Source organism: Osmerus eperlanus, chromosome 22 (assembly GCF_963692335.1).
Source record: "Osmerus eperlanus chromosome 22, fOsmEpe2.1, whole genome shotgun sequence".
Classification (NCBI taxonomy): Eukaryota; Metazoa; Chordata; class Actinopteri; order Osmeriformes; family Osmeridae; genus Osmerus; species Osmerus eperlanus.
This window is the reverse complement of record NC_085039.1, coordinates 1,285,799-1,407,694: the sequence shown is the minus strand read 5'-3', so window position 1 is coordinate 1,407,694 and position 121,896 is coordinate 1,285,799. Positions and strand designations below refer to the sequence as shown.

Sequence of the window (121,896 nt, the reverse complement as noted above, 5' to 3'; positions counted from 1 at the left end):
GTGTCACATTGCTTGAAAAGCCACATACCGCTTTTTTTTTGGATTGATGCCAGTTTATGCTGGGGTGGAGGGAATTAAAACATTTCCACAAATTCCTTGTTTAATGTGTGTGTCTATTATACTGAAATAGTTTCAGACCCTTCCCCTGCAAGCAGCACATTTGAATTTACAATAAACGTCATAAACTTGATTCAAAGATTTAATTCCATCCAGGGTTTCCCACATCACTTTGCATTTAAGGCCTAAGCAACACACGTCTGCCCCCTTAACCCTTGTGTTATCTTCGGGTCATTCTGACCCATCAGTCATTGTGACCCACCATCGTATTGCGACAACTTTACCGCATACAAAAACAAAGTGAAGCATTTTCTTTTAAGAGTTGGGCTGTCTCAGACCCCCCACATTGCGAAGGTTAAAAGAAAATTTTTTGTATTTGTTTTTGCATTGGGTAAACACAACGATGGTTCGTTATGAAACGTTGGGTCATGTGACCCGAAGGCAGCACAAGGGTTAAAGGTCCCATGACATGAAATGTTCACTTTAGGAGGTTATTTAACATTAATGAGTTGCCCGAGCCTGCCTTTGGTCCCCCAGTGGCTAGAAATTTTGATAGGTGTAAACCAAGACCTGGGTATTCTTCTCCGCCTTTGAGAAAATGAAAGCTCAAACGCTCAGTTTAGAAAATCCTTCCCTATTGAGCGTAAGGTTACCTCCCCTTTCTCCGCTTTGCCCGCAGAGAATTTGGCACACCAATGAGAATTAGCTCATGAGCAATTAGCTACGACGGAGCGAGCGCGATATTGGTTTTCCTCAAGACATCATGGCTTGCAAACGACCGAAGCATGGCAGTTAGCCACGCCTCTTTCTTCCTCACAGACACAGAAACGGCATGTCCTGAGGAAAGCTCATTGTGGGACTGCTCGTAGTGGCTGTGATTCTGCACCACGGCTGAATTTCGGGAAAGAAACTTCAGATACAGTATTAGGGGACCACTAAGGCCTATATAAAAGCATCCAAAAACAGCATGTCATGGGATCTTTAATTACGGTGTCAATTTTTTTAATATAGCGATATCTGCCGTGTTACTCTGTCCCGTGTTCTCCCTTTCACTCCAAACCGTGCCCAACACCAGTCTCCCTTCTCTGCAGAACGCTTTAGTTTATCACACAAACTAACCCCCCCCCTCGACTATATCCTTTAGAAGATTAAAACCATTTAATGTCCTTATAACACTACTCTATACCCTCAATTCTCCAACAAAAACAAAACACATTATCTGAAATAATTTTTTTATGTATTTAACCACATACAACCTTTCTACCGGGACCAAACAGACTAAAGTAAACTTTCTTTCAGAATACATGTTCCACACGTTTTAACTAATAAAAAAGAAAAGAAATGGATGATTACTGACAAGTTATACCTTTAAGTACATAAACTAGGAAGGATCATTTTAAAAATCAATTAATCGCCAGACAATATCCAGCTTGAAAACAACTAATGAACCATTTTGGGCTCAACAGAATAGAGTGACAGAATTAAGCACGATTGGTGTCGTGTCAAACAAGCGTTGTTGCTTTAAGAAAGCACCCAATAAAAACCAGTTTCAAACTGTTGCAGTTCCCTTGAATTGCATACCTGTCTTCTGATAGGCTGGACAGTGTACATTCAAAATGCTCATTATGAAGTCCACCTTCCCACCCCTTTCATTTGGATCAACACACATTTAAAATCACGCAGATCAGCGATTTGGAACTCGCCCGATCACTTTTTCTTTCCCTTACTGGGCTTGGCCAGCAGAGCAGGATCGATTTGCTCAGGATTTAGCCCCTTGGTGGAGAGGAGGCGAGCGGCGCGCTCCGCCAGAGTTCCCCCACACTTCAGTCCTCGTCTCATCAGCTCTGCCTTCAGTCTCTCCAAGCCCAGCGCCTCCAGCTCCCCCACAGAGCCCACAGCCTCAAGGTCTACAGGCTGCTGTTCCTGCTACCGTCAGGGAGAAACAACCATGTTTATTATGTTGGAAAAATCACTAGGGTGATATGTTACATATTTAGCATATTTAAATGTTACATGTTTAAATTTGACTGAATTTGATCATTTTGGTGGATAATCTTTTACTTCGCTGAAACTAATGTGACAAATTGTCACATATCATTAAAACATTTTATTTTTTATGTACATCCTGAAAGTGTGTGGACAAATGAATGTCTGAATCACTGGTACTCACAAAAGACTGGATTATGTCACAATGACTTTCCTTGAGACTTTCTGTCTTTGTGTTAGTCTCCACAACAACAACATTGGTCCTTGCCTCCTCTCCTCTGCAACCTGGCTCTGCTTCCTGCTCCGCCACTCCACATGCCTGGACGCGAGCTGGGCTCCTCTCTGGGGAGCTGGGTCTGGAACCGGAGTTGGTTTCCTTAGCTTCAGACTTTCCCTGAGCAGCTGAGGAACGGACTGCCGTTTCAGCCCTGTCATCTTTCTTTGCTGGGCTGCCTGGAGCCCCTGGGCTGGAGGTGGAGGCAGAGGCCTCGCTGTCGGTCGACTCGTCCTCCTCCGAGCTGTCGTTGAGGTCATCTAGCCCGGAAGCCCCCGTCCTAGGACGATAGAAGTTATTGACAAATATTGTCACTTGAGTTGTTTATCATATCAGGAATGGTCTAATAATTGTTATATTGTTGGAACAATATAGTCATCACGCAACTCACCATAAGCATTTTTTCTTGGTGGCCTTTCGACCTTTATTTGGAGTAGGCCTTTTCCTACTGGGTGCCTCTTCAACCTTGACTAGCCCACTAGATGAGGCTTGCATTCCTGAAAGAGCGGGCAGTCAGACTGTGCACGAGTAGGTTTCTATACTTGTGTAAACTAGAGAATGGAAACATAGCATGGAATGCAGCTTTTCACTCTATGTATTAACTAGGTTGAGTTTACACATTATACAATTGACATAAATACACGTTTTACTGTTAGTATCGTCTTCTACTGAAAAGGCGCTGTAAATTAGGTGATTTGTCAATTGTTGGCAATATCTTGGTAGTCAGTCTTGTGATAAGAATGTTTCCCTTGCCTTTTAGGACAGAGTCCTCCAGGCGCTCTGAAAGGTCGTGGCACTGCTGCTCGTATTTTGGATCTGTGAACTGGTGCTTGGGCTCAGCTAGCTTCCTCTGCAGTCTCTCCAAACGCCGCTGCTCTTTCTCCGCATCCCGGTCCGCCTGCTTCTTCAGCCACTCAGCCATCCTGGGGACAGTCACACGGAACACTTAGACATGTGCACGTTTGTGTCGACATCGATAGGGTCCCTGGTAGCAAATTTCTGACCATTTGATTTGATGAGAAGCAGTCATTATAAATATACATTAAAAAAAATATATTCATCGCAACCTACGTATGTACCACAGATCAATACATCTTTTACTAAATGCCAGCAACTACAATCTTTAATAACCATAATCGTGGCAAATTACAATTGGAAGTCTCAGGGATTGAAATTGAAGAGTGTTCCAGTTTAGGAAATCAGCTTTTTCCACTCTCTTTGTGTAAAAAACATTTGATCCAATGATTTGTCCTTCTTCCTCCAGGGAGCATAATTTGTTAATTGAGTAGGTAGGTCTAGTTTGCATTTGGAACAAGTGACGTTGGGAAACTATTTTAAAAATGCTCACGGACAGAAAGAAATGTAAAGATTAAATACAGCAGAGTATCAGGCACTATATAAAATCCTACTCTTTCTCGTGGTTGACGTCTCTCAAACGTCTTCCGCTGAGGTCTCTGCAAGCTTCTCTGTTGGTGGTCTTCTCAATTTGTGCCCCAAGAGCTCGGAGCATAGAGCCAAAGCCTGTCAAATACAAAATGAAACAAACATTCATACTCAGAAAGTCGCAAACAATAGAATTTGTTAGACAACATAATTAGCATCAGCTCCACCAAGATACTCTCCTGTCTGAGAAACCGAGGAAACATCTGCAGAAGTGTTGTAAAAGGAGTGAACTAAACAGAGACACTATGATTAATTGCTTTTGGTGCCATAACAAGTCAATTACTTTCTGACAATATTTTGTGAGAGAAACTGTCAGTGTGTAATAAAACACATCAGTTAGTGTATTCCCTATCTATCCATTCCTACACAAAAAGTCCCATTAATTTCATAACTAACATCCAAATCCTAACCTGAGGAAATGTAGCATCAATATGTGCACACAATTGACTAAACAACTCTGGTCCATTCCTATAGTGAGTTTGTCTTGGCTACTTTCGGCTTTATCAGTCATACACAGCCTAAATTATTCTAGTTTGCATATTGTTCTGATGAAAGCCGACCTCCTTTTCCCCCACAAAGACGAGGCTCCAATCGATACACTGCTCCATCTTGTAATTTATCATCGAGTCCTGATAGACGCCCGTTTTTCTTGATATAGAAGTCCTCTAACAGATAACCCTGAAAACACACAGGTACGAGTTTACATCGCAATTGTACATAGCATTACATATTATTTACAGCTGTCCTAACATTTAATTTTACCCGCCAGACTGTCCAACCAGGAATTACTGAGCACACCAATGTTAGGGTAAGGGTTTGTTAGCCCAGTGGTTCCCAGACGTTCTGTGCTGGGCCCCCCTTTGGTACATAAGAACATTTCCGAAGATGTTCCACAATAGTTTGACGCCGAATATGGTCGATTGAATGTTGACAGACTTTGCAAAAAAGTATTGATCCATCCTCATAAAGATCGGCTGAAAAAATCCCTGGCCCTGTCTATTGTTGTAATTTTGTCTGATAATTGTTTCCGTGTCAGTTCTTCAGGGCTGAATCTCGGCATTTTTGGCTAACGTTTTAATATTGGCTACAGTACAGTAGCTAGTCAAACGTGAACGTATCAGTTTCAGGGTTGACAGACTTCCTTCGATTTCTATCACAGACCAACCTACACTGGTGGCAATGCGCTCTGTTTACAGGTTAAATATTTCGAAAGAATAGAGACGTAATATGAGTTGACAAGTTGATTTCAATGTTGCCTCAGACCAATGCATTGTATTTAAAATTCCACTGGTTTTCGTCGGAATTCTGCGCTCGCGAATTACGTTTGGACCTGCTCATTACCCACCGTTGTAGGCTAACGTTACAGGTGAAGCCAAAGCCAAGAACTTATATTGTGCTTCTATACCCTTTGGCCTAAGACAAGATATGTGTCGTCATATTTTTTAGTCTTTGCCTTGGAAGGAAATTGCTTTGGAAGCACATTTGGCGATGCTTCATCCTATGCTTTGCGTTTACGTGGGAGCCCCGTCAAAAACGTGTCCATGTTAGCTATGTTAGTGGTGTCATTTATTGATTGATTCATTCCATCCGTGCCCCGCTGTGTTAGCCCAATACCCGATCCATTAGAAAAAGCCATTTTTTATGGCTCTGCCCAATACTAGCTTTCCACTATACGGTAGGGAAATCTGTCCGAACTCCCTTTATGGAACAGGCCCCCGGTAGGACAAATAGACCCGAACTCTGGCTTATATAATCAAACAACAAGCTATCATTCCTAAAAAGAAAAGGTTTAAGTCTGCCCCGACAAGCTACCTCGCCACCTGGCTGTATCTCGATAGCTAGGCTACAAACATTCGTTAGCAGAAAGAAAAGTTTAATAAACATTAGAAAGATTTGGGAAATCCCATACTCACCCTTTTTTTAATATAGTGCTCAACAAGGTCTTGAACATGAGATTCAAGAGGAAAAAGCGCACTGAAAAACTGGGAAAATGGGTTATACACAAACACCTCCATGTTGATAATCTGCGTGTTGCTCGTTCCGGAAATGGTTCTAGTCCACGAATATAAGATACGGAAGCCCCGTGGAGACATGATTAGTTAGTCGAACTTGTTATTTTTTCGTTGGATAATTCTAAATTTTAACTCGGCGTATGGTTGTAAAAACGTTATTTACAGGCACGTTATCTGTGCCAATAGTGCAGTTGTAAAAAATATATATATTTAGATTAGATACCAAACAATCACCACTACCCAGCATCCTTCGCGTCATCCACACCGCTTCGGCTAACCAACATGGCAGCCTTGTGTAAGGTTGTGACAGGATTGAGGACCCGCACATGGCTGTTCCCTATAAGACAAATATATGGCCGTATGTCTTTTTACTGTACAGCTAGCATCGGTGGATCAGACGGAGATGCTGTCGTGGAAACGGTCAAACCAGCCTCGGAGAAACCTAAAAGTGGATTTGCTGCAGCCTTCGATCAGCACACAGATCTCCAGCAGAGACAAGACCAGGCGACAGTTGCTGTCAGAGCAATTTCCTTGAGGGATGAGAAATCATTTGCGTCGATGCTACGACACTCTCCTCTCATGCAGATGGGCCCAGCTAAGGGTAAAATTGTCGTTGGCAAGATATTCCACATTGTTAAAGACGATCTGTACATTGACTTTGGTGGAAAGTTTCATTGTGTATGCAAACGACCGTCGGTGGATGGGGAGAAATACCAGAGAGACAGCCGAGTTCGTTTGCGTTTGGATGACCTTGAGCTGACGTCCCGTTTTTTGGGAGCAAACTCGGACACCACTTTACTAGAGGCGGATGCCCTCCTTCTTGGAGTGATTGAGAGCAAGGACTCAAAAACCAAACTGTAATAGTTGCGTAGCCAGACAAACGCTGCGTTAAAGTTTGCATGTTTATTATTTTGTCCCTAGACATCAATAAACACGATATTATAAATTTGGTGTTTGGGGCTCATGTACCTTTACTTCTTAGCAGCTTGCACACTGCCCCAACAAACTCCAACAAATCCCAACATTCTAAAGTTGGCAGTTGTTGGTGATTGTCTTTAGAATGTCCAGAAAACCAATGCCTCCACACTGCAGACAGTAACTTTTTTCAGCGAGCTAATTACTTTTTCTGTGTGTTGTAGTATCATTTTAAGATCAACGTCATTCTGCGTTATTTATTGTGTGATAATAATATTTAACTCACAAAATAAAATTATAACTATTGAAATTATAATTATTGAAATTAACAGATTTAATTTTTTGTTTTAGACACAGAGCAATCATTCTGTCAACGCGTAAACGTTAACGGACGGTTGAAGGAGAAAGCGAGCTAGTGCATGATAGCAGAGCCTGTTTATATTTGTTCTATATTAAACATTCTCTGATGATAGTTTCAAGTTAACATCAACAAAGCATCGTTTTTTGCTACCTAAATGTCCGCGTTTGGAAGAACGATTAAGAAACGAGAGTGACGTAGAAGAAGAAGAAATGGCAGGGGTATCTGGTGTGGATTTTTAAGGGGAGGAACGTTGAGGTCAACGAGGTCAACCCTCCACCACTACTGAGGGTGCATAGCAGCATCAGTGACATTACGCTCAGGATGGTCCGAGAAGACCAAAACTCCAGAAATAGCCACCTCGCATGTTTGGAGTTTCCAACAGGAGTTTTTGTAAAAGCTAGTTGGAACAGTTTGCGTGGTAACAGTTAGCTGTGTAACATTAATGAATGCTGTCTGATTTAAGTGCATTGATTTCAGTGTCGCTGAAGACTAGTTTCGGTTGATTAGCAACGAAGAGGCCCTTTTTTTGCCGAAGATTTGAACTTTTTGCCTTTTTATTTTTTTGGAGCCGCCTTAAAAAAAATCAGAGACTCTTTAGCCTAGGACAAGCAGTCTGTCTGTGTGCTAGGTATAGCCTACATACCCAGCTAACAAAATGACGTCACCAGGACGTCCCCTGTTAGCTGGGTAAGGTTCAATGTGATTATTGATGATTGTGAACTGAAATAATATATACCTTTTTAACGCATTTCTGACTGTTTTAGTTAATTCTATCTGCTATTCCAAGATTCATTTCACTCTGTCTGACATGGTAGACTAGTGGTCACCTGCGGACTCTAACATGCTGTATGCATCTTGTCAGTGACCGTCGCAGACTGTGCGCGTCCGTCGGAAGTAGCCTAGATAATGATAATAATAATACAATCGGTTTGTTTAGCGCTTTTCATGGACCCCCAAGACGCTTCAGAGAGAAAACATGTAAACAGATGATAGACATAATGTTGGGGAGGTGTAGTAGAGAACCATGTGACACATAGGCTATCGCCCTCATTTCATAGCACACGCTAAAACGCCGAGCTCCCCAGAAAAAAAATGTCTGGCGCTGCCACTGCAATACACTGATACTTGTAGCCTACTAGATCAGGGAGCAGTGACCATAGTCTACTAATGAAACAACCGTGTTAGCAACTAGTTAGATAGGTTATCTCTCCCTTGTACGTCGTTTTGGATAAAAGCGTCTGCTAAATGACTAAATGTAAATAGGTTATCTTGTTAACAGATTAACATGGTAGAACTAGTTAGCTAGCTAGTCGTGATGTTTCTCATTGCGGCACTTTTGATGTCTCGGTTGGAGTATGCTCTCTCTTCCCATCACTCCAGGAGTACATCCTCGCGTTCTTGGGTCCAGAAACCAGCCATTGTTGAGCCTAGTTGTCAAGGTAACGAGCTGTCAGAATGTTGGCGTTCGTTGGAAATCCCTCTACATTGGTCAGACATTCAGCAACTTCACCCGATCCGACTGAACATGTTGAACTCTTCCGACAATAGGCCTACCCGACAATGACCAACAAACACAAACTGCTGGCCCACACTGACCCGACTGTTGGTGTTTGTTGTAGAATGTTGGCGTTTGTCGGGGCAGTGTGCAAGCTGTTTACACGATGTCAGTCAGATTACTAATTGTGTGGTTAGAATTGGTGAATCCAACTTGAGAAGCACTGAAACAGCTTTCATAAATAAAAAGCCATTTCAATTTGCAATCACTTTTGTTTAATTACATTAGTCAAACATTCACCTGCATGTCAATGTGCAACTTTCATTGGCAGGTCTACTTTTCCATTGACAACCTCACCCTCTTTTTAATGTAGGTGTATGTTGTTGAAAACCAGGTGATCTCTTAGTTTGCGGCTTCGTCAGGACCATCTACAACACATCTCACACTTTTTTATGTTCTAAATGTGCATTGAGATTAAATATAATTGCACTATAACACGTATTAGCTTATCAATAAATGACAAATTGCTGCTACACACCTCTAAAAGTGTTGATCTTCCAGTATTGTGTTGATATGCAGGAATTGGCCCCTGTTATATAGATATTGGTATAGCCTAATGAGCTCATATTACAGGTCATCATGTCAGGAGAGGCACATACTGAGGCATTAGTCATCTGAAGTTAAATATACATTCTAGTACTACCACAGAACTTAACCATGCAGGGATTTACATGTGAACTATCTGTGGACATTTTTTTAAGTATTAATGCTGGAACAGCTGAAACAACATGGCTTTTTTATAGGCATTTAAAGCTGAAAATAGTAGGATGTAGCCTGTGTATAAGAAGCACAGTACTGTAGATCCTCCCTGGGGTAGTGGGACGTGCAGCTAGTCTAGTTGATGGTGCACACTTTCAGGGTGCACGCTGGCCATGTCGTCCTCCATTGTTGGAGTTCTCTATTGTAAACTGGAATATCAATTGTGGAGTACTTCAACCACACATGGTCATGTACAGCCACTGAGAGAGAAAAAAGTTCTGTCATTTTAAGCATATATCATTTACATGTATACAATTTTATTTAGGAGATGCTTACATACAAATATGTATTTTCCATAATGTAATTTATTTAACATAAGTAACTGTTTTAGTCAGCGCAAAACATTATTTTATTAAAATAATTGTAAGTATAACAGTGACGTGTATACAACAGATTGTGTGGACTTGTCTTTGTAATTCAGTGAACAGTGTTTAAATACCTCTGTTATATTCAGTTCAACAGTTCCAGTGTTTTCTCTGTCCAACTCCTGGAAGGCCTCTGTTGACAAAAAAAACCCTCTGTTAATACAAGAAAAATACACAAATAAGATATTTCATATTTTTTTGTGGGGATTCGTGAGACATACTGAACATGGCCTCTAGCTTGACCAGGCAGCAGACAAAGTTGTCAAAGTCGATTACTTCGTTCTCTGCGTATCTGGCAACAAGCACTTGGTTCAGTCGGTTATTAAGTTTGAACCCTGTGGAGAAAAAATATTTTTACACCTAAATTACAATGAAAGGTAGAATATATGGCAGCTATTCTCATCTTTGTGTGGCTTTTTACCATATGATTGAGTTAAATGAGGATATTAGTAGATATTAGTGCTATTAGTATCTTATCAGGTCTAATGAGCAAAGGACAGAAATTATATGAATCCTGAGAAGAAAATGAACAGGAGCATCACTGGCAATAGCCAATTTACTGTGCTTAGTTTGTGGTTAACATAGATGGAATTTTTTTAGGATAGAATAATCACCAGCAGACTCCAAAGCCAGGCGCATCTCATAAGAGCTCATACATCCTGACTTGTCCATATCAAACTGCCGGAAGATCCCCTGTGCAATGAAAATAAATCCAACTCTAAAATGTAAGGTTTATGTCAATAACCTTTCAGCAACGCTTGAGATAAGTCAGAGATGTATCACAGCTTAGTAGTCACTTTACTTTAATATCACTTAACAGGACAACTATCATCATGGAAATTCTGTGTTGACTCACCAACCACTTTCTGATCTTGTTCCACAGACTCTGAAACTCAACTATGCCAAGGCGAGCGCTGCCGTCTTTCTGTGTATCGTGTGAGTAAAGGTGTATAAGATACAAGAGAAACCCTTGGAATCTCAAAGGTTTAACAACAAGTACTGTCTATATGCTATACAGTACACAAAGACATGGGACATTTTATGTACAGTGCATATCTCGGTCAGAAAGAATAGCAAATGGTATGGAGGCCCCTAGGAGGAAAACCTTTCTACAAAGTGGGCTTTGATAATGAAACAAACTGCATACTGTAGCACTGTTGAGGCCTCATATATAACTTAACATATGCATTTCCAGATGCACAATCCACGTCCATTACTTAAAAAGACACAAGGGGAACTACAACAGACACCTTCACATTAGTGTAGTTGTTGTCATAACAACACCTCACCGAAGGCTTGTCCTCAGTAGCTTCAAAGTGCTACAGCATGTAATGAATGGGTCACGCCATAATGGCGATTACTGTTAAGGACTGTACAGTTGAAATATATAACAAATGTTATGGTTAGGAAGGATACATCCATGAGGCTAACCATGCCTCTGCAGGATTCCATGCTGAACCCATCAGTCTTCAGGTCCCTGTCTACATAGGTACAAAAACACAGAGATGATTGTGAACTTTAGTAAAACGAGTTGCTAGAGCAGTAGTTCTCTGACTTGTGAATGGCTTGACTTGCTTTAGAGCAAGTAACAGCAACTTTGACTGGAAGAAAGTTACCCACTATCCCTTCATTTTGCATATACCTGAATGGGGGAAATACATCAAGACAGGAGCACAGGACATACAGTAAGCAGTTCTGCTTCTGAAAAGTGTGACCTGAACATTCAGGCACTTACGTTTGGACACCACCCTGTTGAGGATGGTCCTGAGTTCACAAACGGATATTTCCATGTCCTAAAATATAATGCAATATTTGTTTGTGTTATCAAACAGCCTGTCTACATTCATAAGATAAGAAGATTTACAAATGTTCAATTTCAACTAACAAGCAATGTTGTTGCAATCTGTTTTGTGTTCCAACTTAATGCCTCAAATCTGAATGCAATCATTTAATAACCAAATTATGCACTGAGATCTTTAGTCTCAGACCCAATTTGCCTTCAGCAACAATTTCATTTCATTTCAATACTCCATACATGTAAATCAGACTAAATCCATTGAAACAAAAACACTTGATTGTGGAAAAGCACAATTAGTGTGTTTACCAAAATGTCAGATTGAACATATTGTTACTTTGTAATTTGTTTTACAACACCAAAAACAGAACTCACCTCCCCAGATAGCTGAGCAAACATATCTCTGAATGAATCATCAATGTCACACTCTGAGATTTCCCCCTATCAAAAACAGGCTGTTAGTTGTGCCTGGCCTTACCGAAGAACACAAAAAGGCATAAAAAGGAATCATTTACAAATGAGCTGCCTTACTTCATCTTCAAAGGTTGCCACCACATCATCATCCATTTCCCTAAAAGGATCAATAACAGTGGTCAACTTATTAATATTTTACAAGCATAATAATGCAACATTGCATATCATGTATGGGTATGAGCTTTTTTTTTCTAAAGCATGCAGGCCTTAGACCAAAACAGGACTATTAACTGTAGCTACAATTTAAAAAAAATCTAGGGGATCCCCCTTTTTATTATTCTGATATTTACATTTGAAGCTGAGCTGCCAATCCTACACCGGATTACATTCCAGAGACACTTACTCTGTGTCTGACTGTTTTTCGGTGAAGATCCTGAGGACGAAGTCAGCCTCTTTCCCAGGTTCGAAGGTGGAGGGGACCACCAGGTACTCCCCAGGCGGCAGGCGCAGGCGGGTGCTCACCTCCCTCAGGTTAATGAATGTTTCGGAGCGGGCACACGACGAATGACGCAGGAAGAAGTCCTTCTTCAGGTGGACATTCTGGCTACCCTTGAACTGGTAGTAGATTTGTTTGGTTAGATACATACTCAGGGCTGTACTGTATATTGAAATATAGTGAGTGTGTGTCTGGGTATGATTGTATGCACACATACAGGACAGAATTTGTGTCTACACATGGGTGTGTGTGTGACAAAATTTGGGCATTTCATTCTATCCATTTTCAAGTGTGGAATACCTCCTCAGGAATCTGTGAACATGACAAATAGAAAGAACAAGTCAATACTTACATATAAATCAATATTATAAATATGTTGTAATTGTGGGGACATTTTTGATGGGGCATAAATACTAATAAATTGTAATAATTATACAAATAACATAATAAATAATTCAATATTTAAATCAATTAATTATGTATTCATCTGTGACAGCCCATCAATCCAACACTTAAACACCTAACCATGATTCTACAAGGAGCTGTCAGATGGTTCACATGTTGTTGTCACATGGCGACCTTTGACCCCCCACCTCGTAGATGGCGAAGCCAATGGTATGCATGTCCTGGCCTTGACGGCGGTAGCGGCGCCTGTCCTTCTGCATGAGAGCCACTAGGAAGCTGCAGGCCACCTCGTCATCTTCTGGGTCGTCATCTTCCTCCAGCAGTGTGATCTTGTACTGGGGATTGATCCAATAGGTGTCTACCCAGAAGGAAAAACAGAGAAGAGGAGGGCTTGTTGATAATACAGGACATGCATTACGTCATGCAGGAAGGTCATTAACCTTAAAAGTTCCTAAGCTACAGCTGAACTGTACCACTGGGCTCCCTCCCAGAGGCACATAACCACTAGACCATGGCTGGTGCCAGTGCATGGTTGCCTTACCAGCATAATCTACATGCTATTCATATGCTAAATAATATAATTTCTGTCTAGGATCCTTTAATGTATTGTCATCCTCATTCAACAATCATCTATATGGCTCTCTCACTCGGGTGATTTCTGCATCCCCCCGCGGTGCTGCCTCGTCTCCAGCCTCCGTCGAACTTGACGGTGTTCCAGAAACTCTGGTTGTCCTCACTGAGGGCGTCAGCCGTCAGGTTACAAATCTCTAGCCTGGAAAACTGACGCAGGAACTCCTGGAAGGACATCCTGGTCAGGGACAGGCGAGAGGGAGAAAGGGAGAGGGTGAGGAAGGAGCATCAGAAATTGAGTGTAAAAAGAGTCTAGCGAGGTCCATGTGACTAGATTAACTTTTGTCAGGCTGAATCCCCAGACATTTTACCAGAATTCCCCATCCTCCATGCGGCAGTGCATGTCTTCTCTCTCAGATGGGTCAATAGCGTCCCACTCCGGTGAACTACGGGAAACAACACAGTAGAATAAGGAATGAGGGAAACACACACACAAAGAAGGAAAGTTATATAAACAAACAGGTGGTGTGGGAAAGATGATGAAATAAACTCATATCAAATTCAAATTCATCCTTTCATTTTTATTCAACCATATACACAAGTCACACAGTGGGTGAAAGCCTTGGGTGCAGTTCCTAAATTATAATTTACAAACTCACTTATCACTCCAGGCTCCGGTCCACTCGACCTGACCCCAGGGGTTTCTGATTCGTATCAGCCTCTCCGTTTGACCGCGGTAGTTCACCTAGCAACAATGACGCTCATACAACTTAACATTGATATTTTTCATATTATTTGTCCTAATACCTTCACTGATGTCTCATTGTCAGTTCTACCTTAGTCAGTAAAATGCTTCCACTGTGTTCCTTCCTCACCTGCTTCAGCCCCGTGACGGAGTAGGCGTGGCCTTTCACTAGCTTCTTGAAGGTCACAGCCTCCATATCAAAGGCACTGGTAATCTGATAGGAATAAAGACAGATCATTAAGATACAAAATGACCAAAATCACATTTTCCATTGTCCTACTGCCTTTATTTGTTTAGCTACCCACACAGAGCTAAATTCAAATTCCAATGGCATTTATATATGGCACTGTGCAGAAGTCATATGCAACAAAGATTTTTAACATAAATATTGTCTTATATGTATTTACAGTCTTCTGTCTTTGTGCGGCAGTATAACACTTTTTGCAAAAATATTAGTTTAGTGTTTTCATTTCTTTATTTCTTAACCCTCGTGCTGCCTTCGGGTCACATGACCCAAAGGTTCATAACGAACCATCGTTGTGTTTACCCAATTTTACCCAATACAAAAACAAATAAAAATAATTTTCTTTTAACCTTCGCAATGTGGGGGGTCTGAGACAGCCCGACGGTTAAAAGAAAATGACACGAAGATAACACAAGGGTTAACCCTTGTGTTCTCCTCGGGTCGTTCTGACCCATCAGTCATTGTGACCCACCGTCGTATTGCGACAACTTTACCGCATAAAAAAACAAAGTGAAGCATTTTCTTTTAACCGTCGGGCTGTCTCAGACCCCCCACATTGCGAAGGTTAAAAGAAAAGTATTTTTATTTGGTTTTGTATTGGGTAAAATTGGGTAAACACAATGATGGTTCGTTATGAACCTTTGGGTCATGTGACCCGAAGGCAGCACGAGGGTTAAAGCATTTTGGCTTCTTTTTTATTGTGCCTAAGACTCTTGCACAGTACTGTACATCAAATTTGTATTCATTTAGCAGATCCTTTCATCCAAAGTGACATATAAATAGTGCACATACAGTAGATAATCAAGAACCACAAGTGCACAGTTTTAACTGTATTTCAATGGTTAGAGCCAAGGATTGGTCTGTATCTGCCTCCTCTCAACTACAATATTACATACTGTATATCTCATATTAGTGAGATGGACAGTGCAACAAAAACATAATACATCAAGTATACCAACATCGTAAACTATTTCGTGGCTGCAGTCTGTTTACAGAGAAAGTGTTACATCAGGGACAGTTTGTCAGACACCACAAGAAGTGATGTACAGCTAAGTGCAGCTTACAGTGCCCTCAGGGTAAGTGATTTAGACTTATCAGTCCAGGTGGAGTTTGAATAAAGATGCGTCTTCAGAACTTGTTGGAAGGAAGGTAGTGACTATGAGTTGCGTAGATAGATGGAGAGATCATTCCACCACTGGGGAGCTCGGAAAGAGAAGCAGGAGGAAAAGGTGCCAGTCCTGTTGACCATGGTAAAGGTAAGGGTCAGGGTTTATGTTACCGACCCTGGCAGCGACCGGCAGGCACTGGAGCCTGCTTCTCCTTCAACACTTCTCAGTGGTGGAATGATCTGTCCTCCCCAGCAGGGGAGGTGTGTGTGAGTACTGACTCTGTTTGTTCCAGGCTGTGACCTAGCGAAGCCACTTACGTCGATGGAGCAGCCCAGCAGAGATCCTCTTTCCAGGGCTTTTCCTATGATGCGGTGGAGGTCTTTGGGGGCTTTGCGGAGTTCATACATTTCCGCCACGCCGCCAGTGAAGTCCTCAAATCCCTCAGTGGTGCTGCCTCCTGATAGGGCCTCGTACGAGCCGGTCAGCCTATGACAAACACAACACAGCAGCAGGTATGAAAAGGTTAAAAGTAGGATGTAGTGTTAGTAGTATTAAAGTAGGATGTTGCCCCTTACTTAATGTGTTATGCAAAAAAGCCACAGAAAACTTCATTTGTACTACAATCTAGTAATTTGAGTACAAAAGAGTATTTAAGGGTTGAGGGTCATTTTACTGTTGGAGATAACGTGTATGAAAACTATTTCATTCAGCCCAGTTTTTTCTTTTAGGTTAAACATTTGATTGAAGTCAACATTGTGGTTCAAAACTAAAGTAAACTTAAAATCTATTTCACAAACAATAGCTGAGATTTTTCACTAATGATATTACTTAGCGTAGGCTTTCTCAATCAGCGCACTCCAGAATTCATTCCCTTCGGCGGAGTGAACAAACATGAGCTCTCCATCTTTGACAGGCAATCGGTCATCAATGACGACATCCACCCATTCTCCAAATTGCCAGAACTACAAACAAACAAGCAGTTGTTTCAATGAAATCACACCATCTCCCAGAAATGATGAGTTGAAAAACTCAGAATTACAGATAGACACATTGGAAAGACTGTTAGTACCTGGAAATGAAAAATACCAGCGTAGTTATCTTGGAATGTTTGGCCATGAGGGACCACTCTGTTTAGTAGCTTCTCGTTAAGGGTGAGGGAGGCAATGGCTGCTAGGAGCCAGCAGTCGCCTAGAAAGAAAGAGAGCAGAAGGGAGAGAACTATGAAACTATTGACATTAAGTGCAGGACTGGCTTGATTTGAGTCTAAGATCATGGCCAAAGTGAAGTCTCTTTACATCTAAATACCTCCTATTTCCTCAACTCCTAGAAGCTTCCTCAAAAAGCATTAAGGGAGAATACTGTACCCAAGTGAGGGAACGTATGATCAATTCTTGGCTTGCTGAGGTTGCCTTGATACAAATGAATCCTGAACTTCATGGTAATTCTGAGACATTCCATTGGATGGGTATTCTGTATACTGTGATTATACACACTATATTCTTATAAATTGGGTTTTAAGACCCAAAAGCTGATCCTGTCCCTGGCAGTGTAACTGGACATACCACACACATTCTGCACAACCACACACATTCTGCACAACCACACACATTCTGCACAACCACACACATTCTGCACAACCACACACATTCTGCACAACCACACACATTCTGCACAACCACACACATTCTGCACAACCACACACATTCTGCACAACCACACACATTCTGCACAACCACACACATTCTGCACAACCACACACATTCTGCACAACCACACACATTCTGCACAACCACACACATTCTGCACAACCACACACATTCTGCACAACCACACACATTCTGCACAACCACACACATTCTGCACAACCACACACATTCTGCACAACCACACACATTCTGCACAACCACACACATTCTGCACAACCACACACATTCTGCACAACCACACACATTCTGCACAACCACACACATTCTGCACAACCACACACATTCTGCACAACCACACACATTCTGCACAACCACACACATTCTGCACAACCACACACATTCTGCACAACCACACACATTCTGCACAACCACACACATTCTGCACAACCACACACATTCTGCACAACCACACACATTCTGCACAACCACACACATTCTGCACAACCACACACATTCTGCACAACCACACACATTCTGCACAACCACACACATTCTGCACAACCACACACATTCTGCACAACCACACACATTCTGCACAACCACACACATTCTGCACAACCACACACATTCTGCACAACCACACACATTCTGCACAACCACACACATTCTGCACAACCACACACATTCTGCACAACCACACACATTCTGCACAACCACACACATTCTGCACAACCACACACATTCTGCACAACCACACACATTCTGCACAACCACACACATTCTGCACAACCACACACATTCTGCACAACCACACACATTCTGCACAACCACACACATTCTGCACAACCACACACATTCTGCACAACCACACACATTCTGCACAACCACACACATTCTGCACAACCACACACATTCTGCACAACCACACACATTCTGCACAACCACACACATTCTGCACAACCACACACATTCTGCACAACCACACACATTCTGCACAACCACACACATTCTGCACAACCACACACATTCTGCACAACCACACACATTCTGCACAACCACACACATTCTGCACAACCACACACATTCTGCACAACCACACACATTCTGCACAACCACACACATTCTGCACAACCACACACATTCTGCACAACCACACACATTCTGCACAACCACACACATTCTGCACAACCACACACATTCTGCACAACCACACACATTCTGCACAACCACACACATTCTGCACAACCACACACATTCTGCACAACCACACACATTCTGCACAACCACACACATTCTGCACAACCACACACATTCTGCACAACCACACACATTCTGCACAACCACACACATTCTGCACAACCACACACATTCTGCACAACCACACACATTCTGCACAACCACACACATTCTGCACAACCACACACATTCTGCACAACCACACACATTCTGCACAACCACACACATTCTGCACAACCACACACATTCTGCACAACCACACACATTCTGCACAACCACACACATTCTGCACAACCACACACATTCTGCACAACCACACACATTCTGCACAACCACACACATTCTGCACAACCACACACATTCTGATGATCAGCAACTGTTTGATGTTCAGTCATAATTCTCCTACTAAGAAAAGCCTTCTCAACGAACACATTAGAAACACTTGAAAGTTATCTTTGTCAACTGTAGACACCCTAAACCTCAACTACATTAGCAGTGGGCTGCCATGAAGCACATGTCATCAGTGCACAGCTGAGACCAGGGATGGGAGGCCCAATTCCCATCTTTGCACATCCATTAGCAACATGCCTGGAAATGGTCAATGGTTAGAAGCCATCCATCAAGCTGTTGACAGTAAATGCTTTAAACTATCCATCAGTCACAATGAAATATTAACTGTGTAACCAAGTTAATGTGCATAAGCCACTCACTGAAAAGGGCTGCAAGGAAATGCTAATGATACAGTACCGAGTTGTAATAGGTTTAGTGCTGTGCTTCAGGAAAATGCTGCTGTAGACGGTGCTATGCAAAAGAACAATGGCAACTCACTGAAGAACGACTTCAAGGTCTTAAACATCCTTGGTGGAGTCGTAGTTTTGACTGTTACTGAGGGTTCAAATCTAATTTAAACAACTCTCATAACTATACTATACCCTTTACATTTATATAGCCCTGTCTGAAAATTTATAAATTACAGAGGAGCCAAAAAGCACAAAAAGCTTGTTTTCTTTCATAACATCACCAACTCAAAACAATACTTTGCATGCTTGTAATTTCCCAAAACCAACATTAGGTGGAACCAACACACTATTACATTACCAGGAAAAGGTCAACTCATGCCCGGGGCAGCAGAGAGGAGTTTGTGTGTGAAGGCTGGGGCTTACGACCAATGTTAAACATTATACATCCCAGACAGCATTTTCCCCTCCAGCTATGGAGACAAGAAAAATACTGAGAATACCGGTCAGGTAACCTGACACTGACCAGAGAGCACAGATAGCACAGAAAAGCTTGTCTAATTGTCCCTTGGTCTTGTATATTTTTCCTGGAACTACTGAAAACACAGTTATTCCGAGTTCCTCTAAGTACTTAGCTAATTTAACAAAATCTTGAACTCAAACTTGCTAGGCTACTTCCACCATGTTTTGAACCCACACCAGACTGCAATTAAAAACTACATCTCTGTTTATACACCCTCTTTTACATTATGCACAGACTACACTACACCTACTGTGTTTCTCCACAGCACTCCCCTCTTTCGTTCAACAATTTTCTGACTCACCAGAGAATCCAAACCACACCCACACATATCAATCCAGTGAGTCAGCCAGGGTCATTCCAGTATTACTCACTACTAGTCATTCCACAAGACAGTCTGTCCTCACTTTAGGCTACTCTGAGGTATTTTGAATTTTAGAATTTTAAAGGAGTTAGGGTTACATGTATGTTGTATGGGATATGTAGTTCTACAATCATGTCATTGGATCAGCATTCATCAATATGTAACTTAACTCTCAAATCAAACAGTGATAGGTTGGGCATTTTCTTCTATGGTTAAACCACTCCCAACTAATTAACATTTCAAACAGAAGCTGTAAAACCATATCAGGGATATTTCGAAATGCTAAATCTATCTCTGTCCAGCATATTAGTTGTGGCCATTTTAAATATTGTTACATTCTCTGTAGTAATTAACCAGCGCTATTATTTAGGAAAAGTGGCTACAGAGCCTACTGTCAACTTAGTTCATTCATTCATATTCATTCATTCAACAATCAGTTTCCAGGCACAGCCGTTTTGAAAACCCTGCTACAAATGAGTGCGGAGACACTGCTGAGACGCAACAAGGATTTGAGTACCCAAAACCATCAACAAAGTCTCCTTTCACTACCATTTCCTCTTCAAGAGTCGTCAGAGGGAGTATGAAGACAACTCCCAGTCAGAAAGAACAACTAAATAAACAAACGATAAGAGACTGTCATTGCCTTAACAAGATGCAAGTTTTGACTCTTTTTTCTCTTTTTTCTTTTTATACATTTCCAGCACAGTCTTCCACCAGAGTATATCGGGTGCATGAAACAAACAAATGTTCTGTCAGGCTTCCATTTGATTGTGTTGCATGACAAATACAGGAAAATAAGATAATTAAGGGAAAATTAGTACAACAAAAAGTTTGTTTTGGAGACTAAACTTGACATTAGATACAACTATTTAAAAGCACCCATTTTAAAGTCCCATTTTTGCTTTGCACAGACCCACCTAGTGCTCCTTGACAAATATCAGTTCTGGTTGCCCCACCGACAATAAACTTGGGGCTGTCTGAGAGCTCCTGTTGACAGAGAACAGACAGTTAGACAGGGACAAGCTGTTTACACACATACATTAAAGACACAAATAAAGGCTATCATGGGCCGTAAACATGTAGTAACCAATGCTCATAATTAAGACACAACTGTGCATCCAGCCACCCCAATGTCTGCTTATCTTAAATCCACCCTCAGTTCTTGACTTGAGAAGTTGAAGGTAAACTAGTATAAGAGATGGAGAGGGAGTTTGGCCATCAGCGAGCTGTTGACACCATTTAAGAACTTGTGCTGTTTGCTCATATATACACAAGTGGCAGCTGTTATGGGAGCTATGTCTGGGATGTAGGTGTCCACTGTTCACTACCCAGCTAGAATCACTGACAGAAATCCCCCCCCACACACACACACACACACAAAGTTCCGGTCTATTACTTCTGCAAATAATCAGCAGTGTCATCACATGCTGGAGGGATGAGGCATTTTTTCTGTCGACTGGACTTACCCAGCACAAAATTTCCTTCCACTGCCAATACAACGTCAGAACTACTGGTCTGTGATCAAGCAACAGTGATTAGCCTATTTGCTATTAGCTATCAACAAATATCTGCTAAACATTCAATCCTAAATCATGAAAGAGTTACCTCTGTGCAGAGACAGTTCCTATAGATTCCCACAGTTCACAAAACGAACCACAGTCTAACCAGTAGTAACATTGTTTTCTTAAGTGGGTGAGAGTAAAAAACTTTCTGCAGGCCACATCAGCTTGAGGAGCACAACAGCTGACATGATTGTGAGACCGATTCGAACTGGAATTCTACTGAACTGAAATTTTCACACAATGCCTTTGTTGTTCGTTTCTTTTTTTTATTTTAATTTTAACAAAACAAGGAGAGTAGGCATCACACTCCTCCTCACAAGACAGAAGGACTAACGCATAGTGGGTAACAGGGCTGGTAACTCCCATCTCCAGGGCATTTGGGAGAGAAGATCTAGGAGATAAGTATACCAGTAGTACATTTCTCCTTTCAGTCAAACATTTAAATGTTTCACAGAACCCATCAATAATCTGTGTATGACTTTGTATGTTGGACACAAGAACTTCAAAATGTGCTACTACACACAAAGCATAAATTAGTCAAATGAAGGTTGAGGTTCTTGTCTTACTGTAGGCCTCATCCATTTGACACCACGGGTTTTGGATGAGTTGGGGGCCAGTTCTTTGAAGCCCAGGGAGGGGGGCTCGGCTGGGAAGCTGGGGTCCTCAAACAGACGGCCACTTTCCAGGCACTCCTGCCTCAGGGCCTCATAGTCCTGGTTCAGGAACTTCTGCGCCCGCTCGTTGGTCCCCATCCCCTCCGCCTGCAGTCTGTCCTCCTGTATGCGTGCTGAGATCCCTCTGAAGGGGTACATTCTGACATGCACACAAATAAGGCATGTGAGAACGTGAAAGTATGCATGTGAAGGGTGTGTGTGTTCACAATAAAAGAGGGTACAAGTTTACATGCATGCGTGTCTGCGTTGGTGCCAAAGGGTGCTTATTTGGGTGGATTGGTATGTGTGTTTGACTTGGTCCTGGTGTGAGAATGTGTTTGTTATGGAGCAAGGAAACCAGAAGCGAGCATATAAATAGCGTCTGCTGGACAAAGTAGCAGGCCGCACAACATCACTGAGGGGTGTGGGACAAAGCATGGTCAGGCTCATTATCAGCAAAACCTTTCAGCAAAACCTTTCAACAAGACAAAGTAGATGCTGAGGACATGGCCAAAAACAAATCCACACCCTATAAGCACTTCAAACGTTTACAGATTTTATGGCTTCTTTCTAGAATCTTGCTATAAATATGTAGGAAAGCTCGTTGTTTATGTCTTTCTGATGTGCCGTCTAAAGCACATAATGACCATGTTTTAGGAGTTAGAATCATGTTGTCGTTCGTTTCTGAACCAAGACAATTAATAATGTAAGGGAACCACTCCTCCAATCAGTGGTTTTCACCATCATGTTACCTTAATAATTGATGAAACAGCAGCAATCAAGTATAACATGATATCCTTTTGTTTGACTTAAAGTTTAAAAAGGTACTTTTTCTGATTACAGGAGAGTACATTCAAATGTCCAAGTATGATTCTTTTCACATTGTTCTCCAACTGTGGACCGGTATTGAATGCTTTTGCTTTGCTTTGAATGCAGACTGTGACAAACTTCATACATTGCAATGCATGCTTTAACAGGTGAGTGAGTTAGGAAAGAGTCAAGGATGAGGTATTGTCCAGGAAACGGCAGGGGACACTACTAGTATCGGACTTATTCAATCATATATCACTACAGAATCCTACCTGAGCTCCGTGGTTTGGGGGTGGAAGGCTTGCGGGAACAGTAAGGACTGGTCAGTTTATGATTCAATCAACATGGATGCAGAATTGTACATTATCATATTACTACACAGTCATGCAAAGCAGAAAAAATGTAAATTTTCAATGAATTGTACTTTTTTTGTTTTTAGTGGGCTAAAGGGGAGTCTGGAAATGTTAACTAAATCTGTTTAGTTTAAAGAGCCTACAAGAAAGGTTTGTAAGCGTAAGATGATAAGAGTGTTAACCTGTGACAATCAAGATAATGCTCTCTAACCCAAGATCCCTAAACCATTACCCTGCCCTAAAACATATTGATCAAGCTGATTTCCTGTTCAAAATCCTAACTGCAATGTTTACGTCTGCTCTTTGTTATGGATTTTATCCTCAACATGCTTTTTCATTGCTGTGGCAAACCTGGCCTAAAACCCTGATGAAAGGAATTTGTAAAGAAGTAGGCCTACTACATCCCATCCCATCATCTTCCGCTTATCCGGGGGTCGGGTCGCGGGGGCAGCAACCTAAGCAGGGAGGCCCAGACTTCCCTCTCCCCGGCCACTTCCACCAGCTCTTCCTGGGGGACCCCAGGCCAGCCGAGAGACATAGTCCCTCCAGCGTGTCCTGGGTCTTCCCCGGGGCCTCTTCCCAGTGGGACGTGCCCAGAACACCTCACCAGGGAGGCGTCCAGGAGGCATCCTTATCAGATGCCCGAGCCACCTCAACTGGCCCCTCTCGACGCGGAGGAGCAGCGGTTCTACTCTGAGCTCCTCCCGGATGACCGAGCTCTCGGGGCTCTGGGAGTACCCCGTACTCCCAGAGCACCCCCCACATGAGCCCCCGAGGGACACGGTCCAACGCCTTTTCCAAATCCACAAAACATGTGTAGACTGGTTGGGCGAACTCCCATGCACCCTCCAGAACCCTGCCGAGGGTATAGAGCTGGTCCACAGTTCCACGGCCAGGACGAAAACCACATTGCTCCTCCTGAATCCGAGGTTCAACAATCCGACGGACCCTCCTCTCCAGCACCCCTGAATAGACTTTCCCAGGGAGGCTGAGGAGTGTGATCCCCCTAAAGTTGGAGCACACCCTCCGGTCCCCCTTTTTAAAGTGGACCAGGCCTACTACATGTTTATATAAACACTTATGTATTTATTTCATTATTGATCAATACTTTTAGTGAACTACCATTGCTACAGTAGGAGCTATAGGCCTACCGCTCAAATCGTTCATATTCCAAACCCTTTTGGACTTTTTCAGGACAAACGTTTATGCTAAATGCTAAAAATTTAGCGGGAATTGATGAATGAGAAGATGTATTGAAAGACGATTTAATCAAATGCTGATTGAGCTTCATTAAGATTTTAGTTGTAATCAAGAGTTCAAAAACATCGAATCTTCTATCATCTAATCTAATGCTAAATACAAAATGTTGACGCCATTAACGTTTAGCAGACCGATTTGAATGATTTCGATTTCATGTGTTTGTCTTGTGAAACACTTGTACATCACTGCTCCTGTACAGTACACCGCGTGTACTGTGCAAGAGGTTAATAGGCTACTAGGTAGGCTACTGCTGTGAGCATCATCATGCCGCAACAAAATCCTGTCGTTGAAACAGTAAGTTAGCATTATAAAGTTAATGGAATCCGTTTAACGTGCAAGTTAGAAGTAGGCTATCCGTTTAACGTATGATAACTGAGTTTGTAAACCTTTAGACACCAATTGGTTAGTTAACTGAATCTACACACACAAATTCATTTGACATTCAAATTCCGAATTTGTATGGAACTCACCACAAGCTCGATTTTCGACGTTTACTTGTCATACACCTCTTAGTTATGTTGAATATGATAAACTGATATAAACTGTAGACAACAACAAAGCTGAAGAAATCAGTGTCTCAGTGCTGCAGTGTTGTGCCCTGCCCATCTATGGGGAGGAGTCAGCATCAATGACACCACAAAGCGTGCAGTTAAAGAGATACACCCGTTGAGGGACCATACCATAACCTCTGAAAACGAGATCAGCATTAGTCCACAATAGTCATTGAACATAACTTAGAATATAAATGATGTAAATGCAAAATGCATTTTCGGGAAAATAATAATAACACGTACTGAATTGTGAATAGTTTAACAAATTGTTTATTTGAAGAAGGATGAATAAATGCCATAGTTTTACACAAGATTGTCCTTAGTTATTGTATTCAGATGCTGACTCATGGTCCCATGGAGCACTAATGCTTGAACAAATACTGTATGTTTCTGGTAAACTTATCATAATAGATCTCTGCAATATAGTAAATTAAGCACATAAACATTTGAAAACCAAATCTTAAGAATTGAGTAAGACGTGAGAGTGAGACGTAAATCATATTACATATCTGACAAAACACAAAGTTTGGCCTTTAAAAAAGGTACAGAACAAATTGATTGTTCTAGATTGGTACTTGTGTCGTAGACTACATGAACTATATCAGGAATAAGTAATGTTTTCAAACTTAACAAACCATGCAACATTTTTATAAAATCCCCAAAAATGTGAAATAACAGCTGTCATGTGTTACCTATTTAGGTGTTTAACACTTGTTCTTTACACTTTTTCTTTAGCTTCCCGTCTTTCCGGGTGGTTTAAGGGTCTTCTAGATCATTGAAAAGTTAAGCCACTGTAAACAAAAAACAAACACACAGCCACACACTTCTGTAACAATCTGTCTATCACCCTCCATTGCGCACAATAATACTTAAAGGAAATGCAAAAAACATTTTCACTGAGAAATTAATTCACTGACCTGTTGGAAGTCAAGCTCTATGAAGCCAGTCTCATGTGCATCAATCTTCTTAAAGACTCCTGTGTTATAAAGTCATTTATTAAATACAATATTTTTATTCAACACGACGCCATGCTGAATTTGACGCAGAAATGTGCTACATTTCCATTCTAACTGAATGGCCACATTGAGCGATGTTGTTTGCCCTGTTGGCAGCAGTATTTTCCACATAATTCTGATGCCAGTGAAGAGACCAGAGTTGAAATGTAAACATTCAGTGATTAAGAGGTTCTCCATGTTATGTGAGACAGATCACAGTTTGAATCTGTACACACCACCAGAACAAATGTTATGGATTTTATGGATAAATCCATATTTAGCCATATGCATATTTTATTAATTGATGAAATCTAAAATCAATTATTCAAAAAGAACACACACCCTTACAAAAGTCCTACACTGTAAAATAAATACAATTTACTTACTGAACATCATTTCCAGGCGCATGAGGCATGCCACAAAGTTGTCAAAGTCAATGGTCATGTCTGGTTCAGCATAGCGAGCTATCAGAAGCTGGTAGATGGGGTTATTCAGTTTAAAACCTGGAAAGGACCAAAACAAATCTTAGATTTTTGGAAAATTGTCACAAGTGAGAAAGTGGTGTATAAATACTCATTCTGTCAGCATAGCCCTTGACTAGTGCTCAAAGCATCCACAAATCAACACACAACAGATTGTCAGTTTTACAGAATAATTACTATACCTATCAACAAATGCCAACAATCCACTAAATCTTGACATTGACCAGTTGCAGTACATTTTGAAAGTATGTTGAAAGTTGTCTAACCATCTACTGACCCCTCAAAATTAAATGTATTTATAGTACAGTGCCGGAAAACACACCTGCTTCCTTCAAGGCGATACGCATCTCAGGTGAACTCATGGTGCCTGAGTTGTCCATGTCATTCTTCTTATAGATACCCTGCATGGAGCATAAAGAGTAATACATGAATCAGTCAATCAATCATCATCAATCATCGTATTATGACTCTCTTGGCCTCTCATTACAGTATTTAATCAATCATTAAAACTGAATGATGTAACCTAGTTCGGAAAAATATGAAAATGCACCATAGAAAATGCATAATCGTTTTCGTTTTTTAAGGTCACAACTGCACTCTCTCCTGGTTAGTCCTTACTGGGGCTTGGGAACCAAATGTCACAGGCTTCATTTATATATCATGTGTATCTCTGGTGTCTGTCCCTTCAGGCTATACCCACTGGTGTTTGATTGTTAAAGAATGGGCCTGAAATGCAATGTACCAACTGATGGCCAGCTATCTTACCAGGTATGTCTGCACCTTCTTCCAAAGAGTTGCAAACTCCCCCAGACCCAGCTTTCCATTTCCACTGTCCTTCTGTCATATTAAGTCTGATTCTGAACCGATTAGAGACGGTAATAATTGTATCGTTTAAATGTTGTCATAAAGGCAACCAGACCCATTATTTAAGGGCTGACATGATACTGGACAAAAAAAGATAGGCCATTTCATAAATATGTTTTGCATGACTTTTCATTCTGAGTATAGTAAACACAGAAAGGATACGTCCATGAGATTCACCATGACTCGGCAGGTTTCGAGACTAAAGCCGTCTGTTTTAATGTCAGTTCCTGCAAGAAACAAAGCCAGATGTTGAGCTTAGAAAGTTGTTATTTCCATTTAGCCTGAAAACGTATATATGTCTGCAGAGCACCTTCACTTACGTTTGGCAACAATCTTATTCAAAATAGTTAGCAGCTCCGTTGCAGAGATCTCCATGTCCTATATAATATATCATCAATTAAACAAAGGAATAAGGTCAAACCAGCAAGCTCAAGATTTAGCCTACGAAGTAGGCATTGCCTGCATGAGCACTTTACAGTGATTTTAGTACATTTGCAGGTTCGTGTTATTACACAAACAATAGGGGTATGTATGTGGTGCGTCCATATGGATATGAGCACAGTCTAATTTAATAGGATTTGGTTTGGAAGAGATGACAGTAAAATACATATGATATTGTTTGTAAAATTATATTATTCTGCTGGGAGAGATATGGAACTGGCCCCTTCTCTTCCCCTTTCTATTAGTATTGCCAAATGTTAATACTTTACTCTTCATGAAATGAAACTTACTTTTCCAGCCAGCTTTGTAAACAACCCTCTAAACCCAGAATCCACCTCAGCATCAGACACAACATCCTGAAACACACACAAATGAAATTAGTTCACAATCGTCTTCAGTTCTTACACATTTGACACATGCAGTACGAGGTCCCAAGCTAGTTAGGAATTTTCCTGCACCAATGATCCCCAATTTAAATCACACCTATATCTTGACTATGGTAGTGGACTTACGTCATCCAATACTGCTTCCACAGGATCATCACAGGGTCTAGGGAAGAATTTGAGAGATACAAGTTTATTTCTCACCTTGAATTTAAAAAAAAGCGAATAATTCCAATGTAATCTCATGAACCAGGTCATGGACCGTGTAGGTAAACAATACACATACAATGCAACAACCCATTCGGTATAGAGCAACACATTTCCCCATGTCTTTTTCAAGCACATACACACAGCACCTTTTAACATTTTGCCTTAAACGCAAATGATCAAATCACATGCAAGAGTGAAACTACAAGCATTACACTGTCTCCGTCTGCTTCTCGGAAAAGACGCGGATGCAGAAGTCACCGTTCAGGTGCGGATCGTAGGTGGAGGGGACGATGAGGTACTCCCCAGGCGGCAGCTTGAATCGTGTGCTGACCTCTCGCAGGTTGATGAACGTTTCTGACCGAGCCTTCTGAGCGTGTGTCAGGAAGTAGTTTTTATCCAAGTGAACCTCCCTCTGGCCATGAAACTGACAGGAGACGAAACCAATCAGTAACGATGCATGTTGAACACAATGGAATGAACGTTGAATCCTTTGTAACAAAGGATTTTAATGTATCTGTTAAAACCGTCTGTAAAACAGATACTTGACTTCTGCACTTGTTCAGACAGCATTCAAGGAAGTAAACAGTTTAACCAATAACAGGGTTAGGCAAAGTACCACATTTGAGTGACAGGTCATTGAGCGCCTCCTCTGACCAAGTGAGAAGAATGTGTCATGTAGTGCTGACAAGATCAGCATACTGTATCTATGCCTTCTCTGGTCTATTCCTCACCTGTGCTGGAACCTAAGGAAATCAAAAACAATGAACATTTGAATTATTTATCAGATACATAGTTATCAATACTTAGTTATCAGTCATAACTTACAGTACCAGTCAAAAGTTTGGACACATCTTCAAGGGAAAATGTGTCCAAACTTTTGACTGGTACTGTACATGATTAGAGAGTAGCTTTAATAGTCTGCTGAACAATGATCTCACCTCGTAGATGGCGAAACCAATGGTGTGCATGTCCTCGCCTACTTTCCTCAATTTGCGACGATTTTTCTGGATGAGGCCCACTACAAAGCTGCAGCCTACTTCGTTGTCATCTGGGTCATCATCTTCCTCATCCAGCCTGATCACAAACTGAGGGTTCATCCAGAAGGTGTCTGTGGTAGAAATGTTTTCAATTGTTTATATTTATTACTTAGTTGACTTAATTAATCCTCGGAGGGAAATGTAATCGTCATAGTACATCAGATACATTACATTACAAGAGAACAGGTACATAAACACAAACATATTCATACACAAACATTATCAACACCACAGTGTGCAAACAGCAAAGCGATCAGAACAAAAGACACTGCCCCAGTTCAATAGCAGTCCATGTATAAATACTTATGATACAAGTGTAAATTGTTTATGATATATATTGACAAAACAACTTTGGAAAGACTACCTCATGCAAACCAACTATTTGGCACAATTAATTTATAAATAATTTCCAATTCTTCTGACTTAATCCTTTAACAGACGTAAGTTTTAAACACAACAATCCTGTCGGTTCCTGTGTGATTCCTTTCACTGTCTCCCTGAGTACTCACAAGGATGGTTCCTGCAGCCCCCCGCCGTGGAGCCCTTCCTCCAGCTGCCGTTGTAGTTACACACACTCCAGTGCTTCACCGAGTCATCGGTGATGGTGTCCGGTGTCAGCGTGCAGATTTCTATACGAGAGTAGTTCCTCAGGAACTCATTGAAAGACATCCTACATGGAAAAAAAGTGGAAGTGTGAGTCAAAGTCATTGTGCTAAAGAAATGATAAAGTGACAGACAACTGAAAATTATGTCATCAAGATCAGTGTGTTCTGTTTTAGAGGTTGATACATCAATTGGTATGTATAATTGGTGAAATACAGTAGTAATCCACTCTTCATTATCTAGAATAAAAAAGGAACATACCAGAATTCTCCATCTTCTGCTTTGATCACTGGACGCTCAGAGCTATCAACATAGTTCCACTCTGAAGAACTTCAGAGATATGACAGCATTTATTAAAATTCCAAGTTGAATATAGCAATGTGACACATAAATCATATTCATGTATACTATCTATTCTATCTATTTACTTGCTGTGGATGCTTTTCTTTCTGTATATGTTGAAAAAAGTCTTTAAATCAGTCAATGAACACACAATAGCATCTTAAATAGTAACGGTTGACTAGTTTTGTTGTTTATAGTGAGACCCACCCGTCACTCCATGCCCCAGTCCACTCCACCTGACCCCAGGGGTTACGCATCCTGATCAGCTTCTCCTTTCCTCCACGGTAGTTCACCTTCACATCAACACACACACCTCAGCTATGCCCCGAGTTGCGACCCATAAACACCTCACTACCAGAGTGACTACTACTCAGGGTTTCCCGCAGCACTTTTCAGTTAAGGCAGCCGACCTAAGCAACACACGCCTGCCGCCTTAACTACGTCATTTAAACTTAAAATTTATAGCAATATCCGCCATGTTACTCTGTCCTGTTTTACTCCTTTACGCCTACTCAAGTATACTGTAGTTACATTGACTTCAGAATTCTAACCATCCAGAATTAGTATCATTTGAGGTTTGTAATTTCTATTCAAGTTGAAAACATTTTATACTGTACATGGAGTACAGTTACCATCCTTGAGGGTTTAGGTTGGTTGAGGGGCAGTTCTATGGGCATATGTGAAGCCCTCTGTGACATCAGGGGTTTCCCGCAGCACTTTGCAGCGAAGGCGGCCGCCTAAGCAACACACGCCTGCCGTCTTAACTACGTCATTTAAACTTAAAATTTATAGCAATATCCGCTGTGTTACTCTGTCCTGTTTTACTCCCTTTCATTCCAAACCGTGACCAACACCAGTCTCCCTTCTCTGCAGAATGCATTAGTCTATCGCACATACGACCCCCCCCCCCCCCCCCCCCCACCCACCACCGGTCTGACGGCAAACCCCACCCTACCACCTTATCTAACACATTTTCTGCGGGAAACCTTGAACATTGCTTGTAAAAAGGGCTATACAAATACAATTTCACTTGATTTGGCCCAGGCAGTTTGGATGCAGTGACTCACCTCAACAGCTCCTGTTAAGGAATAGGCGTGGCCCTTCACCAGCTTCTGGCGAGTGACAGCTTCCGAATCAGAGGCACTGGTAATCTGCACCACAAAATAACAATAAATAACAAGATTCCACAACACCTGACACTAAGATACTTAATTTAATATATGTATTGGTTATGCAAAACTATTAGGCACCTTTTTTACATCCATGTTTACAGTTTGCACTGCTGTGTCAAACACTGCGTGCCTCCATTTTAGATATCACATTATATAATACACACACAGTTGTTGGGGTTATCAATCAAGGACGTACGTCAATGGAACATCCAAGCAGAGCTCCAGCATCCAGAGCTTTCCTGATAATCTGGAACATGTTTGTGGGAGCTGACTTCAGATCGTAATTCTCAGCAATGCCCCCGGTAAAATCCTCAAAGCCCTCCGTGGTGGAGCCCCCAGACAAGGCCTCGTAGCAGCCATTCACCCTGTAGGCAACACAGTTGTTCATCAGGAGATGTTTCAATCAATAGCATTAACTTGAAGAGGTGAATGCAATCAAGTGAAAGTATAGACATTCTGAACAATACTTTGTTGAGTTTTGGATTCATGTCAGTATACTGTATGGTGGAGAAACTCCTTAGGGCATCAGTTTCAGAAAACCTGTCTGTATTAAATGTTTTTGGATTACAGTCCGCTCACTTGGCATAGGCCTTCTCCAGCAGGGCGCTCCAGAACTCCGTCCCCTCAGCAGAGTGGACAAAGAGCAGCTCTCCATCTTTCACTGGCAGCCTGTCATCAATGACAACATCCACCCACTCGCCAAACTGCCAAAACTGCACGATATGGAGGTGTCAATTAGCCACATTGAAAACCTTTCAGCACTCTAATATCCCGCATTTTAAACATTCAGTTCAGAAACGTAAATATATCTTCAATAATAGAGTGGCCACAGACTGAAATGTATTGTTTAGGCCTACTTAAGGCCTACATTTACAACTAAATGATCAATAAAAGTGAAATTGACTGTTTAGATCAGAAGCATAATCAGATAACAGCAAGGGGCACAGACCTGAAAGTGAAAAATTCCAGCGTAAGTGTCTCCAAAGCCCTGCCCGCTGGGAACCACTCTGGCCAAGACATCCTCATTAAGGGTCAAAGAGGCAATGGCAGCCAAAAGCCAACAGTCACCTGATCAAGGAAAATATAAGATAAATAAACAAAAGGATTTCTGTGTATATTTGTGTACTAATTTGAATAAAGGAAAAGATCAAGAGCCCACAGATTTCCATTCGCACTTTGACATCTTGACAATGCTTCTAAATTGTGGGCCTTGTGACCAAAATAGCAATAGCACAAGGTTTTGTGATCGCAAGACTAATGCCAGATATCCAGACCCAAATCTCTGGTGTTACTAGAGATTAAGTGAAAGATTATTCAGGGCTGCGTTTCCCGAAAGCGTCGTTAACCTAAATTGATCGTAGAATCCATCGTACAACGAATCTTAGTTTTACGGGCCGTTCCCAAAGACATCGTAGCTAAAGTGTCTCTTGAAAATTCGTAGCTCTTGAAAGCGCATGGATTAGCCTACTCCTTGCGAGCATGTTTGGGAAACGCACGTAAGAAATATCGATGGTTTCGTTTTTTGCTCGATCGTTGCTACGATCCATCGTTATCGGAAAACGCAGCCCAGATTAGTACATCATCACTAGACTATACCTCTCAATTTTAACAAAGCAAGTATTTGCCACTGTAAAATCCTAACCCTAGCGGTGACCACATCAATATACAAAGCTTTGAATGAGGGGGGTCAGCCCTATGTTCCCACAGCCCTATGTTCCCACATTTCTAAGGATTTTTTTTTCACTGACAATTTAGAAAATTAGGCTCTGTGTTCCCACAGCCCTATGTTCACAGATTTATTTCCTGCTAGGGGTACCGGTGGAGCTAGCCACTGACTGTAGCCATAGCTGAATCCGAGGGGGAGGCAGACGTCTCCACACAAATACCATGTAGCCTCTTCAGCTAAATTAGCCGTGCTCCCTGTGTACTTTATAGCAGCACGACATATCTTGCCAATTGCATGGGTCTTGTCAAATTTCCCATCTTTCTTGTCAAATCCGGTGTTTCCAAACCTTGGATTTATTGCAATTCGTAGGGACACTCGCCCGAACACGCCTCCAACTCGCTGAAACTTGGCCGAGAGACTTGACGAGAATCGGCCACTGACAGCAGTGGAGATAAGAGCGCGCTTAAAGATCCTGTAAAGTAAATTCCATGTTTTGCTTCTAAGTACATTATATACGTGTGAAATGAGTTCCTGAAAGCATGTGCAAAGCGCTAAAACTTTGTCGCACTGAAACTGTGGAGTTAGACCGAAGAACAGTTTCTCTTCCGTTTTCAGATCAGGTTTTAATGGGCGGAGCCAAAAAAACGACTTATCTACATCATTTCGACCTCTCTACGTCAGATCACTGAATGGCTCCTCCTGCTGTGCTGTTATTTTAGCTTACATCACCTAGCTAGCTAGCTTCAGGATGTCTCCCACCACCCGCAACTGCATCTTCCCTGATGCAAGAACTCCAGCTGCGCTGCAACGCCATTTAAGTTCCCTATTGATAATGAAAGGAAAAATAGGTGGATAGATTTTGTGAAGAGCCACGCTCATGGAAAGCTTCGGATAAACTCCAACAGCCGCCTCTGCACTGACCATTTCATGGCGGACAGTTTTAACATAGACCAGAGACAGACGGGGTTCACCAACACACGGCTTCTCTTGCAGCGCGGAGCCGTACCGAGCATCGCCCCCCCGGTTCATCCTAGGTCGCACCTGGACCATCCACCGCCGCCAGCAGTTCAACACTCAGTTCTGTGTGCTTGTTATAATTATAATAGATCAGGGGAACATTTCATTTATATGCATCTGTATGTTTCACTCATTGAACATTGAAATCATTGAAATTCTATACTGTTTTGTTCGGCTTGATGTAGCGTCCATTATCTGGGTGGTAGGTAGGCAGCGAGGGGCGGAGCTTCAGTTCCTTCAGGCGACACGCCCCCCCAGCCTTTAACTGAGAAGGCTGCTGATTTTCTCACGATTTCAAAGCCTAATACATACTTGTCGTGGGGTTTTTTCCATTCGAATTTGGATGGGTAGTTAATAACACATTATTCTGTGGTGAACTTGAAACTCGTTTTTAATTCCACTTTACAGGATCTTTAAGAAACAGTTAGAGAGGAGAAATCTATCTAAATATAAAATTATTGGTCACAAATCATTGGTCACATTTCTAAATACTAAATGGTGTTCGCCTACACACGATTCTATATAAATACATCGGATTATACCAATGCAAAAATGTTAGAAACGATGCATCGCGATTCATCCCACATTGTATCCGGTGCACACTTTTTTGATCCGGGCCATCGCATTGTGAGCTTTTATGCCGATGCATCGATGCGAATCGGTGAATCTTCCCATCCCTACACTCTAACAATCACTGATAGACGGCCTACAATTTTATACAGCCCTATTTCTGATTCAGTGCCGCCACTGAATTTTTACGAAGACAGGCCTATTCTTAATTATTCTAAAGAGCAAGTTGCTGAATATTTTAATGTAATGAAGAACTCTACTGTTTGTTGTTTTATGAAGAGACAACTTGCGTTTTCACAAGTTAAATTTCCAGGTCAAAACCGTTAAAACAATATACACATGTTCTTTGCTTGTTTGCCCCTGTCCATCATTCGGGAGCGTGCCTATGTTCCCACAGCCCCTATGTTCCCACAGCCCTCTATTCCAACAGCCCTATGTTCCCACATTTGTAAGAGTTTTTTCAAAATTAAGGGTTCACCATTCCGTAGCTGGCGATTTGAAGGAGCTAGCTTTCAAACTCTCTTGACCCTAACCCTAATAGGAAGCTATTCTCCGAGAAACAAATCCCTGTTGTGTACGACAAAGTAAGACGAGAGATTTCTGCCGCCACTGTATCAGAAATAGGGCTGTACAAAATTGTAGGCCGTCTATCAGCAATGATTGAGTGCATGTCGGAGAATAGCACGGACACGCGCTTCACACCGCAGTTGAGATTGCGTGTGTGCGTCCTTGAGAACTGTAAGTAGTATAACTTACGTTGTCAGTTCATTTAAGCCTTTTATTGTATTAGTCTATAGTTCTTGCTAATTTAAATTAAGTTAACTGGTGATTTTCGTTGTTTGTATTCTTCCCCGGGCTAGCTAAATTGCACATGTCTGTTGATTCTATAGAAATTGCTGCCTTTGCTCACGTTTGTATTTTAAGTGCATTATTATGCTGAAGTAGTTTTAATTAATAAATAGTGGGTTTATTGTTATTAGCAGACAGTGTACATGCTTTCGAGTACCTTAATCGACCATTTACAATACGTTGTTACGTCAATTATTAATTGACAGCATTTGCCATTTAGGTAACCTATAGCCTACTTTATGAGTGGAAGGTCTCTTTAAGTAGCCTAACCTTATTGCTTTAGGGGAAATAGGACGAAAGTATGTGCAATATGACATTAGCTATTAGACTATTACATTAACCTGCTCCGAAATATAGGGTTAGAACTTTGTGTGTGTGTGTGTGTGTGGGGGGGGGGGGGTGGGGGGGGGGGGGGTCGGACAGTCCTGCCCCCACTGCTAAAAAAAATCCTAGAGGAAACACTGTCTTTCTACTGTATGCTTGAAACCACCGAACAAAAAATATTGTGTGGTTTAACTGAGGCACGCATATGGTGAGTCATCAGCCACTTCCTTGAATTCTGTAGGGGATGAATTGTGTCTGTCTCTGTGTGTGTGTGTGTGTGTGTGTGTGTGTGTGTGTGTGTGTGTGTGTGTGTGTGTGTGTGTGTGTGTGTGCGTGTGCGGGTGTGTCACCTTGCTCAGAGCTCATCAGATAATAACATTACATTTTTCCAAAATAACTTTTTCACTTCACAACTCCCACTTGAGCAAGTCTTCGAAAACATGTGGCACCTTTTAGACTCAGATAAACAATGGGCAAGCCCCTTCTTGTAATTTGAGGTTAGGATCAAATTTCAGTTGCATATTTGCACAACCAGACAAAACCTAACCCAAGTACCCAACCTAACCCTTCCGTACTGAACACATACCATGGGAATTTTTTTGAGGGTGAAGATGGTTTGTATCATATCTTTGGCATAAGAATTTATCCTAAAATAAACCGTGTTGGGGTCACAGAGAAGGGCTTATAAAATGCAAGAGAGCTGATACCCAAAGGGGTTTTTATGCAAGCTTTTCAAGTTAAGAATGTACAGTAAAAATGCCCTTGTTGTGAAGCAAGAGCAAGCTAATGTTACCTAGAGCTCCTTGACAGATATCCGTTCTGGTGGCACCTCCAACAATGAACTCTGGATGTGAGCACAACTCCTGGAAAAGGTTTTTACAGTCACAAGAAAGTAAAAGACAATTCCCCCTCTCTCTGTCCTTTTCTCTATTGGATTTACATATTAACAATCATGTACTGTATTAGATAGAAACTTTGTTTGTATAAAACTGTACATAAAACACCATATCAATCATAGATCAAATAGGCCTACTGTTTCGCTTGTCTCATACATTTGGTCAAGCGTCCCCAAAATATTATGCAATTTTCAGTCAATACCTTGGTTGTATAGCGCCTCCTTGTGGAAAGGACTTATACCTCCAGATACAGTAGCCTACTTGGCTATACTAGCTGGGACGTCAATATAAACTTTTACTAAAAAGAATCCACAGGCTACAGTACTTATATTTACATGATGTCACCAAAAATATATAAATACATAAATAATAATTATATATATATATATTATAATTATAACAGGGCATCCATCATAAACTATTTAACAACATTTAGTGTTTGATTACCGCACACTTAAATAAAGTAGGCTAGAGTAAGTTACAATAGGGACTCTCAAAGAAGTCTTAACTAAAACGGATCCTACCATTTCACAATTCATCAAGGCTTCGTTTTCTCAATAGTTACTCTATCCTTTATGGATCTTAGCTACGTGACATGGAGATGCGTAATGCGCGATAACATCATAATCCAACAACCATCCCAACAGCAACCAAATCATATGCATTCATAAATAAAGACGCACAATTGTAAGCATAACTTCACAGGTACTTACTCTAGGCCTTTTCCATACCACTCCTCTAGTTTTAGACGAGCTAGGGCCGAGTTCTTTAAAACCCAACGATTCGGGTGCGGCTGGAAAAGTTGGATCCGAAAATAGTCCACCTTGACTCAAACATTGGGCTCTGAGCGTGTCAAAGTCCTGATTGAGGTATTTCACAGCATTAGCGTTGGTGCCAAATCCTGCGGCCAGTGCCCTTTTTTTGGCGAGGGTAGACGCTACACCAGACATTTTTGGTGAAATGCTGTTTAACACTATCACCAAGAATGCACAGATGTTAAAGTTGCATGGAAACTTTTAAGCTGTGATTGTCCGTCTCCGCCCCACATCCAGGCGTGGCCTGTTTGATACAAGTTGCTGCGTGTTTTGACCAAAGCGACAAGGAAGACGAAACTATCACTAAAGCACATCACTTATGTTCTTTAAACCTGTTCATAATTCCCTTAAACCACAATTTGTATTGCATTTAATGCGAAGTTTCCAATGCGAAGTAAGGAATGTTGCAAAATATCGGCGTTTACGTATAACAATCCAACAGATAATTCTTTTTTACAAAATCAAAGATACTTAATCATTTGGATGTTCCCTGTCAGCCTCGTATCTTACTGGTGTAGTAGTAGCTAGCTGTATTCATAAATCTATGGTGTGACCGTGACCCACACACATGCACCCACCTGCAATTCAAGTTTATTGAACCTTTTAATCGGTCACCGGTAGATTTATTTTCCAACTGATGTAGGCTACCTACACTTGTAAGGCTCATAACATTTTTGCATAGAAAAATGTCCCGTCTGGTACACCCTACACCGATGAACAGCCTAAATGTGAAATCTCAAAGTGGCAGCATGGGTACTCTCCATTCACACTCTTCATAAATGCAGTATTTATTGTAAATGTAATAATCTCCATTAGCTCTACCCCTCTGGATTCCATGTAAGGTCATTCATAATTCAGAAATGGAGGTTCTATGGAACAGCATACACCACACCTCCACCTGTCTCAGGTGGAGGTGTGGTGTATGCTGTTCCATAGAACCTCCATGGTGTATGCACAGGTCAAGCGACTCCACCCCTTCACACCTGCTTTCCTGCAGGATTTAAACTGAAGCACCCACAGGGTCTGCTGTACACTTCACACCACCACAGAACACATCCAATCCAGCAAGTCTAAGAGGGACAACATGTCGAATATAGCGAATAGCCTGGCCAGAAGGAAAACCAGGGAGGACGAAGGGATAGGCAGCAATGACAAGGCCATACCCTTCAACAAGCAGGATTATGAAAGTCTGAGAAGAGACTGTTTGAAGAGTGGGACCCTGTTCAATGACCCAACCTTCCCAGCTGACTGGAACTCTCTCGGTTACAATGAGTTGGGACGCTACTCCTCCAAAACAAAGGGTGTGGTGTGGAAAAGACCCACGGTAAGGTCCATCTCATCTGGCATTTAACAGGGTACACACGACATAAATTAGATGCAAGCACAGTCTATTGTTGTGACATTTGAACTTAAACTATTTGTAGTGCATTTAGTATCAGACACTTAGCAGTAAGAGTCTAGGATTATCATACTGCTCTTTTATTAACAGTTAAAGGGTCTCTACATGACTTGGCAGTAACTAAGGCAGGATTGACTAATGCCATAAAAGGAAATCCAAGTTGACAGGGCTAGTATGTGTGTTTGTTTTGCCACTTGGTCTTTTGTGTGAGCTTCTGTACTGTAGCCTCCTCTGGGTCAAGTTTCCTAGACGACGTGGGGGGTGGGGGGCTGTCTAATGGGTTTGGGGAGTGTCTTATTCCCTGGGCTTGGAGGATGGAGAGATGCTGTGAGTCTCAGGGATCAGATCAACTGCTAAATCAGCTCTTGGCCTACTTTAAGCCAACGTAACTTAACTTTTTGCTCATACTCTCAATTTAGTACCTGTTTTGAATTTAAAAAAAGTTGGTAATTGGGTAACATGTATGTAATTAAAAAGTCAAGTTTAAAGTGATGTATGTGTATCCATTACAAAGCATATGTGTAATGAAATGTCCTCGTAAATTGTTACACGTGTAAGACAATTTCAGTGAAACAAAGGTTGGCTGTTATGATGAATATTGTTTATGATAATGATGAGGGTAATGATAATAATAAATAACAATATTTGTTTTTTAACACAGGAATTGTTGTCAAGCCCTCAGTTCATTGTTGATGGAGCCCAGAGAACTGATATCTGTCAAGGAGCTCTAGGTGAGTTTAATAAACCCTCTTATGCAGATGAAAAGTGTAATAATACACAGGAAACACACATAGAAAATGAATGTATTTTAGTTTTTCAGAATTTTTATTGGGTAATTAGATTTCCAAATGAACACAAAAAACTTGGTTGTTGATCCAGTTGAGGGCCACTCCTTTGCTCTGAAATAAGAACTCCACGTAATCACCCACATCCATAATATATTATGTTTAAACAATGAGTGGGAGTGGCAACCCCAGTTGGGAAATATCTAAGTGCCTAGAATTGTCTGCAATTGGACTCTAACTCTGCAGCCTATCTCTGTGTCTAAGCATCTGCACTGAATACATATTGCTTCATATAAATCCATTTGATCACCATATTCAGTAGCAGTCCTGCTGACAAGGTTGGGAAGAAGCCTATTCAGTTTTGCAACCGATATACCAAAAACTGAAAAGCCATTCCTTGTTAGCTCAATCCACTATTCAAATAAGTATCTGGCAGTTGTTTGAATATGACCCACACCTCCTTCAAATGTACAGTGCAAGCAGACTGAAGGCACATGAATGCAATATATCTTTATAACAAAACAGAGTGAATAAAATGAGTGGCAATGAAGGTAACTAACTAGGTGTCCATTTGGATTGTCCTGATGGAATACACCCACAAGTACTACCTCCGCGAATGACAGAGAATTACTCATGTAGTGAATATTTGTATAAGTGGTGAACACCCTGTCATTTAAACATGCTCATGTTGTTTGCACACATGATGCTCTCCCTCTATCAAAGTTTATGACTGCAATTGTAACAAAGTAACCGCAAAGTGATTGAAACAAATTTCTAAACTGATACATATGCAGGTGACTGTTGGTTACTGGCTGCCATTGCTTCTTTGACCCTGGATAAGGAAATCCTCGCTCGAGTTGTTCCTCCCGGGCAGAGCTTTACTGAGAACTATGCAGGGATCTTTCACTTCCAGGTGAGTGTGAGACTTTTCCCTGGGGCTTGTCCATGGCCAAGCATCCATGTCTGCCAGGGACACAAACAGACAGGACAGCACTGAACAGGAAGCTATATAATTTTCCTAGTTGTTCTACAGAGAGTAAGAAGCTCTTGTTTCGACTTTAGTTTTTACACTTGCCAAAATAAACCATCTTGAAAATATTTGTTGTAGTGAACAAGGGAAAGAAGTGAAAAGAACTAAACTAAAACAGGATTGGGAAGTGAGTCACATTCCGTTTTCCATGCCCGCAGTTTTGGCAGTTTGGAGAATGGGTGGATGTTGTCATTGATGACAGGCTGCCCACTAGAGAGGACAAGCTCCTTTTCGTCCACTCTGCCGAGGGGACGGAGTTCTGGAGTGCCCTGCTGGAGAAGGCCTACGCCAAGTAAGTAGACAGAGAAGTTGGTGGTAGGTGATGGTGAGACTGTAGGAACAGGTTCTTCCTCTGGCAGAAAATAGACACTGTATATGGTCTATATTACTGGTATCTGCAGTTCTTTAGATAATAAAATGTAAATGTAACTTTTTGGTTTGGTCATGGAAGGTTGGTCTTATCTGTTGAACAAATACAGGAGTTACCTACAGCCACAACCCACAGCCTGAAATGTAAATATTTTCTCAGAGAAAGTAGCTTTCTGAACCTGCCATATCTGGTCCGGTCACAGGATCTATTGCATCTTTGTTTTGAATGGCCTTTACATGTATGAAAACGTCCTTGTTTATGTATATATTTAACCATAAAATGTTTTATGCATAAATGTAAAACATTTTTAATCAGTGGAACAAAGCAGGAGACATGTTTCTTCATTCCTACAGTTGTGCAGAGATTAAATATCTCTGGTGATTTTTTTTACTGTGCAGAGTAAACAGCTCATATGAGGCCTTGTCTGGTGGTTCCACTAACGAAGGCTTTGAAGACTTCACCGGAGGCATTGCTGAGACCTACAACCTGGGCAAAGCCCCACCCTACCTATTTAAAATAATCCAGAAAGCTCTTGGGCTGGGTTCCCTCTTGGGCTGCTCAATTGATGCAAGTCTACTTCACTACTAAAACTACCTGTGTGCCCACTCAAGATCAGGGTTGTAATATCAGCAGTAGACATTTTGGTTCTGTTCTTGCCTACTGTTGCCTACTGTTCTGTGTTAAACTTTTGACGAAGAGTAAACAATCATTGTTTTTGTCAATGTTTTGAGTATAGGGTGTGGTGAATAGGAAAGTGAGACAAACAAAACATAATGTAACAAAATGTTTTGTTTTAGATAACAAGTGCATCCGAGACTGAGGCTGTTACTCGTCAGAAGTTGGTGAAAGGCCATGCATACTCCATCACTGCAGCGGAAGAGGTTAGAGTGAACACTGTCAATCTGAATACAACTTCAGCAGCTTTTATGGGAATGATACTCCCAATTGTAACAAACGTAACTTAAGGCATCAATGAGAATATCACAATGACCTATATTAGTGATACTAAGCATTAGAAATCAGAATTAGGTTCGGCTCTTGAAGTGAATTGGCTACGACCACTGTTTGAATAGCAAATGCAATATCAAAACATTTATTTTAGCATTCCACAAGGATTGTGAAATCACACATAGAAAACAACAATAACAAATTCCCCCAAAATAGTCAGTCAGTTACAACCAAAAAAGATCAGTCCAGTCAATTAGTTCAATGTTCAACTCAGTTGAGTTTCAATTCAGTTCCTGCGTGGTTTGTTGAATGGAAGGCCTTGTTTCAAATCACTACCCGGGCAGTGTGTGATGATGTTGGAGATCTCATAAATCTTATCTGTATGATGTATCCAAAACGTGCAGTCCGCCATTTTGGCGAGTTGATGGCCACTGGTTACAGTCACACTCCAGAATCGCTGAGTCACTAGGTCACTGGCTCGCTGTAGAATCTCTCTCTATCTCTCTCTCTCTCTCAACAGTGGCAGAATATGTACAACAACAAAAAAACAATCTGCATACACAAATGCAAAATGTCTAATTAGTAGCTATACATAGCTTTATCACTAACACATTCGAAATCAATGTAACTGAAATTCAATTCTGTCACGATTGGACGGCAAAAGGCGTTACAAACATCCTTTATGCTGGCTCTAGGCTTCAAAACATTAGCTATTAAGGTAACCTCGTAGCTGAATAAACATATGAATTCACGTTACGCCATCTCATCATTAACAACGCACATGCCACAAAATTCACCCAGGCGGCCCGGGTTCGACTCCCGGTATGGGAACCAATTTGAAGGATTTAAATATTGTGTGTCTATTCCAATATGTAATGATAGTATCAATGACACAAACCTGTGTTCTAGAAAGAGTGGTCTGGAGTCGCAGAGGTCCGATAATATCAGATTTAATGCAGCAGTTGGAAATCAACAATGTAGCGGGGTTTGCTCGTTTAAAGATAGAAATACTTAATTTATCATAAAGTCTGGGGCACCACCCTAATATTGGTTTAGGACATTAGGGAATCCTATGTTTAATATGTAATAATCAGTCTCATCTTTAGGAATGAATTTGTTCTAAGAGTAGAGCCAATCGTAACATCAGTGAACACGCACGTCAAAATATCTTTACAATGAATTTATTCAAGTAAGGTAAACAGATCTTATGAAAAGTTAGATTATGGGTTTGATATGAGAGATTGGTTTCAATGAACAGAATGAAATGGTCTAACTTAAAGAAAGGCAGAAATTGTACAGTCAGTGATTACATCCTTACAAATCATAAACAGAGCTCACGCCAATGCCATGTCGAGGAGGAAAGAGCGTTAGCCATAGTTACGTTTGATCAGGGGTTGATCAATGATGTTGAGGGCGGTTTGCGCCAAAGGTCCATTTGAAGAATCTGAAGTCACAGCGCGGCTGCGCTGGGTCATGTGACTGAGTCTGCGGGATCTCAGTGAAGTCGCATTTGGAATTGCGTTTTTGGTTCTTCTGTTGAAACGTCCCGATAGTGACGCGTTCACTATGAAGTTGAATCTGAGGAGAAGCTTGGCGACGTCCTTTGGAACGCCAATAATGGCGTTCATGCCATGGTCGGTTTCGCTGGAGTTCGAGATTGATGGTCATCTTAGGGCTTTATACAGTTCGAGGGAGGACCCGTCTGGGGTCAGATGTGGATTGGGGAAAGCTGGGTTCTCAACTCCCCCCTCCTTCCTTCACACCTACCAAAGGTGTGATCTGATCTCTGGCTGATCATTCGATGGTTCAAATATTGTTCTGGACATCTTGGTACAGTTACAAAATATAGTTGAATGATTGTTTTATTATGATATCTTCGTGTAGATACCAAGAATGACGTGGTTATCTTTCAGGAAGAAGGAGTTGTTACTAGAATCAAGATTTCAGTGAACACAACATTAAAACAAAGTAACAAACATAACACAAATATCCCTCTCATAATTCTCCACCTTGTACTCTTGTGGTAAAGGTGAAGTCTCAAGAACTTTCCTCAAAAGTTCTGATCAAGGTATGTTCTTTGTTCAAATCGCCGCCGAAACGGATAGCAAATGGTCGCTGGAGACGTGTTGTCTAAATCAGGCCCTTTGAAGCTTGCAAGCTAGCAGGAGAGCTGATTAGGTAGATTGGGGAGGTCCCCCCCCCCCCATTCTATGGTTCCTTTGCATCGGCGTTTGGTGGGTAATCAGCATACTGAGGGTGTCACAAGGGCTGATTAGGTTTGTCTGATGTGATTGAATCACTCTTCAGGTGTGGCAAGATGTTGGCTCCGTGTGGTCTTGTGGACCTCACTACAACAAGTACAGAGCTCTGGTGTCTACGTTTCCCTACCCGCAACAGAGTTTGGGCTGGTTCACGAAGTCCAACTGGCTATCTTTCCCTGCCCCAGCATATGGAAGCAAATTGTTACCAAATTGTTACCAAAATTCAAATTAAGAATGTGGCTGCATTATTTGACTCATAAATGAAATTAGTAATCAATCATCCTATTTGCATTTTAATTTTCTTCTTCAAGAGTGCTCAATCTTTCACTTAATTAAAATGAAAAATAAATAGACATTTGAGATTTAATTTTCAAAACATGCCCCAGCAAATAGATACCAAAATTCAATTTGAAATGTAAAATTTGAAAATTAAAATGCATTTCCAGAAATGCATTTTCATTTTAAGAACGTGGCTGCAAAATCGTGACCACAATTCAAATTCAAATGCATTTCCAGAAATGCATTTTCATTTTCAAGAACGTGGCTGCAAAATCGTGACCACAATTCAAATTCAAATGCATTTCCAGAAATGCATTTTCATTTTAAGAACGTGGCTGCAAAATCGTGACCACAATTCAAATTCAAATGCATTTGCAGAAATGCATTTTCATTTTCAAGAACGTGGCTGCAAAATCGTGACCACAATTCAAATTCAAATGCATTTCCAGAAATGCATTTTCATTTTAAGAACGTGGCTGCAAAATCGTGACCACAATTCAAATTGTGGTTAATTTTCAAATTTTACATTTCAAATTGAATTTTGGTATCTATTTGCTGGGGCATGTTTTGAAAATTAAATCTCAAATGTCTATTTCTTTTTCATTTTAATTAAGTGAAAGATTGAGCACTCTTGAAGAAGAAAATTAAAATGCAAATAGGATGATTGATTACTAATTTCATTTATGAGTCAAATAATGCAGCCACATTCTTAAAATGCAAATGCATTTTCATTTGAATTTTGGTAACAATTTGCTTCCATACCAGCATATTATATACAATGCAATTGAAACACAAGTATAAAAAAGGGTTCAGCTTGTTCTCTCGTGCGTCAGGGAGTTGTTCTTGCGTCCCACCTGCTCGGGTGCCATCTCCACCAGTTTCAAGGTTGTTTCTGAAAATGAAGAGATAGAGACACAAAGAACAGCCTGCTTCCCACACTCAGTGTGAGCCCCAATGTTTAAGCCTGAGCACACTTCTAAGTTCATAAGACATAACTTTAATAAGCACAATACATAACTTTACTAAGCACAATATATTCTTTAAGAGCAACGGTAAATGAGCAAAGAAACACATCGATCATCTCCGATTGGTTTTTAAATTGTCAAGGGACATAACAGAAATAGCAAAGTAACATAAAGAATACACAGTATATTATAATTTCGTTTTAATCAACTTAAAGTGGCACGATGGCAAATTTCCCTTCTGTAGTACAGTACTCACCGGAGATTCTTAAACTCATCCAAAGAAAAACAAAAATGTAAACGTCAGTTTACAATAACTACAATAACTTTTACCAACTAATACAAATGTTGAGAGTTATTTCTCCCGTATGTTAAGTGGTCTGTTTCACTATATTTATATCTCACTATCTTCATCTCACGATGCACTTGACGAAGGAGAAAAGAAAAAAAGAATAAATTGCTAATCTTCTTTAGCCGCGCTAAAAAAGAGTGGCTTAGCCAATAAACATGAAGCAGCGCCATCTAGGGGAATGGAGAATCACAGAAATCACAGTATTTTGGCCCTGTGCAATTTAGGTGGGCTACACAATGAAAGGGTTTTTAAACGTTATCTCATTCGTGTTGTTGTTATGACTAGCTTGCACGTTAACTGTAATCTCAAGAGGGTGTACAGTGGAAATTTACATCCCTTCAGTTTTTCAGTTTTTGCTGTGTTATTGTCTTTATTTACAACATATTATCAATCTGCTAACAATACCTTGTAATAATTTAGCTCTGTCGGTGAGATGTGGAGCATTGGGGAACTGCAAACTTAAGGTCTTTCCACAGATGATCTGGGTCATTCAAGGACACTATTTTTCCAAAGCCACTGTGTGCTTCAGGTTGTTATTGTCATGTAGAAAGATAAAGGGCCCAGTCTTAGGGTGTGTGGCTCTGTAGCAGGTGTCTCTGCTTGTCTGCTTGTTTCGCTTAAAGGGGAAGGGCTCGTGAGCCCATTTGTTTTACACAAGGTGACATTGTCAGCTGATGACATGACCTGCTGCCTAAACCAGCTTGGTGACATCTTCTCAACTAGCAGTATGTGTTCCTCCAAAGAACCAAACTAAACTAGTCTCCCAGTCCAAATGCAAATCTTATGTGTCCCATCCCCCTCTTCCTTAGGCGAAGAGGTTTGAAGATGTCAATCAAATGCAAATTTGTAACTGTCACTGTGGGGTTTTGTGTGAGCATTGATAGAAAAACACGATTAATTTGAGTCTATAACACAACGAAACGAGGAAGTGAAGGGTTGTACTTTCTGAAGGCACTGTGCATTAGCTAACAATGGCAATGACACAGTGAGGGACAGTTAAACAGCACCAACTGTTCTGTTGCCATGTCGAATGAAGGTCCACCTGCATGGTACACCGGTGCAGCTGGTTCGAATCCGTAACCCCTGGGGTCAGGTTGAGTGGACCGGTCCCTGGAGTGATAAGTAAGCAACTAAATAGTTATTTTGTAGACTCAAGGCAGTTATACCAACTGGAGTTAAATTGGGGGTAAAAGGAGTGTTCTTTCAGTACAAACATCTGGGGCCAGTTGCATAAACTAAGACTAGTCTTAGCCTTAGACCGTCTTAAATTGTCAGGTTAGACTAGTCTAACTAAGCCTGTCTGTTGCATAAATAGTAAGACTGACTTAATTTGAGGTAAAAAAAAGTTAGCCACCTCTCCCCCTGGTTAAACCTTGTGGTAAGGGCTGAGTTGCTATGCCAACGATCTGTTAGTAGACTACCTCATTATCTTAGCATAATTTATTACGAAAGTTTGTTAATTGTAACTGCAGAAAATGTTGACTGGGTTCTGCTTTTCCGCTAAATGTCATTTTATTAAACGAGTGAGTAGATGACAACATAACTCATAACTTTATTGATTCATCAGGTTTAAATGTATCAATCTTTCGCCGTAAAGTGTCGATGTTTTGTCCGCCAAGTTTTATTTTTTCACAAAGTCTATTATTTTACCCATAATGCAAAGCGCAATAGGCTATCTAGGTCAGTCTTACGTTAGTCACTGATAGTGAAGTTTATGCAACAGGTAAATTTAAGTGTCTATGGCAAGTCAGACTTAAAGTTACGAAGACTAGGTCTATTTTTATGCAACTGGCCCAGGTACAAAATAAACATTTCACTTGACTCTTTTTTGTTTTATCTCAGCTCTAGAGAATGGGATGGGGTACGGCCAGAGGAAAAGGCAAGATTAGATTACTCTGCTGAGGATGGAGAGTTTTGGTATGAGACTTCCGTCTGTACATTACAGGATTTGACACTCTCATGGCAACATCACCATAAAACAACCCAGTTATCATAACAGGTCACGAGTGAAAAAGTCTCACCACAGATCCTACCTTTAAAATACCTTCTTCTTCTTGTCTACATCCAGGATGTCATTATCTGACTTACAGCTGCAGTACTCAAAGCTGGAGATCTGCAACCTAACACCTGACACACTAACGAGTGATGAGGTGGCTCGCTGGAACCACTGCCAGTTTGACGGCGTGTGGAGAGTGGGCTCCACAGCTGGGGGGTGCAGGAACAATGCAGGTGCTAATCGGATGCTTATTTTCAGTTTTCAAATCCTCAACCCAGGTCTCCACTGACAATATTTCTTAAATCTTTTGGAAACTGTTTTTAACTGTGGTTTAACTGTGTTAAAAACAACAATCATTTTTCCATTTTCCAGAATTATATTTGTGTATGTTGCTTTCACATTTTAAAGGCCTGGAATATTTTATTTACTCCTTCACCAGAGACAGGTTTTGCCATTCATTCCTGGAGTAAATTTAATTATGTTACATCATGCTCTTTAAAAATGTGGGTGTGGAAATCCTTAGCTAAGATTTCTAGGGGAAATTGCTATGTAGCACTATTTCCTAAACGCAATCGTCTTTTTAAATCCATGTATGGTAGCTTAATGTCCGGATAACCATGTTTATGTCCCATTTTGACCATATTACTCCGCAGCCACATTCTGCTCCAACCTTCAGTTTGTCATCAAGTTGGAGGATGTGGACGAGGACCCTAATGATGGCGAGGATGGTTGCACCTTCCTGGTGGGTCTGATGCAGAAAGATGGACGCACAGAGCGTAGATTTGGCCGAGACCTCAACACCATTGGCTTTGCTATTTACCAGGTATTGCTAGAAAAAGCACAGCATAGGGAAAAACAGTGCCACATAAAATATGTGTGTTAATATTCTAATAGTTTGTTTTGTAATTTGTTTTGTTTGTATTCAAGGTCCCAGATGAGGTAATGTACATGAAAATGAAGGTTTCATAACAGGCCATAAGAATCACAGCTAGAAGCTATCAAACAGTCTTTGTCTGGAAAGGTTTTAACTTGATATTGCAGTAAATGCATTCATCTTCCTAAATAACCCACCACAATGGTGTACAGCGCTTATGAAAGCTTAACATTTAGAAATGTTTGAAAGCTTAGTAGATTGTTTTCCACACGTTTGGCCACTCCCCTCCCCATGTCCGTTGGTAGTATAAGGGCCGTTCCAACATTCACCTGGGCCCGGACGTGCTTCTGAGACAGCGGCCTGTGGCCATGAGTAGCACCTTCATCAACCTTAGGGAGATCTGCGGACGATTCAAGCTGCCCCCGGGGGAGTACGTTATCATTCCATCCACCTTTGAGCCACACCGCAAGGGCAGTTTCATCCTCCGTGTGTTTTCTGAGAAGCAGGCTGCCACCAGGTAGGGCTAGGGTTTTCCTTTGCACCAAAATGTTACATGCAATATAATAATCACGTCTAATTTTATTGAGTTGAAACACATAGATTTATTTCATTACAAAAGTTAAATTCTGCTGACTAAGACGAGGATGGAAAGTATTCACATACATAATGTTGTACGGCTAAATTAATCATTTTATTTATTTATGTTTCAGTCCAATGGAAGAGGATATCAGTGTTGAGGTTGAGGAGGTAAATTACAATTCCTATGGATACCTAAATTGTTGGATTCATTTCTCATACCGTACATATTCAAATAATTGAAAAATGTTTTACTGTACATCCATATGTGTACAAACACAAGGTTGCTAAAACGATTTCACTAATATTTGCTGTATTTCCTCTTAGCATAAAATCACAGAGAGTGATGTGGATCCTCACTTCAAACATCTTTTCATGCAAATTGCTGGAAACGTATGTTTTATTTCAGTGCATGAATTGTTAAATCAATTTAATACACATAAAAAAGGTCAATCTTCATGCCTTGTGTTTTTCCTTCACAATGACAGGATGCCGAGATTTCTGTCTTTGAGCTTCAACAGATTTTGAACAAAGTAATCACCCACAGTAAGTAAATTATCCTTACCTTTAAATTAATCAGTGTAAGACATTTAAAATGACCATCCTCACTGTGCTAAGAGTGTAACGCGTGTCATTTTGTTTTACAGGATCTGATGTGAAAACTGATGGGTTCAGCCTTGAGACCTGCCGGCACATTATCAGCCTCTTTGATGTATCCTTTTCTCAACCCAAATATGCATCTTAAAAATACTATTGTACATTAATATACTTGTACGTTGTGAAGAAGATATTTCCAATCGCTTCCATTCATTCCTTGCAAGTGTAAAAGGTATGTAACAGACGTGGCCATGCTCTGTCACAAGGACTACGGGCCGATGTTCGCCACTCGCTGGGCTCAAACACGCCACCTCTAACTTGCCAAGCGTGACCACTACCAGCTACGCTAACGAAAAGCTAGCTCTTTGTTGACGCGGGTGGCCTGTTATATACTTGAGGAGTGTTTTACGGATTCATACCCGTTACATTCACCCCTCTAAACTCACTCCGGCAGGTCAGCTATAGCTAACCTAGTGATCCGGGTCACGGCACCAATGTGACAGGTATTTAACAGACGTGGCCACGCTCCGTCACAAGATCTACGGGGCGATGTTCGCCACTCGCTGGGCTCGAACATGCCACCTCTGACTTGCCAAGCGCGACCACTACCAGCTACACCAACGAAAAGCTATCTCTTCGTTGACGCGGGTGGCCTGTTATATACTTGAGGAGTGAGTTTCACGGATTCACACCCGTTACACAAGCACAGTGCATAGATTCATATTCAGACTGTAGATACATGTACTGTACGCTTAGTCGATCCGTCCTTAAATATTAACATTTTAGAAATATTGATTCAGTGTCTTTACACGCACACACACACATTATATATATATATGATATATGACATGTGTATACATGTATTTTAGATATGTATAAACATATGATCCGTATTTATGAGTGTTTGCAGAGTTAAAGTGTTTTCGCTTCCTGAATTACATCAATTAGATGGATGGTTCTCATAAATTGGGCTTGGTTGAGTTTCATGCTCTGTGGACAAAGATTCAGAAGTACCTGGTAAGAGTAATGGCAGGGATTGTCCAGCATAACTAATATTTCAATACAACTACTACTGTAAAGAATGCTAATACTGAAATTCACACTAATGATGAAATGGTAATTAACACAAATCAAAAATTGTAACTAATCTTAACAAATAGTATACCTGTGCATGATAACTGTACATTTCTGTTATAATTTTCTAGGAAATCTTCAAAAGTGTTGACACAGACAATTCTGGCACCATGAGCACCCATGAGATGAGGGGGGCATTGACTGTGGCGGGTGAGGGTTATTTTCATATCCTAGTAAAGTGTTCTTACAAATGTGTGTTCAAGTAGGCCACCACAAGGGGTGGCCTACTTTCTACACATTTGCATTACTGTATTTTTTATATATTTTGACCCAGTTGAAACCAAGGTGCTTGGGCCTCTTGATTACAACCAAAAACACACACTATAATAAAGCATTTACTGTACCAAACAACACAACAATTTACAGTAAAATGCAATACACAACAGTAAATGAGACAACAAGTTAAAACTTCATGAAAACTGTCATATTAGCAGGCCTCTCTCCGATCAATAGTTTTTTCTCTCTCTCTCAATACAAACCACTATGTGCTGGAAAAGAGAATGGTCAAGTATTTTTCCATCCACCCTCCTTTCCATCAGACTTTAAATTCATTCAAAATCAAATTTGTGGGACTAAACAAAAGCTTACTCCAAATGTGACCTTGATTGTTGCAACAAATTGAGTTACATATGAAGAAATGTCTTGCTCTCTATGACATGTACATGAAATGTGTTTGTTTTTCTATATTTTAAACATCACTGTTCTTTTCTGTATTCAAAGCGATGATATTTAGCCTATGTCTTAATGTTATTCAGTGATCACTGACACAGTCACAATTTCATGTCAATATTTAGTTTGTCATATTTTATTGCAGGATTTCAGGTCAATAGTGATGTGATCCAGGTTATAGTGTCCCGCTATGCTAATGCTGAGTATGCCATTGACTTTGACTGCTTTGTGGGCTGCCTGATACGACTGGAAATGCTGTACAGTGAGTAGTTTCATAATACCTGCACAAACAGGTGGACTGGTGAATGTGCATGTACCAGTTTGCAGGATGTGAATGGTTTATTTTTAGCCTACAAACGTTGTATCATGATGGCAGGCTGTGACATGTAAATGAGATTTTGTCAAATCTGCAGGGTTTGCACTTGACAAACAGCAAAAATGACACACCTAGGTACTGGTACAGCATATAAAACAATAGATTGTTGGCAAAACATACCAAAGTTTGCCAACAGTGTCTTCTTAATCTTTAAAGTAGCCTGTGATGAAAACATTTTACTTTCATTTTCAGAATTTGATAATCAAGATAAGTTATGACCTCATGTGCTTGGTAATTTTCTGTGCAGGAAGTTTAGTTGCAACTATTTCATCTCATACTCACTTAGTGAAACATGTAGGTAGGTGTAGAAGTTACCATTGACCATTAAGTTGATTTCTCCCTTTCTTTTTAAAAGAAATGTTCAAAACACTTGACACAAATGGTAGTGGGAAGATTGAGCTGAATATACTTCATGTAAGTAATTCATATTTGAGGTTTATTCATTATTTGGTGTAAAGTTCAATATCGATGTCGGTTTGTGGCTAAAACTGTGTGTGTTTGTGTGGATTTCAGTGGCTTTGTCTGGCTCTCAACTGAAGTTCTAGAGAACATCATCAATGGGCGGAGACAGGCACTAAAGAAGGAGGACATTCAAATCAATGGAATGGAATTCCATATTATCCTGCTTTTGCGACATTTAATTTTTATAACAATACAGATGCTTGACTGAATCATATAGGTACATAGAGTCGTAGTAGATGTTAGATGTTTGTCCTTAAAAGTATTGTACTGTACTATCCATAGATTGTTGTTCATGTCTACATTTCTTGAGAGTACTATATATCATTGTCGAACGCCCCTGAAGGAGCATTCGTTTTGATGGACTTTGGAGAAACAATAAAAAAAAAAAAAAAAATGAATAATGCTTAATAATGAAAAGTGTGCGTTTTGGCAAATGTGTTTGACTTTGTGCATACGTATATCCAAGTTGTGCATTAAAAAGTTGTAGATGCTTGCATACATATATAAAGGTTTTGCAATTTTAAGTTTGGTGTTTTTAAGAGGAGTTTTGACCTCTAACATACGCATGTGTTTTATTAGAAAGAATGTGCATTGGCAAATGTTTTTTAAGAAAGTGCTTGCATAATATTTTAAAGAGTGTTAAGAAATAGCTGGAAAATGTTTTAGAACCTTTTTTACCTTTTTTGAATTTAAAAAAAAACTTTGTAGATGTGCATCTTAAAATAGATATGTAGTATTGCTAATGTGTAAAAGTTTAAGACAGAGTGTTTCAGTATGATAAATGCAGAGGATGTGGTTAGGAAATGCTTGAATAGATGGAACCACATTTAACTTTTTGGAGAATACAGGAAACGTGTAGACCGATACCTGCGTCAAAGTCTAGACAGGGCCATCACGTGTTAAAAGAAATAAGAATGAAAGTTGGGGGTAGAGAGAAAGCTTTTTGAGAGTTGTACTTCGTGAGTCGAGTAGTCGAGGTTGTTAGTTCCTGAGCCTGTTTTTCTGTAGAGTGTCCGCCTGTGCCTATTTTAGCAAAGAGTTTTCTTTTCTGTCAGTTGTGCTGCTGTTTTACTAGTGACCCAGGGTCCGCGTTTTCCTATTTCTTTTGTCGTGCCTTAATCAAGGAGGCTTTAGCTTACCTTTTTCTTTTCCTTTTTTACACTTTTGTATCTGTTCCAATAATCTGCCAATAAAAATTTGAAAAGACAGTCGTTGCTCTACCGCCCATTTGTGCGCCCCCCGCTCGAGACCAAGGGATCCACTCAGCGCCCCACACCGATACTCAGGTGAGTTCCCCGGGAATCGCGACCAGTCATTTAGGCACGAAAACTGCCCAGCTGGTGTTTACGCGAAACAGGGTCTTGAAGTGTTCATCTGCTCAGACACATATACTCTCTCGATAGGTGCGGTGTTGCGTCTCACAGATAAACTAACGGGGGGAATAAGGGCGGAGGAAGGCCCTTGAACGTTTTTGTTATCGGGTGGGAAGGGCGCGGTAACCGGGAGCGAAACGTAGCCATAGGAATAAGTGATCGATAAATTATGATGTTTTGCCCCAAAAAAAGGGCCTATAAACGTTTGCTGCTATAAAAGATCCCTCCAGGTTTGCGTCAGGAGGCCCCGGTGAGCGTCTGTGACACCGTGGTTTGGTTGGGTGCGGAGATTCCTTTCCAGGGAGGGAGGGAGCCTCGGACTAACTCGTAGCCAAGCGTGTGTTCTCCGCACACGTAGCCTATACAAATTCGTGAGACCCCGTGCGAGAGTTGGGTGGCGTAGCGAGGCGTAACAGTACATTTGTTGCCGGGGGACCAGCACCCCGGTCAGCGACCTCGAGTCCCCACACGATCGTTCGACACATTAAATGTGTGAATTTGACCTGTTTGTCAGAAACATTTTTCATTATATTGCCTTCCAATCTAGAAAGAAAACACACACACTCGAGACTTTAACTGTTGAACACACCAACTCATCAGACAGAAACCCCACCTCACTTCTCTATTAAAGGGCACTCGTGTTGTCCAAGCAGTTGAGCAGAAAAGGTTGCTGAATTGAAAGTGAAGACCATGTCTGGAATTGCTGCAACCCTCCAGCACGACCGTGCAAGGGCCCAAGGAATTGGCACAAACGCTCAGGCCATAAAATATCTCGGACAGGACTACAATGAACTGAAAAGGAATTGCCTGGAGTGCAGACAGCTTTTTCGAGATGAAACCTTCGAAGCCATCCCATCCGCTTTGGGTACAAACTAGGACCAAGTTCCTACAAAATCCGAGGTGTTTCCTGGATGAGACCTACAGTAAGTATGTTTGAGTCATCTATCCAGTTTTATATTTTCCATCTCAACAGTATGTTACATTTCTTAGCCTATGCATCAAACTCTATTTTTTCTAAGGCACATTGCTAAAGGGCAGTCTAGAAGTTTGATCATTTAAGATGTACAACATTTACAAATATTAATGTCAGAGAAATGGGAAATTATAAGGATTTCAGGACAAGAATCAAAAAGAAAAATTCTAGTGAACTCGGCTACAGAAGGAATGCATAGTTTGCGCGTTTGTCACAATGATGTGCAATACGGAATGTGAAAGATTACAACACAGGTTCACTTAAGTGACACTCAAGTATCCTCCGAATTACGGGTTGGCCTAGGCTGTAGTGGCACTCTCAGCAGTCCGATAATTTGTTCCATAGTTCTGTGTTGACTGAATACCAAGCGTACACCGGCTTTAAATCATGTCGCAAGCGAGAGCGAATGTCATGTTAATTCAAGTGAGGAGCTAATTAGACTACGTCATAGATCTTAATAGCTCATAGCTATTAAGATAGCTCATCAAACTGCAGTGCAACTTCAGCGGTTTTGTATGTGTTTTAAGATTTAATTATTGACCTGTAGATAATTGTCCCTTCCATTATCTACTTCTGAAGGTTAGGAAGTACATTCGAGGTCCACTCAGGTTTTGCTGAGGGTATTGTTAACCATGCCATTAGCAGGATGCTTCACAACCAAAACAACAGAAGCACACCAATGTATTCGGCCTTACAGTACATTAACTTTCCTTTGATGTAAAACAGTATTCACTTCCATAAATATCCTGGTAAGCTTAATGTTTCACCAAAGTATAAGAAAACCAAAGGTTCATAATGGGCCGGTTTCGGAGACAAGGCTTAAGCCTAGTCCCAGACTAAAATGCTGTTTGAGCTGGCTTAACTGAAATTCACTTGCACAGACGTAGCTTAAAATAGTCGTGGATTAAGCCTGTTCTGGATTCAACAAAGCCGATTGCAAAATTGAGCATTAGAGCTACTCCAGGACTAAATTGGACTGAATTGAAGCTTAAACTAATCTGCCAAGGAGGCAGGTTTAACTCCCGCTTAGTAGGCTAGGCTACTGTTTGTGAAACTGAGCTTGGATTGTTTGGGAGCATGGACTATTTGGAATATCTAAATGAGGACCAACATGCACGACAAAGGCCAGCCAGACGAATACTGCTGGATAGGAGTGATCCATTGAATCAGTTTGATGAAATAAATTTTCGAGACCGTTTTCGTATGCACAAGGAAAATGCATAATAATTACTGTTGGATAATTAATAATTATCTCCAATTATTAATTACTAATAATTGGAGATAATTACTTTGCTTGAGCCTAGACTTTCCTCTCTGTCTCAAAGAGGAAGGCCTGTGTCCAATCAACTGCAAGTTCTGATCACTTTGAGGTTCTTGTGGAAGGCATGTGGAATCTTTCATCGTGAAACTGGTGATTTGTGTGGTGTCAGTGAACGAACTGTATGTAGAATAGTTCACAAAGTCTGCAGTGCCATTTGTGAACTGAGGAGTCTTTACATCAAGTTCCCTGATGCTGCTGGGCAAGCCAACTATAAAGTGCAATTCTATCAATATGGGCACTTCCCAGGAGTGATTGGCTGTATAGACGGATGTCATGTTCCCATCAAGTGTCCATCAACTCCTGATGCAGAGGAATACAGGAATCGTAAGAACTGTTTTTCAATCAATGTTCAGGGTGTATGCACTCCTAATTTGGAGTTTTCAAACATTGTTGCCCGTTGGAAAGGTGCAACCCATGATTCAAGGATTTTTCTCAACTCATCATTGTGTGCACAATTTGAGAGAGGACAACATAGTGGACTACTACTTGGTGATAGTGGATATGGTCAGAGTAACTATTTATTCACACCACATCTAAATCCCACAACAGCTGAGCAGCAAAGGTACAACAGAGCTCATATCCGTACTAGAGGGATGATCGATTCCAGTGCTTACGAAATACGCTTCGTTTCAAGCCAAGAAGATGCTGCAAAGTGATCATTGCTACAGCTGTGCTGCACAACTACCTGAAGCAGCATGGCTGTCCTGATCTGCCAATGGAAGATCAGGATGATGCCGATGTGCCCATGGTGGCAGAGGCAGCCAATGACCAGCGAGGACTTGCACACAGAGCTGCTTTCACAGTGCAGCACTTCAGCATTTAAATATGGAATGTATTCATTATGGTATAGTTTTGCTTGCATACTGTTTCTGTACAAAATTACAATAATGTAGCAAAATTAAACGAGTGAACCAAGGCTGGTTAAAATGTAGTTTGTGATGATTAATACTCACTCACACTCACATGCCAAATGACAATACATTTATTTTTATTTTTCACAATTCCTCATATTCACCATGGCTACTGGTATGCAGAATTCTTTTTTGGAGCATAGCCCTCTCCCAATTTCATATCCAGTTCAACCTCTAGAATTCTCATTTTCATTTCATGTTCTTCTTTTAAATATTCAATTTTACGCTCATGAAATTCTCTGGCTAACTTTTCATGCATAGTTATCTTTTTTGGTCTCTGTTGGATGGTAGCAGCTTCATCTCCCAGGGGTGCCATAGCAGATGTGGAGGGTTCAGGCTCGTTGTGAACTGTCTCTTGATTGGTGGTTTCCTCTGGAAAAAAGACCTCTGTTCCAAACTCAAATCAACTAATATGGTCCTGTAACCAATTTACTTCCTAAGGTATATTTACCATTTGTGCTCAGTTCTCCATGTTCACTGTCCAAATGGTCATTGTCTGGTATACCATCCAGAGGTTGCTGGTGCTCTATTATACCAGACAGCAAGTCACCCAATTCATCACGTGTCCTTTATTGGTGGTCCACCACCTGTAATAAATCGCTCTCTTCTGCTTGCTGCATTCTCTTTTTTTAATCCCAGTTTAATGTTCTTCCATAGAACCTATGAAGGCAGATATCATTCATTAGTTTTCTTTTTTTATGTCACAAAAATAGTAATATGGGAAATCTGAAATACTGGTACTGATAAGGCATAATAAAAATAAAGTTTGTCTCCTGATAATTTAGGTCATGGTGGAGAAATGATTTTATTTTATATTTCTTTCCCCCTCACATATAGGTATGGATTTTCCTTTGTGCAACATATCTTACTCTACCACCATGTTTAACATGCATATGCCCCTTTAAAATAGGTTACTATCCTTTTAAACAGGATATTCATTCAATGTGAATGCTACAAGCAGCAGGAGTATTGTATTTGGGTAGGCCATAAATAAGCAGGGTATAGGCAACAGGAAACAAACACATATTTTTGTGCCTAATAATGAAGATTAACTCACCTGCAGTTGTTGTACTGTTCTTGTGGTGACAGCTTCATTTGCATTGAATTCATTGCCAATTGCAGTCCAAGCACTTCTTTTCTTCTGTTCAATAGCAGCAGTATGGATTTTGCTTTCAATGACTGGATGGTTCGATACAATTAGTTTTAGTAGTGTTTTTTCATGCTCACTATAATTTTTGGAGCGAATTCTCTTTGCCTCTGCCATTGTGTTGTCTCAAAATTCACTGCAACAATGGTGTTTCATACTCCATTTCAGGTTTTCACGAGCACAATTGGACCAACAGCCTGTGCTTCCACTTAGTCTAATGAGGCTTGAACGAGGTGTTCTCATTAAACTTACTCCAGGACTCCATAGTCTCAGACTAACTAAGCCAAATGTATGCCATGTTCATGCAAGCCACTTAAATAGCCAGGATTAACTAGTCTGATTTAGGCCTACTCCAGTCTTGATTTAAGCCCTGTCTCCGAAACCGGCCCAATATGTATCAAACACACACAGTAAACATGAACTAGATCAAATCGTTGCTACTGTCATTGTCATCAAAGTCGTTTTAGAATAATGAATGTAGTTGAGCTGTGATCTTTCCATTATTCCTTTGTGCCAACATTTTTGTCATATTATAAACATAAATTGATTCACAAGTCTGTGGATTATGTGGACCAGACACTCCCAACAAACTTGTTTCACACTAGCATGTTGCTGATGTAATTTATGATAAAGAGAGAGAGATAGCTATATAGGTATAGCTAGTACATCTATATAGCTAGAAATATATTAGATAGTTTCTGGTTTTATGGGTATGAGCACATGATACAATAATTACAAAAGAATCAGTCTTGTGAGAAGCCAGTTGGGAATGTTCCATGTCTGGTACACATAATCCTACGTCTTAATGATGATCCCTACAGAACTCTTTAGCGTAATGTACTTTAGCGTAATGGAGACATATTTATTATTAAACTGCATTTTCTCTGTCATGCAGGAATTGTCCTCCAATCCACAGTTCATTGTTGCAGGTGCCACCAGAACTGATATCTGCCAAGGGGCTCTTGGTAAGGACTGAACTAATTTTCTGTACTGTGCAAAGTGTGCATATGGAGATTTGCATATGAAATACAGCGTCTGTGTTAATGCTTAAGCACTATAAGTATTTAACAGTATAAACTCAGCCTCACTGTTATTTATGTAGCTCAATTAGTCATTAGTTTAGCTTTGGTGTATCTTTTTAGATTTTGCGGATTGTTATATGCGTAACCTCTGTAGAATCTGTGTGTACTATGGGTTTAGTGCATATGATACCTGTAGGTGTGACTATATCCATTCTTTGAAAAAAATGGTTTTGCTCCCCCCTTTCTCTCTCGCTCTCTCTCGTTCTTTAGTGCTCTCTTTCACTCCCTTTCTCACACACAGAAACATAAAGAGAGAATTACCTTGCCAACAGCAAATGAAAACCTCCCTCTAGAAAACTGGTTTGGAACTATTATATCCACAATTACACATTTACATTTACATTTAGTCATTTAGCAGACGCTCTTATCCAGAGCGACTTACAGTAAGTACAGGGACATTCCCCCGAGGCAAGTAGGGTGAAGTGCCTTGCACAAGGACACAACGTCAGTTGGCATGACCGGGAATCGAACTGGCAACCTTCGGATTACTAGCCCGATTCCCTCACCGCTCAGCCACCTGACTCCCGTGTCCCCAATTACACAAGAAAACACATAGACCTACAGGACATGCACGCATGTATACACATACAAATAAATACACATTCTTACATAGATTCATACATTCTTACACAAGACAGTTGCTCACAGCAAAACAAAAATATATTGACTATTGAACTCTCAAAGTAGCAAACTTTTCAGTATCCTTAAACCTTAAAAGTAATGGTGGAATTCACTTGATTCATTTGAGAATAATGTGTTGAGACTCATGGATGTTGTGATTTTTTTAATATTAACTGACATGTTATGTGAAAGAGATTGGATTAACCAATCTGACACTTCTGCTTCATGAAGCCAAATATATAATTTTAGTATTGTTGTACTGTGGAAACCCTGTGATTTATCTAGGGTGTCCAGTAGCTTGACATACATAAAGGTTCTGAAAAACTTTGACATGTACAGTGCTTTAAAGACAAACATGACAAATGACTCATTCCAACTTGCCATACCATATGACTCACAGGCACTTGACTCACACCAAGACAAGTGAAGTTACACCCATATCAGCAATTGGTTTTCTATATTATTTTATACATTAAGTTTTGGTTAGGTAGTGTATAATTTATTAACACTACCTTACTATGACACTTCTGATCATTGACCTTTTGCTGTACTTTATAGATAGGCGTATTTGTAAGTTGCTTTGGATAAAAGCGTCTGCTAAATGAATAAAATGTCAACTGTAAATGTGATTTGTAATGTCACTATATTAGTAATCTTCTTGCACTCACTAATTACTTTAACCTTCTTACCCTTACTTTATTTTGTCTGCCTCGCAGAAGTACAAAATCAATGGCAGTATGTGGGAACGTCTCCCATTTTTGCAAGGCATGTCATGTTTCCCGAGAACCCTGTGACAGACAATAGAATTTATTTAAGGACCCATTGAAGACCCCTTGAATGCCCAAATGTGTTGAAAGATATTTTGAACGTGAATGCCATGTTTTCCTAGTTTTGAAAAACTAGGATGTAGCATATGGCCAAGTCAAAACCCATACCTGCCTGTTATTCTGTCTGGCTATTCTGACATGGAAGTTAGAATGTACAGTAAGGTCAGTTGACAGTGGGAAAATTCCATTAGCTATGGTGGGCGTGTTCTTAACATTACACAGTCTCAAACATGGGAATAATATGCTTGCTAAATCCATGCCCAAACGCATAGAGAACGTCAAATTATGAAACAATGCAGTGCACACAAACTTCACACCCACGTAGAAACAGCAAACAGATAGAGGCAGTCTCACAAGATTGTTTCTCAAACCCTATAGCCAATTTTCTGAGTATGCAAAATGGGAATGGCCCAGTAGAGTGTACGTACAGTGTTTTACATTGACTTTGCAGTTAAGCAAAATCAACGCAAGCAAACATTTAGGTCATACATTCATATGTTTGTAAATAGTTTACAGATGAGATCACTGTTTTGTTTGTTGGAATCACATTCAGTGCTCTACTGGGTCTCTCCCTATGCTAAAGACTCCCTATATTCTAGAGGCGTGTTTTCAACCGGTCAGTCAGGTTTAACAGTCAGTGCTTTGGCGCTCCTGTGGCTCATTTTGTCGGGCTTATTTGTCAGTTGATGGAATGTTCTGACACATTCATGGCTACCAAGTAGCCATGCATAAAATGAAACCCTGCATAAAATCAACATTCATGAACGCCAAGTAATACCCTACCTTTAATCAATACCCTGCATAAAATCCAAATCAACCCTCCCTCCATGTTTAGCTGACTTCCTCTCAGCTAAACTTCGGAATTTCAGCACTTATTCCTGAAATATTCATTGTTGTCTTTTTGCAGGTGACTGTTGGCTTTTGGCAGCCATCGCTTCCTTGACTCTGAACGAGGAGGTTCTGGCACAAGTTGTTCCCCATGGGCAGCGTTTTGAGAATGACTACGCAGGCATATTCCACTTCCAGGTAAGGTACCATATTTATGCACAGAACCTTTAAAAGAAAGTGATTCAATGTCAATACTTAAGCAATCTGTCAGTTTGGGTTGGACTTGTGTTTATCTGACAGTTAATATTAAGTTAAATTGATCAGACTGGAGTATAAATACCATAACAATCCCACTAAGAAGAACAAGTAAAACACTTAAGTTTTTATAGTTTAAGTACCATATATATGCATCTTTCCAAGAAAACGTTCCATGAAATAAAATGCTGTAGAAAGCCAGTGTTAATAATATAGTTATTGACATTGGCTATGACACAATCGACACGATCATGTAAACTAATTTCCTTTTTGATCTTGTCGTCTCCCTTACCAGTTTTGGCAGTTTGGCGAGTGGGTGGATGTTGTCATTGATGACAGGCTGCCAGTGAAAGATGGAGAGCTGCTCTTTGTGCACTCAGCTGAGGGGACGGAGTTCTGGAGCGCCCTGCTGGAGAAGGCTTATGCCAAGTAAGTACTTTTCCTACTTTACCTGCAACATACCACACTGTTGAAATGGTGTTGAAATAGCAGCACTAAACACTACTTGAATGCAATATTAAGGAGATGTATCGTGCAGTGAACTGTTGTGCTCTCTTGGCCAAAAATATTGGGAGTGACATACATTTTGTGTTTGCTGCTGCTTCAGTTGTTGTGGTGTTGATTCACATTGTTATTCAATTATTGTGCAGAGTGATCAGATGGATTTTAAATAAAAGCTTCATTGGCCCCCAAAAAATCGTATTTATCACAAAAAAACACATTTCACAGTTTTTGGACCTCGGCATAAAATGACTGCTACCATAATTTCACTAAGTCATATCATCAGCACAAGGGAAAGTGTGAACTAGTTCTAGCCGGGTGAAATGGATCTCAAGAGCAGATTGATTGCTGTAAAAAAGGGGACTATTTGCATATGGTATTGAACATTTTCAACCCAAAAACTTTAAAAACCTATGAAATGTGCATTATTGTTTTCCAATATTTCATAAAAACATGTGAAAACATTTTCCTCAAATACTGAACCAGCAAACTTTTCAAACACAACATTTGTCATGGCCAAAACTTATGGCCACGTCTGTATATGTGTGGTATGATGTGTTTTCATTTCCTTTTAGAATCTTTTTATCTTTCTATATTTTAAGAGCTACTTTTAGAGGCTCTTATCTACGTATCGATGTAGCGATTGATTGATTTATCTATCGATCTATCTGATGTTGCACAAAATTTCGTTGTACATGTAGGCCTAAAATGACAATAAAGATTGTATTCTATTCTACAACACTTCAGTTCTGGAAAAGTAACAGGGTTGACAAGTACATGGTAGATGATAACAGGGTTGGCAGTAGCAGGGTTGACTTTTATGACTAGGACTAAAGAACGTGCCCCCTTTCAAAGGCACGTTCAATAAAGTAGATTATAGTTTAGACACACTTCTCAATTTATTACATTATTACCAAGTCTTGTTAGATCACGTTATATCCATTAATAGGCGTTTGGGTTAGGGTTAACGAACATATAAAACACAAGCCACATTTCTACACTGATGTTAAATTGAAGGCAGTGTGATTTTTGTGGCATTTCGTTTGAATATAAAGTTGACAGTAAGCTATGGTAAGTCTGCATTTTGGAAGATTTTTGTTACAAAAATAACTATTAAGCTTTCTTTGCCTGGCGAGAACAACGACGGAGCTAAGTGTTCATGTTAACAGTTTATTTAATCCGATACAATGCGTCGGAAATCATACTCAAATCATGAAGAAAAAAAACAACATATGTGATGAGTTCCATCTAGAATAGCCCTATATTTAGCCCTATAGCCTATTTCTAAAAAACAAGTGAAAGGAATAGTTTACAGTGACAGTATACATTTCCGTAAAGTTTGCATCATATCTCTGATTCTTATCGGACTTGTACCCCATTCACCACTGCATTCTGCCACTGCAATGCCTTAGCTCACACGCTCGCAACCATATAAATCTATGCTCGCGACTGGTTGTTGCAAAGTATGACGTGTACAGCTAGTTGCAAGCGTGCACGAGGTCTCGGAGCTAGGGAAAAAAAGAGCCACTGTTTAAAGCTAGACCGGAAGAGTCGGAAGTGGAAAGATGGCGTGGTCCAGTTTCGTACTCTCGCTTGCCTCACTGCGCCACTGAGCACTTTTCATAGAAATGAATGGGGACGCCATCTTGGAAGAAAAAAGTTGCTTCCTCTAGTTATATTAACTCTATGCTTTGTGCACACAAGAAACTTTTTGCCACAAAAACGTTGTAACCTCCTAAACCGTGCAACGGAACGTAAATAAAAATACAAGCAACGCAATCGCTAACAAGACGGACCTTTTGACAACAACGTTGTCTATGTAGCCCACATATTGAGGGATCCTTAGGGGTGGGAAAAGAAAGAAGAAAAATAACTAGAAAGTGCATTTCCTGCAGAAAATGCGTTGGAATGCTGAAAGATTAATTATTTATTTTTTTAATTGCTGAAAATAGGCCTACAGAAATTAGAAAATACCGCAAGCTGAAAGCTGAAATGAATTTCAAAAATGTGTGAGTCACACAAAAGAGGCAGTGTGGAAGCTGAACTGCATCATCTAACAAAGCTAAGAGCTTAAATGGAGGAGAAGCTGAAAGCTGAACTGTTAAACAGAAGAAGAAGTAGGCTAGCTAGTCGTAACAAGAATATTATAATTTTAACAGCTGAAATTATTGGGATAGTAATAGCAGTAGCAGATGAAGCCTAACATTGAGTGCGTTTACTCGGCTTTCTTAGTAGGATTCAATGTGTTGATGGAATGAAACATACAGCAGTAGGGCCGATACAGGAAGACACGGCGACACAACGATACAACGATTAATACAAAGAATCATGTAGATGCGTTTATTGAGTAATTGCATAATTAATTACACATGTAAACGGAGTAATCGTATTATTGGCATGAACCGACAATTGCTAGTAATCGGGTTTCTCATGGTCAAGTAAACGCACTCAGTGGCGTAGTAGAATAAAACAGTTCCATTAGCAATAGTAGTAACAGAGATATTAGCAGCACCTGCAGAGTCACCTCTTGTAAATTGTATCAGGTTGAAATACTATCAAACTCTGTCTTGTGACTCCACTAATCAGCTAATACCAATCATAGATATATATAAAGGGTAGATGTCTCGTCTGCGTTGCCGGACAACAGAGTCGAACGTCCGCACATGGTGGCCATCTTGCTACAGTCAACTCGCTCACCCATAACATTGTGTTGATGCTACATGTACTTTTTAAATGACCATAACTTGCTCAATTTTAAACCGATTTTTAAACGGTTTGGTTTGTTATCAACGTCAGAGATGTCGTTATGCCACTGCATACTTCTATTCTATATTTAAAAAAAAAACATAATTATTCATAAGTATGCAGTGTGCTATACAATCTCACGGAAATCGGGGATTTTGTATTTCGAGCGAGCGAGAGACTAATGGTAATTTATGTTAGAGATAGGTGCATATCGCGCGTCCTGATTGCGTCGGGGGGGGGGGGGGGGGGGGGTTACGTGCAGGTTGACATATGTTTTGTATTTTTTATGACACCTTCAGTTTCGCTAATGCTCAAATTCTGACCAAATCTGAATCTGAATTTGTTTATATTGCCATTTAAGTTTACAAAAACACGAAATTTACTGTGGCAGGAAGGTACATACAATAACGGGAGTCAGATGGCTGAGTGGTGAGGGAATCAGGCTAGTAATCAGAAGGTTGCTAGTGCTTGTATTATCAATCTGCAGATTGGAGAGTCTAACATAGCCCATAACCTTAAATGACCAATTTCAGTGCATTGGTTTGTGCAAGTTCTAACGATTGTTCTAAGGATGAAGAAATACAGAAATAAATGTACACATAAATAAATAAATACAGAAATAAATACAGACAGAAATAAATTACGTAGAAAATAAAAGACTATAGTAAATTAATTGTAAAATTATTTCTATGTATGCAATATATTTATTGATAGATTTATTTCTGTCTGTATTTATTTCTGTATTTATTTATTTCTGTGTACATTTATTTCTGTATTTCTTCATCCTTAAGCTAATTAGGGGGCGGGATTGGGGCGGGATCAGGGCGGGATCGGGGCAGGACGTTCAGACAAGCATTATGCCATAGCAATCCAGCCCAGATACATTAGAGAAGTAAAGTCACAGTAAACATGTCTAGACGGGTAAAAGGAGCTACTAAAGGCAGTTGATCAGACTATTGATATCTGGTCAGATGATGTTTTGAAGTGTAGCCTATATTTTGAAGTGAAGCCTACTTATCGCGTAGGCCTACGACAACCACAAATTCTGATCAATTTAGCAAACTCCAGCTAGCAGTGTGTCGACGAGTGTGTCAGACGGGTCAAACTGTGCTTGCTTGCGTCGGTTGGACAGGGGTCCGTTTTTTAATGACATTTTTACAACTGATATTTCTGTATTTTATATAAAAATGCATACTTATTATTTATAAAGATTACATAGATTTAAAAGCATTTTTTTTTGCTGCTCATTTACAACTGAAAATACGAGTGAAGTGTAGAATGAAATAGATGTCTTCTCATTTCCCCTGCAAGAGGCAGCCTCATCGTTGAATCAAAACGAATAAATTTGGCAGACCGGTGTACAAATTGACCTAATCTCTAAGACTTAAACGTCCTTTTAAGTTTTCCCTTCTCGTGATATTTTCAGGCATTTAGCCTACTCATATTGCATTCATTCATGAATAAAGAACCCCCTTTGAAGATTATTCTACGACGTTACCGGCAGTAGAAGATGGAATTGCGATTCAAACAGTACCATCTGCTAACTGAAAATATGCCCCCAAAAACGTAAATAAGCTTGACATTTATTTAGTGGAAAATCGCTCATTCATAAAAAGCTCACTGGTAGCGATCATTGTCAGTAACAACGCAAAATGCGATATAGCCCTGTGTGGAGAAGCTGCCCCGGAAAATTGTATTACTACGGTACAGTACTAGACTACTGCTGTGTTCGTCTCGGTAGCGATTGCGTTGGTTGAATTGGATTTAACGTTCCGTTGTACGGTTTAGGCTGAAATTAATTATTTTCATGAACAGATTGACAAAGTTTAGGCTGTGGCAATGAAGTTCAGGTTAGTAGTTAGATAGACTTTTGATTTAAGTAAGGGGAGTGCCGAACATGTTCTGTCGCCGTTTGACTTCCTACAGCTGTGTAGATGTTTTTGTAGTGTCTCGCGTAGGCTACAGCGTTGCAGTGATACACTGGATTGAAACCACAGGTAATGATAATTTCACTCACAAATCGTTTACTTGTAATCTAATGTCATAATAAATCCTACAACGAAAATGTATATGTGAGGAATGTTTATTTTAACGATTGAAAACAGATAACGCTACATCATAGACCACTGTAGTATGTGTTGCCCGGGCAACACAGGCTAATGTCATGATGCTAATACTTCAGTGAAATAGTAGACTACTGTTTCCGAAAGTAGATGTACTTCCTTAATAATATCAGCTTATACTGTACATTACACATCACAATTGTGTGTCATATCACAAAGTAAAATGAGTAAATAGTTATCACCCTGGCCTCTTTGCTTGTGGCGTTTCTGCAGCTGCCTTGCAGTAAAGCTATAGTTAGCCTAGCTATCCCCCAAGTTAACAGATGCGAAACGAATGTTCTGCCAAAGGTAGTCACGCGTGTTTTCGTGACGTTAGTGACGTAGTGACGTTAGTAACGTCAGTGACTGTGGCTAGCAAATTAGCCACCGTTAGCTTCACTTTTCGCCACAAAAACGTAACTTCAGCCTAAACCATGCAACGGAACGTAAATTCCAATAGAAGCAACTCAATCGCTACCAAGACGAAACTTTTGACACCTACTTTGTCTATGTAGGCCAAATATTGACTGAGTTTTAGGGGGGCAAAAAGAATAATAATAATATATATGTGAGAGAACAAAGGTTGTGCTCTCGCCGAAGGCTTGAGCACACCCAATAAAAGTCCCAGAGTCTGGAGGAAAAGTGGAGAGGCACAGAATCCAAGTTGCTTGAAGTCCAGTTTGAAGTTTCCAAGTGATGATTTGCAGAGCCATGTAATCTGCTGGTAGGTCCACAGTTTTATCAAGTCCAAAGTCAATGCAGCCGTCTACCAGGACATTTTAGAGCACTTCATGCTTCCTTCCATTGACAAGCTTTATGGAGATGCTGATTTCATTTTCCAGCACGACTTGGCACCTGCCCACACTGCCAGAAGTAACAGAACCTGGTTTAATGACCATGGTATCACTTGATTGGTCAGCAAACTTGCCTGACCTGAACCCATAGACTCTATGAGTATTGTCAAGAGGAAGATGAGAGACACCAGACCCAACAGTGCAGACGAGCTGAAGGCCGCTATCAAAGCAACCTGGGCTTCCATAACACATCAGCAGTGCCACAGGCTGATCGCCTCCATGCCATATTGATGCAATTATTCATGCAAAAAGAACCCAGACCAAGTATTGAATGCCTATATGAACATACTTTCCAGTCGGCTGACATTTCTGTATTAAAAATCCTTAGGTTTATTGGTCTTGTGTAATATTCTAATTTTCTGAGATACTGAATTTGGGGATTTCATTAGATGAAAGTCAGAATCATCAAAATTAAAATGAACGCTTGAAGTATTTCACTGTGTGTGTAATGCATCTGTATAATATATGAGTTTCAACTTTTGAATTTACTAATCAAAATAAACAAACTTTTCCACAATATTCTAATTTACTGAGGTACACCGATACTCATAGTTCAAGCAGTGCATTTGTAAGGGAGCGTGCTGCACATGTCATTATCAACAGGATTTGGAAAATCAACCGATGCAATAGGAGCTGTATTCCAATTTAAGAATGTCTTCAAGAATCTCTTTAAGAATCTCTTCATACCCTTCATGTGTTGTCATTAAATGTAACTTGGAAACAAGTAGTTTGTTCTGCATCTTTATTTAATCTTTCCCTACTATATAGTATCATGTTATGCATGTGTAGTGCACAATGATTAAACCTCAAGGACTTGGTTGTGAAAGGCTACAGTACAACTACATGATAGTCAACATGACTATTCAAATATGTACACATGTTATTTTAGTCTCTGCTATGAAAAGAGTGTAAAGGGTGACACAATAAAGGTAACGCTTTTGTCTACACCGCGCTGTCTTGGTCTTGCACCTAGCATCTTGGATTTCATAATGGTTGGGTGTGATGCATGGGGATGTATTGCATGCTCCAAATAGGGAGTCGTGATGTAGGCTACGGCTTCCCAGCTGATAGTGAGAGGAGAAAGAGGTGGTTTGCTAAAGTCAACAGGAGCAAACTTAATATAACTCAATAACGACCACAATTAAAAGCATAGTAATGACAAAAATACTGTGGTTTAAATATAAGACATCCCACTCCATCACATTTTCCCTCATCCAGAAATCTCTCATTGATATGGAAAAATTCTAGTGGCACTGTGTAGATTTGAATAGTCAAGAGATGGCGGTTACAATAAATTTATTTTGCTTGTACAAATCAAGATTTAACAAAGTACTTTGTGATCAGTCTAACGAAGGAGGTGCTAGCCACAGGTCGTTCACCAGAGTGATACAGAACAACCCTAAAACCCTGCCTTATATAAACTTTAGATCAAATGATTCCTCTGAACTCTGTTGATAGGTCAGCACTGCTCAGTGACAGTTTGAAACAATACATCTCTGGTGACAGTTTGACTTCATATCAAGTTCCCACGGTTCTTTAATGTGGCCTCTCTCCCCAAACCAGTAGATAGTAAAACCACAGGAGTTCACCAGTCAAATGGTCAACTGTCCTTTGTGTGGGCACTTCAAACAAGTATTTGATTAACCCCACCCAATGCAACAGGAAGGGTCAGAGCAGCAGATCACAATAACAATACAGTTGAATCCACATTGTCTCCAGACCAGCTGTCTCTTCCTCCCCAGGTGACAAGAACCCTCTCAGGTCACCCAGACTTCCCGTCTCTTAGACTTCACGTCTCCTAGTTATAAACTGCAAATGGCATCTCTACCAAATGGGTTGAATCGACTGTCACTGTATTAAGCTTCTTAGACTCCCCTTAAAACACCTTCCTCATATAAAACACACATATTATAACTGTATTCCAAAATTTCCACGACAATGCCACAATTTTTTTTTTTTTTACAATAGCATAAACCCAAACAATTAATCAAGAAAAATTAAATTCAAACATTAACATAAGAAATGCTAGTCCCAAGACAAAACCCATTGTACCCCGTACACCACAAAGTCCAGGTTGTCGGAACGGATGCCATCTTCAGTTGGCTTGTAGACAAACTTCTTTCAGTCAGTGTAGTCGACTTTCAACCAATTTCAAACGACGATCAAATTGCTCAGGGCAACTTTCAACGACACTGCACTTCGCGTACAGCTCGGAAATTTCCTTGGTACTACGCAGAACGCGTATCCTCTGCTTCCGTCTCCAGACAAGGTGCACGCTTGCAATGGTTAGCGTGTATCCACGTTGCTCTCCCCTCCGATCTTAACCACCGGATTAGTCGTCAGGAGAATCTGGTATGGCCCCGTCCACCTTGGGTTCCTCCAGGACTTCAGGTCCTTCACCACGATCCAGTCATCTGGTATCAAATCATGCAGCGGTCCAGTCAAAGGAATAGCCTCCTTCACCTGCCTGTGAATCTCACACAAAATAGACTCCAAAAAGGTTGCACAGTGATAAACAAGCACATTCTCACAGAGGTCAGTTAAAGGTAACTGACTTCTTTTCGTCTGACTTAGTCTTCAAAGTTCTGTTCTCTCATTCAACTGAAGTGATTAACACAATGTTGAATCCTATCAACACCAAAATAACTTCCTTAAACAAGTGTGACCCATTATCATTACATAACCTCAAAGAAAAATCCCATCGAAAATAATCTAAATTAACAAAACTTGACCACTGAGCCCCTGAGAAGTCTAAAACTTCTTCCCATCCAACAACCATCAAAACAGTATCACTTCTCCAAAAATTGAACTCTACAAAATCCATCTATCAATACCCAAATAGTTTCTCTAACCTTAACTGTGAAGCTTATCGTGTTTAAATTCCTTTTCTCATAATACTTGTCCCACATATGAAATACTGACAAAATGACTATGGATCCATTACAAATCCTCGTGTATGCTAAAATAATGCATTCTTGATATCACACAAACTGTAGAGGCATGATCTTTCCATGTGTTAACTTAGCAAAATCTCAAGATAAATGTTTTATGCAGACCATACAACCTACATTTTTATTCTCATATCCTTCCTTTTTCCAAAACGCATTTTCTTGTGGATTAGTCCAAGTTCGAATCTCCATTCCACCATTCCTTTCTCCATCTGTCCGCTGTATTCTGTAATTCTTATCAAATATACTCAAACAAAACAAAATTCTCACTCTGGGTTAAATACAGTCCAATATTTTCAACTCAGCAATATCATATCAAACCCTCACAATCCTATCACAAATCCAAACTACTGAAACTAAATTCATAAAACCATAAAACCCCCATAGTCACTCTCTGTTTGGATCAGTCAGTCATCAGTCAGTCATAAATTCCTAAACGTCATCTCTTCCTCTCTAAGAAGCCTGCGCTTCCCTTAAAGAATCTGTAACAAATGTTGTATCAAGGTCACACAACAATTTTCCTCAAAAGACTCCTGTAAGCCCAAATTTGTCAAGTTAGGCTCATCCGGACATAGCAACATCATCTCATCACTTCCTGTAAACATATCAACATCAAAAACATATTCTAGTTAGTTCATCAATGCATTCAGGCAATCTTGAAACTGCTCCAGCTAGTATCAGCACTAGCATTTTCCCTGTGGAATAATCATAATTGTTAGAGTGAATTCCACATTTGCATACAGCAAGTTGTGTCCCAGATCAAACTAAGAAACTTCCTGTTTCCATACCTTTCCCAAAATCATATGTAACACCAATGATGTCATTAACTATCAGTAAATATTTTAACTCTTTTCCCTTTTATGAATTAACAAGCTTACACTGAAGCAACCAACATTTGAACCAATTTGTATAAAATAAAACTATTTTAGAAAACAACCAAATTACCCCATCTTTTAGTCTCATATTATCTTTTCTTATAAAAACCTTTAGGAACAGTTCAAATGAATACCTTTATATTTCAGATTCCCTTTAAAAAAAAATTCTGTATTTAAATTCACCAAATCAACTCTCTCTTTTTCCAAGACATGTAGAAAACCAGCATCACTACCCTAAACCAGAATTTAATCTGTATGATTCCAAAATAAAACATAGACCATAAAATGTTCTTAATGTAACCATTAACCAAACTTATACCCCATCTATATTTCTATATAGGTTAGATAGGTAGAACTTCATAACTTGCTTTGGCTGCAGTCCAGAACAAGCTACTTAGCACAAACCATCACACCACAATTTATCAGACTTAATGAGTCTTCCCAAATTATTTCAAAACCAAATTATCATAACCCTCTTTATGAACCAATACCATAATGATACAACCTCATCACAGCCTAACTATTTATCCCAAAACATTGTACCATGCCCTTAAGACAAAAGAAAATATAAACTCTCCCTTTTTCTTTTAAACCCTTAAATTCACAATTTAACATAAACCCGTAAAACAAAACCTTATTCTTTAACTCCTCAAAAGTTTTATCAAAGCATGTAATGTATACACCTTTGAATATTCCTATATTTACCAGCTATCTCAATTACTCTTTGTTAGTGAATCAACTCAAATAAACAATCGCGCATTTCAAAACTCGAATCAAACAAACAGCGCCCTCTGGAACAAAGCAAAAACTCTCAACCTTTTTTCTCTTTTTTTTTAAACAACACAGATGGTTGGCGTTTACCATCTATTCACTTAATTTTGCTAAAGTATAACTTTTCCAATCCAATTAGAACTAATTTATGAACCAGGGTCTAATTTCTGCATTTTTATGGATACCATCACACACAAAACTCACATAATTATGCAGAATTATACCCTCTGGGATCACCCTAGTAAAACTCAACGTAACGGGACTCTTTTAGCCCCCACCTTTCCTCGGAATTTCTGAAACTCATTTAAAATGTCCTCAAACAAACAAAAACCTTGTTAGCAAATGTTTCAAAATACTCATCACGTAACATATTTCAAAAGTAACCAAATTAATATGTAAAATTCGCTTCAAATGTATCTATTTCTCTAAATTTTCGTCTTAGTCAATTTCTCAATTTCCATCTGCGCATGCGTCATGTGGTTACTCATCCTGGATCTCAAATATCAAGCTGCAATTCCTTTACTAGCCTGTACCCGCCTGTCGGTCTGTTAGTTTGTTAGCCAATGTCGTTGCCATAGTTGTAAATTCAACTTCCTGGACTCTCCTTTGTCTCAGGACAGAGCAAAATGCACTTCCTCCACGTTTTCACCATTAGCCATTAGCCAACAAAGTCACGGCCTAGATTTTCTTCCTCTCAGATCCCAGCTATCCTAGCAATTTGTAAAAGACTTGGTTCAACAGACAGCGGACTGGCAAATTCGCTAGAATCATGTCAGCCTTCGGATTTCTTTCTAGGGACAAGTCTACCCTCTTACAACATGTAAAACAATTACCCATGGTTATATTTACAACAGAACCTCAATATTTACAATTCTATCAACTATTAGTACTATTTTAACTTCAACATAAAAATTAGGCCTTAACAATCGCGCTTCAGTCTCGACCTGGTTCCCCATGTATACACTTCAGTCCCTCGGACTGGCTCATTCTTTCTAATCACTTCTTCATAACCCTTTACATATTTCTTTAAACAACAGTAACATCTGTGAACTCCCACAAAATTAAAAACCATCGAACATTTCCAGACATAAACAAAAATATTCCTTAAACAACATAACATTTCCGTTTGAACACATAACTTTCTATAAAAGTTTCAATAACCCCGGGATTGTAATTCTTAAAATGAATACCGCTTTTATTGCCAAAACTGGCCTTTTACCAATTATTCTACCCAAACACTAAATTTCCAGCGCGTTATTCAACAACGAATCAAGCTCATAATATAGAAAATCGGTCTGTACATAATTTCCAAATCAAGAGTATGGCAACTCACAATATTTTCTTAAGTTCGACAAAGAAACAGAAACACACATCTGTTTTCCCAACCAATATACTTCACAATTCAACGTCAAATTCACTTTTCTTTTTTTTTGTTTTGCACTCATGTTTGGGCCACTGCACGCAGAATGAGCTTCACTGAAAGAATCAACTTCCGCTAGGCTCAAGCGCATGCGCCTCTTTTCAAGTGGAGAATTCAGTCAAAGAATTAACATTAGCATTTTCAAAACAGAATGTCTCCGTCTTCAAAAACAAATGCCTTCTGGCGGTAATCAGACCGATGTAAAGTCTAACATCAAATATATAACGGTTAACACAGAGTTGTAAAACAATATAACAAGTCAATCGTCTCTCCTCTACCAACAGTGTCATAACCGATAAACATTGTACGTCACCAGTTCGGAACTTCCGGTCACGAACCCCTCTGATTTAAGAGTTCGCTCACAATTTCTAGAAAACTTTCAACAGTGATGACACGTCTCCGGACATTCACGTACATTTTGCTCAAATTCCCACAACTAAAGCACGCATTTTGGATTGACCTAGCAATTCGTGTTGGCCTACATGTTTTTCAACAGCATGTCAACACGCTCTGCATTAGCCTTGACCAACATAGATTCCAAACACAACAGGGACTCAAACCCTTTGTACCGGAGAGGACTTTAACCTCTCCTTCTTTGAAACACAAAGGCAATTGCAAGTCAAAGCACAAGCTTCAATCTTTGCGGGAATCCAAAGCAAATTTATAAAGATGGCAGATGTCAGAAGATATCTGACCTATCTCCATCCAATCAAAAAAAGCTCTCCAATCAGGCTAAAATCTATTCTTTTCTCCACTTAAAAAAAAACGTGTATCTATTTCTCTCCACAAACCTATTTCGCAATACAATAAGGTCCTTAAAACAAAACGACTCCACAATCGAAAATCCACATTTATCAATCCATATTTGCATTTGCAATAAACTATCGTTACCATACTTTTGTTTCATGTAATCGATGTTTGGACAGGTCAATTCTGCCTCCAGACCATTCAATTTTAGAATTACAATCCATAAACGATAACCAACGACGGAAAATAAAGACACAATTACCCCTTTTCTTTTCTAAAAACAATTAAATTCCGACTTCACAACTTTCAATGAAAATAACTGCACAATCATAAATTACAAATATTCAAACCGAAAACTAATTAAAATTTTGATTTTTGTAATTTGTATATAGCTTGAATAGTAGACACCATTAGTTACTCATACTTCTTTTAACCACTTAAAACCTCTACTTTGAAATTTCACAGGCCCATACTTCCTAACTTTTTTTTTTCTTAAACACTCAGCTGACTAGTATACTTTTCTCTCGGGACTTAGAATCACGTTTAGGCCGTAAATAAATAAGAACTGTTATGACCACCAAAGCCAATACAATTTCTCAAACTATCACTAACCCAACATATTCTAATCCTAGGGTCTCAAAAGACACATAACACGATAACATGTGAATTTATCACCCTTGCATGCTTTTTTACGACTTTCACGTAAAGGATAAGTTCTCCGGCCTTACCCGATTAATTTGTACGACTTGCACGTACAGGACAAAAGCTCTCCTCCGGTCTCTGCCCTATTAATTTCGTACGACTTGCACGTACAGGGACAAAGCTCTCCTCCGGTCTCTGCCCTATTACTAACTAAACCGAATTATTGACCATAGTCTAAACAACACACATTTAGACAACTCAAATTACACAGAAGCCAAAAAAGAATATTTACCGGTTCTTTCAGGATCCCGCGTCAGCGAAAGCGCAACCAGTCAAGCATCCCCTCGAATCGGCCCCGCTTTCTCTGAAAATTTTGGATAGAGGTAAAGGCGGCTATGCCGGATTGATCAAATCACCTTTTCTAAGGGAGTACTTGTCGGAGATACACTGAGCAGACGAGGATCCCGGGTTTCGGCACCAAGTGAGGTGGCAAAATTCTAGTGGCACTGTGTAAATTTGAATAGTCAAGAGATGGCGGTTACAATAAATTTATTTTGCTTGTACAAATCAAGATTTAACAAAGTACTTTGTGATCAGTCTAACGAAGGAGGTGCTAGCCACAGGTCGTTCGCCAGAGTGATACAGAACAACCCTAAAACCCTGCCTTATATAAACTTTAGATCAAATGATTCCTCTGAACTCTGTTGATTGGTCAGCACTGCTCAGTGACAGTTTGAAACAATACATCTCTGGTGACAGTTTGACTTCATATCAAGTTCCCACGGTTCTTTAATGTGGCCTCTCTCCCCAAACCAGTAGATAGTAAAACCACAGGAGTTCACCAGTCAAATGGTCAACTCAGTGGCGGTTCTACATTGAATTACACCCAGGGCGAGACGCCCTTCGCGCCCCCCCCCCCCCCCCCCCCCGAAATCAAAAGGCTGTTGTGGTAAGACCGATTATGTTCTATACAGCTAAAACAGCCTGGGGTCAAATTGACACCAAACATAATAGGAGGGTTACATAAACATGCCCTTACAAGCTAAATGTCTGTTATTACATGCTATATTAATATAACTTTTAGGGAGGAACACTTTTAGTTATGACGTTAAACTATACTTTGTCACGAAATATAGTTGTAGCAAATAGCAAATGTTCGTCTTTGAAACTACCTACAGATTTGAAAATTCCGTTGGCTAATTACAGGGCCTAACCTAAATAATGAAAATAAATAATAACTGAACTTGTAACAGTTTTGTTGCAAAGCACACTATTATGGTGAAATGTTATCTCGTGTTTGTTGAGTTAAAACCGAAATATTGTTGTTGCATAGCAAGCATCATAGCAAAAAGGCTAACAAACGTAAGAATTAGCCTATACCCATTTTTTTTAATTCGCCATTTCACACAATTAAAAAAAACAAAAATGTGCAGGAACTTTAGGCCTATATTTATAATATTATGAATTGTCCGTTCCATTTGGGAGACCCAGTCAGATGAGCTGTCTGTCCCTCTCCCCTTTTTTCACACAGCTTCTGTGCACGGCACCTTCTCAGCAATCAGGGGTGCCTGCAGCTGCCTGAAGAGGGCGCCAATTTGCCAATTCCCCACACAGTGAAATGATAGAAAAGAGAACCGGTTCGCGGCGCAGAGATTTTTATTTATTTATTTTATGCTCGTGCGCCCCCCACGTGACATGAAAAAATGCCGCCCTGGGCGGCTGCCCGGTCCGTCCGTGCCTAAAACCGCCCCTGGGTCAACTGTCCTTTGTGTGGGAACTTCAAACAAGTATTTGATTAACCCCACCCAATGCAACAGGAAGGGTCAGAGCAGCAGATCACAATAACAATACAGTTGAATCCACATTGTCTCCAGACCAGCTGTCTCTTCCTCCCCAGGTGACAAGAACCCTCTCAGGTCACCCAGACTTCCCGTCTCTTAGACTTCACGTCTCCTAGTTATAAACTGCAAATGGAATCTCTACCAAATGGGTTGAATCGACTGTCACTGTATTAAGCTTCTTAGACTTCCCTTAACCCTCGTGCTGCCTTCGGGTCACATGACCCAAAAGTTCATAACGAACCATCGTTGTGTTTACCCAATTTTACCCAATACAAAAACAAATAAAAATAATTTTCTTTTAACCTTCGCAATGTGGGGGGTCTGAGACAGCCCAACGGTTAAAAGAAAATGCTTCACTTTGTTTTTGTATGCGGTAAAGTTGTCGCAATACGACGGTGGGTCACAATGACTGATGGGTCAGAACGACCCGAAGATAACACAAGGGTTAAAACACCTTCCTCATATAAAACACACATATTATAACTGTATTCCAAAATTTCCACGACACTCATCCAGTGGTCTCCCATCCAGCGCTCCTTCAACTAGTGGTCTCCCATCCAGCGCTCCTTCGTCCAGTGGTCTGACATCCACCTCCAAGGCACTGGGCCTCCTTTTCAGCTCACATCAACATCAGTAGCAATGCCAGACTGCAAGGGCCATAGACACACACAAGACCATAGACACACACAAGACACACACATATAAACAGACAGTAAGCTGTAATGATAATCACATGATGGACTGAATGTTACAATGGTCTCTAACTCATAGTTTGCTTAGTAAACATTCACTTTATGAATAGATTAACCATGTTGTACCATGTTCTTTGATGGTTCCTTGACACTGTATAATATCATCCAATTTCTTACTGTACCAACTCCCAGACTTTGGTGCAAATAAGCGACCACAGTTACGGATTAATAATTAAATACAGCTTTCCTCTCACACAAACTTGTTTGTAGGCATTAGTTTCTCAATAAATATAAATAGTGCACTAAATTAGCTAGCTACACTTAACATTACATAAACAGGTCATCACTCACTTCGTAGCACATTGTTTTTGCTACGTTCTGGCTTCTACATGTCTAGCTAGCATCAAAAAATCTTGGCACTTTAAGATACTGAAATGTTAAATATACTAGATGCCAGAAAATAGGCCAAGAACTTCCACATTCTTACCTTGGCACAACTCCATCATACAGTACAGTACAACTGTTCCTCAACGACGATGCTGCTGTGTTTGAAACTGATGCTAGCTCGCTCTAGTTCTAACTAGCCTACAGTACAGTACAGTACCATGAACGTAAAGGCAATTGACGCAACTCTTTCTCTTTATGACTCTGCAGGCAGCTAAATGGTACAAATTGGTATCCAGAGCCTCAACGCGAAAAAGTTAAACATCTTGACTAGCACTTTTTTTTAGCAAGGTTAGCTAGCCAAAACTCTCATATCTCGCTATCTATTGCGTGTGTGCAGTCTTTTGTTTACTAAGGTAGTCATAGCAACCCCAGGCATGGAAAGTCCATATTCGCACTCTGATACCGATCAACCAATGGGGTTAAGGTGACACCGTGACATACATTGATTGACAGCTTACCTCATTAGCTTAAGGACAAGGAAATACAGAAATAAATGTACACAGAAATAAATAAATACAGAAATAAATGTGCACAGAAATAAATAAATACAAAAATAAATAAATACAGAAATAAATGGCCATGTAAATAAATAAATACGTAATTAAGATGTTATCATACATTTATTTTTATATATTAATTTTTTTTTAATGTATAAATACATTTATTTATACATTTATTTATTTATTTTTAATTTTGGCAGGTTTGGTCCTCCATAGCACAAGGGGTGAGCCAGTTGTCATAATTGTCGGCATATATTCACAATACAGAGCTTGTACATTTGCAATGTGCTGGCAGTTTTGACATCAGTAAACACATTAATTTATGTAACAGAATTTACTGATATATACTGAAAGTATATCCACTTTATATTATCGTTCTGTTTGCTAGCCAGCCCCTTTGAAAGCAGCTGATTATCGGTTGTAAAAGCTTCTAAATAACGAAACAGAATTTTCCTTACTACGCTTGGTCTCATTTCATTGCGATTCGCGATGCCTTTGTTAATCGCCTGAGTTCAATCGCGGTAGCCTACTGCACTCCGTTGGGTTATAAAGAGGACACATGCAGAATATGAATTTTGCAGAGTGCCCCGGTTCTTTAGCTGATCTTGGGAAGCTAAACCCATTCTAATTTGTACACACGCACACACTTATTCCTGTCATTATTAGCAAGATAAATCAGTTGTAAGTAGCATATTGATTGTTAATAAAGATATAGTGCACTTACAGCCTTGTTTGTTTGCACCTAAACGTTCACGAAAACGTTACACAAATTGTTTATGAAGAGTTTGCAGATTGTATGTTCATAACTGAGCTCACAGAGTGATGGAAGTGGAAAGCTGGGCCTAGTTGAGTTCAAGATCCTGTGGACCAAAATTGAAACGTACTTGGTATGTATACAAGTTAGTCCTCCGTTTGCAATGTTAATGTCAACAGGTCAGTTGACTCATACATTTTTTTAATATACATTTTGAACAGTATAATCCTGGGGCCCGTTCTCCATACGTCACTAACTCAGTTAGCTGGATTTGATTGTTGACGATTTGTCATGATCTTGGATTGTTCGGTTCTTCGAAGCTCATCCTGGACTTGCTGTCATAGCAACAGGTCCGTAAACTTGAACCTGCTCGGGAGCAGATTTATTTTATGTAAACAGGATTTGATTGCGGCTTTACAAGCAGAGGTGATACAGGAAGTATGTCACAGCCATGTATTGTCCGTTTTTACAACAAAAACCTGTTGCAAAAGGTGCACAAATAATTAGCAGAATTTAATATTAATCGCACATTGCGTGATAGATAGATCCAATTAGCACAGCGAGACAGGCTACTATAGCCTACTTTTTGAGAGATAGCCTATTGGTTTTCTCGTGAGGGTATCATTTACATCATTCATTTGTTGGAACCACATTAAATTATTATATGACATTAGATGATAAACAAAATAATTATGAAAATAAGAAAATACAAAGACAAATAGCCTACTGTAATACACGATAAAACATCTAACGTGGTCACTACATTAAATTTGTCTGCTACTTTTTGCCAGCCCTCTCCTGGATTTTGCAGATTTTGAGGTGTTCCCTGCAGTTTGGTTAAATCTTCCAATTTGGAGTAACCTTTGAGCAAGCTCTTGCTCTGTTGCGGAAAACAAGGGGGGTTCTTTTTGGCCATGGTGAGCAGCCATAGACTTATGTGAGCAGCCAATAGCAGCGTTGCTGATCAAGGTTTCTACTATCGATACATACCCCCTTTTAGATCAACGCATAATCAATCCATCTATACTAATCATAAACAACAAGGGTGTTGGAAGAACCGAATTAGCCAGATCATGATTAGCATGATGATGTCATCTTGGATGTGTCATTTGATCTCGGATGTAATAAGCGACGTAAGGAGATCGGGCCCGAGTTTTCTATCCTGAGGTGGTGTTTACCATAACAGGTATGTTCAGGATTTTTGTGATTGGCTGGTTTTGTGTGGCAGAACATCTATCGCCAGAAGGATGTGGACAAGTCGGGGACCATAAGCTCCACGGAGATGCGCATGGCTGTGGACGAGGCTGGTAAGGCCTTCAACTTTTATCCTCCAAGGGGTTATTATATTTCCTTGATACAGAATGCCCCAAAATGGAGACTCCATTTTGTGAACCTACATCTAACATAGTTTTTATTTATCTTAGGATTCAGTCTGAATAATTCACTGCATCAGATCATAGTGGCACGTTACAGTGAGCCAAGCCTCACTATCGACTTTGACAATTTTGTGGGTTGTCTTGTTCGGCTTGAATCCATGTTCAGTAAGTACATTTACATTTATTCATTTAACAGACGCTTTTATCCAAAGCGACTTCCAAGAGAGAGCTTTACAAAAGTGCATAGGTCAATGATCATAAACAACGAGATAGCCCCAAAAACATTGTGGGTAGCCAAAATATGAACTATACATTGTGAAAAGCAAATAAGTGCCAATGGGAAGAAACATACGAGCATGTAGTTAAACAAGTTACAATTAAACAACATGAACCTCAAAAGTGCAAGAGTGTACCTGTAGGAAAGCAAGCAACAAATATAGCTGCAAGCAGCAATGTGGTGGCCAAGCAGGTCAGGTAAACCAGAAGAAACTTTCGACATCTAGTGACTGCGGTGTAACTGGCTTCCTTTGCAGTGGCTTATAGTCTCGCTAAACAGAGAAATTACAAGCTTGTCAGCTTTGGCTGGATTTGAACCTCTGACGTTGACGTAGCCAGGACACCAATTTATCCTAGTGAGCTATTCTTAGTGCTGGAAATCAGATTTCAGTGACTGCGTAAAAATATAAGGAATTTTTCCTGTGGCAAGCAGTTGTCAGATTTGTCCCAAGTTTAAACAGCTGTAATTCAGTTCTATTTTGACATGTCAAGGTGATTGTGGTCTGAAGATAATCTGTGCCAAATTAGGTGAATATTTGGTATTCACCAAAAACGTTTTATTCATTCATTCAAAATGGCGGCCACATCAATTCAGCTGGTATCACAATTTAATATGTGTCAGAAACGGGATCGCCCCCTAGAGGTTAGATGACACAACCTTTTCTGGACCTCTTTGAAACAGGGTCCCGAACACCTGTACCAAGTTTGATGTCAATTCAGCGAATATTTCCTGGGATATGATCTTCATCGCCGACTTTGATCAGCTTTACCGGAATGTGAAAAGGTTTGTGAGGCTTGATCTGAAGATAAATGGTGCCAAATTTTTACTTATTGCAGCACCACCTAGAGGTGAAATGGCATGACCTATTTTGGACCTCTTTAGAACAGAGTCCCTAGTCCTTATACCAAATTTGGTGTCAATGCAGTAAAGAGGTGCTGAGATATGACCTCACTTCTTTTATGGTGGCTTGGTTGACGACTTTGATTGGCTGTTCCAGTCAAAAGTGTAGAAAATCAAAAAAACGTGATGTCTTTTGTAGGCTTGATCTGAAGATAAATGGTGCCAAATGTTTGCTTATTGCAGCGCCACCTAGAGGTGAAATGGCATGACCTATTTTGGACCTCTTTAGAACAGGGTCCCTTGTCCTTATACCAAATTTGATGTCAATGCAGTAAAGAGGTGCTGAGATATGACCTCACTTCTTTTATGGTGGCTTGGTTGACGACTTTGATTGGCTGTTCCAGTCAAAAGGTTTAGATAATCAAAAAACATGTGATGTCTTTTGTGAGGCTTGGTCTGAAGATGATCTGTGCCAAATTTGGTGAAGATTGGACAAACCTTATAGGAGAGGTAGCGAAAAAACATTCAGCCACATCAATTTGATTGGCTGTAACTAACAAACGGTTGCGAAAATCAAAGCTCCAGGGGATAGCTTTTGTGAGGCTTGGTCTAAAGATCGTCTGTGGCAATTTTGAAGAAGATTTTTCAAGAATTGTAGGAGGAGTAGCGAAAAAACACTTTTCCTTAACATTCAAAATGGCGGAGAATCTATATGACTGGGTATGACGTCATAGAGTGCATTGAACTTGTCTTGATCCAGGGAATCCAATGATACCTCATTTTGGAAAATGCGGCATATGGTTCAAAGATAACGTGTGTAAAAACACCTTCAACTTTGACCCATTGGTGGCGCTAGATGGTTAGAATGGGAGACATAAAACTTGGTGAAATTGATAAGGGGACTGGTCGCAAAGAGTGTGCCAAATTTCACAACTTATGACCATGTGGTTCTAGGGGCTGCCATAGACTCCCATGGCAGAAGAAGATGTGTAATAATAATAACTAGAGAGGATACAATTTCTGGGGAAATTGTAGGGTGTGCTTGCTTGCGTCGGTTGCAGGTGGGTCCGTCCTCTAAGTTTTTCCCTTCTAGTGATATTTTCAAGCATTTAGCCTACTCATATTGCATATTTCATTAAGAACACCCTTTGAAACAGCTGCGAACCCCCTTTGAAACAAGCTACTGTAACAACGTTGTCACTGGCAGTGTGGAATCGCGATTCAAACAGTACCGTATGCTAACTGAAAATATGCCCCCCAAAACGTAAATAAGTTTGACATTAAAGATCCTGTAAAGTAAATTCCATGTTTTGCTTCTAAGTACATTATATATGTGTGAAATGAGTTCCTGAAAGCATGTGCAAAGCGCTAAAACTTTGTCACACTGAAATGTGGAGTTAAACCGAAGAACAGTTTGTCTTCCGTTTTCAGATCAGGTTTGAATGGGCGGAGCCAAAAAATGCCCTATCTACGTCAGATCACTGAATGGCTCCTCCTGCTGTACTGTTATTGTAGCCTACATCAGCTAGCTAGCTAGCTTCAGGATGTCTCCCACCACCCGCAACTGCATCTTCCCTGGATGCAAGAACTCCAGCTGCGCTGCAACGGCATTTAAGTTCCCTATTGATAATGAAAGGAAAAATAGGTGGATAGCTTTTGTGAAGAGCCACGCTCATGGAAAGCTTCGGATAAACTCCAACAGCCGCCTCTGCACTGACCATTTCACGGCGGACAGTTTTAACATGGACCAGAGACAGACGGGGTTCACCAACACACGGCTTCTCTTGCAGCGCGGAGCCGTACCGAGCATCGCCCCCCCGGCCGTTCATCCTAGGTCGCACCTGGACCATCCACCGCCGCCAGCAGTTCAACACTCAGTTCTGTGTGCTTGTTATAATTATACTAGATAACTTTTCCAGAGGTATCTCTGCTTTGGTGAAATGGTAGCTAATGTGTTAGAAGTAGCCTAGTTGGAGAGCTCACTGTCTGCTGTCTCTGGTGTCCATTTTTACTGTTACAGCTCAAGGCAACATTTCACTTATATGCATCTATGTTTCACTCATTGAACAAATACATTCTAATTCTATACGGTTTTGTTCGGCTTGACATAGCGTCCATTATCTGGGTCGGAGGAAGCACTAGGCAGCGAGGGGCGGCGCTTCAGCTCCTTCAGGCGACACGCCCCCCCAGTCTCAAGCAGAGAAGACTGCTGATTTTTTCACGATTTCAAAGCCTAATTTAACATACTTGTCGGTGTTATTTTTTCATTCGAATTTGGATGGGTAGTTAATAACACATTATTCTGTGGTGTGGCGAACTTAAAACTCGTTTCCAGGTCCACTTTACAGGATCTTTAATGTAGGGGGAAATGGCTAATTCAAAATAAGTTTGCTAGAGGCAAGCTAGCTGCTGTTGCTCCACATTTCACTGATTGTTTGAAAGCACCGGAAATAAGAACGTTTCTTTTGACATAAAGTTTAGCTGTGGCTTTGAAGACAGTACGACACACTGCCAGTGGGCGAGCCGAGTCTGACTGAGGCTAATGTCAAAACAAGCCGCGGTGTCACTCAAATTCCAAGTTTTACACAAATCACAAAAATATGCTGACCCGCTGGCTATCTTCGCAATCGCCATATCTTTAAAACACTGCCCTCCTTCTGATTTTTGATGTAGAATTGACCCTGGTACGAAATTAAGAAAATACTCATCAGAGATCGACAACAGCTGACGCAATAGTCAACGGAGGCTGACGGGGCTCTCACGTAACAAACCAAAGTTTTTACAGCAACCTACATTAAAATCTCACCACCTGGCTGTCTTCACAATAGTCATATCGTCATAACATTGCCCTCCTTCTGTTTTTTGGTGTAGAATTGACCGAACTATAAAATAACGAAAATACTAAACTACTATGACACTCGTTGTCTCACGGGCGACGCGCACTCGCTCAAATTACAAAGACTTTCACGACCTAAATAAAAAATCCGAGATGGCAGTTCCACTCGAAATTGCTTTCTCAACAAAACCCAATGGTTGGTAATTTTGGTGGTTGGCATTTTTCACTCACAATCCAAGCTCCAATTTGCGTGCTAGAACGTCTCTATCACGTTGTATCCATGCGTCGTTGCTAACGTGTGCTGACGTAGTGACGTAGGCTAGCACTGGTACCCTTCGTTGACAGAAGACACTTTTTGCCACAAAAACGTTGTAACCTCCTAAACTGTGCAACGGAGTGTAAATAAAAATACAAGCAACTCAATCGCTACCAAGACGAAACTTTTGACACCTAGGTTATTGGCACCAATAACACAATTCAAAGCCAGTACAAGAAGTTTAATCAGTTACAAATAGCCAACAAGAGCAACAAGTCCCTCAATAAGAGTCATTGTTTTCCTTGAGGAAACTAACATCAGGTCCAGCAAATTCCTAAGTACCGTTGTACTCCCAGAACAAGTGCGTCTCTAGCCTTTTCTAGAAGGTGGGGAGGTGATTCCACCATTGGGGGGCCAGACAGGAAAAGAGCTTGGGTTGGGAGTGGGTGCTCTTGAGAGGTGAGACCACCAGACGGTTGTCAGAAGAAGACAGTAGGTGGCGGTGTAAGGCTGGAGGAGAGACCTTATGTAGTCGGGTGCAGTCCCGTTCACTGCTCGGAAGGTAAGTACCAGGGTCTTGAATCTGATACGGGCCGTGATGGGAAGCCAATGGAGGGAGATGAGGAGCTGGGTAACATGGGAGCGTCTGGGTAGATTGAAGACCAGACGGGCTGCTGCTTTCTGAATCCTCTGGAGAGGGCGGGTTGCGCATTCAGGGAGACCGGCGAGCAGCGAGTTGCAGTAGTCCAACTTGGAGAGGACAAGTGCTTGGACTAGCAGCTGGGTGGAATGCTCAGACAGGTTTCTCCTGATCTTCCGGATGTTGTAGAGGGTGAATCTACATGACTGGGAGACTGCATCAATGTGGGCTGTGAGGGAGAGCTTGTCATCCATGGTAACCCTGAGGTTCCTGGCAGAGGAAGAAGGGGTCACCGTCGCAGATCCCAGGGATGGAGGGTTTGGCCGGGATGATGAGAAGTTCAGTTTTGGCAAGGTTCAGCTGGAGGTGGTGCTTGGTCATCCAGGCGGAGATGTCTGTGAGGCAGGCCTCGATTCTAGCTGAGATCTCCGGATCAGTCGGGGGGAACAACAGGTACAGCTGCGTGCTGTCAGCATAGCAGTGGTAGGAGAAGCCATGGGAGGTGATGATTGGTCCAAGTGAGGTGGTGTACAGGGAGAAGAGGAGGGGTCCAAGGACAGAGCCCTGTGGGACACCAGTGGAGAGCTGGGGGCCTGACACTTTGCCTCCCCAGGAGACCTGGTAGGATCTTCCCGACAGGTAGGATGAGATCCACTGAAGTGCAGTGCCAGAGATGCCCATCTCAGAAAGTCTAGCGAGCAGGATCTGATGGTATCAAATGCTGCAGAAAGGTCCAGCAGAATGCTGACGGATGATCTTGAGGCCGCTCTGGCAGACTGGAGGGCAGTGGTGACTGACAGGAGGGCAGTTTCTGTGGAGTGGCCAGTCTTGAAGCCTGATTGGTTGGGATCAAGCAGGTTGTTCTGAGAGAGAAAGTTTGACAGTTGGTTAGATACAGCGCATTCAATGGTTTTTGAAAAGAAGGGTAGCAGTGATACTGGTCTGTAGTTCTGGAGGACGGCAGGGTTAAGGGAGGGTTTTTTGAGTCGAGGGGTAAATCTGGCCTGTTTGAAGGCAGAGGGGAAGGTGCCGGAAGTAAGAGAGGAGTTAAGGACATGGAGAAGAAAAGTTATGATGGAGGGAGAGATGGTTTGAAAGAGGGGACTGGATCAAGGGGACAGGAGGTGGGGCGATGAGAGAGAATGAGGTCAGAGATCTCTGACCTCAACACGCACCAGGGTGAACTTCAACAACGACAAGCCCTGGTTCTCATCAGAGCTCAGAAGGTTGAGGTCAGAGAAGGAGGAAGCATTTAGGAGTGGGGATAGAGACAGATTCAAGGAGTCGAAGAACAGGTTTAGCAAGGCGGTGAGAGAGGCTAGTTCTCTGCAACGACTCTGCTTCTGTCTGGAGAGGGCTCAGGCAGATTACCAACTACAAGCCCAGAGCCCCCCACTCCACTAACGACTCCCGCCTGGCCAACAACCTGAACAAGTTCTACTTTAGATTTGAAAGACAATTGGACTGTCCTGATCTACCCCCTCCCACCCATGAGACCTCCCCCCTCTACAGTGATGACTCTCTCCATTCAGGAGGGTGAAGTTAACAGACTTTTCAAGAGGCAGAACCCCCGCAAAGCAGCTGGGTCGGACTCTGTTTCTCCTGCCACCCTCAAGCACTGCGCTGACCAGCTGTCTCCGGTGTTTACCAATATCTTTAACACCTCCCTGGAGACATGCCATGTGCCAGCCTGTCTCAAGTCTTCCACCATCATCCCTGTGCCCAAAACGTAGGGATGTGCATCTCCATCACTGAGGACGATGCGATACACATCTCGATGCACTGCCAACGATCCGATACATTAAAGATACATAAAAGCAACTACTAATGCGATACGATTCACCCCTATTGCGATGCAGTGCGATTCGACATGATGCGATGCAAAAGAATATGATGCTATGCAATTTAACCCTTGTGTTATCTTCGGGTCATTCTGACCCATCAGTCATTGTGACCCACCGTCGTATTGCGACAACTTTACCGCATACCAAAACAAAGTGAATCATTTTCTTTTAACCGTTGGGCTGTCTCAGACCCCCCACATTGCGATGGTTAAAAGAAAATTATTTTTATTTGTTTTTGTATTGGGTAAAATTGGGTAAACACAACGATGGTTCGTTATGAACCTTTGGGTCATGTGACCCGAAGGCAGCACAAGGGTTAATATGGTACATAACGATTTATTTATTTTTCAGACAGCAAATCATCATTTAACTAAACAAGTGAAAGGTTTACTTCACATATTAAACAAAGTCTCTGACAAAAGATAAAATAACATCAGGCCTGGACCTTGCCTTAAACCAGTCCTTCTTTCCTGTTGTATGTGTTCTCTGAATGTAAAAAAGGGTAAAGTATTACTGGCAGTCACAAGCTGCTGTAAACACTGTCATAACACCACACACTAAATTGAACTCATACGTCCTACTTTAAGGTTTTTCTCAATGACTCACACAATGAGCTCTGACTCCGTTAACGGATGGGCGGGCTTAAGGTCGATTTATACTGAAAATGTGCGTATTTTATTGATGAAACGGCTCATTTGTAAATTTGCTCAGACTTTTTGATAACATAGTTAGCATCGCAGTGCAGCGCCACCTACTCTTCTGGCGGTGAATTGTTTTCAGCACCCACAGCCTTCGGAGTACTATAAATTCAACAAATCCGTCCATAACGGAGTCGGAGTAGTATAATTCGGCCTTTACGGATACGGACGGATACGGACGGATAGACTGCGTTTATGGTATCTCCGTAGGCTGTGGGTGCTGAAAACAATTCACCGCCAGAAGAGTAGGTGGCGCAACGGTTTTTTGTAAGTCGTCGTCGAGTGTTCATTTACCTAGGTTATCAAGAAGTCGGAGAAAATTTACAAATTAGCCGTTTCATCAATAAAATACGCATATTTGCAGCAACTACAATGCCCATTTCTCGTCACATTTTAATTCAGATGCTGATTTACATGTACTCTTTAGCTGAAATATTAATTGTAAAAACTTACAGCAATGGCGGTCAAAGGATTCTGTCCGTCCTGTTAATCACGGCAACCCCGTCCCTGACGCAAGCGGTTCTTAATACTGACCAATCACAGCCAAGGGGTATCCGTAAATTTCCGAAATTACGATGGATAGTTAGAAAATTCAGGAGGTGCACGTCGAGCTCTCCGGGGCTCTCCGAGGGCTCTCGGAGAACTCGGAGAGGGCGTTCCCCGTAGAGGAGGGCGTTCCCATGAGTCCGTTTTTTGGAAAACGGAGAAGCATATATCGGCCTTTACTTTGTCGTACACAACAGGGATTTGTTTCTCGGAGAATAGCTTCCTATTCTTGCTACTGGCACTGACTGGAGCCATAGCTGATTCCGAGAGGGAGGCAGACGTCTCCACTCATATACCATGTAGCCTCTTCAGGTGACTAGCTAAATTAGCCGTGCTCCCTGTGTACTTGATAGCAGCACGACATATCTTGCCAATTGCATGGGTCTTGTCAAATTGCCCATCTTTCTTGTAAAATCCTAAGTGTTGCCAAACTTTGGATTTATTGCAATTCGTAGGGACGTGTAATTCACCATGATAACACTCGCCCGAACACGCCTCCAACTTGCGCAAAACTTGTCCGAGAGACTTGACGAGAATCGGCCACTGACAGCAGTGGAGATGAGAGCGCGCTTAAGAAACAGTTAGAGAGAGGAGAGGAGGAATCCATCTAAATATTATTATATAAATACTAATTATACTTATATTATTGGTCACAAATCATTGGTCACATTTCTAAATACTAAATGGTGTTCGCCTACACACGATTCTATATAAATACATCGGATTATACCGATGCAAAAATGTTATAAACGATGCATCGCGATTCATCCCACATTGTATCCGGTGCACACTTTTTTTATCCGGGCCATCGCATTGTGAGCTTTTATGCCGATGCATCGATGCGAACCGGTGAATCTTCCCATCCCTAATGTTTGCGTGTGTGCGTCCCTTGCAATGGACATTTACAACATCAACCCTACCCCCACTAGGTGACAAGCTAATGGTCACCAGACCTCAGTCTTCCTTCTAGCTCTGTCAAACAGTATCTCCTTTAAATAAACAAACAAACCCCCCTCTTCTTAGTCCTTAGCCCCAAGGTAAGGGTCTTGTATGTTTACCCAGAGTTCAGATTTGGGGGTGGGCCTCTATTTGCACACAAAACTAAACACAGTATCATTTTATACTAGGGATGCTCCGATCTGATCGGCGCCGATCCATATCGGCCGATATTCCCATTATCGGTTTTGATCGGCGTTCTCAAAACGGCCGATCAAACATGGCCGATCAGATGACATAACATCTGGACAACTACTATCAGAGACGTTTCAATAAAACGTTAGATAGGCATTTCAGGCCACCAAAGGTAAGAAATGATTCTTTAACCTTTAGATGCTTGGGTTCTAAATATTTCCGACGCTTCCACCAGAGTTTGTTTTCCTAAACGGAAGCTAGCTAGCTTTAGTTAGCTTCCGTTACCTAGCAACCTAGCATAATACTCGTAGCAATGCTACTACCTGCTAGTGTTACTTGTTAGCCTCTAATTGTACATTTTGAAGCCATACTATAGCGTTTGTCATAGTTTTTGCCTATCGGAAAATAGTCGGTTGGAATTTTCAGAATCGCACATGTGCGACGTTACTCTGTGAGACCCGCATTCGAACGAAAACAGTCACGGACAGCCACTGCTTTTTGGAAGGCCAATAAAAACCTCTTTCCTGTTCTCGCACAAGCAGCACAAGTCTTCCTCTCCGCACCTTGTACAAGTGTAGATAGCGAGCGACTTTTCAGCACAGCAGGACATATTTTAGATGAGAAGAGGAACAGGTTGACTCCTAAAAATGCTGATATGCTTATATTTATCAAGGCAAATCTTCCAGTGATGCTGCTTGATCAGAAGTAAGGTTTGAATACTCTAGTATGCCCCCTCTCCGAGTGAGTGAGTGCGTGAAGTGAGAGAGTGAGTAAAGGATGTGAGAGTGAGTGAGACACTATACAGATAGATATACATGTTTTGTTTTTTTGTTTAATTGCTGACTTCCTGTGCACCTTTTATCTTTATTCTGTCTGTTATCTCCTCCTAAATGCAGACAAATTGACTTGAAACTGACTGACTTGAAACATATTGGATATTTGGCTATAGCCTGTTTATGTTGCAGTTAAGTTCGTATTATTTTTCCACAGGAAAGCTACTGTATAAGCTCCAAGTTCTCTTGAGAGCCTCTAGAGAGTGGAATGTTGCACATGTGATTCTATTGTTGTGATTTTTATTTAAAGATTTATATTTTTATTATTATTTTAATACTTATTATTATTTACACATTTTATAGTAAGCGAGAGAGCTTCTACACTGGAATGTTGCACGTTCCCTGCAATAGAACGGATGGTTGTCAATTCATGATACTCTCTCGTCTCGTAATTTAAATACTTAAAATACAATACCAATGTTGTTAAGAATAATTAATTTCATAAATAATGCTACACAATAAATAGAATGCTTCAATACACTGTGATCGGTGATCGGTATTATCGGATCGGCAGATACTGATTTCAGTGATCGGTGATCGGCACCAAAAAACCTGATCGGAGCATCTCTATTTTATACAGAATAAAAGTGTTACATCTTCAATTTTTCCAACAACAGAGAGTGTCAAGTGATGCAGTTAATATGGATAACAGGGTGTTGGTGGCAGTGTCAGTGGGGTGGGACGTGAACTCATCAATGGGAGGGAGGGAGGATGTTACAATGGAGGAGAAATGGGAGGGGGATAGGGAGCGGAGGTTGCGACGGAAAGTTACGAGGGGTGGGGAGGCAGGAGGAGTTGGGGGGAGACAGACAGAGAACTGGATAAAGAAGTGATCAGAGATATGTAGTGGGGTTACAGAGGTTAACTTAGTGATACAGTTATGTGTCAGGATGAGGTCGAGGTGTTAGCCTGCCTTGTGGGTCGCCGGTGTGTTCAGCAGCATCAGGTCCAAGGAAGTCAGGAGAGACATGAAGTCGACGGCCTGCGTTCCTTCGAGGTGGATGCTGAAGTCCCCAAGGAGTATCAGCGGTGTTCCATCATCCGGGAGGATGCTGAGGAGCATGTCCAGCTCCTCCACAAAGACAGCTAGCAGACCTGGTGGGCGATAGAGGACAACTAAAAATGCTTTGATAGGATCAGTTAGCATCACATAATGATGTTCAAATGATTTGGCAGCAACAGAGAGTGGGGTGGATATGTATTTAATATGTGGGGAAAGAAGCAAACCTGTCCCACCACCTCGCCCGGTTGAGCGGGGTTAGTGAGACAACGAGTGGTTGACGGAGAAAGCAGCTGGAGTTGCTGTGTTCTCTGGGCGAATCTATGTCTCTGTCAGCGCAAGGGCATGAAGAGAAGCATGGGATGCAAATGCCGGGATGAAGTCTGCCTTGTTCACGGCAGACCTATTCCAGAGCCCTATAGTTGTTCAATACAAGTGTCCAACATTTTCATGATTTATAAGTTTACTTGATTAGTATATTGGTAGGTGGAAAACAGTTATAGGGTTATCCTACAGTATAAAGCCAAAAAACATACATCTGAATAGGTAACATAATAGATAACTTATTTGACATGCATATAAATATTGGTTTGAAATTGTGTTTCACTAAACCAGGACTGAATAATTGTTTTCTTCATTCACAGAAACATTTAAAACACTGGACAAGGATGGGTCAGGGGTGGTCGAGTTGAATTTCCTTGAGGTTAGTATGGCCAGCTCGGCATCAACATAAGATGGAAAACCATTGACATCTTTATGACCATATGCATTTTTCTTCCTCTAGTGGATGAATGTGTCACTACTCTAAAATGAGAAGATTCAACACCTCCTTCATACCTGGGGGACAATGAACAAGAATGGAAGCAATACTTTTTTTCTGAAGAATTAGGAAAATCACTTAGCTGGGTTTTAAATGAGGGTATGTTCTGACAAACCTATTCTGTGACACCTTGTTAATGTCTCACACATTACAGTATATGGAATATATCAATGCAAAAATGGGATGGGATGTATCGGAAATTTGTTTTATTTCGTTTTAAATTTGCCTCATCTGGGTTTAACAAAATGTAGGAATAATGAATTGTTGAATTTTGAACAGGTTTTAGGTTGTAACAAAATACTGTCACACAGCTAAAGATTCAAATAATAAATCTAACTTGCATACTCTATTTATGCTTTACTGTTATGAATTGGGATTGGAGTGCAGATGCACAACACAAATTACTTAATTTCAGTATTTATTCCTTCTAAAACAAAGAAAGTAGACAATGGCATTTGAAATCTTACGAAGTTCCCAATATTTACATTTAGTCATTTAGCAGACGCTCTTATCCAGAGCGACTTACAGTAAGTACAGGGACATTCTCCCCGAGGCAAGTAGGGTGAAGTTCCTTGCCCAAGGACACAACATCATTTGGAAAAGCCAGGAATCGAACCAGCAACCTTCGGATTACTAGCCCAATTCCCTAACCGCTCAACCACCTGACATCAACACCATAAATAATTGTTGAATGAACATGGTCACATAGATTACTTGAAACATACCTATGCCTGGGTTTCCGAGCTGCTGCCACCAGGGTCTGACTCCTTCCATCATGGGGCGACCCTGATAGTTGGAGAGGGCCAGCTCCTCAGCAGGAGTGAAGTCCTGTGGAGGAGGGCCCCTCCAGTTTTCTTTGCCTCATTTTTCTTCCTGGTGGCTGCAAGCAATTTCATTGTTCTATAGGCCCTTTGTATTAGTGATGGGGGAAACGAAGCTTTCCGAAGCAACAAGCTATTTGACACAATTGTGTCGAAAAAGTATCTTTCGAAGCGTTCGATACATCTTCTCCATAGGGACACCTGCTGGTCAGTTCATGGTATGGCGACTGTATCGAGCGATAGAAGGAATCAAGTGACGTCAAGTCCTCGAGAAGTCAGTCTCACAATCGTCATTAGGTGTGTTCGACATGGACTGACTTCATGCAGCGTTGCAGCCGGCTGCAGGCGGGTGACTTGAAACAGTGAATTCTGGTTAGACTTTTTGTCCGACTTGAGACAGCGCCGAGGCTAGGTCACTGTGACGTAGCCATCAAAGTACCGTGAGATCGATTAGAGAACTGCCGGCTGTGTAGCCGAGCGCATTTTCTCAAGAGCAACTGCAAGGGTTCTAATGACGACACAGCTATTTCATGATTGGCCAGACACCTTCAGTTTCGCCAATGCTCAAATCCAAACCAAACAGTAGGCCCTACAATTGAATTACATATTTGCTCTAATTGACTGACTGCAGTAATTGTTGAAGAAAGTCGTGTAGACAAATTATAGCTGACCTGCAGATTGGAGAGTGAGTTTAAACTTGGCCCAAGACATAAAATGATCAATTCATACACAGTGGTACTAGCAAAGTCTCTTTGAGGCATGACGATCAGAAGACAGTGTTTAAAGTGAATAAAGAAATATAAAAAAAACATACAGCCAATAAGTGTTCTTTTCTTTTAAGTAGGCTCATACTAAATCCTAAACCTGCAAATGTCTTTAGAACACATTGGCTAACAATTTGAACACATATATATGAATGATTAAGACAGAACATGTGAATATATCATAATTGAGTGATTATAATAAAGCACAGAAAGTTTTTCCACACAATACCCAAAGCTATAGACTACACATGGGTTGGTTAAATAATTTATCATTCATCATAAAACACCATTTACCACCATTACCAAAATCATTGGTAATTTAAAGGTAACTGAAAAGGAAATTGGATACACTTAGTAAATACTAGTAATAATGAATGGGACAGGTGGTAGCTATTCCCCATGATTCTTTTGGATATAAAAAGCACCTTCAGCCCCCTGTGCATAACCAAGCAAAATGGACCATGTTACAGTCCACGTAAAGGACAGCGGAGGCAACACTGTCATTCTTAAAGCTTCCAAAGATGTTGCAGAAAGGATGAAGAATGGTAAGTAAAAAGCAAAACTATGAAATTATTACAAATGATTTTTGAATTATTTTATTTATTTTTCCAGATCAAAAGTTCCTCTCCAGCATCCTGGAACAAATAAACCATGTAGAGACAAAGCCAGGTACACACTGTTCACCTAATTAACAGGCACATGGTGTTAATATTTTATACTTACCACTTCTGCAAACTTATCCCTCAACAGCCACCAACCAGACACCAATTTTGAACCCTGGGTCCCCTGCACCTCTAAATCTCAGTATTGCTTAACTCCCACCACCTCCATCTTCCACCTCCATTCAACCTTCTGCAGTTCTAGAACAGCCAGAGAACCTCCAACCTTTGTCTCCCTCCATCCAGTCGGGCAGTCACGAGACACAAGGTATTGCATCTAAAAGTTGAAGGAAGACAAATGTCTGTGGTAAATGTGATGTATATGATTTCCCCCCTCATCCACAGGAGTAACACATCAAATCACCCTGCTACTTTTGGACCTGACAAGAACCCATCAGCCACTCTATTTCCGAAACAAAATTATTTTCTATAAAACCATTCAAACAGCTTTCTCAAAAAAAGGTTACAACTGGTCAACAGACAAAATCTGGAAAAAACTGGCCAACATGCTCATCACCTACAAAAGAATAAAGGACAGACGCCGTGCAACTGGGGAGGGGACACAAACCTGGGAGTATTATACAGTAAGTATATGCCTGCATATCTGAAATGCCATTTTCATGTCTGACAAAATATTAATGATTTATTTGCAAGGTACATTGACATGTTTTTTCCCCTCCAGCAAATGGATGACTTATTTGGGACCTCTGGGATCGGTACTGCACCACCAGGCACTGTTTTTTCCACTCCTCTGGGTCTGGAAAATACACACCACACCCACAATCTCACAGCCACCACAAGCGAACCCAGCAGGTGAGGGTGTGTCTTCCAGACCCAGAGGAGTGGAGCACCAGCACCCTAGCACCAGCACCCTAGCACCAGCACCCTAGCACCAGGACCCTAGCACCAGGACCCTAGCACCAGCAGGCAAAGACCAGGACAGTCCTTTGTCGACACTTATGAGGCACATGCGGACAGGAGGACTGCTGTGCTGGAGTCCCTGGTCAGGTCGGACCTGGAGAGATGGCGGCGTTTAAAGGAGAGGTGCAGGCGTACCTTTGAAAGGAAGCTCTTGGCCTATGGGGGGTGATTAGTGCCATGCAATGTTAACAAAGCTAGCAACCGTCGCTACGCCTGACAATGATGCACTCCGCTACGCCAAGCTTCTGCAATGATGCACGCCGCTACACAGATATTTAAAAGATAAGTATGGAAATATTTTGATGATTTCTATTTAGGCTATAGCCTACGATGTTCATTCAAATTTTAAGTATAAAATAAACGCAATCATGACAGTTGGTTACAAATAAGCAAACCTTACTGCTAAGATAGGCTACTACAGTATGAGAAGTTGTAGATAAGAGGTAGCTAATTAACAGCATGAAGCAGCAATGGATGATTGACAAAATACCCAACTTGTTCCTGTCATTACAAATAACCTACAGGGGCCCAATCCATTAAATATTTCCTGTCGGCTGTTTTCTAGACATTTAATAATTCACCAATATAGAAACAGCAGAAACACTTTAGCTTCTACAACTCTCAATCTTGTGGATGTGCAAGGGTACTGAACTAGGCCTACACCCCATTCATTAATAACTAGTTCTTACCTTCACTAAAGCACTAGATCGGTCACAAGTTAAGTTTTTGGAAAAGCGTAAGAATAAAGTAGACCAAAGTTACTAGTAGCTTTGGCAATGATAAAGACAAATTGTTAATCTCCATTTATTCAGCATGCTACGATAATGTTAAACGTTCATTGTCCAATGAATATTAAATAATAGGAATGAACAGAGGTGTCAGAAGTATTCACATTCATTACTCAAGTATAGATACTAGGGTTTAAAAATACTTTTGTAGAAGTTGAAGTATCAACTCAAGCTTTTTACTCAAGTAAAAGTATAAAAGTACTGGTTTCAAAACTACTTAAAGTATAAAAGTAAAAGTATTAATGTAAGGGGAAAAAAATGCCATTAAGGATAAAAGCTTAGGCCGCACCACAGGGGCCTATAATGCACGACTCCACCTCCCCAAAAAAAACATTTTTCTAAAGGCCATAATGACTAATGTTATATTGAAATGTTAATGTTGAAAGATTTGGGCTGCACCTGTTTATGCCCATTGAAAATGAATGCATTTTAGTACAATTCAAATACATTAAAGAACCATATATGTGTCCTACTTAGCATTAACATGTGTTTCATGGAGCGGAAGATATGATGACTAGTTGCCTATAAGTATTGTAATGGTGCAAAAAGTCAAACTTCAGAGGCATGTTATCAATAGCCTTTATTCAAATTAGACGGCGAGTTTTTGAAAGCCTTTAGCTCGTGGTACTTGGGTGCGCAGAGCTTGCAGCGCATCGAAAGTTGTTTTTTCAACCAACCATTTCGAAAAATTCTTCCAGGTACGGCCAGGGATGTAAAAGGGTCTTCCTGGCTACCAACCTTCTCGCTGGTGCTTGGTTGGGACATTTTGCTCGAGTTCTCTTGAGTCTCTGCCATGGACATCTTAGGCTACATATGTCTACTATTTCCTTGCTGGAGTGTGACATGATTTGCGTCATGTGCAGGTGCAATGGATCGCGTACAAACCAATAGGGTGTTGGAATGGTATATGTTTATACTTCTCATCCAACCACAATCAAATTCACTATATCCGGATGGCGCGATTTATCTGGATAGGTTATTTTTTGGTGAGTGTTTTGTTGAACAACAACAAGCCGGAATGAAAACAAGCCAAACTGAAATTGGAGTAACAAGGCTATTTAAAAAATGTAAGGAGTAGAAAGTACAGATAATTGCGTGAAAATGTAAGGAGTAGGAGTAGAAAGTCGTCTGAAAAATAATTACTTCAGTAAAGTATAGATACACAATTTCTACTTAAGTAAGGTAACGTATTTGTACTTAGTTACTTGACACCTCTGAGAATGAATTGCTATCAAATATTATTTCAAGTGACAATTGGCATTCACGGGTAGAAATAGAAATCGGTAACACTAGAAACACAGTGATTTGTGATGCGCCATTAAATGGCACCCTAGCTAGCTACTTGCACAATGAATGATTTGGCTAAATGTTAGCCTAACCTTATAGAATAAAAAACAAACGGTGATAAGGTGATAAAACTAAAATACATTTTTAAACGCGTAACAATAAGCACAACTTATAGCTAATATAGATAATATAATATAGATAATATAGATAATATAATATACATATAGCTTACAGCTAAATGTATATTACATTGTTGCATAAAGTTACGTTTAACTTCATAAGGCTAGAGCTAACATTTTTAGCATAAGCAAATAGGCTAGCCCTAGCTTTTTCTCTTCTGTGGAGATAAGCATTGTGACTTCCAAACGCTAACGTCAGCCAAAGAGCAGCGTCAGCTTTCAGATCACCAATGTAGCTAGCTACTACTAGGTAGGCCTATGCGAGAGGGAAACAAATGACCAATCCTAGTTTTTACATAAATATCCCAACTTAAGCTGTCTGTGTTGTGTTCCAGTATTATCAAGCATCATTAAAGGCAAAAAAAATATAAAAACAAAGCCATATATAGTTAGCTATAGGTGGCATAGGCTACCTGTTGTATTCTTATTCTGTCGGTGTTACGGGATCAATTAAGTTCTCTGTTCTTGTTTTCTTGCGAACTCGTTTCAATCAGACGAGTTCGTAAGAACACATGTTTGTTTAAAATTACATGGCAATAAAAATACAATTTTGATTCTGATTGGGATGCTGTTGCAAGGGCTGTTGGAGCAGTAAGTTGCCTAAATAAAGCCTGAAATTATGAGGTGAAAGGTCAAATTATTTCATGTTATGTATAGTCCTTGGCTTGCCTATGCGAATGTAAAAAAAATCAGATGTTTTGAAAAAGGTGTGATGAGATACCTGGTGTTACTGGGACACTCACCGCCAGACACTGTAGGATAGGAACTCTGAAGTGGCTCCTGTTTTCTTTTTATTTGAGAATAATGTGCATTGTGCATTTATATATATATATATATATATATCTTTATATTCTATTTATATTTTTATATATTTTATTTTAAATATTAAGTCAAAGTAAAAAATACATTTCTCTTAAAGTTTGCATTTGTGTATGTGTATTTGCTTTGGTAATAGCTGTAGCTTAATGCAGGTTAAATGGGAAAAGTGGGTTTAGTCAGTCATAATTTTGTACTAAGTTGAGCTAAAAACTAAGTAAAGACAACAGTATTTTTGTAGTTGGGGCAATCACATTACTGTTAACTCAACAAACAATCTTACATTGGCAGAATGATGAATTTTAAGTTGTGCCCATTGGTAGAACGAACAATTGTTCGTAAAGACAACAGCATTTTTGTAGTTTGGCCAACGCATAAGGTTGCCAGTGAACTTTACGTTTTTGCAAGCTTTTTTTTTTTTTTTTACAGTGTGCCTGGATGTCCATCCTGGAAAAGGGCCCCCCAGCAATGGCTTATCACGTTCATCCCCAAGATCCCATAGTCCGACTGGAGGCATTTATCCTCTACTATGACTACCCCCTTGGAAGGCACCACCACCCCCCTATCTCAAAGTCCAATATCGCATAGCCAACATATGGCAGCTTCAGCCCGTTAGCGGCCTTTAACCCTTGTGTTATCTTCGGGTCATTCTGACCCATCAGTCATTGTGACCCACCGTCGCATTGCGACAAATTTACCTCATACAAAAACAAAGTGAAGCATTTTCTTTTAACCGTTGGGCTGTCTCAGACCCCCCACATTGCAAAGGTTAAAAGAAAATTATTTTTATTTGTTTTTGTATTGGGTAAAATTGGGTAAACACAACAATGGTTCGTTATGAACCTTTGGGTCATGTGACCCGAAGGCAGCACGAGGGTTAAAGATAACCAAGGGATCTCCTCTGACCCATGGACCTGCTCCTGTTGAACGAAACGTTGAAATAATGACTGGCTAAACAGAGTCACTTGTGAACCAGTGTCTAATATGCAGGGGATAACTCTCCCCTGTACAATGACTTCGACCTCAGGGCACTCTCCAATTAATGTGGGCTTTAGGGGTATTTCAGTTTGGGTCCCTTCCTCAGCCACCTGCCCGTAAAATGTATTGTAATTCCTACACCGTTCACCTGATTTGGATGTAAATACCCTGAAATTAAAGCTGAAAGTCTGCACTTAAAGCACATCTTGATTGTTTCATTTCAAATCCATTGTGGTGGTATACAGAGCCAAAATGATGAAAATTGTGTCAATGTCCAAATATTTATGGACCTAACTGTAGTGGAACAGAAGCACAATGGGGTGGAGTAATGAACTTCCCTTGGCAAGGCAAACATAGAGCAGTTTGACAGTCAGCCTCAGAACCAGACCATGCACCGCGTCCGGAACATCACCAGGGTCCTTACTCACTCCGTCGTCGCCAGAGCTGTTGAGTTGCGATTGCTCCCGTCCGTCGTGTGGATCTCCCCTTCACGTTCATCCACCGTATCCTTGTCCACTGTCCGGTTTCTCTCCCCCTCTCATCTCTCGGGCTCCCCTCTTATACAGGGAACGGACCTATCCCCACACACTACACCACTCCCTTCCCATCAAGCTAATTGCCAGGTAATTGGCAATTAGATTCGCAGCAAGCGTTTGTAGCCCATAGCAACGCCCCCATAACAGACACATTCAACACATAAAAGTCCAGCACATAATACACATGGCATTTACACTAAATCATTACAGTACACTTGACAAAAACATTACATGTTTTGGAGGTGTTTACGTGTCTTAACTAAAAATGTCCTCGGATTTTGTCTCAGAACTCTGGTCACCTTTGTCTAAGACACCAACAACCCAACTATTTAGCTAACTAGCTAACTTTAACTCACTACGACCACTGCTGTTGGTCGCCTTGATACACAACCAACTATGTCAAACCGATTACATAAAGATGTGTTTTATGGCAAAAAATACAAGAATTAATATACCTTGTGTTTAACTTTACTTGAGCTTAGCTTTGATGAAGTGTTCGCTGCAAATACTTGTATATTTGGAAGGCTGCCATTGTTTGTCTGAGGTAACATTACGTTTAATGGCACAAATCCACAATAATCTTCTCTCTGGGTTTTCTTTATCGGCCGGAATTCTATAGAAACACAGCCCAGGGGGGTATTCGTCGTAGCTCGCTAAGCGGTTTAGCGAGCTAATTTTCAGGCTAAGATAAAAAACGCCCCTCTTTTTGGTTCGTGGAAGCAACTTTCGATAAATCACCATAGTAACATATCAATTAGCACTTACCTGCTCCAGAGCAGGCTAACGTAAGTGTAGCTGGATAAGCTTGCCACACCCCCAGAAAATAACATGGCAGCTCCCTTTTTGAGAGACCCAGTTGACCAAGGAGCTATAATTTAGTTCGATTAGCTTTCCATACCAATAGAGTTCTTCGCGATTGCCAAGATCCTTTATTTCACACGGATGAGTTCTTGTTTGAGCGATATCGATTCAGCCGACATGGACCCTTCTCGGGCCGTACATTGCAAATATCACACGCCGCAGCAAGCTTTATGCTTTATTATGAGCTTATGCTGCTGTATGTGAATATGTAACGCTATGTTTTAGGAAATGTCTTGTCTTATCTATTGTGCCTGTGCTTTTTATATGTTTCACTGTGGGAGAGTGGGAAACGTCATATCGATTCCTTTTTATGTCTTGACATGTGAAGAATTGACAATAAAGCTACTTGAAACTTTAACTGTGCTTCAGACTGCATAGCCTTGAGGTTTTTTGCGTCAGGTAGGCTATAGGCTACATTTTTATACAGTATAGGCGATGCAGAAAACATTGGCAAAGCCGCAGCATGCGTTGCTGTAAGAAAAGTGTACTTGGCGCTTAACCAGCTGATGAATCAATTCATCATATTCCCTGGCCATGTCCCAGTCAATGACATCAAAGAGGGATTTACACATATGCCTACATGCATATACACATATATAGTACATGATATAAGCGCAGTAGCCTACATATATCCTCAGAATTGTCTATGAATTCGTATCAATTAGATACTCTTTGGCCTTGTTTTTATTTAGCCTATTTATTCTGAAAGAGTTGAGATCATTATTTTCGCTAGCAAGATCTCATTCGATTATTAATTTCCATTAAGCCTATACCAGCAGGCACAATTAAAGAAATGTGATCTGATTTATTGGGGTAATGAGGCACTTAAGATGAGCCTATACATTTCCCCAAAACTTTCGCATTTAGCTTATCGGCAATTGTTTCCCAAGCTGCTTGTTTTGCTCTGGCAGCGGTGGCGGTGTTTGACTTAGCCATGATTATATGCTTATTGTCTAGAGACTCATTATAATAGTTTGCTCGGATGGCGAGAATAGCCGATCACCGCTCTCTCTCTTTCATCTTTTCCGCCATCATACCGTTAGAAAATCACGGTTTTGGTGATCGACCTTTCCTGCCTTTTGAAGTAGGACGTGCACGTGCAATTTCCCTGATAAGTTTAGCCTGATTGAAATTAACCACATGATTTGGATGCGGATCAGCCGTTGACGAACCGATATTTGCTGTTCTCACTCATCTCGCTAATGTTAACGGGCTAAAGGGACAATTGATTAACTTAGCTTCAACCCTTACGACGAACGGGGCCCAGGCCTGTCTCCTCTTCGATTAGTGCATCCGATAGCACAACAACTATCCGGCATTTTGGCAACACAAAAGCAACAGACAAGTACATGTATGACATACCCCTGTGCTAAATGCATTAGCTAGCATTGTTGCAAATAATATTATGTCAGCCCAAGTTGCCTTTCTTTGGCTAGGCGACATCATGAGTCCCATTCAAAGCAATGCAAATAAAAAATATACTATCCCCTTGTCATCCCTGCCTCAAAATCAGTTTGAGACTACAGATAGATAGTTAGCATTATCATGTGCTGTATAAATCTGCAATAATCAAAAAAAAAAAAAACATAATCGTCTTGTTCTTCTTGGAATATCCGTTTGATCAGAACCCGGAAGAATATATGTCCTTTTCAATCGGACTCGGTCCATTTTCTACGTTTGTTAGTACTCTACCAAAGAGTATAGAAGCACTACTCAGCACCATGCTCAGCACTGACTGCTTCAACCAGAATGCTTAGCGCAATGGAGCTCGCTGTAGCACAGTCCACAGACAAAGCACGGTACCATCACACCTTCTCCTACCCCCGACAAGGAAAGGGTCTTCCCCCTTTGTCCTTCTCCCAGAGGAGAAGCTTCAAAGCTTCTGACCCAGCATGGGGTCAGATACAGAGGCCACACGGCCCACAGTATCAGAACAAAGGATTTACAAGGAATAACTTTCTTAAAGGATTTACAAACATATTCTCAAGGACTACATGGCTCATGGACACTATTTCAATGACAGTAGTTGATGTGTTATAATGTGTGTTTTTCCCATTTACTTAGAACGTTGTTTAATTGAGGTTTGATTATAACTTCCCTTCAAGTATAGTTAAGTCAGCCAATCTGGATATCAAAATGATTGTACCATACTAACAAAACCATTTACGAATGTTGTATTGTTATATTCTGAAGTATAAGCAATACATGGACATTTGAAATAGCTGAACTCTGAAAAGTTATCAGCCACTTCACACCTAGGCAGATCTCAGGACGACGCCCAGGTGGGGGAAAACTGACCAATGAAAGAGGTCACCTTCACGGGGACCCCCCCTTTTCCTTTGGAGTATAAAACCCCCAAACGTACAATCACCCCCGCTTGTTCGTAGGATTAAACTGAAGTGCTAGCTACATTTCTAAACTTTCCTCTCAACCTGCAAATTCACTGAGCGCCCGGAACTTTGGCCAAAGATTCCGTTGTTCTATTTTCGTTGGACGATAACGAAACCATTGACTCTACCTTTCTTCAAACCGACAAAAGTAACTACGATTTGCAATATTTCTTACCTGTGACATATTGGCATGTTGTGATTAAATTGTTGATGTTTGATTGTATTTTACAAATGAGTTAGCTTAACCCTTGCTAAATCAGTTGCCCTTGCTCGTCCATTGTTCCCACAAAGGCCTACCTCTCCCTCTCTACCCCTCTCTCTCTCTCCCTCCCCCCTTTACACGCGCTCTACACAGCCATTGTGTTGCTCGCCCTCATTTGCATCCAGCCACTGTACTACTCTGACTAACCCATAACTTATCTGGTATTTGTTCATTATAATTACATTCTCCTAAATAAATCATTGTGTATAATATTCGCGTATCACTCACGTTATCTGATCTGCTCTACTTTCATAGAATTCACGACTCAAGATTAGACTGATTATTACGAAGGCTATTATTTAAATATTATTCAATAAGGTTTCCTCTATCCCTTTAACAATAAGAGGTGGTGCCCCAAGAACTACATACTTTATTATAAATTAAGTATTGCTAATCTTAAACGAGCAAACCCCGCTACATATTGGAGCCCCGTGATAGGCTTTGAAACAGATTGAAATGAGCGATCTATAACGGAGATACATTTTCCGTCTGAAAACCACCCTCCCACCCTTTTGGTTAAATTAACGCTCCGTTGTATTTAACTATTCCCCCAGATAGCTACGGTTTTAAACACTGTTTGAATACTGTGCTGTGTACTCATTGAATTGGCTTTGTCGTGAACAATTGGCTATTTGTGTGTAACTAACTAGCTTCGGAAAAGCTAGACTTGAGCGGAGGTACGCGCGTGCGCAGTGACACTGCGACCCGTCTCATTTCATCTTGTGAAACAAAGGCAGCGCTTCTACATGAAGGCATAAGATCCTTTTTATAGAGTCACAACACTACTATTTTGGTACCATACACGCTTCGGAAAGGTGTATTATAGTAGTGTTGGCCATTTGGGTTGAGTAAATCAACCAAGCAACTGATAAGTTGCCATTGTCTAGTTAGAGGTAGATAACAGACATTGATCAGTCCAAAAGGACTTTGATTTTGAAGGAGACTACGCAGCTCTCTACATTAAGCTATATGCTTCTACCTTGTTAAACAATTGGTAAATTGATTAACTTAGCTTTTCGGAAAAAGCTTCACTTTGTTTTGCATGTAATTCAACATTAATGTAAACACTCAACCTCTAGAATCAGTAAAGTAACAGTAAAATAATTATTGAGACAGGAGAAGCTGCTTATTTAAGGACCTTTATTGTTGCTTAACCGGAAATAGTTACCTTTCGTGAACAAAGACCTGTAATTTGATTTTCATTCCGCGCACTTAAAAGTGGAAGTTGTCAGAATATCGGCGTTGTTGACCATACTGAACTGTAATCCTATTTATCCCTCATCAATATACAACTTTAACAACAATCGCTAAATAATAATTAAACGTAAAGTGTATTATTTTTAGTTTGCCCACTCTATCTGCGATCAGTCCAAAAGGACTTTTGTTTGGAAGTAGCCGAACAACGCAGCCTGTACTGCCACAATATTGTTAAACAATTCCGAAATTGATAAACTAGCTTTTCGAAAAGAAGCTTCACTGTTTCGCATTCAATTCGAGGTGAATGTAAAACCCTTGCCCAATTTAAAGCTACATTATAGATGCAGCAACAATTTAGTTCATTATCTGTTTGATTCTACAAGCTAAACCGGCTAACTTAATGTGCTATAGTATTTAAATACATTGTACTTTCTCAGTCCGGTTTAGGCTAAAACAAATCAACAGCTACTCAATCTAAATTCTCTAATCGTTTATAGATACTATAACAAGATTACTGAAATTAAGATTTAATATAGGCCTAAAAGAATAAATAATTTGTTTGAATCTTTGATCCTGGAAGGTGACTTTAATATTAATTTTAATTTCTGAATATTAATCTCAGTTTTGATTGTTAATCTTTGAATATTAACTTCTGATTTTAATTTTAGTATTGATTTGATAAACAATTTTTTTTAATCTTTGATCCTGGGTGGTGACTTTAATATTAATTTTAATTTCTGGATATTAATCTCAGTTTTTGATTGTTAATCTTTGAATATTAACTTCTGATTTTAACCTTAATATTAATTTGGTAAACAATTTTATTTATTTTCTGAATCTTTGATCCTGGATGGTGACTTTAATATTGATTTTAATTTCTGAATATTAATCTCAGTTTTTGATTGTTAATCTTTGAATATTAACTTCTGATTTTAATTTTAATATTAAGTTGGTAAACAAAAAAAAAAAAAGGAAAAGAAAAGTATATATATTGCTGCCAAAAAGAGAACCACTACAAAACTAAAGTGCCTATCAACAATTATCACAATAGCATTGTGTTAATAACTTCCAGTAGCCGAACCAAACATGTCTCACCTCACGGAAGCTGAGAAACTGATTGTCCACCTATCCGAAAAAGAAAACCCAAGATATGTGGAAACGCTGACCGATCTAAATTCCGATATGATCACCAGGAAAACTCAAGAAGTGGTCATAGAAAATGTAGGCCAAATATTGAGCAAATCCCAAATTGTCAAATGCCTATCCAGCCTCGGTCTCAACTATGCTGCACTACTCAGGTTATCAATAACAAAAGTCAACACACAATGGACACAGGCTCTCCAGGATCGAGAGGATGCTCTCAAGGCGGCACAAAGAGAACAAGAGCACAGGAAACGATTGGAACAGGAAACCAGCGACCTGGCTGTTGAACTAGATAGAGCTAAAGCACAGCTAACGGAACAGGAAACACAGCTAATACAACAGGAAATAACCCTCAAAGATGCCCTCAAAGAAAAAGAAAAGGAACAGGACCGACGGGAGCAAATGGCACAAAGAGAACTGGAAATAGCTAAGACACAACTAATGGAAAAGGAAATAACCCTCAAAGATGCCCTCAAAGAAAAGGAAAAGGAACAGGACCGACGGGAGCTAATGGAACAAGAAACCAGTGACCTGACTGGAGAACTGGACAGAGCTAGACAACAGCTAATGGAACAGAAAACAACCCTCAGGGATGCCCTCAAGGCGAAAGAAACTGAACGAGATATCCGGGAAACACTTCAACAGGAGAACAAGGAACTCGCTACGGAACTGGGAGACCTAAAAGAAGAAATGCAGGGGGTTCAGAAAAGCAAAAAGGACTCAACCGCCCTCATGGAAAACACTATTAAGATGTTGGATGAAGCTAATGAAAAAGTAGCAGACTACGACCACCAAAAAGAAGAATGGCACACTCTCTACACAAAATTCCAACACCTGGACCAAGATCTCTCACACATCACAGCTGACAGGGAGACAATGAAGGAGGAGTTACAGGAAACAAGAAATGAACTGCTATCTACCATTCGTAAGCTGAACAAGGCGAACGCCACAATCCAGTCCACAGAAGACCCCGACACCAACCGAAGGTGGGGAAGAGACGACAGAGAAGTAGATCGGCATTCAAGAAACCAAAACCCAAGACAGCTGCAATCACCTGAAGCACCGCTCCACTCAGAATACGAAACAAGAAGACCATATAGGGATACATCCCCTCCCAGCCAATCTCTGTACCAAGCTGACACGAATCCACGAAGGATGAGGAGAACAGAAGATGTGGAACAGCAGAGCAGAAGACTGTATGACCAGAAAATGGAGCTACAATTCCAACCTGAACGTCGCGATCAGACCACAGCCCCAAACAGATGGGATGACCATGATGAACCCTCACGTTCAGCCTATCCACAAAATGCATGGGAAATGCATGACCTGCCACCAGCAGTGTCACTAGATCTGCTATTGAAAATTAGCAGGAACATAGAGAAGTTCGATCCAGACAATCCCACTCAGAGCATTGAGATGTATCTAGAACAACTGAACTCTAATCTCGAACGCCTGCCTACAGCTACAGACGCGGACAAGCTGTACCTGTTGAAGAACACCTCTTCCAGCTCAATCAGAGCCCTGCTTGACAGGCAACCTGCTGGAGAACGCCACAGCTATGACATGGCTTGCCGGACCCTCAAGGCTTGGCACTCAGAAAGTAAAGGCTCCTGCTGCACTATCGCCCTGCACACAAAACAAAAGGCCAACGAAAACCCAAAGACATTCTATGAGAGGCTCCGGAAAGCCTATTTCGCAACAGAAAACCAACCCGGAGGAGAAGAAACTCCCATGTTCAAGTCAGTGTTCATCAACAACCTCTCCCAATCCATAAAACCCTTCATGACGACCTTCGCGAACCAGGAAACCATGACGGCTCTGCAGCTGAGGGACATGGCATATAAATCATGGGCGAACAACAATCGATCCCAAGACTCAAATGTCCATGCGGTGGAATCAGACTCACACCTACAACTAGAAGGAAGAGAACTCCAGAGACCCTACGAACCCAGACCCGCCTGCAAGCAACCCTCCTATAATGCACGAGACCACTCAACAAGACCCGAACAATATCATAACAATTACAACAGACAACCCGACAACAACTATGAATACAAACAACACTCCTATCACGCAAGAAACCACTCAACAAGACCCACACCGTACAAAAACGAACACAACAGCCCTGGACGACGTCCGTCAGACCCAGCATGACTAGAAGGCCCCAACACGGAAAACACACCTCAAATGCTCCCCATTGGATGGAAGAAAGGGAACAGGACCCGAAAACACCACAAACCCACAAGAAGACGACCTCCGGAAACAACAACACACAAACAAGCCCCACAGTTACACACATTTCTGGGTGAGCTTTCCAGAAAAGGAAGAGCTAACCGAAGCTATGTCCCCATCACACTTGAAGATGAAGTGCCCTGCGAAGGATTGCTGGACACGGGTGCAGAAATCTGCCTGATTGCACCCACCTTGGCCGCTCAGCTAAAAGGAATAGCCAGGTCAAACAGAAGATGGATTAAAAGTGAAGATAGTGAATTCAACATCACAAGCTTCACCCAAAACAAAGCTCCAGTCACAGAGACGCTGTACTTGAAGCTAACGTTTGGGGAAATGTCCCTAATCCACCCCATCCATGTCTCACCGCTTGAGACCGAAAAGCTGCTGATTGGACACGATCTACTCAACAGACTGGAACCCCTCATTGACTTCAAACGAAACCAGATGTGGACCAACGTCGAGAAGCCCTATCCACTGCCTCACCCTGAAGTCCAAAACACAGTCTTCACAGTGGAAGGGGGGGGAGATTCCACGTCTGATCCACATCTCTCAGAAGAGGACCGAATCCATGAGCTAGATGGCCGCTCCAGACCGCCCCAGAGCTACGCCACTCACCCATCAAGACACAAGACTCAAACAAAATCAACACAACGCCATGACCGTCGGGTGCCATCAGAAACCCACCTGCGACGAGAAGCATCACAGGTCCAAAAGAAGTCATATGATGCCAACTGGATGAGAGTGCAGAAAGTAGGAAGACCTACTATGGCCACCAAGCATCCCAGAAGAAGCACCCCAGCTGCAACAAGCTGGCAAAACCCCCGGAAGAAACCATCACTACTCGCGGGGACAACAGGCCATGCACAGAGGCCTGGCCTGGCCTTATACCAGCAACCTGACCCTGTCAAACTGCTGACGAAACAAGTGCACAACAGGTGCCTTAGCCAAAATGCCTCAAAGTTCAAGAATGAATGTTCCTTTAAACCAAAAATAGGAAAATACTATCATGAGACAAATATGGCTCCACCAATCTATCAAATTTTTTAATCTGTTACCAGAAAACCCAACATGAATGACCTTGAGGTACTGTCAAAATAATAGGCTACAACGCCTCATACCCAAACTACCCTGGTCCCTGACAAATGAGGTTTATGACTCCAGGAAGTCAAAGCCCACTCCCACTCCTATCATTTTATTTTAATCTTTCTCCTTTCTTTCCCTTTCCTTTTTCCTTTTATTTCCTTTCATTTTTAGGCATAAAACCTTAGCCCAGAGAAACTTAGTAATAGGACCCAAGTTAGCCCCATTGATTCCTACATTGTTTAGAGTCCACTCATGCCAATGTGTCCAGTAGAAGTGCTATCGTACTGTCGTGTTTGTCTGTTCTCTGCTCTTCTTACGTGCCAACAGCCCGACGACGTCGAATCATCGGACGTTGCCAGCAGGGGGATATGTAGCACAGTCCACAGACAAAGCACGGTACCATCACACCTTCTCCTACCCCCGACAAGGAAAGGGTCTTCCCCCTTTGTCCTTCTCCCAGAGGAGAAGCTTCAAAGCTTCTGACCCAGCATGGGGTCAGATACAGAGGCCACACGGCCCACAGTATCAGAACAAAGGATTTACAAGGAATAACTTTCTTAAAGGATTTACAAACATATTCTCAAGGACTACATGGCTCATGGACACTATTTCAATGACAGTAGTTGATGTGTTATAATGTGTGTTTTTCCCATTTACTTAGAACGTTGTTTAATTGAGGTTTGATTATAACTTCCCTTCAAGTATAGTTAAGTCAGCCAATCTGGATATCAAAATGATTGTACCATACTAACAAAACCATTTACGAATGTTGTATTGTTATATTCTGAAGTATAAGCAATACATGGACATTTGAAATAGCTGAACTCTGAAAAGTTATCAGCCACTTCACACCTAGGCAGATCTCAGGACGACGCCCAGGTGGGGGAAAACTGACCAATGAAAGAGGTCACCTTCACGGGGACCCCCCCTTTTCCTTTGGAGTATAAAACCCCCAAACGTACAATCACCCCCGCTTGTTCGTAGGATTAAACTGAAGTGCTAGCTACATTTCTAAACTTTCCTCTCAACCTGCAAATTCACTGAGCGCCCGGAACTTTGGCCAAAGATTCCGTTGTTCTATTTTCGTTGGACGATAACGAAACCATTGACTCTACCTTTCTTCAAACCGACAAAAGTAACTACGATTTGCAATATTTCTTACCTGTGACATATTGGCATGTTGTGATTAAATTGTTGATGTTTGATTGTATTTTACAAATGAGTTAGCTTAACCCTTGCTAAATCAGTTGCCCTTGCTCGTCCATTGTTCCCACAAAGGCCTACCTCTCCCTCTCTACCCCTCTCTCTCTCTCCCTCCCCCCTTTACACGCGCTCTACACAGCCATTGTGTTGCTCGCCCTCATTTGCATCCAGCCACTGTACTACTCTGACTAACCCATAACTTATCTGGTATTTGTTCATTATAATTACATTCTCCTAAATAAATCATTGTGTATAATATTCGCGTATCACTCACGTTATCTGATCTGCTCTACTTTCATAGAATTCACGACTCAAGATTAGACTGATTATTACGAAGGCTATTATTTAAATATTATTCAATAAGGTTTCCTCTATCCCTTTAACAATAAGAGGTGGTGCCCCAAGAACTACATACTTTATTATAAATTAAGTATTGCTAATCTTAAACGAGCAAACCCCGCTACATCGCGCATGCGCAATGCTTGAGTGGGAAGGTATGAATGAGAGGACCGTTCAACAGGGAAAGAGACACCAGCAACAAGGAGGCGGTAAAGCATTAGGCTACATGACAAGTAATTGTATTTAGCAAAAATGTCAAAATATAGGTTTGCCCTTGTTAGTTGGGCGAAGGGATCTGACAAAGATACAACCAGCATCATTTCCATCAGCTGGATAATTGATTTTGACCCAGCTGATACTGACAAGACATATTTGGTGGAATGTCGTAGAACTAACCACAAGAAGCCTACTAATGGATGGCCCGTCAAACATGCTGTTGTTCTTCAGTTAGCAGGAAAGTCGGTCTTTACACACGCTCACACTTATTTCCTACCAGATATTGTATTGGCAAATACAGCTACATCATGTCTGTTTTTCTGTTTATCTATCAAAATGTGTATCCCATATTTGACAGTTTTACAATGGCTAACTAGCTCTAATTGTGTAAATGTATCCCATAATGTTTGTTTGTTTTACAATGTGTCACGTCTGTGTGTGTGTTTGTTCCGCTGTTTTGTTTGGCCCCGCCCCCTCCAGGTGTGTCTCATCTTGTCTGCTCGTTAGTGGGGTATTTAGTCCATTGGGTTATGTTTGTCCTGTGCCAGTTCGTCTTGTGTGTTTCTACCGAGTGTTCCCGCGTACCTGTTACCTGTTCTGTTCCTGCCTTGTGCTCAAACTTCCCGTGCTTAGACCTCGATTGGACTGTCCACGACTACTCTACCTGATACCGGATTGTTCCTTCGCCGCCAGCCTGTGTACCGATCACTTGCCTGTTCCCGACTACTCTGCCTAAATAAACCCTATTGTTCTTGGAAGCTACCTGCCGTGTCTGAGTCTGCATCTGGGTCTACCTCTGTGCGTGAGCCGTGACAGTACGAACTGGCCATGACAGACCCAGCAGACACAGAGCAGCTACGCCATGCTGTTCATCTCCAGGGAGCCGCCATCGGAAGACAAGACGTACTCCTCCAGGAGGTAATGGGAGGAGTTCAGGTCGTGTCTGATCGTCACGACCGGGCACTCAACCGGCTAATAGAACAAGTTCAGGCTTTGACCGCTGGACCGAACCCCGTTTCTCCTCCTGTTGATCCCAGCCCCCCTGCCCACCCGACTGCCCCGGCCTCCAGAGAACCCCGCTTACCCCCTCCGGAACGTTACGACGGTGATCCTGGGACTTGTCGCTCATTCCTCTCTCAGTGCTCCCTCATCTTCGAGCTCCAACCATCCACGTTTCCGACAGAACGCGCCAGGATAGCGTATCTTGTCACATTGATGTCGGGTAAGGCGAGGGCATGGGCCACTGCGATATGGGAGCAACAATCCTCCATCTGCCACTGCTATGAGGACATCACAGCTGAAATGAGACAGGTTTTCGATTCCCCTGTATCAGGCAGAGAAGCAGCTAGGACGCTCCTCCGCCTTCGCCAGGGCTCTCGTGGGGTAGCAGACTATGCCATTGATTTCCATACACTAGCCGCAGAAAGTGCATGGAATTCCAGTTCACTTTTTGACGCCTTCCATCATGGACTATCCGATGTTATAAAGGACGAGCTTGCAGCGCGGGAACTCCCCGACTCTCTTGACTCCCTTATATCCCTGGCTGTCAGAATTGACAGCCGTCTGCGGGAACGGGACCGGGAGAGAAAGGATCTCTGTTCTGGTAAACAGCCGCCTTCCTACACGGCACTGAACCAGCCACCCAGAAGTCGCCTCAGTTACCAGGAATTCCCCCGAGAGCTGCCGAGGTCAGCCGAACCGTCGCAAACGGAACCTATTTAACTGGGGAGGGCTTCACTGACGCCGGCAGAGAGACAACGCCGGATTGCCAGCCGCAGCTGTCTGTACTGTGGCGAACCTGGACATTTCATCTCTACGTGTCCGTTAAAAGGACAGGCCCACCAGTAGGCAAGGGTATACTAGTGGGTCACGTTCAGACACCCTGGTCTCCCTCTGTCCGTGCTCCTCTTCACGCCCTGTTATCCTGGAAGTCCCAATCCCGTTCCGTCAAAGTGGTCATCGACTCAAGGGCTGACGAAAGTTTTATCCACTGGGATCTGGTCGAGCTTCTTGGGATTCCCACGCACCCTCTCTCTACGCCTGTGGTGGCCAGGGCACTGGATGGGCGCTCCATCAGCCGCATCACCCAGATCACTTTTCCGGTGGAGCTACGAGTCTCTGGCAACCACTGTGAGTACCTCCAATTGCTCCCAGTGTTTTCTCCTGATGTGCCTGTTATTCTTGGCTTGTCATGGCTTCAACGTCACAATCCGACTATTGACTGGCCCACTGGTTCTATCACTGGTTGGAGCCCTCTGTGTCATGCCAAGTGCCTGAGGTCTGCGCAGCCTGCCCCTGCTGACGGGAACGGTAGTGTACAGGCGATTGCTGACCTCTCTGATGTTCCGAAGGAATATATGGATTTACAGCTAGGACAGCAGCTAGGACGCTCCTCCGCCTTCGCCAGGGCTCTCGTGGGGTAGCAGACTATGCCATTGATTTCCATACACTAGCCGCAGAAAGTGCATGGAATTCCAGTTCACTTTTTGACGCCTTCCATCATGGACTATCCGATGTTATAAAGGACGAGCTTGCAGCGCGGGAACTCCCCGACTCTCTTGACTCCCTTATATCCCTGGCTGTCAGAATTGACAGCCGTCTGCGGGAACGGGACCGGGAGAGAAAGGATCTCTGTTCTGGTAAACAGCCGCCTTCCTACACGGCACTGAACCAGCCACCCAGAAGTCGCCTCAGTTACCAGGAATTCACCCGAGAGTTGCCGAGGTCAGCCGAACCGTCGCAAACGGAACCTATGCAACTGGGGAGGGCTTCACTGACGCCGGCAGAGAGACAACGCCGGATTGCCAGCCGCAGCTGTCTGTACTGTGGCGAACCTGGACATTTCATCTCTACGTGTCCGTTAAAAGGACAGGCCCACCAGTAGGCAAGGGTATACTAGTGGGTCACGTTCAGACACCCTGGTCTCCCTCTGTCCGTGCTCCTCTTCACGCCCTGTTATCCTGGAAGTCCCAATCCCGTTCCGTCAAAGTGGTCATCGACTCAAGGGCTGACGAAAGTTTTATCCACTGGGATCTGGTCGAGCTTCTTGGGATTCCCACGCACCCTCTCTCTACGCCTGTGGTGGCCAGGGCACTGGATGGGCGCTCCATCAGCCGCATCACCCAGATCACTTTTCCGGTGGAGCTACGAGTCTCTGGAAACCACTGTGAGTACCTCCAATTGCTCCCAGTGTTTTCTCCTGATGTGCCTGTTATTCTTGGCTTGTCATGGCTTCAACGTCACAATCCGACTATTGACTGGCCCACTGGTTCTATCACTGGTTGGAGCCCTCTGTGTCATGCCAAGTGCCTGAGGTCTGCGCAGCCTGCCCCTGCTGACGGGAACGGTAGTGTACAGGCGATTGCTGACCTCTCTGATGTTCCGAAGGAATATATGGATTTACAGGAGGTGTTCAGCAAATCTCGGGCCTCTTCTCTTCCTCCTCACCGTCCCTATGACTGTGCTATCACCCTGCGTCCTGGAACTTCGCCCCCTAGAGGCCGCCTCTATTCCCTGTCTTCCCCTGAGACCAAGGCTATGGAGTCATACATCACCACTTCCCTTGCCGCAGGTCTCATCCGCCCCTCTTCCTCTCCGGCGGGTGCCGGATTCTTCTTTGTGGAGAAGGAGGGAACCCTTCGCCCCTGTGTTGATTACAGGGGCCTGAACGACATTACGGTGAAGAATTGATATCCACTCCCTCTGGTCTTCTCTGCCTTTGAGCTCCTCCAGGGGGCTGTTGTTTTCACCAAGCTGGATCTGCGCAACGCCTACCACCTGGTGCGCATTAAAGAAGGGGACGAGTGGAAGACCGCGTTCAACAGGCCAGCGGTCACTATGAATACCTGGTCATGCCGTTTGGTCTCACCAATGCCCCTGCGGTGTTTCAGGCTTTGGTGAACGATGTGCTCCGGGACATGTTGAACCGCTTTGTTTTTGTTTACTTGGACGACATCCTGATTTTTTCGGACTCTGTTTGCAACCATGTCTCCCATGTCCGCCAGGTTCTCCAGCGCCTCCTTGAAAACCAACTGTTCGTGAAAGCCGAGAAGTGTGAATTCCATCGTTCCACCATCTCCTTTCTGGGTTACATCGTCGAGGCAGGCAACATTCGGATGTACCCCAAGAAGGTCGGTGCAGTGGTGGATTCGCCCCAACCAACATCCAGGGTCGAGCTGCAACGTTTCCTGGGGTTTGCTAACTTCTACCGCAAGTTCATCCGTGGATACAGCTCTGTTGCTGCCCCCCTCACAGCTCTGACCTCCACCAAGGTCTGCTTTGCCTGGACTCCCTGTGCTGATCGTGCCTTTGTTGGGCTGAAGCAGCGTTTTACCTCGGCCCCTATCTTGACTCACCCTGATCCGTCTCTGCAGTTTGTCGTGGAGTTCTCTCCCAACGCTCTCCACAGGACCAGAAGTTGCACCCTTGTGCTTTCCTGTCACGTCGTCTCAGCCCTTCGGAGAGGAACTATGATATCGGGAACAGAGAGCTGCTGGCAGTCAAAGTGGCCCTAGAGGAATGGAGGGGGCCGAACAACCGTTTCTTGTATGGGCGGACCACAAAAACCTAGAGTACCTGCATTCAGCCAAATGCTTGAACTCCCGCCAGGCGCGATGGGCTCTGCTGTTCTCCCGGTTCCACTTCACCTTGTCATATCGCCCTGGTTCCAAGAACCTGAAGCCTGACACCCTCTCTCGGATCTACAGTGCTGATCCCTTGGCCTCGGATCCTGACACCATCCTACCAGTCTCATGTCGGGTCAGTGCCATCACATGGGGTGTGGAAGAGGCTGTGCGGCGGGCTCTGCGCCAACACCCGGACCCAGGAGGCGGTCCGGCGGGTTGCCTGTTTGTCCCAGACCCTCTACGCTCCAATGACCTGCAGTGGGGTCATTCTTCAAATTTATCCTGTCATCCTGGTTCCCGCCGTACTCTGGCTTTCATCTGTCGCCGGTTCTGGTGGCCCACTATGGGAGCAGACATCCCGGCCTTCGTAGCTGCCTGTGTGGTGTGCAATCAGAACAAGACACCACGGCAGGCGCCCTCTGGTCTTCTTCAGCCGCTTCCCATACCTCATCGTCCTTGGTCCCATGTTTCCGTGGACTTCGTCACCGGCCTTCCTCCCTCTGACGGCAACACCGTCATCCTCACAGTGGTGGACCGCTTCTCCAAGGCTGCCCATTTCATTCCGCTGCCCAAGCTCCCCTCAGCCAAAGAGACTGCAGAGATCATGGTACAGCATGTTTTTCGGTTACACAGTCTCCCGGTTGACATGGTGTCTGATCGTGGGCCTCAGTTCTCCTCCCAGTTCTGGAGGGCCTTCTGTACCCTCATCGGGGCCACCGCTAGTCTGTCATCGGGCTATCACCCGGAGTCCAATGGTCAGTCAGAACGGGCAAACCAGGACCTGGAAACCGTGCTCCGCTGCCTTGTCTCCTCCAACCCCAGTACCTGGAGCCGCAACCTGGTGTGGGTGGAGTACGCCCGCAACACCTTCCTAGTGCTGCCACTGGCTTGTCCCCGTTCGAGTGCTCCCTGGGCTACCAGCCCCCTCTCTTCCCGGACCAGGAGGCTGAGGTTGCTGTTCCATCGGCCCAGCTGTATGTCCGTCGCTGTCGCCGGGCCTGGCGTAGGGCCCGTCAGTCACTCCTCCGGACTTCAGCCAGGTAACGACGGCAAGCTGATCGTCGCCGGAAACCGGCTCCCCGCTACCACACTGGGCAGAAGGTTTGGCTCTCCACCCGGGACCTGCCCCTGTGTGTTGAGTCGCGGAAGTTGTCTCCCCGTTTCATTGGCCCTTTCCCCATCACCCGGGTCGTCGGGCCCTCGGCAGTCCGCCACCGCCTTCCATCCACCCTTAGGGTTGACCCCACCTTTCATGTTTCCCGTGTCCGTCCAGTTTCTGGGCAATCGCTAGCAGCGTTCTGCCCTCCAGGTCACCGCGCGTCACGTGACTGAAAACTAGGAATTGGTGAAACTCACTCCTCAGGTATGTAAAAGGTCATCCGCGTCAACAAAGAGATAGCTTTTCGTTGGCGTAGCTGGTAGTGGTCGCGCTTGGCAAGTCAGTGGCGTGTTCGAGCCAGCGAGTGGCGAACATTGGAACTTGTGACGGAGCTTGGCCACGTCTGTTACACACCCGTTACATATGCATCTCTGCATTCAGAGCATATACCTAATAAACTGAGGAGGACCATGACAACTGCACGGACAAAAGTTAATAAAATTATCAAAAGTTCCCAGTAATTATGGCCACAAAATGAGAAGATAATAAGTTATTTTTCCACAATAAAAGACATGACCAACATCAGATGCACATTAAATAATATGTACTTTTTTTGACCAGCTGTCCATGACCCACAGAATGGGTCCACGACCCACTTTTGGGTCGCGATCTTGAGAACCCCTGATTACACCATTTATATTTTGCATCTATTGATATGATCATGTCACAGTAGCATTTTTATTTCACCGATGTGTGTATTTCCTCAGAGGGGCAACCACAAGCTCTGAGGTAAACATTTAAATCATTTGATGTTTGATCGAATGTTGTCATTCACATTACAGCAAGTATAATCAGGGTTCTAAATTAACACCCGCCAACCCGCCAAATGCGGGTTAAAATTCGTTTTGGCGGGTGTTAATAAAAACTCACTAGCCAGTTTGGCCGGTAATACATAAGGCATTACATGAATGATACATAAGGCTCTGTTCTCGGCATGGTTCTCGGTCATTTATCCCCCTGGCAGTACTTCCTAAGTTTCCCATGAACACTGTGCCGTAATGCTACGTGATAACGTTTTATACGCCCCTTGGCTGCGCCCAGTTGAAATGAAACCAGCGCGAGAAACCGTGGAAACGAACGGAGCATCCACCAGAAAACACAAGGAGTACAACGAAGCATAGCGGATCATAGGAGGTAATAAGAGCTAGCTAGAGTAATAAAGTAAAGTAAAAAGTTAACTTAATGCGGCGGTGGTTAGGACAAACTTCTGGGGTGAAAATAGGAACGAGGCAGGGGATGAGGATATTGATAGCACTAGAGAAACGAAGAAAAGAAAATGTAATGCCAAATGGCTGGTGGGTCGGGAATGACTTGTGTGTGACGATGAAAATGTTGTCATGTTTTGTAAGGATTGCCGCATGTAGTCTACGCATAAGAAAAATTATGTTGCTTACTGACAGTCTTCTGTAATGTAAATACACTGTTCTTAATAAAGAGTATATTAGGTAAGTTTAATTAATGCCTGCTTAGGACAAAACGTTACTGTAAATGCATGGGCAGGAGTCAATCTCATGACGCGAATGGACGTTTTAGCCATTTACAATAAATCTGTGTTCTTACTTAGTCACGTGTTGGTGATTTCACATTCCCTTGCATCATACTTCTGTGCTTCATTTGACTTCATTTTCTGTGTTTTCCATGCCAACAATGTTAATAAATTGATCAAATGCATTCAGTGAACTGGCATGAGCTCTTGGCTAAACAAAAGAGAGGACAATTTTAGAGAGGACAGTTTTGACTGCAACAAAGTTGACCAAAATCTGTATCTCAATGACAGTCTAAAAAAGCATATTGCAAGATCACTACCAATATTGTCATTGCCAAAATGTACTCGGAGGCTACACATATTTTAAGATATTGATGAAGACCTCGGTTGCAGGACATGCATCTGGCAATAAAATAGTATTTATTAAAAATAAGAAGTAAAATAGTTATTTTATTTTGTGACAAGTAGGATGTTCTGGCTAAAGACAGCACAAATATGGTCTAGTTTTACATGTACATGTTTAACCCTTGTGTTATCTTCGGGTCGTTCTGACCCATCAGTCATTGTGACCCACCGTCGTATTGCGACAACTTTACCGCATACAAAAACAAAGTGAAGCATTTTCTTTTAACCGTTGGGCTGTCTCAGACCCCCCACATTGCGAAGGTTAAAAGAAAATTATTTTTATTTGTTTTTGTATTGGGTAAAATTGGGTAAACACAACAATGGTTCGTTATGAACCTTTGGGTCATGTGACCCGAAGGCAGCACGAGGGTTAAAGTTCATGACTTACCAGATCCTGGTTTGGCTGATCAATCTTGGTCTCTGTCATTTCTTTCCTGGGTGCAAGTGATAGAAAACACTGATTCATATTTATCTTTGGAAACATCAAATGATTTAAATGTTTACCTCAGAGCTTGTGGTTGCCCCTCTGAGGAAATACACACATCGGTGAAATAAAAATGCTACTGTGACGTGATCATATCAATAGATGCAAAATATAAATGGTGTAATCAGTCAATCAAATTCCACATTGGCTGGTGATCAAAAAAGTTAATTTAGAACCCTGAGTATAATGTACAAAAGTCCTGCACAATGTCATGGAATTCTGCGATGTGTGATAACAGTGTTTAATATGACAATATTACTTTTTATAAATGAAGAAGTAATATCTAGCTATATAGTTATTGTCTGCTTTAATAATGCTAACATGGGCCACAAATATTGATGCCCACTTGAGATGAAACCATGCACAATGTGTTTGTGCTTTGGCAGAGGGGTGGAGTACACCAATGCCAGAGAAAGGTGTGCGCTGGATTTACACTTTTTTTCATTCTTTTTTTAGGTAACTGATGATGATTCTGAACCTTGGGTTCCTCTCAGTGGACAACAAAGTTTGTCAGGACTCTAAGTTTCAACCAACTGTGAGGTGTTTAGTTGAACAATGTAGGCTACTCTTTAGCTATGCTTTCAACTTTTGTGCGGCTCTGGCCGGTAGCACTAACATTATACAGCAATAACATATTTGATTAATGCTGGCATTCGACACAGCCAGCTCAAGTTTTGTTGAGCATTTTGGTTTGAGCACAAAGTGTAAATTGTATTTGTGTGTTTATAGTACTTAGCATGTTATATAGAACATGCTACATCCTGTTGGTGATGACTGTTGGTGGCTGGCGTCTGTGGGACAAAGGTTAATCAATACTTTGTATTCTTTTCTTAAACACAGAACCTGCATGAAAATTCCTCTCACTACGACTTTGACAATGTCTCTGAAGATGCACATGATGTCAGCTACATTACAGTGAGTATAGTGTATAGTACATTTCAGGTTTTTTCTTAGACATATCTTAAGAACAAGACATGTTACATGTTGGTAACATGCAGGTTGGCTTGTAAACTATCTATGGATTTTTATTTTGTAATCTGTTTCTTTAGGTAACTGATGATGGTTCTGAACCATGGAGTCCTCTCAGTGGACAACAAAGTGTATCAGGAGGAGCTGAAGTCTGTGTAGGTTTCAACTGTGTAGTGTTTAGTTTCCAATGTGTGGTGTTTAGTTGAATATATGGCTGTCTGCAGGTGGGAATCTAAAATGAATGCTTGTGTCCTGGTCGCTGCACTGTCAGTCAAAGCATTAGCATGGTGCCTGTTTAGTGCACTCGCCAGATCAGCAAAGGGGTAGAGCAGCAACCAGGACAGTAAAGTGAAATTGGTAGAAAGTTATGTTTCCGATAAATGTCACTAGCTCTACTGGATTGGGTGTAGTTAAATGTTTTGACTAATTCACTGAAGGTACTGAAGAAGTAAAGTGATATTCTGGAGGAAAACACATGTAGCCTTAAGGTAGGGTACCTTAAGGTACCCTACCTTTAGGTATACAATTCTCAATGAGGCAGGTGCTTATTATTATTTTTTTCCAGACTTGCACAACTCCACTACATCCTGAAATTACGGTACAGCTTCTTTATTTCCTCTCCTACACTATTTTATGAACTGATTAATCAGGTGTGCCTGGTCATTGTTCTTGAGACCACAGCGGTTAGGCACACCCGACATTAAAGGGGTGATTGACTGTTTTTTGGGGGTATTTCACACTGTTCCTTGAGGTCTCCGAATAGGATATGTAACATTGGTTGGGCTGAAAATGGCCCGGGTGCTGTTCTATGCCCCCTGATGCTTCCAGTGAATTTGTCCTGGAAAAAAACGCTATAGGTTTTCTCCTTTTATGGTATGCTCATGAA

General features: G+C 41.4%; 7 protein-coding genes and 1 long non-coding RNA gene across 12 annotated transcripts; 4 read left to right on the top strand and 4 right to left on the bottom strand.

Annotated features, from left to right (window-relative positions):
* Window positions 1-1,274: 1,274 nt before the first annotated feature.
* Window positions 1,275-5,832, bottom strand: sde2 (SDE2 telomere maintenance homolog (S. pombe)). Of its 2 annotated transcripts, none has more exons than XM_062447921.1 (7): window positions 5,674-5,832; window positions 4,321-4,438; window positions 3,727-3,838; window positions 3,071-3,240; window positions 2,709-2,814; window positions 2,228-2,597; window positions 1,275-1,983 (listed from the first exon to the last, which is right to left on the bottom strand). In XM_062447921.1, the coding sequence occupies exons 1-7, from the start codon at window positions 5,773-5,775 to the stop codon at window positions 1,765-1,767; spliced, it is 1,197 nt and encodes a 398-aa protein (XP_062303905.1). In that variant the 5' UTR covers window positions 5,776-5,832; the 3' UTR covers window positions 1,275-1,764. The 2 variants fall into 2 exon arrangements, with proteins under 2 accessions (XP_062303905.1, XP_062303906.1); XM_062447922.1 differs by having other exon boundaries at window positions 1,275-1,980.
* Window positions 5,833-5,942: 110 nt separating this feature from the next.
* On the top strand, window positions 5,943-6,960 carry mrps28 (mitochondrial ribosomal protein S28). The gene has a single exon (XM_062447931.1). The coding sequence runs from the start codon at window positions 6,055-6,057 to the stop codon at window positions 6,631-6,633; it is 579 nt and encodes a 192-aa protein (XP_062303915.1). The 5' UTR covers window positions 5,943-6,054; the 3' UTR covers window positions 6,634-6,960.
* Window positions 6,961-8,795: 1,835 nt separating this feature from the next.
* On the bottom strand, window positions 8,796-25,251 carry LOC134008502 (calpain-1 catalytic subunit-like). Of its 3 annotated transcripts, XM_062447910.1 has the most exons (22): window positions 25,117-25,250; window positions 23,306-23,333; window positions 22,137-22,383; window positions 20,926-20,995; window positions 16,575-16,693; window positions 16,334-16,467; window positions 15,823-15,991; window positions 14,283-14,366; window positions 14,067-14,152; window positions 13,779-13,853; window positions 13,485-13,645; window positions 13,033-13,195; window positions 12,340-12,570; window positions 12,054-12,093; window positions 11,898-11,963; window positions 11,463-11,520; window positions 11,144-11,208; window positions 10,584-10,652; window positions 10,342-10,420; window positions 9,949-10,062; window positions 9,802-9,860; window positions 8,796-9,562 (listed from the first exon to the last, which is right to left on the bottom strand). In XM_062447910.1, exons 3-22 carry the CDS (start codon window positions 22,380-22,382, stop codon window positions 9,536-9,538), a joined length of 2,115 nt encoding a protein of 704 aa, XP_062303894.1. In that variant the 5' UTR covers window position 22,383; window positions 23,306-23,333; window positions 25,117-25,250; the 3' UTR covers window positions 8,796-9,535. The 3 variants fall into 3 exon arrangements, with proteins under 3 accessions (XP_062303894.1, XP_062303895.1, XP_062303896.1); XM_062447911.1 differs by lacking the exon at window positions 23,306-23,333 and having other exon boundaries at window positions 25,117-25,251; XM_062447912.1 differs by lacking the exons at window positions 8,796-9,562; window positions 9,802-9,860; window positions 9,949-10,062; window positions 10,342-10,420; window positions 10,584-10,652 and having other exon boundaries at window positions 11,144-11,204.
* Window positions 25,252-25,451: 200 nt separating this feature from the next.
* On the bottom strand, window positions 25,452-38,079 carry LOC134008523 (calpain-2 catalytic subunit-like). Of its 2 annotated transcripts, none has more exons than XM_062447940.1 (21): window positions 37,762-38,079; window positions 36,946-37,015; window positions 32,676-32,794; window positions 32,306-32,439; window positions 31,923-32,091; window positions 31,622-31,705; window positions 30,762-30,847; window positions 30,474-30,542; window positions 30,119-30,279; window positions 29,511-29,680; window positions 29,304-29,315; window positions 28,785-28,996; window positions 28,492-28,528; window positions 28,270-28,335; window positions 27,859-27,916; window positions 27,701-27,765; window positions 27,440-27,511; window positions 26,997-27,075; window positions 26,579-26,695; window positions 26,115-26,173; window positions 25,452-25,988 (listed from the first exon to the last, which is right to left on the bottom strand). In XM_062447940.1, the coding sequence occupies exons 1-21, from the start codon at window positions 37,996-37,998 to the stop codon at window positions 25,965-25,967; spliced, it is 2,100 nt and encodes a 699-aa protein (XP_062303924.1). In that variant the 5' UTR covers window positions 37,999-38,079; the 3' UTR covers window positions 25,452-25,964. The 2 variants fall into 2 exon arrangements, with proteins under 2 accessions (XP_062303924.1, XP_062303923.1); XM_062447939.1 differs by having other exon boundaries at window positions 27,440-27,508; window positions 37,762-38,077.
* A 749-nt stretch (window positions 38,080-38,828) lies between these two features.
* capn8 (calpain 8) lies at window positions 38,829-54,141 on the top strand. Its single transcript, XM_062447941.1, is given in 21 exon segments — window positions 38,829-39,187; window positions 39,924-39,993; window positions 40,842-40,960; window positions 41,236-41,369; window positions 41,846-42,119; window positions 42,245-42,328; window positions 47,286-47,371; window positions 48,092-48,166; window positions 48,318-48,478; window positions 48,899-49,068; window positions 49,173-49,184; window positions 49,425-49,636; window positions 49,830-49,866; window positions 50,023-50,088; window positions 50,184-50,241; window positions 50,343-50,407; window positions 51,241-51,309; window positions 51,498-51,576; window positions 52,241-52,357; window positions 52,827-52,885; window positions 52,985-54,141. Coding segments are annotated over 21 exon segments (2,211 nt in total). The 5' UTR covers window positions 38,829-38,947; the 3' UTR covers window positions 53,009-54,141.
* Window positions 54,142-55,041: 900 nt separating this feature from the next.
* On the top strand, window positions 55,042-69,211 carry LOC134008519 (calpain-2 catalytic subunit-like). Its single transcript, XM_062447934.1, has 5 exons — window positions 55,042-55,229; window positions 59,554-59,623; window positions 62,096-62,214; window positions 62,567-62,700; window positions 68,462-69,211. The coding sequence occupies exons 1-5, from the start codon at window positions 55,218-55,220 to the stop codon at window positions 68,562-68,564; spliced, it is 438 nt and encodes a 145-aa protein (XP_062303918.1). The 5' UTR covers window positions 55,042-55,217; the 3' UTR covers window positions 68,565-69,211.
* Window positions 69,212-78,240: 9,029 nt separating this feature from the next.
* LOC134008525 (uncharacterized) lies at window positions 78,241-79,158 on the bottom strand. Its single transcript, XR_009928133.1, has 2 exons — window positions 78,897-79,158; window positions 78,241-78,364 (listed from the first exon to the last, which is right to left on the bottom strand). It is a non-coding gene; the product is annotated as an uncharacterized LOC134008525 (long non-coding RNA).
* A 1,021-nt stretch (window positions 79,159-80,179) lies between these two features.
* LOC134008522 (calpain-1 catalytic subunit-like) lies at window positions 80,180-93,556 on the top strand. The gene is made up of 5 exons (XM_062447938.1): window positions 80,180-80,243; window positions 81,339-81,417; window positions 81,535-81,651; window positions 93,032-93,090; window positions 93,172-93,556. Exons 2-5 carry the CDS (start codon window positions 81,393-81,395, stop codon window positions 93,193-93,195), a joined length of 225 nt encoding a protein of 74 aa, XP_062303922.1. The 5' UTR covers window positions 80,180-80,243; window positions 81,339-81,392; the 3' UTR covers window positions 93,196-93,556.
* Window positions 93,557-121,896: the final 28,340 nt, after the last annotated feature.

What these genes read in the sequence shown, in the direction of transcription:
- LOC134008519 (XM_062447934.1), top strand. An exon ending in TATCTGCCAAGGGGCTCTTG is followed by an intron (nt 59,624 to 62,095) that starts GTAAGGACTGAA and finishes GTCTTTTTGCAG; the next exon opens with GTGACTGTTGGCTTTTGGCA. An exon ending in CTGGAGAAGGCTTATGCCAA is followed by an intron (nt 62,701 to 68,461) that starts GTAAGTACTTTT and finishes TTCATTTTCCAG; the next exon opens with CACGACTTGGCACCTGCCCA.
- LOC134008522 (XM_062447938.1), top strand. Translation starts at nt 81,393, where the DNA reads ATGCGCATGGCTGTGGACGAGGCTG. An exon ending in CATGGCTGTGGACGAGGCTG is followed by an intron (nt 81,418 to 81,534) that starts GTAAGGCCTTCA and finishes TATTTATCTTAG; the next exon opens with GATTCAGTCTGAATAATTCA. An exon ending in TCGAGTTGAATTTCCTTGAG is followed by an intron (nt 93,091 to 93,171) that starts GTTAGTATGGCC and finishes TTCTTCCTCTAG; the next exon opens with TGGATGAATGTGTCACTACT.
- mrps28 (XM_062447931.1), top strand. Translation starts at nt 6,055, where the DNA reads ATGGCAGCCTTGTGTAAGGTTGTGACAGGATTGAGGACCCGCACATGG.
- LOC134008502 (XM_062447911.1), bottom strand. Translation starts at nt 22,382, where the DNA reads ATGTACCCCTTCAGAGGGATCTCAGCACGCATACAGGAGGACAGACTG. An exon ending in TATTTGTCAAGGAGCACTAG is followed by an intron (nt 16,694 to 20,925) that starts GTGGGTCTGTGC and finishes CTTTCTTTCTAG; the next exon opens with GCGACTGCTGGCTCCTAGCA. An exon ending in TGGCAACCTTTGAAGATGAA is followed by an intron (nt 11,964 to 12,053) that starts GTAAGGCAGCTC and finishes TGTTTTTGATAG; the next exon opens with GGGGAAATCTCAGAGTGTGA.
- LOC134008523 (XM_062447940.1), bottom strand. Translation starts at nt 37,998, where the DNA reads ATGTCTGGTGTAGCGTCTACCCTCGCCAAAAAAAGGGCACTGGCCGCA. An exon ending in TTACAAAGCTGGCTGGAAAA is followed by an intron (nt 27,917 to 28,269) that starts GTAAGTTTCATT and finishes TATATTATATAG; the next exon opens with GACATGGAGATCTCTGCAAC. An exon ending in TAGAGCTTGACTTCCAACAG is followed by an intron (nt 25,989 to 26,114) that starts GTCAGTGAATTA and finishes TTTTGTTTACAG; the next exon opens with TGGCTTAACTTTTCAATGAT.
- sde2 (XM_062447921.1), bottom strand. Translation starts at nt 5,775, where the DNA reads ATGGAGGTGTTTGTGTATAACCCATTTTCCCAGTTTTTCAGTGCGCTT. An exon ending in AGCACTATATTAAAAAAAGG is followed by an intron (nt 4,439 to 5,673) that starts GTGAGTATGGGA and finishes GTGTGTTTTCAG; the next exon opens with GGTTATCTGTTAGAGGACTT. An exon ending in ACCAAGAAAAAATGCTTATG is followed by an intron (nt 2,598 to 2,708) that starts GTGAGTTGCGTG and finishes CTATCGTCCTAG; the next exon opens with GACGGGGGCTTCCGGGCTAG.